This window comes from Phyllostomus discolor, chromosome 7, assembly GCF_004126475.2.
Source record: "Phyllostomus discolor isolate MPI-MPIP mPhyDis1 chromosome 7, mPhyDis1.pri.v3, whole genome shotgun sequence".
NCBI classification, from domain to species: Eukaryota; Metazoa; Chordata; class Mammalia; order Chiroptera; family Phyllostomidae; genus Phyllostomus; species Phyllostomus discolor.
The window spans coordinates 51851744-51991232 of NC_040909.2; the positions used below are offsets into that span (position 1 = coordinate 51851744).

The window sequence follows — 139489 nt, forward strand, 5'->3', positions numbered from 1 at the left end:
GGCCCTGGTGGCAGCAAGGTGGCGGTGGGGTTGGTGAGTCTCTGGGGGCACTGAAACATCAAATCATTTAGGCCACTGCTCAGCCATAGGTCCAGTCCTGCAAGGGGACAGAAATGCCACCATGATGGTGGGTTCTAACCCAGTGGCTGGATTCAGAGACTGGTAGCTTGGGGGTGGGGTGACAGCAGAGCTGCGACCATGGCAGTGTGCAGACTGTCCTCACCCCAGGACTCACATAGGTCTGTGTTGGCCTGAGTCTATTTTTTATAGGTGGAGGTCAAGTTCCACAAGTTCAGATGGACGAATGACAAATGGAAGGTGAAATAGGTTCCCTAATCTCATGGCAAAAGGTCAGGAAGGCATGGGGCCCTCCTATGAGCCTTTTATAAGAGCAAGTCCCGGCAGACTCTGCAGACAGATGGCTCTGTGAATGCCAGCTCTCCCCAGGTGTTGTTTTGTGACTTATCAAGTCCCTTAATTTAAATTTACCTGAGCTTGTTTTCTTCATCTGCAAAGTGGGGAAGATGATATTGACTTGTCATGGGTGGTGACATCGCTGACCTTCCATAAATGCAGTGATCTTTCCTGATACCCACTGACAACATTTTTGAACACCTGCTGTATGCAGGGTCCTGGGCTGGGACTGGTAAGGGTGAGCAGAGTCAGACAGGGACCCTGCCCTCATGGCCCAGGAACTGTACAGTTAGCAAGTGCGGCAAGGCTGCCCTACAATAGGTCCTGGGACCTGAGGGCTCCCCGGGAGCTCACACTACAGAGCAGGGGGGAGGTGCCTTCCCCTCCTAAGGTCTCCCTCTTTCTCCTAGGCTTTGCATTCAGTGCTGGGGTGCCACTGAGGAGGGTGCTCTCCAAACCCACACCAGGACTTGTGGTGTCGTGGGTGTGAGAGACTGTGGCCTCCATGAGAACAAGGCTTGCTACTTGTAGTCTCCATTTCCGCAGATTTGACGTCGGAGCTGCAGTAGCTCCTTCCTTCTCCAAGGTCTCTGGGACCGGGTGATGGCCACCAGCTCCAGTGTGGGTCCTGCAGGCACAAATCCCATTGGGGCCCAGGTGTACTGACAGAAGCCCAAGCAGCCAAAGGAAAGCTTCTGGACCAAACTGACATCTCTGGGCCAGGGTCAAAACTGTGGAGGGTGGAGTTAGGTGGCTGATGGGGACGGGAGGGGCTGGACCTGGGAGGAAGCTGGAGAAGGGGAAGAAAGGGTTTCTTGTTCACTCAACAAACATTTATTGAGCACCTACTCTGCCCTATGCCCTGTTGGGCTACTGCCTTTCTCAAGGCTAGGAGTGGGATGGCCAGATGATTCTGGTCCCAGAAGCCCACTTTGCCAGATTTGTGTAAGCCAAGCCAACTGCAGGGAGGGAAGGAGGAAGGAGGAAAACCACTGGGAATCAGGAGTGAACAAGACAGATAAAAGTCTCTGCCCTCATGGCGCTGACATTATTGTTAGCAGAGGCACATGATCGGCAAGTAAAATATATGTTAGGTGGTGATAACTGGTAAGGAGGGAGAATAAGGCAGGGAAGGAGGGCCCAGAAGTATGCAGATGTTGAGATTTTAGGTGAGGTGACAAGGGGGGCCTCGTTTACCCAGAGCAAGAAAAAGACCTGGAGAAAGCAAGGCAACAGGCTGTGTGGTGTCTGAGGAAAGAACACTCCTGGCTGTGGAGTAGCAGGTGCAAAGGCAATGAGGTGGAGCATGCTTGGTGGGTGTGAGGAGCTTGGCTGGCTGAGGCTGTGTGAGCTGGGGTGAGGGGGAGGCCAGTGGGAAGTAGGTCAGAGGTGAAGAGGGAGCTAGACTATAGGACCTTTTAGGTTGCAGGGAGGATTCTACTGGGAGCCTGTGGAGGGCTCTATGCAGAGGAATGGTGAGATCTGTCTTAGATTTAACAGGATCATTTGACTGCTCTGTTGAGAACAGGGTGTATGGGGCGGTGGCAGAAGCAAGGGGATCAGTTCAGAGGAGGCCACTCCAATATTCCAGATGTATTGTTTTCCACTGTGCCCCCAGGACACAGCATGCTTCCTAGTACAGAGCAGGCACTCAATCAATATTTATTGAATGATGTGGGGATTAGTGATGTCCAAATACTAGTTTTCAGATGGGTACTGTGTAGACTATATGGAGAAAGTATGGAAATACTGCAGATCCCAGGTACTGCTGCTGGGGATCTTGATCCAATAGTTTTCTGATGGGAGAGAGGAATCTGGGTTTTCAGTACAGTCTGCAGATAATTCTGGGCAGGGCTGGCTTTCTGTGTCAGAAATGTTTTTGTCTGCAAGTAAGAGAGACTGACCAACAATGGCTTAAACAAAGAAAGCTTTATTTTTATTTACAATAATCCTGGATGAGGATGGCTGCTGGTTTGACCTTATCATCATTTGGCTCGGTCAAATGATGATAGGGTCAAGGTCTTTGACATCCTCTTGGGCTTTTCCTCATTGTATCAAGGGGGCTGCTGTGGCCCCAGGCATCACATCCTCAATCAAGGCAGGAAGAAGGGAGGGGCAGGGGAGTGTTACCTATTTTCTGTCTCTTTCATCAGAAGAGCATAAGCATTCACAGAAGTCTCTGTAGACTTCCTGTTAAATTTCACTGCCCATACCTGGTCACATGCTTACTCCAAGCTTCAAAGGAGGCTGGAACAGTGAGAATCTGGATTTACAACCTCTACAGTGGGAGGTTGCTGGAGAGGAGTTGGGTCTGACCACTGGGGAGTAAATGGGAGTGTCTGCCATGGTTCCATGGGACAGATGGTACTTGAGGTCCCTTCTATTCTAGGGCTTTGTCTCCTCAACTTGCCACCTCCATGAAGCACCCCTGATGGCCCCTGAGTAAAATGCTAAGGGGCCTACTCCAGGTTAAAGACTCTATCATCCTTCTCTTCATGTGTCTGAACAACACATCAACCTCTGAGGTGGCTTCTCTGGGGCAGTGGTGGTCTTTATGAAGGATAATACATCCTGAGCATCAACTCATTTCGCAGACTTTTAAAACAGTGGTACCACACTCTAATCTCTGAGAGCCTTTTGGAGCTCAACTTACACACACACACACACACACACACACACACACACACACACAGGCAGCATGTCTCTATTCACATCCCCATGTGGGCACCGCACATGGGAAAAGGACATCCTGATCACGTAGTCAGGAGGGAGACCAGGATGGCCCCTTTCCTGGGGTGGTCCTGCTGCTGGTAAGAATCAGACAGCATCCCAGTGGCAGCTCTTCCTGGCAGTTCTGGGTGTGAAAAGAAATGCTTTTCTAGCCCTGCTTGCTCGCCTTCCACGGTGGGTTTACAAAACCAGAGGCAGGGTTTATTCTTCAGGAGAGAAAGAAACAGACCTGATTTATTCTTTAAACCTTTAAAAATGGGAGCAAAAGGTGAAAACATTTGGTGTCCCATGGGAGGGATCTTTGGAAGTCACTGGAGCTGGCCCAGGTGATGAAAACCAAGTGGTGGTGGTCTTGGGTTCAGAGACTGCACATGGGGACTCCACGGGGCCAGGCTGTGAGGGTGGCAGTGGGCTCGTCAACCCGCTGGTTCTATCTCTAGAAACCTGTAGGACCCCTGTATATCTGCTCTCCATAGGTTTTAGGAAAAGGTAACGAAATTTTTTTTGGCTATAATTGTACCTTAACAGTATGGTAGGAAATGCAGATTGGCAATTTTATACATCTCTGGTGAAAACCACAATCACATACCTGACACAATTCGCTAGGCTTTAAAAGTCTTCTCAGGCCTGGGGTCCCTGGGGTGGGCTGGATAGTAAAGAGCCTCGAGGGCTGCAGAGGTGGGTGGGAACCCCCAGGGCACAGGTCCATGGGAGCTGGGGGGTAGAGATGGCTTCAGGGGTGATCTTTCCAATATTTAGCACCCCTGGGTGCTCCAGCTTTGCTGCTTAGTGTGGTCCTAGAAGCCTGTTAGAAATGCAGAATCTCAGCCTCCACCCCAGATCTACTGAATCAGAAGCCGCATTTTAACAAGATCCCCAGTGATTTGTAGGCACAATGAAGTTTGGAAAGCGCTTTTCTAGAAGTCTGGGAACAGGAAGGCTGCAGCCCTGGCTAGGTGTGGTTACAAGGCCCGGACAGGGTGGGCTGTGGAGAGGAGAGGGTGTGGGGGAAAGGCTGGCAAATTCTAAGAAGCTGTCTTTGTTAGTACCTTTCCCACTTGCCAGGATGTGAGCCAGAGGCCACCTGCGGGCTGCACTGCTCTGCCCTTCCTCACCAAGAACTGAGAACTGTTTTCCCCTTGGTTGGCTTTCAAGGCAGGTGTCCCAAATGCTCCATTACTTGCTTCACACCTGGCTGCAGGTAAAACCATGAGCAGGGAAGCTCTCTGAAACCTGTGAGTCAGGCTGCCCAGAGAAGCAGGGCCCCACGGGGGCCTGCACAGCATGGAGGGCTTGTCAGGCCAGGGGGCCCCTGTCCTCCCTTCCCCACTCCGCCAGGAGAATCTCAGCAGGACTCAGAAGCCTCTTCAGGAAGAGGTGCTTTGTCAAAGTTTTCCCAGCAGTGGCTTTCTCTTGGAGCAGGAGGGGTGGGCGCTCAGAAGGAAAATCCTGGAGGCTTTTGGGGGTTCGGGGAAGGGGATAGGCATGCCCTCTGGGACAATGCATTTTTACAGGAGCAAGCGTGAACATCAAAGATGTCCCAAGGCCTGGGGTTCCAGGGCTGCCAGATGCAGAGGGGCTGGGGGAGGGCGGGGGCCAGGGGTGGGCTGTGGGGTTCTGAGGTGCCACCAGCCAGCTCTACAGCACTCTCTCTTCACTCGTCAGCGTGGCAATTCTCCGCAGGTTTTCCCTGACTTTAATGAATTCGGGGGCATGGTCCTCTTCCTTTTCTGGTGGTTTTTCCAGCTGAAGGAGAGAGGAAAGGTGCCAAGTGGGTGGGACTAGGGGAATTCTGAGTTTCAAAAGCCACTGGGTTTGGACCAAGGGTCCTCTCTGGAGAAACAGAATCAGGGATCAGTTCTGCCACCAGCCTGGTAGCTTGGGCGACAGAGCTGAGACTAAGTTCTGCCTGTGAGGCCTAGTTCAGATTGCTTCCTTCTTCTGGGCCTCAGCTTCCTCATCTCTAAAATGGGAATGCCACCTCTTTCACAGGGCAGCTGTAGGAATGAAATTAGAAACCACATATAATAGACTGGGCCGATGAGGAAACTGCGCTTTGGAGAAGGGAAGCCACCGGCCCAAAGTCACACAGCTAAGTGAGTGGCAGAACGAGGACTCAGGCCAGTGGTAGACTCATGGTCCAGTCCTCATTTTGCTCATCTAGCCACTGTGGCCACATGCAGAGCTCTTCCTTGGGCCAGCTGACATTCTTGGAGGCACACACGGGCTAGGTGCCCCTCACTCACCTGGTTCAGCCTCTGCTGCCGTCTCAGCAGCTCCTGCTCAAAAGGGCACTGCAGCCGCTTGGCCTCCAGCTCCTCCTTCTTCTTCTTGATGAGCTGGTTCCGCCTGCGGTGTTCTAGGACGCGCTGCAGCTCCGGCTTGCTGTCCACGCCCAGGCCCCTGGGGTGGGGGGGACTCGTCAGGAGACCCCAGCTCCCCCATCCCAGTCTCAGGGCTGCACCCTATGGTGACACCAACCTACACCATTATCTCTTATTTCGTGTAATCCTCCTGGCTGCCCTGGTGGCGGGACCCTTACTGCCCCATACACAGAGAAGGCAAGGGGGGCTCCTAGGGCTTCAGACACTGGTCCGAGGCACAGCTCCAAAGGGGCTGCATGAGGATTTGCCTCCAGGCCTGTCTGACCGCAGAGACCAGCTTTATGTTATTTCAGGTTATTTTCTCAGGGTGTTTCTAGAGGTGGAACTGTCGGGTCAGACTCTCTAAAAGATTTTGGGCACCTTTCCACCTGCCCCTTAGAAAAGGTTCCCAGTTTATACTTCTGTGAACAGTGTACAAGGGTATCTATTTCTCCCCACTGTCACCATCCAGTCTTTTGAATTTGAGAATCTGGTAGGTAAGAAACAATATCAGGTTTTCATTTGTTTCTTTGATTATTAGTCACATCAAATAGTCTTTGAGATGTTTACCAGCTATTTGCATTTCCTCTTTTGTGAACTATACCCATCTTCTGTTCATTTTTCCTTAGGGATTTATAAGCTAGGTACATATTAATTTTTGTCTGTTATTATATTGCAAATTATTTCCCCTGATGTGTCTTTAGGCTTTAAAAAAATTGTGGTGATGACTCTAAAAGGCAGCCACAGAAATACTCATGACGTACTAAGAGGAAAACAAACATCAAGGATACAAAATGTTATCTGCTGGAAGGTCCTTGGCACACAGCTGAAAACAAGAATGGCAATCACAGCCGGCCCGCGCCAATACTGGAAGCGGCCAGGAGAGGGAGCTGTGTGGGCGCCACCACCTCCCTTCAGGAATTGTGAGCTGGGACTATTTTCCAGGCCTTGGAGTGGGAGCTGGCAGAGGCTCAGCTTCCCTCTCCACTAGTCCACATTCTCTTAATTGCTGAGCTCTAGCTCTGCCATCTTGGGCCTCTCTCTTTCACTGCCCTGCGCCCCCCGTCCCCGCCCTGGGGTCTCTCTGCTCCACTCATGCTCCCTCCAGGATTGTGACACTTCTGCTTGAGACCCTTCCCAGGACCACACGGTTCCTCTGTCCTACCTCACAATCTATTTTCCAGCCACATTGAGAAACTGGTGTTTCCTGTCCATTTGCACATGCTCATCTGTCTGCTGGGAATATACCCCATCAAAGCACCCACCAAACCACCTGGTTATGCATCTGCCCCCCTCTGTTAGGGCAGGAACATTCCTTCTGCATCCCCAGGGTCTAGCACAGTGCTAGGTGCTCAGTAAATGTATGTGGCGGCCAGGGCCACAGTGGGTAGCTTTTGAACCTTCACATTTTCTGTTGGTGAACATGTGGGGTACCCCCAGCCCTCCTCAAGCTCCCAGGAGCCCCAGGATTGCAACCAGGCCTGCCTTCTGTGAGGGGCACCTCCTCAAACTGCAGCAGGCCCAAGGAGGGGTTTGCCAGGAGGTGGCAGCCTAGCTCCACTCCCACCTTCTGTGGTTCATGAGCAGCTCTCGGTGCAGCTCCTGGTGGCTCCGGGAGGCCTTCACGGGGTTCAGCAGCTTCTTGGGCTTGATGAGCTCCGGGTTCCACTCTCTGTACTCAGGCCGGGCCATCAGGCCGCCAATGTCTGCCCGCTCCCTCTGGATCTCTGAGTACATGGAGGCTGTAGAGATAAGCAGAGGGGTTGGCCAGAGCTGGCCACAGTCTCACCAGTCCCTGCGGGCATAGCAGAAGGGCAAGGGTCTTGGCGTTAGATGAAACTTGGCCACCTGCCACCCACTGCTGTGTGGCCCTGGGCAGGCTAGCCGACTCTCTGAGCCTTAATTTCCTCAACTGTGGAATGAGGATGACTGAACCTGTGCACAGGGTCATGTGAGGGCTGGAGATGAGTTTGTAAAGTGGGGATTAGAGCTGAAGCACTGCTGGGTCACAAACAACTGGTGACTCGTGCAAATGCTTTTGGCCTGACTTTGAAAAAAACAGCTGCCCTGCCTTGAAAGGGATTGCACTTGAGCTTCTGTTTTCCAATGAGCTCAGAAAAGGAATAAATATTTAAAAGGAGCAATAAGTACTCATTAAAGATAATTTGGATAAATGCTTTAATTAAAAGAAAATATCACTCCTTATTGCTCAACTTTCCTATCCAGAATCCCATATTCCTCCATGGAAATGTCCAGCTTTTCTCTTTCTCCAGATCAAAGAGGAGTGCACGAAGTCCCGAAACCGCCGTGCCTCTGCTGACAGAGGGACGGCTGCCATCTCTGGTGCAGATGTCTGGCTTCTCCATGGCCTCGTTTCTACTGCAGCAGCTTGACATTTGTCAACTAATTGAAATTCAGGCAGAAGGGTTCCCTCCTCCACAAGCTGGCTACATATCCTTTAAGTACTCAAAACTTTAAGTGCATAGAAAGAAAGAGAGAGAGATTTCTTCTAAAAAAGTGTCAGGGAGGTGACGCAGCCTGGCCATTAGCTGCTTACAGTAAATAGAGTGAAAATTTAGGGATTGGCTCTGCCCCCTTCACAAGTCCTGCTTTTCTGAGGTTGAGCCTCTGCTGTATGCTAGGTGGCAGAGTCTGGTCTGCTCTGTGGTAGACACTCAGTTCATATTTGTCGGTAATTGATAGTAGAAGCTTTGACGTTGTACAGATGAAGAAACCAAGGCTCACAGAGGGTGGTCTTAGGGAGGTATTTGGTTTCCATGAGGCAACCGAGGGGGTGTGTCCCCACTTCACCCACCAGGGTCAGTGCCCCCTTTTGAGGACCACTATGTTGGTTTTGAACAGACTCTCACTTCTCTGCACACCTTGAACTGGGAGGAGAATGAAAACCATTCCCTGCCTGGCTGGGGTTTTATGGGTAAGCCAGAGTCTTCCACGTAAACCAGGCAGGGATGGTGGTCTGTGCAAAAATTTGGAAGTGGGCAACAGCGCAGTGGGGTTGGAGGGTTGTGGAGGGTTGGATGGCTTGTAAATTGCAAGGTGACATTCCGGGGCATGTAGGATCAAAGGGAAGACTGTGCTTGGAAAATGGTGGCACTCCAGACACACACTGGGCATTTCTACTATTACCCATGGCAGGCGCTTTTAGGAGGGTTACAGAGAGACCACGGGTGTAAAAGTGCTGTGTAAATTGGAAGAAGTGTTAATTATTATAAAATATTTTGAATGTAGATTAAGTGTCAGAGCAAAGAGACATAACTTAATTTTTTTTTGAATTCTCATTCTCAGAACTGTTTCTAAAATGTGAATTCTAATGAATTTCCTTTCTTCTCTTTTTCATACAGCTGTTTGTTTTCAGGTTATATCTTTCCTAATTTTTTGGTCCTTAAAAATGATCATGGTAGTATTTAGTAGTTAAAAGTGGGCATTTGACAAAATAAACAGTTGGTGATAGCAATATCCTCCCTGTTTAGAAATGTGAATATTTTCTTAGTCTTTGGGGTTAAGTTGTCTGGGAGTCAATGCATCAGAACACCCCACTTCAGATTTTAGTTTGGGGAATTACCCACTCCCCCATGATGCCTATTCCCATTGCCACGTCCCAGCCATATTCCATCCGGGCTGTTACCATACCACACTTCATGGCTGCAGCTTCTTGGCTGTCTGTCCCTTAGTCCCTTTGTGCCTCAAACCTTCCAGTGCTTCATAATTTTCATCAGTCACACCATCTTTAAAATCACTAACTGTATGTAGCTAAAGTGACAAGGCAGGAAAGAGAAATAAGTTGTATAACTTTAGGAAAGGAGAGGGCAGAATTAATACTTAAGTGAGATATTACTATCTACCCAGAATTCCCAAATGTATTAACAGAAAAGCATGTGGGACTAATGAGTTTGATAATATGGCCAGATACAAAGCAAGCACACAAAACTAAGAGCTCCCACATAGCAGTAATGACCACTGAGAAAGTATAGGATAATAAACCCTCATTCTACAATATGTTTGGTTTCCTGTAACGTCCCAGGATTTGCGGTAGACAGCGGACACACAGAGGTGAAGGAAGCAAGAAAGGTTCCTGCTCTCACAGGGCTGACAGTCTCCTAGGGAGGCAGACAGTACCATGTACACAGAACAACAAAAATAAACGATTACAACTTGCATCGGAGCCCACTGATGCAGGCAGGAGGGCTGGGATAGTGACCCATTGGCAGGACACACCTTCAGTCAGGTGCAGGGGGAGGGCCTCTCTGAGGAGGCGACATTGAAGGTCTGACGGTTGGAAGGCGGTGGGAGGCTGTGTGGGGCAGAGGAAACAGCATGTGTGACTCATGTACCTTGAACAAGCTTGGTTTGTTCAGGGAACAAAAAGCCACAGTGTGCCTGGAGTGGCGTGAGCGAGAGACCAGGAGAGTGGCCTGAGGGTGGACGGGTGGGTTCAAGTCCGGGAAAGATCGCATTTCATTCGGTTTTAAAAAGGCCATTCTCGCTGTTGTGTGGGAAAACAAAAAAACTGTCAGCAGGTCTGGAGAATTTTTAAAAATCCGACTTTGGTTTTTTTCAGGGCTCTTGGGCAGCCTCTGTCTGTCCCATTAAATGCCAGAGGAAAAACATCTAATTGGCCAGGCCGGGAATCTTCACCCCCATAGGTCACCAGCTATCCAATGGGTTTGCTGCCCCGGGGCCAGGCCCTCACCCCCCACAGGTGAGGCCATCAGCCAGCCTCTACCAAGAAGAGGGTCTCTCGTTTTCATTTTGCACTGGGCCCTGCAATTATGTAGCCAGTCCTGCAACTCAGGTCCAATCAGTGGGCAGCTGTGGCTCAAAGATCTGCTCCAGGCCTTTTTGAATAAAATGATATCAGTAGTGAGCTGTAGGGGATGGTGTTTTTCGGAGGCCAGGGTTGTGTGGTAGCTGGAACAGGGATGCTGAAGAACGTGTCTGGTTCTTCAGCCCAGAGCTGCAGGCTGGGAAAACCCTGCCTTGAGGGTTCTGAACTCCAGCAGACAGCACGTGTGAGATCCGTGGACCTAGGGGCAGGGCAGGGCCAGGGCTTAGAAAACTACTGGCCCAGGCTTCCTGTCTTTTGTTAATCAAAAGAGACCTCTGTGGAGAAGAGCGTCAGCAGGGTGCTGGAACAAAAGAGATTGCTCTGTGAAGTGCATGTGGAAGCCAAGAAAACCTGGCCTCTCCGGGGTCAGCTGGGCCTTCCATGCAGAGAGGGTGAGGGGCATCCCAGGGCTGTTCTGGCCAGGTCTCTTAGGCTGCTGGGGTGTCCTGAGAGATCGAGACTCTGAGGGAATGACCATGATGGCCAAAGAGGTGAGGTGAGGTGAGGCGAGCATTAGGTCATCTCCAAAAAGAAAAAAGATGGATGTCCAAAGAAGAGCTGGCAGGGGAGAAGAGGAGGCAGCTGAGGAGAAAGTGACTAGTGAATATCCTTCCCTGGTTGTCAAAGAAATGCAAAATGAAGCTCAGTTGTATGGAAGTTGGAGCCATTAGAACCTGGACTAAATCTGGCTCTGCCCCTCCCTAGCTTTGTGCAAGTTCACCTACCCTCTGCAGCAGGAAGCTCCAAACTGCGGCCTTTGGACCAAATCCCTCCTTTGGAACACACAGCCATGCCCCCTCACTACTTATTGCCTATGGCTGCTTTCCACTAGAACAGCAGAGCTGAGCAGGTATGCAAGCTGCTTGTGATCAGCACCCTTCATGAGGTTGCTGCAGAATGAATGAGGTGATACTTGCAAGGTGCTTGGCAAGTGCCTAGCACAAAGTCAAGGACTCTAAGTGCTGGCTACCAGGGCAGCTGCGTACAGCCAGGCAGGTCGTGCACTGCACATCCCAGGGCTTCACTCCTGTAGCTGAAACTGTGGTGGTGGGGTGGGGGGGGGGGGGGCGCTTGGATTGCACAGTGTGGCAACTCCATGAGCTGTTAACAATGAACATTATTAATCAATCCCATTTGTAGTCTTGGATTGCATTTTTCTCATCTTTCTTAAAAACAGTACTAGTTAGCCCTGGCCTGTGTGGCTCAGTTGGTTGGAACATCGTCCTGCAAACTGAAAGGTTTGATTCCCCGTCAGGGCACACACCTAGGTTGCAGATTCGGTCCTGGTTGGGGTGCATTCAAGAGCAATTGATAAATGTTTCTCTCCTCTCTCTCCTTCCATTCCTCTCTCTCTCTAAAATCAGTAAGAATGCCTTCAGGTGAGTATTTGGAAAGAATCTGCACTGGTTGTACCAGGGATTTGAACTCTGGTTGAAGACTGGCATCACCAGAGGAAGTTTGAAAAATACCGGTGCCTGAGCCCCACCCTGGGGATTCTGATTAAAGTGGCTTGGGATGCCCTGCCTGGCCTTTGGGATTTTAAAACACTCCCCAAGTGATTCCAGTAGCCAAATTTGTAAAGCATGGAGTTTAAAAAGAAAACAAAAACAAGCTTCTTTGCTTTGGCCTGAGTGATTTCAGCTGACTTGTTGGCCTGGTTATCAGGGGTGAGTCTGATTAAAGTCAGAGCTCTTAGCAGCTCATTGACCTTGGATGGGATACACCTCCTCTGTAAAATCAGGATGCTGTGAAGACGGGATGAGCTAAGGTTCAGGGCAGGGGTAGAGGCAGCCAATAGGTGATAGCTAAAGTGAGTGTTTTGCACTACAAAATGGGCAAAGTGTTCACCCTTAACATGTAGACTGTGGGACTGGCCTCATATTTTGTGTGTGTTGGGGGGTGGGGTGGGGAGATTGGGATCTTCTCACTTGGTTATTCCTTGGTTCTGCTGATGACACAAAAGGTCCCACAGCTCCTCCTCAAAAGCTGTGCAGGATGCCAGCCACACTCCGGACAAGGCTCTGCTGGGATAGCTAACTGCTCCCAGGGTGAGCTCACCAGGTGCCAGGGCAGGCGAGGCTGATGCCAGGGCGGTGGCAGTTTCCCTGCCCCCCCCCACCCCCCCACCAGGAGAGCAATGAGAAGGGATGGAAGGAAAGTAGCACTGATGGAGACCCAGGTCACAGTTCATCCTGAAAACAGCTGCGGGACCCTAAAGCTGTCTAAGGCTTTAAGGTTCCTTCATCTGCCCTCCCTCTTCGGGTGATTCTGGCTCTTTGATGACATTGATGATAACAAATGGCCCATGAACCAGTAAGGCAACATGGTTAAGGCAGATGTTTTGGAGGAGACAGACTGGGTTTGAATCACAGCTACACCCCTTCCTAACTGTGTTACTTTAGGCAAATAGCTTCCCCTCCCTGAGTCCCTGTGCAGTGGGAATGACAGTGACACCTACTCACAGGGCTGTTTGGAGAGCAAAACAGTACAGTGTGCACGATGTGGTCACCTTGGCCTGGCCGAGTGGAGCGGCGCTCACTGAAGGCGCACTCCCGTCCTGAGGGGCCTGTGGCGAGCACTCGCATTTGACGGTGCACTCACTCCCATCTGGGCCTCACGCTTACCCTGGGAGGCAGCCAGCAGTAACATTTTATCATTCCCATTCTGTAGATGAGAAAATTGAGGCTCAGGAAGCTCAAGCTACTTGTCCCAGGATATACAGAACAGTGGCAAAAGCTGGGACCTTCAGGCTCTAAACTCAGTGCTCTTTCTATCACTCCAGTTCCCTCCTGGTGCAAAGTGATTTTCAGTCAACAGAGCAGGTTTATGACTCTTTTCTCTCTCTGGATACTCAAGAAACCCTAATGAAGAGGGGGTGTGAGCCCATTTTATAGATAGGGAAATGGAGGCCCAGTCACTGGAGGACACCCAGCTCACATGAAATACCAGCTCTCACTGGGGAGCCCAGAACCAGAAGCTTGGGCCTGAGCCAGATTCCACAGTCCTGTCTGCCCACGACTGGTCTTTGCTTAGGAGGGGAGCAGCTGGTGGCCTTCCCTCCCTGGGGTGTTGGCCAGTGTTCGCTCCTCTGCCCTCCCTCCCCCTGCCCTTGTTCCTTCTTGCTGTTCAAGCTGCTGGGCCGAGAACACACCCGGACTTTCTTCACCATTTCATGAGGTGGAGGGGCAGAGGAGAGGAGAGGCTGTTAAAATAACTGATGGCAAAGAAGAAAGAGGCATTCAGTAAAAGTGACGAGTGGGGCCACCGGATTTCCCAACGCTTCTCGCTTTTTCCCTCCCCGTGGGGAAAGTGCCCGTTTGTGTTTCACTGGCCAGCAACCAAAGAACTGTGTATCTGGGAGCCACCTCCACATCTTCCAGTGGCCCGTGGCCTGGACGCAGCCTCCCCACTCCATGAGAAAATGACTCAAGACAAACTTCCTGAACATTTTGCTTGGGGCCACTGGGCTCTCCCACTCCCAGGGCTGGACATGGAAGGTCCTTAGCAAGGTTGGTGGACAGGGTTGTGCAGCTGATTAAGGAACAAGGGTCCACCCACCAGATGTTCCTGCTAGCCCACCGGTGGCACGATGCCCGCCACTCCACTTGGCAGATACGTCAGGGGAAAGATCCTGGCTGGTACTTACCATCAACAGAGCTATAAGCCACTTAGGATCCAAGTCACTCAGAGACACAGGTGATGGGCTGTCTCACAGCCGAGAAACTACCTGGGTTTGGTAGCATTTCCCAAAAGTGACACGCCCCATCCTAAAATCCCTGATTTCTGGACCAGTTCCAGACTTCTGGCCTTGTACCACAAAATGCAAAAGCCAAATTCACCAAAAGGCAGACGGTAGGCATACTGATGTTGCAATGGGCCACGTACTGTGCTAGGCGCCCCACAGCCACATTTCATGAAATTCTTACCACAGATCAAGGAGACGGGTACTATCATTATCCCTTTTTACAGATGAAGAAACCTAGGCTCTGAGGGGCCATGTAATTTCCCCAGATCACACAGCCCTCAAAAGAAGGTGCTAGAACCTGAGCTGGGCTCTATCGGGTGCCGGAACCTGTGTTCTCTCAGGCTTTTGTCCATCAGGGATGAAGAGAATCAAACTGCCATACTGTGTGTAATGAATGTGGGGGAGCCAGGTCACGCATCAGCTCAGATCATCTGAGCATTTAGAAGACAGAGATAAAAGAGAATGGAGGGCTGTATCAGAATGCTCCCTCTTATACAGTGCTACAGTGATGAGTGCTCCCTCCCTCCACTTTGTCCCCTATCATTTCTCCAGCCCAGAGAGCCAGGAGCTACCTCCCCACTCATTTCACAGATGGGAGACATAGCCTGGGTAACTAAGCTCAAATAGCTCCGCTCCCCTCACAGCCCACCCCAGTGCTCCAGCACTGCCCCCCGAACCTCGCACCTCCCCCTGGAGGAGCACCCAGCTTCACAGCAGGTGAAACAGAAGAGAAACAGTCTTACTTCTTGGTGTCAGCGGGAAGGGAACTCGGGATGGTGTTGCTGGGTTCCTCACTCCTCGGAGAAGTCCCAGGCTAGCACTGAGAGCCGCCTCCAGAAGGCGGTTCTTAAACCCCTGGGGAACGCAGGAGGCTGAAATGTGCCAGCCAGTGAGGCCTCTTTGCGTTCCTGTTTATTCTGGTATCAATAAAAAGGAACTGTTACTATAGTAACAAGTATTTCACTTGGTGCTCAGCCACTTCCACAATGCAGAACACGGTGTCCAAGCCACACGTTGGAGAGACACAAATAAACACCTATTCTGTTAGATTGTTGCAGAATGAGAAACATGCCAAGCTTTGTTCTGAGCAGGCAGCTCTCTAGAGGCATTTCCCTTGTTTCTAATGCGAGGGTTGGCAAGAGTGCAGCCCCGTACATCCCTGATACGAAGGAAGCCAGACTTCCTGCTGTGGGCCAGGAGCTTCTGGGGTGTAAAAGGGAGGGGGGAGCAACACTGGTCAGCTCTTGACCATGCACTGATGGGTCCAAAGCTGCATATACATTATTTATTGGATACCCTGAACTTCATCTGAACTTCAGAGGCACCAACATGCCCAGGGGAGCATGTGGGGAAAGGGAAGTTCCAGGCACCTGGGTCAGTCCTGGCTTGGGTACCAGTCCCTTTAGCAGCCAGTCAATGCCCCTGAGCCTTGGTTTCTGTGTTTGTCAAATGGGGAAAATAACAGGCTGGTTGGGAGAAAACATAGATGAGATGACATTAGTGAAAGCGATTAGTCAATGTTCAGCAAGTAGAGCTTTTCCTGCAGAGAGAACTGGACTGGATGTGACCCGAGGGCAAGACCCCAGCGTGTAGCAGTGGGGTATGCATGTCATAAGTCCTGGCTCAGTGAGGAAATGCATGGAAGCAAAAAGAAAGAATGTGTGTAGATGCCAGAGGCCAACCTCGGTGCTTATAGATAATGGAGGTGTTCTCCTAACTTCAGAATCAGTGTTCACTGGAAAATGTGGAAGTGTTTTCTAGCTTTTTATCATTACCCTTAGTCCCCCAGTGAGGAGGCTGGCATCTATCAGTTAAATTTGGCCTTCTTCCCCCATTTACTTTCTCATGAAGAATCTTTTTGTCCAGAAGGTGATGAAGCTCAGGACATATACCAACCATAAACAGGGGCATTAAAAATGCAGTTTTTGCCTCTGTTATTCATTTAATCAACATTTATTGAGCACCTACTATTTCTGGCACTGTTCCAAATGCTGGAGCTACAGTATGAATGGGACAGATGGTATCTCTGTGCTCAGATAACCTACACATGCAGGGGCCAGACAGATAATAAGTAGACAAGAAAATGCTGAGCTTTGATGAGTGCTAAGATGAAAGTAAGACTGGGTGAGGTGAAGGGAGGGTCTGGAGCCTGGAAAGGGTGGACACTGAGGAGGTGACATTTTGTGGAGGCCTGAATGGTGGGCAGTCACAGGTGAAGACTGTTCACATAGGAGAGCATTGTAGGAAGTAAGACGAGCTCGTGGAAAGCTCCCAGTGTGGGAAGGAGCTTGGTATAGTGGAGGAGGGCCAGCGGGGCTGGAGGGTGGGGCCTGAGGAGGAGGTGGGAGACAGGGCTGACGAGGGGCTGGGGACAGGCCCGGCAGGTCCTGGGAGTCTTGGCCAAGCTGGCCCTTCTGGTGACACTTAGAGATCACCAGTGCTCAGGTAGCAAGTAATTTTTTGCAAGCCATGAGTGTTCCTTTTTGTTTCTTATTCCTAAATTCTGCTTCTCTTCAGGTACTTTGAATGGTACCCTCCCCCAGCTTTCCATCCTCCTGTGGCTTAATTTCACTAAATTCCGACATGGAGGACAACAACTAAATTCTTGTCAAAGCACTTTTCTCGCCTCTGGTCCCACCCCCATGCTGCCCTGCTCTGCAAATGACTCTGCAGACATTTCTCGGGGCCCACAGTGGCTCTTCTGAATCATTCCCAGTGCCTGCTGGCCGCTGGAGGGGTACCAGGAATCCCGGGCGGGGGAACCGAGGACAGCTCTGCTCACCACCTAGAGAAGACAGAACCCCACAGTCCAGCCCCTGCAGAGGAGCAGACCCCGTCAGTCCCCATGTCCACACAGGGTCAGCACGACCTCCAAGCCTACTCTGTGTTTCCTTTATTGGAAGACTCTGATGGTCGTCCTGGAGCCTCGGAGGGCCAAGGAGAGTCGCGCAGGAACCCCTGAGGTTGGGAGCCATTTTCCCCAGGCGGTTGGGACTCGCTGTACTTCTTCTGCTAAAGCTCTTCTCACTGTTCAACTCGTGTACAAACCCATCTGGCTCACCTGCCAGGCTGCCAGCCTGAGGGCCGGCCCCCCCTTCTCCTTCCTCGTATTCCTGTCGCAGGACCAAGGTGCTTAGTGCCAATTGTTGACTTGCAGACACCAAAAGCATTGACATCCTTGAACTTGTTAAAGTGCCATCTTGCGTGTGTGTTCATGTGTGTGTGCACACATGTGTGTGACTGCATGTGAGGTCAATGGTCAACAGCCACACACCATCAGTGGGAGGTTTTGCTACACCCCATAATATGGTGCAGTCAGCCGCATGTCTATTGACCCAAAGAGATGTCCACTTCATGTTTAGTGAGAAATCAAACTGCAAGACCACAGGCGTAGTAACTTGCCGTTTTTTCCAAGATAAAATGGTACAGTTGATCCTTGAACAGTGAGGGGATCAGGGGCACCGATCCCCCGTGCACTGGAAAGTCCACTTCTAACTTTTGACTCCCCCAAAACTAAGAGCCTACTGTTGACCGGAGACCTTCCCGGTAACATAAACAGTCCATTAAAACATATTTTGTGTGTGATGTGTATTATATGTTGTATTCTTAAAAGAAAGCAAGCTAGAGAGAAGAGAGCGTTATTAATAAAATCACAAACAAGAGAAAAATACATTTACAGTATCTATCGAAGCAAATTCACCTATAGTGGACCTGTGCCGATCAAGCCCATGTTGTGCAAGGGTGAACTGTGTGCGCACGGCGAGCCTGCCTGCGGGCACACGCACTCGACTGCTACCTGAGGTCAGTTCCAGATCACTGTGCTGCAGCCGTCCTCACTGGGCCTGTGAGAATGAGCGTCCGGGTGGGGCTGCTGGGCCGTGCTGCTGGACTGCTGCGTCAGAACCTGTGAGGGAGGGGCCTGGGAATCTGGACATATGCCCCTGGGCATGTGTTTATATTCGGGACTTTGAGAACCACTATTCTATGGCACAAAGTTACAGGCCTTTCTCCTTTGCCACTATATTTTTTGTAATGGTTGTGGCTTAAAAAAGACATGTAAGCATAGATTTCTTTTGCTATCAGAAAAAAAAGCCATAAAGATTAAATGTATGAAAAAGAGCAGCCTTTTCCAACTAACTATGGTGATGAGGCACATCTGATGCAGTCATGCTCATTGGGAACGCTGGAAAGTAGGGGCCTCCCGGGAAAGTGAGCCTTCTAGCAGCTGACTTCGTGCAGTGCCGGAGTCAACCACAGCTGCTGCCTCCTGTCTCGGTCTGTGTGGCTTTCCCTGGAGGCCTCTCCTTCCTCCTGAAGGGACGGACTCTGGAGCACTAAGGGCCTGGGCATCAGAGTCAATCCTCGGGGGACTGAAGGGCATCCGGGTGCTGCGCACATCCCTCTCACACTCCCTTCCTGCCCCATGAGGTCTGTGTGCTGGAGAACAAGAGGAGCAAAAGGAAGAAGGAAGAAGCAGCGAGGACCTCGACAAGCCATCGTGAGAGGGAGCTGGGCAATCTTCCTGCATCTACATTGGGCTGTGGCTGCAGCTTGCATTAAAAAACTCCAAAAATGTCTTTCCTTTCATTTTTGCCCTTTTTCTCCAAGCCGACAGGCGCCTGGAGCAGCTTATCGGGGGCCCACAAACATCAGACAAGAAGTTTCCATGGCAACTCAAAACTTCCTTCCCAGCCCTGTATTCATTGTAATTCTCCAAGGCCACTTTCCAAAGCCTCAGTGAGGGTTTGGAGAGCCACCCACACAACAACCCTAGGATCCAACCGCCCCCCCATGTTGGGCTGAAAGGACATGGGGAGGGGGGACGGGGGGAGAAGCTGCGCTGGCAGAAAAACTTGTCATGGGATCCACAGAGAGATTGTAAAAGTAATGAGAGTTGCCTTTACAACAAGTTTGAACCAGGAAGAATTTCCCCGGTGGAGGGATTTCAAGTGTGAAAACAGGAAAGTGCAAGGGAGTGAGGAAGAACTGAGTCTTCTTTCAGAAAGCTGGCTGTCAACCCAGCCGTAATTAGGCACAGTTAATCTGGCCTCTGAGCTGCAGGGTGCCCCGCCCCAGCACAGTTTAACCCGCTTGTTGTCAGACAAGAGATGGACAGTGGGTCTAGGGGTGGAGAGAGGGATGTGTGTGAGGCTGAGGGTATGTGTGTATACAGGAGAACCTGGGCAGACCATAGCTTGTCAAGCCAAGCAAAGTTCCATGATTCCTGGCAATAAAAATGCAGCATGCCCAGCCCTGGCTGGTTGGCTCAGTTGGTCGGAGCTTCATCCAGCACATCAAAAGGTTGCAGGTTCAGGGTCAGGGCACACACCTAGGTTGCAGGTTAGATCCCTGTTTGTCTCACACACTGACGTTTCTCTCTCTCTCTCAAGTCAATGAAAATATCCTCAGGTAAGGATTAAAAACAAAAAATGCAACATGCCTAGTTAGATGAGAACTTCAGATAAGCAATGCATAGTTTCTTAGACTCTAAATTATTATTCATTGTGTATCTGAAATTAAACTCTAAGTGGGTACTCCGTATCTGGCAACCTTACTTGGCAGGCCGGGATGGAGGCTTTGGCTGCCCCTCTGGCTGCAGAGGGGAAGTACAGTCGATGATGCCCACAGGCACCTGGGGAGGGGTCTCTCTGTGCAGCAGAGACATGCTTCCCTCCCTGCCAGGAGCCTGGCCTGAGCTCCAGATAGGATGCTGGTAACGAACCGCAGGGGAACCTTCAGTAGAGCACTGCAGAGCTCACCAAGCACAGCCAAGCATGAGTGATTCCCCAAGGTGACCCTTCCAGCTCAGTGGCTCACAGTCTGGCCTCTGGTGTCAATGCAGACACTACTCCTGGCTCCATGGCCAGACAGCTAGGTGAACTTCAACTCCCCATGTCCTCACCTCTAAAGCGGGGCAGACACTCTTCTGAGGAATAAGGGAGATACAGCATGGCAAGCACTTTACACAGGGCCTGTCCCAGAGTCTGGGCTCCAAAGAGGTAGCTGTTATCTCAATAACCCATTTAAAATTTAAGCATTAAAGATTTTCACCAAGTGAAAAAGGGGGACCAAAGACGAGAGTCAGTAGAATCTCGACAACGTGAAACAAACACGCTACCACCGCATAAACTACACACACAGAGACGGGAAAGAGGTGTCCCTATTGTTACCAGTGGCTGCTTATGGTTAGTAGGATTCTGGGTAAGGCTTCCCTTTCTTTATTCTCCATTCCCCAGATTATTCATGGTAAGCCTTTAAGGTAGTCATGGTAATACTTTAATATTAAGAAATTATTTTAAAATAATTTGGGACGACTTTTTCTCAAAAGTGTTATATGAGTTTGGGACCGTGGCTTGAGGTTGCTGCATGGAAATGGCTGCCGTCCTGGGTTTGACTCTACAGCCCTGCCTTTGGGGGCTTCTGCCCGTGGTGGGGGCGGCTTTGGCCTCCTCACTACGTGGCCTGGTTGGCTTCTCACTCCCCCTTCTCCTTGCTCTTCCTTGTGTGAGACAGCCAGGGCACACAGCCTATCCCTGATTGGCTGCATGACCTTAGGCAAGTCGTGTTACCTCCTGAGCCTCCATTTCCTCATGTTCAATGAGGTAAGGGTTAATACTACTTACCACCCTGAGAAGAGGGCATATCTGTTTTATTTACTGGTACATGCCTGTGCCTTGCATGGGTCCTAGTGCATGATAGTGGTCAGTGAATATTGGTTGGAAGATTAAATGAATGAAGCCCGTGAGATGTCCAGCATTTGCAGAGAGAACAGCAATAACAAGTGATCAATAACCATTTGCTGTTGTTATTACTATTCTCAGAAGGTGTTCAGACTTTGGCACAGATGGACCCAAGTTTGAATGTGTTTTCTTCCCTGTCGTTGGAGGGAAAGTGTTTCCTAGCAGGACCATGGGTAAGCTACTTAAGCTCTCTGAGCCTCAGTCTGCTTATCCATTAAATGGGGATGGCAATGAGAAGTGAACTTGTAGAGCTGTGAAGACAGAATGAGCCAAAGGCACAGTGCCTAGCACCGAGTAAGTGGCCCCCGCCACAGGCCTCTGCTCTCCTCCTGGCTGTGTCGCCGTGTCCCTGTGTCGCTGAGTGCAGTACAATTTCTAGGCAAAACTTGTGGCCCCTGGACGGCTCTAACGAGGCTGCTGGTTGGATCCGGTTGCCCGCGAAAAATGCTGCCTTTGGATTGAGGCTCACAGCTGCAGCTCCAAGTCAGAGGAAACAGCGTTTCTGATTAGAGACTCTTTTCTCGTCTAAGAGACAAAGTAGCGATTGGGCGGGGACGCCCGGAAGAGTGCTGGGTGGGGAAGCCGCTGGAGCCAGGATTTGAAATCGGAGTCCCACAGCTCCTCTCTGTCAGACAGCCGGCTCGGCCACATTTAGGACCCTCCCCCGGGGGGCGCCGCCAGCCCCGCAGTCTTGGCCGGCTCTTGCTTTCGGACTTAGAGACCCGTAGTTCCGTTGTCCCGAGCAGTAGCTCCGCGGTGGGGTCTCCCCCGGGCAAAGCCGGTCTAAGTGCGAAAGGCAACCGGTCCCGCAGCGGACGCCTCGCCGGGACACGCGCGACCGCTGCAGACGCGCCTCTCGCTTTCGGCTCCAGGGGTCTGTGGGCAGGACTACTGGGTGGGGGCGCCCTGGCCCACGGCAGAGGGCCGCCGCCCCGTGAGCCCTTGTCTCTCGACGCTTTCTAATCACGCACCCCTCAGTGGCAGGCACCCGCAGGAGACTGCTCGTCACCTTCCCTAAAAGTTCGGAAGAAAACTCCCCAAACGCTTACTGCGGGCATTGTTTTTCTTCTTCCTACACTCCTGTGTTTTCCAAGTTATTTGTACACTGACCATATGTTACGTTTTGTTTCATTTTCCTAAATAAAAAAAGCTCTTATTGTCCTGAGTAGAAAAGTCATGTTTACTTCAAAGAAACAAAAAGTAGGAGAAAACACACTTGACATCCAACTCCCACCCTAAAAAACGACCGCCTTTGTGTTTCCTTGCAAATCTGTTCCTCCTTAAATGACACAAACGGAAACAAGGTCGCTCGTTTTCCAGTAACTTGCTCTCTCCCCTTCCTCCGCTAACGTGATATGGGCCCGTCCTGGGCTCCTCTGCGCCCGCCGAATGAGCCCGGGGTCTCACCCCTTCTCCGCGCTCCCAAGTCTGCACACTCGTGTGGGTCTCCGCTTAAGAGACCCGCCAGGGGACGGAACCTCGCAGGACTCTTGTCGTCGAGAGAGAGAGAGAGAGAAGATCCCCTAAAGTAAGAAAAAAAGGAATGAAAGACAAAAAAGAAGGAAAAAAAAGGTGGTTAAGAAGAATGAAAGAAAGGAAGGAAAAGGAAAGGAAAGGAGGGAAGCAGAGTGATGAAAGACCAAAGCGCGGGGCGGCTGGCTGGCCAGCGGCCGAGCTCGGACCGCCCACCAAGCCCTCTTCGAGCTCCTCCGAGTCGGAGGCCTGGTGGCCTCGCCGCTACTTACCCGACCTGAGCAGCACTGCCCGGTAGAGTCCCGTGGCCTCGGCGGGCCCCCGTGCCCGCTCGCCCAGCCTCTGCGCCATGCTTCCGCGCCCCTGACTGCGGAGCGGGTGCTGCGCGTGCGGAGCGGGTGCTGCGCGTCCGGAGCGCACGGTGGAGCGCAGTCCGAGGCCGGAGAGTCTCCGCGGCCGTGACGCGGCTCCAAGGCCGAAACCCCATGGCGGATCAGGTTACCTCAGGGATCCTGACGCCGGGCGCGGAGGCGCCGCTGGGGGAGGGACAGGGGGTAAGGGCAGGGGTAGGTGTCGGTGCCCAGGCAGCAGGCAGGGCACAGGTAAGTGTCTGGTGTGGGGACTTCTGGCCCCGCGGTTCCAGGTCCAAGGCTGGAACCCGGTCCCTTGTGTTCCAGCTTTGGTCTCCTACCTACTCCTCTTTTCCCTGGCCGCTGGCCTCGGTGAATGCCACAAGCAGGTGTGGGGGCCTGAAGTGCCATCCTTGGACCTGGAATCCCAGCGCCACCAATTAACAGCTGTGTGACCCTACGATCTAATTACCTGACCTCGCAGCCTCAGTTTTCTCATCTGTAAAATAGGTTCTTATCTCACGGGGCTGTAAGAGTAACTGATAAATCTTAGAACAGTGGCTAGCACAGAAGGAACACTGTATATTGGTGGTTTTCAAAAAGTGTTCCAAGGCATCCGGGGGGTGGGTGGCGGTGAGAAGGAGGGGGCCTCACTGAAGGAAGAGGGTTGGGTGGGAAGCCTGTGGACCCCACAAGATTGGTTTCTCTGGCTTTGTGGAATCTCCCTTAACAGCAGAGATGGCCGGACGAAAGCGTCTAAAGGTGGTGGGGCAAAGTCAACCAGGCGGACTTGGAAGACATAAGAAACTGACAATTCTGGTTATCTACTGTATGTCTAGTCTGGGTTAAGTCTCGTCTAAAACAAACAAGCAAAACACCCTAATGTTTACTGCGTGCTTTATGTCCTGTTTCATCTCATCTTCACAGCCCTGTGAATTAGTGTCTATTAGTCTTCCAGTTTTACAGATAAGCAAACTGAGGCTCATAGAGGTTAAACGATTTGAGATCACCCAGTGTGGAGCTGGGATACAAATCAGACGGTCTGACTTCAGACATGGGCCTCTCTTATCTCATTGACTCTTTACAGAAGCGCTGAAGGCTGGGTGCCATCTCCAGTGTAGAGACGAAATAATCCAGACTCGGAGGTGAAGTGACTTGGCTCATGCCCACACAGCTAGCTGGAGGAGCCAAGACCCAATCCAGTCTTCACTCACAAAAGTAGTACCCTTGGAATGTACAGACTCACCGCCCCCGCCCTCACCCCATGCGCGCCCCCGCCCCCCGGAGCTGTCCAGGGTCCTCACTGGCATCTGTTAAGGCAGTATCTGTGTGGGCCAGGGAATCTTGAGTTGGCTGTTGGGACCTCAGCCACAGAGTATCACCTCCATCTGCCTCTGTGCCCTCTCCAGCATGGTGTGTCCTAAGGCCAGCCAAACCTCTCCTGCTGGCCCTTGGCCACTGCTCAGTCCCAGCTTCTGCTTTGATTCAGAGGTCCTTGTATTTCTCTGATCCTCCGTCACCACCCAAGGTCTTAAGGACCCAAGTGACACACTTTGATCTTCAGAGACCTCACTCATTGGCCAGACTGATCATATCTCTCATCAACAACCAGCCACAGTGAGTGCCAGGAACAATGCCGGACATTGGGCATTCACTATGTCCTATCTATTCTTCAGAGGATTCATCTCATTTAACCCACTGTTTGATCAGGTATGGTTATAAGCCCCTTTTAGAAATGAGGAAAATAAGGCTCAAGTTAGTTGTGGAGCTGGAATTTGAACCCAGATGCACTGAAGCTTTCGCTGCAGGCGGAAAACCAAGCCGGCTATTGAACTAGGTGGGAGCTCAGGAAAACTGTGACCAGGAATGTGCATTTACAGAGCGTTCCAGAAGGACTGACTCAGGCCACACCTCCTGAGGACTTCTGGGTGGTTCCGACTTACCTGCACCATTTAGTCTCTGCTTCTCATTTTCATTATGAAATATGGCCTGAGGTGAGTATTCTTTCTGTGAACAGAAAGACAGTGGGTGGAAGTCAGGCCCTTCTGATCCTTGGTAGGGGAGGAGTGAGGAGATATTCATAGTGTCTCGGAGTCTTTTGACTATGGAAGGGACTAGTCAGGTCAAAATGCTCTCCAGAGAAACAAATTGCTGTCATTGGAGGATGTGTACGTGTGGGGTGCCACTTATGAGATTCATGCATTTTTTTAAAAAAAAAAACCCTTATTTTTAGAACAGTTTTATATTTGCAGAAAAATTGAGAACATAGTACAGAGAGTTTCTTAAACCTTGCACCCAGTTTCTCTATTATTAATATTTTACATGTATGCAGGATGGCTCACTTGTTATAATTCATGAACTAATTTTGATATATTATTGTCAACTGAAGTCTCCCTGGGCTTCTCTTGGCTCTGACAGTTTCTCATACTCTTTAGTTTGGGCGACCTTGACAATTTGGAAGAGTACTGAGATCCATGTCTTCTTTTTTATGTTGGGGTCTTATCCACACAGTTTCTTTTCCTTGGTCTGCCTTTTCCCCACCTCCCAGGCAAACTCCTCATCCCTCAAGGGACAATTCAGAAGGCTTCAGGGTTTGGGTCTCAAGGTCAGTTCTTAGACATCTTTGTTTCTTCCTCTACATGACTTTAAAAATAATTCTAAGCCAGCAGTGCTCAAATGTGTATTTCCAATCCAGACTTTCACGTGGAGCTTAAATGTTGTCCAGTAGGCTACTTGACATCTCCACTTGAAAGTCTAATAGGCCAAATTCACAGTGGCCCAAACAGAACCCTTGACCACTCCTGCCCCTAACCTGTTCCTCCCCCTACCTCCACCTGGCAGCTGGCCCCTGGCTCTGTCACTCGGACTGGGGGTCTGCTGTGCCCTGTCTTTCTGAAACTGCGTAGTCCTCAGGTCACTGAGGCGTGGCAGGATTGCCTCTCGGTATCTCTTCAATCCATCTTCCTCTCTGATGCCTCCACCTGACCCCAGCTCCCACTCCCACTCTCCTGGAGGCCTGCTGTAGCTTGTTCTCCTTCCAGCCATGGTCCACACAGACTCCAGAGCAAGCTTTTGAAATGTAACTCAGACTCTGATCCTGCTCTACTAAAAGCCTGTGGGTGCCTTCCCTCTGCACTTGCAATCAAACTCACATGCTTCGCTTTGGCCTTCAAGACCTCTGCAACCTGCACCCTCCCTGCCAACCTCTCAAGTCTCATCTGTTTGTTCCTTCAAATGTTCAAGGGCTTGGGATACCTCTGTGAAGAAGACAAAGGTCCTTGACCTTGTGGAGCTAACATTCTAGTAGGGTAGATGGACAATAACAAATAAGTGAAGTAGATAGTAGGTTAGAAGGTGATAGAAACTGGAGCAAAGGAAAATTAGGGCAGGGTTAGTAGTGGGTATGGGTAGTATGTGGCAATAAATGGCTGCTCAGAGGGTCCCACTGGGAAGAGGAGATGTGAGCACACACCTTGAAGGAAGTAGGGCGTTAGCCAAACAGATTAACTTGGGGAAAAGTGTCATAGACAGAGGGCGCAGCCAGAGCGAGGGTCCTGAGGCTGGAGTGTGCGAGAAGTTCAGGGAAGAGCAAGGGGGCCCAGGGGACTGGTGTGGAGGGGACGCAGGGGCAGTCATATGAGGGAAAGTCAGGGAGGAAATGGGGGCTCCTTTCCCTCATCTCCCATACTCTAGTCACGGGAAATACTGGGTTCCCTGGAAGCCATGCTGCCCCTCACTTCTGGCTTATGCACAAGCTGTTTCCTCTGTCCAGGAAGCACTCTCCAGCTCTGCTGGCTACTCCTTCCTGTCCTGTAGTCTAGGCTGAAATACCCCTTCCTCAAGGAGGTCCCCGGGATGACGTGCTCCCGCAGCACCACAGACTTCCCTTACATTAATATTCACCACGAGTTATGATGGTTTGAGCCCCTTCGCCTCCACTAGACTGTACTTGCCTGTCCGCAGCTGTCTCCCCAGGGCCTAGTCCAGAGCTGGGCTTGGATTGGATGCACAGTAACAATTTACTGGAAGAATGAATGGAGTGAGTGAGCTAATGAATGAATGCACCCACACTGGAGCTCTGGGCTATGTAGGGAAACTGGCTAATTCCACAGAGAGTCAGAATGGAGGGAGGCCTCCTGCTGCTTCCCGAGGGATTATTCAGGGTGGACAGAAGGGCCTGGGGTCCTGGCATTTCCCTGGGGTGTTCCCACTTGAGCCCTGCCACCAAAGAGACCACAGGAGAAGAAAAGGGAGGGTGTTTGTTTGGGATTTGGCCAAGTCGCTTTTACGGTTTTTAACAAAGGGATTGAGAGGACCAGTAACCTCATCTGAGAAAGAAACCTCCAGGACAAAGAAAAAGGACCTGTCTCAGAGGGCACTAAGGGGCTCCAGGCTTCTTCTCGAATCTCCCCATGCAGACCAGGGAAGTGGGGCTGGGTCCCAAGGGCAGCATTAGCATTACAAAGCCAGAGTTGCATAAGGAGCAGCTTCCAGAGCTAGAGTTTAAAGAATTGTCCCTTGCATTGCCGGACCGCCTTGCATGAAAGAATTGTTGGGAAATCAGGCCAACCTATGTCCAGTAAAACCTCAGTGACCAAGGCATAGGCCCCTCGCCCTTTAGTGACTGGAGTTCGGAGAGGCAGGAAGATGCTCACTGGCATGCAACCCCTTGGGAAGGCGAAGCTTGTTTGAAAAGCCACGTGGATCTTCGCTGACGTATTACAGGTAATTGATAGTCTTTTCTAAAGACTGTGCTGTGAAATACAGCCAGCCCTCATTTGTTCACAGCATTTAGGGACCGGAAGGTGCTGGCTTAGTTATAATTTTGGTTAGTGAGAGCTGGCACACCAATATCATGCCAGAGGCAGTACCATTGTATGTTGCATAATATACCTAACTATGGCGAACACAACTCAGTGTTGGCTGAAGCCAAAGACATTTGCATTTCTCCTGTCCTTTCTGTGGGCACCACCTGCTTTTTTTTTTAATGTCCCGATTGCTGAGAAAATTTTCCTGGATTGGCCCTTGATGACCTTTCATGGGTCTAACCCCAAAGTCTCCTCTTCTTCACTTTGCTCTGCTGCTTCTCCTGGAGGCTGATGCCTCCATTTGAGAAGTGTCAAGGAGACCACGGACCCACCACACACCCTCCTTGGTCTCCCCCACAAGATGCACACACAGAGTAACACTTACGGGACCTTGCTTCGTTTATTTGTAAAGATTCTACACCTGGAGGAAGAGCACACATCCATGAAGTGCGCTCATCTTGGCACACAGCTCTCTGAAGTTTACGTACGTGTTCACCCGCATGACTGTTACAGACAGACCCCCACACACAGGGCCAAGGGGGGTACGATATACAATTACCGAAAGGACCCCCCTGCCAGGTTTGTTATGTGCACAGCCTTATAGGAAAGACATTTCTCAATGCCAGAGATTTGTGAAAAGGAAGGGAAATGTTTATTTAATGCTATACAGACTTAAAACAGTGACCTAATGTCTTCATTAAAATATCACAGTCCTTTTTGGATACCTTCAGATGCCCACAGTGCTTCCCTTCTCCCCCTGCCCTAATTCAGGGTACTATAACTCCAGAAAAGAAGCAAATGTCTGTGTTTCGGCAGCTGGCACCGTCAGCTGTGTTGCCGTCCAGGCAGGATCTCCAATTAGTCCAAAGCCATGTGGCACCTTCTCATGGCCTGCTGGCAAGAGTTCTTTCACCCTTCTTCCAGGCAAAGTCTCTCCTGCTTCCCAGGCCACGAGGCCAAAGGGAGCATCCCAAAGCCGAGTGGCCCTCTTCTACCAAAGCTGCGGGGGTCTGCACTCTGGCAAAACCACGTGGATCTTTCCACAAAGCTGTGAGCGGCTTTCTGCCAAAGCTGAGTGGTGGTTCTCTGCTAAAGCCGCATGGTGATTCTCTCTCACATGGCTGCAGGGTTCCCCACTCTGACAGAAGCACGTGGCTCTCCCCTCTATTGCCACAGCTGCATGGTTCTTTCTCTGCAAACCTGTAGGGGTCTGCCATAGTGAGTCTGGGCAGGTGTGGCTGCATGTCATGGAGCCAATCTTCTCTAAGCTCCCACGCAGGTGCTGTAACTTGGGGGACCTGCCCCTCAGTTACATCTTGGGGGGGGGGGAGTTCCTTCCATCCCCCTGGCTCAGAGCATGGTCACAGCTATTTAACATATCCAAGCAACCAGCCAAAGGCTATAGATATGTTAAATGACCATGCCAGGGATTAGCTGCAAAGCTGTGGCTGTACAAAACAGCTCTGCATGTTCCTGCTCCATGTGTCCCTTCCCCCAACTCACACCTGTGGGGGAAGGGGTCAGGACATCTTATATGTCTTTCTAATATTTCCTAGACACCTTGAGTTCTGGACCCCATTCCAAATCCCTTTTTGGGGCCCCCCTCTTGGCTGCACCCTGCATCACAGCCACCTCTGAGATCAATGCGTGAAGCCTTCCGTCCCCAGAAGGCTCCCTCGAGCTTGGTGTCAGCCAATGCCCGTTTTCTCCCCAGAGAAAGCAATATTCCGACTCTTACCGTCGTAGATTTGTCTCTTGTTCTAGGATTTTATATAAACGGAATCATAAATTTTACTCTTTGGGGTCTGGCCTCTCACTCAACAGTACGTTTGAGATTCATCAGTGTTGTTGCCCGTTTCACAGATCATTTTCTTTATTGCTGAGCAGTATCCCATCTCACGGCTGTCTCACGGTGTGGCTGTGTGTCCTCCTGTGGATGGATGTTTGGGTAGCTTCCAGCTTAGGCTGTGACTACTAGAGCTGCTGTGAACCTTCCTATGAAGTTTTGGGTAAACACTGTGTGGTTTCTGTTGGGCAAGGACTCAGCCGTGGGTCAGCTGTAGTAGATACTTTCAACTGTGGTTGTATCAGTTTATGTGCTGTGTTTTGACATCTTCACAACATAGATTTTTTTGGACACATTAAAGTCACTTCTGTGCACAATGCTTTAGACTGGTGGTGGAGATGCAGGAGGTATTAGCAAAATTACAGCTTAGATGAACATAGATGGGCCTCAATTCTGACTTTGGAAGAGTTGAGGTAGGATCTTAGAGTATTTGTCCTTGTGACTTGGAGTGAATCAAAGGGAAGTGTGTCTCTGGGTGTCTCTTTTTTACCCCCCGCCCCACTGCACTGTAAACACTGCAAACAGGTACTGTGACATATTCAGAGATTTCTTTATGTATAGCACAGTTCTCAGCACATAGGTGCTCAGTAAAGGGAAACCAACTTACTTGTAGCAAACATTTATTGAGCATGTCCTATAGCTGGGCATTGTGATGAAACTGTATCCATTTGGTCTCACTTAAGCTTCATAATAGTCCTTTGAGTCAGGGAAAAAGGGGGTTCCTGTTTTACAGGCGAGAAAGGAAGCTGAGGCTTCGGACGGGTCAAGATACACAGCTCACCAGCAGGAGCATTGCAATCAGACTGGAGATAGTTCGACTCCGTGCCTGTGGTCTTAGCCACCTTCACAAGTGGGGTGTGGGTATGTGCAGTGCATGTGTGTGTGTGTGAGTGCAGGTGTGGGTGTGGAATAGCAAGAGACTGCACCCCTTTCACAGAAAAGGAAACTGAGGCTCAGAGAGATTAAGGAACTCTTCTGTATGGAGTCAGCTGGGCCAGCCTCCCCACTGAGCTAGTTCTTAAAGGCAGAATGTTCTTCGTGTGGACCCTTGGCTGCTGCCTACCTCCTCCTGTTCCCCATTCCTAAGCCCATCAGTGTCACAGGACTCTCCTTGGGGTCTGCTTTAGCTCCTTATTCTCGTAAAGCCACCGTGTTGTGTGAGGTGACACCTGCTGCCACCCTCTCTTTCATCCCCAGGGGCAGAGAGGCTCAAACCTTGAAATCCTTCCTTTAAAGCATGGGCCACTCTGGAGAGGCACCAAACCTTGGGACTTGTTCCTTTCCATGGGTCCACATACCTCATGGTTCCTTACCATGGGTCCTGGGCGAGGTGCGGGGAATGAGGGCACTGTCTTTCTGATCCCGGCCTCAGGGCCCTCTCACTGCCCATTCATTCCAGTGCTCTCAGGCCTCGGAGGCCCAGAACACCGCCTCCTGGGACCCACGCCGAGGCACTGGGCAAGGAGCCACCCCAGCCCCGGAAACAGAGGGGCGCCTTCCCCTCCTCGCCTGGACTTGGTGGGTGGGCTGTTTACTTCTCCTTAAAAACTTACAAAACAGTTCACACAAGTAATATACAGCATCTGGCAGAAGTAACGCCTGCTTCAGTGTGGTGGCAGGGTCATAATATGGGTGCAATAATTTATAGTTTTAATTTGAATGTTTCACCTAAAATGTTATATGGTGTGCTTGAGTGTGATATTGTTATGTTACAAAATTACATGCTTATGATTTTGTAATAAAAAAGGGGTGTTATTTGTGCAGGACCCTGTAGAATCCACTGCTACTTTAAACAGTTGGAGCAACCCAACTGCACTTAAATTTAAACGTGACATTTCTCCTCACTGTGTCCCCTCAGCTCCCATCCCCCCCGTTCCTCAGAGCCACCACTGTCTTTGGTGCTGTGTGTGTGTGTGGTCACTTTCCCGCAGCGTGCTTTTTAGACTCGGCCACGCGTCCTGCGGATATTTCTACGTCAATCCACGGAGATCCACTTCACATGTTTGGTCCGCAGCATATAATACAGCATGTGGCCTGCAGTTGTTAAAAGACCAATCCCCTTTAGCTATGCTTTCAGGTTGAATCCGATTTGTCACAGTCACAAGTCATCCTGCTCCGAACACCCTGTGCTCGCGTCTCTGTGTGGACGTGAGCGTTGCTCCGGGGCCGGCGCTGCGCGGTGGGAGTGCTGGGCCATGGGGATGCACGTGGCCACGGGAGGGGGCAAAGTAGGTTTATAGTTATTATACAAATAATACAATAATGAATAAATAATAATACGAGAGTGAACTCTGTTAGGTATACTCACAACTGTAAACCTACTTTTGCCCACCCCTGTTTATTTTAAATTTTAGTAGTTGCGACCAAATCACCCTCCAGAATGGCTGTGTCACCTCACACACCCATCATCAGCATCTGAGACTACTAGACTGTGTGCATCCCCTTACCTCTGCATGTTCTTAATCCTTTTTTAATTGAATTTATTGGGGTGGCCTTGGTTAATAGCACCGCACAGGCCTCAGCTCTGCAGCGCATCATCTGCACGCTGCGTTCGCGCGCTCACCGCCCAGAGTCGAGCCTCTTTCTGTCTCTGTTTACCACCCCCCCGCCCTTTGCCCTCGTCCACTTCCCCACACCCCGCTTTTCCTCTGGCAATCACCACACTGCTGTCTGTGTCTACTAGTTGCTTTCTTTAAAATTTAATCCCTTCACCTTTTCCACCCAGACCTCCCAACACCTCCCCTCTGGCAGCTGCCAGCCCTTTCTATGTACCTATGATTCTGTTCCTGGGCATTATGAATCTCTAAGTTTGTCTACTAAAAGCTAGTCTGTGGCCTTAGAAACCAGGACAGTGGATGGGAAGGGGATGGGGGCTTTGGAGCAGGGTCCTTGTTCTGAGTCTGTATCTGAGTAGTGGCTACACAGATATTTTCAGTTTCTCAAAATTCATTGAGTGGTACGCTTATGATAGGGGCACTTTTTTACATGCATGTTATTCTTCAATAAAAACTTCAAACTGTCTCTTCCCTCCCCCAGTCTGATGGGTAACAAAACAGTATCCCATGCTCATTTTATTTTGGAGGGTGAGTCTTCATTTGTTGGCACACTGGTCTTCTGGATTCTTCAGGAATATTTTACTTCTGGGTCTCACGTGGGCACTTTACTTAGCAGAGGAAACCCCCTTTCAGGAAGGGGAAAAGGGACTCAACCCTCCCTGGGCACTGAGTGTATGCTCTTATGTTCCAAGCAGCCTTTCAGGGTAGGTGCCATTTACCCCATTTTATAGACAAGGAGGCAGGGCTCGGAGTAGTGAGGGGACCTGCCCAAGGTTATGAATTTGTCTGACTGTGGAGTCCTACCCTCCTCGCTACCCTTTAAGTGGCTCATGTGACAGGCATTGGGCTAATTATGCAAAAGGTGTGATCTTAAATTAATCCTTGCAATGGTCCAGTGAGGTAGCCATACTGCCATCCCATTTTACAGCTGAGAACACTGAGGCCCAGCAAGGTTACACAACTTGCTCAGCTCAGCCCATGAGTGGAAGAGCCAGGTTGGGGCCGTCTGCCTGGCTCTGAAGCTGCAATAAGGCAGTGCTATCCAACAGAATGTCCTGAGTAATGGAATCTTCCATGTCTGTGATGACAATATGGTAGCCATTAGCCACATGAGAATATTTTTCACTTGAAGTGTGACTAGTGCTACCATGGAACCAAAATTTTAGTCTTAGTTAATTTTAATTAATTCAAGTAGCTTGTATGGACAGGACAACTCTAAGGAGTCGAGTCAGGAGGAGAAAGGCTGCGGGGCACAGATGGCAGAGCAGCTGCCCTGTGGAAACCAGCCAGCCCACCGGGGGGCACACTGGCAGGGGTTCGGAGACAGCCCACTCCAGCCAGGTCTCATCTTGGGCACCAGAACCACGCCTTGTGGAAGGAGCCAGGGCTTTTTAATCAAATGTGGCTATAACAAGTCTCTGAATCGAAGACTCAGTTTCTTTGTGTAGAAAATGGGTATCAATGCACGAAATGGTTTTAGGAAGAAATAAGAGAATACTCAGGGCCTGGCACAAAATTGGCATTCAATGAGCTATTTAGCAGTCATACTACTATCGCAATTATAGTTATGGATTATGGGCTCAGTTTAAAACTTTTAAGTTTTTTCATTATATAATGGTAAAGCATATTTATGGCAATAATTTAAACAATGCAGAAATGTATAAAGTGTAACCTAAAAATCTCTAAATACTTTACCCCCAACGGCCCTCCAGAGGAAGTGTTGTGAGTAGTTTCCTATGCCCACACCCAGGGCATGTCTCTGCTTCCATAAAGACCTAGAACAATTCCAGTCTATGCCTTTGAAAAGCACAAAAGGGACCCTACTTAGTGCATTACTCTGTGACTTGCTTCTGCCACTTTAAGATGTCTCCAGGGCATCCTTCCGCCTGTGCACATTCAGATCAACCACATTGTTTTCCTGTTTGCACAATGTTTCCTGGTAAAGGCCACACAGGACTAATTTTGCAGTTCCTTACTGATGAACACGTAGGTTGATAACCATTTATTTGGCCGTTGTGAGTGATGTCTTAATGAGCACTTTAAACACGTTGTTCTATACGTGGATGAGAGCACCTGGCCAGAGGGGGAAATTCTTACCAGTAGAGCCCCTGGGTCAATTGTTGGGGCATTTGCAACTGTGATAAATCTTTGTATATGTACAGTATTATAAATCTCTCAGGAGCACTGGACTTTAAAGGAATGTTCTAGTATGTTCTTCTGAAAAGACTCCTTAAGTCATGCTAATAATCACTCCTGGAATGTAGTTGCAGGGTGGGTTTGGAATTTTGGAGAAAACAACTTATTTCTATAAGCAGATCTGGTTTCTATAGCCTCTGTGCTGTAGGGAGGTAGACAGGGCCAGGAGAGGGGACTTGGCCAGGGGGCACCTGGAGGCCAAGGAACTGGATCCCTACTAATCTCAGCTCTGGCTGCCTGCTGGGGTCTGAAGGCCAAAAGTCTCCTTCCTGGGAGGCCAACCCTGTAGGAAGCAGGGCTTTGCTGCTTACAAAACAACACCCCAGGGGAGCCACCGGGGAGGGAGGAGGCGCCCCAAGGGCCTCGCCAAGGACTGACAATGGCAGTTCCCGCAGGTGAAATTCAAACACCCACAAACGTAAGAAAAGATGCTTGGCCTCCCCAGAAACCAAAGAAATGCACACTCAAGCAACAATGCCGTATTGTTTTTCACCTATCAGATTGGCAAAAATTAAAACAAAATGATACCTAGTGTTGGAGAGCACCGGATACCTAGTGTGGGGAAGCGGACACACAGGTGCGCTCGTGGAGGGAGCATCGGCAGTACTGTCAGCCTGAGGGAAACCTGGGCGTTCTCCTCTCTGGGCTGTTCCACCCTGGAAATGTGTGTAAAGGAAATAACCGAACACACGCATAGAGATATGCGGTCAAAGATGTGCATTATCCAGCATTGTTCATAATAATAAAAACATTGGCAATAAGGTAAATGTCCATAGATAGGGAACTGGTTAAATAAACTGTGTTATTGCCATAAAATATAGCAATCTATGGCTAAACTGATGCTGTAGATCTGTTTGCTAACATGGGAGATGCTAACCAGCTGTATAAGAAAGTCAAGTAGGATAAAACAGGTTATAGAATAGTACCTGTGATTCTATTTTTTGGAAAACAAAATTGGTTATATATATTATTACATATGTAGCATTTTTTAAAAAATTACATGTTCATTGATTTTTAGAGAGGGGTAGGGACAGAGAGAAAGAGAAACATCAATTGGTTGCCTCCTCTATGGGCCTTGACCGGGGATCGAACCCACAACCTTTTGGTGTATGGGATGACACTCCACCAAATGAACCACACCAGCCATATGCAGTGTTTTGCTCTAGATGTAGTGTTACATATCTATACATATGAATATACATATATATAGTGTTACATATATAAATAGTATGTTTGTATGTAGAGATCTGTATATATGTGTGTCTCTATTATGTGAATATATCGTGTATGTATATTATGTGAATTTATATGGAGAATGTTTGGAAGGATAGGAATGAAAATGTCCACAGTGATTATATTCAAGGGCTGAGGAGTTTCATTCATTCATTCAGTTGTTAATTCCTTTTTGTGATTCTTTAAATTTCCTGAGCATTTTCTTTTTGGCAATGAACCTGTATTGTTTTTATAATAGGAAAAATAGTGTGTTAATTTGGAAAGCTGAGAACTCCATTTAAACTATAGTATCCCTCCTCACCAACTGCCCCAGCTCTTGCCCACGTTAGAAGCCCCTCTGATCCCAGGACCGTCTTTGATGACAATAATAAAGGTGGAGAGGAGGAGGATAATGACGTCTGTGCGTTTAGCACACACTGTGTGCCAGGCCCTGGCTGGCACTTCATGTGCTTTCTTTCTTTGGGTCCTCCCAGGGGCCTGAGACGAGGGCATGCTCATGTCTTTGGATTTTCTAGGAGAGCCCACAGTGGGGCCTTTGTGTCGGTGACGGGTGGAGGGAGAGCCGTCACGGGAAATCTGTAGAGGAGTCAGGGAGGGAAGCAGAGTGCAGCAGGAGAAGAAGTCAAGCAAAGACGTGGTTCGGCTGAAGTCCAGTCTCAGCTGGATGCCATGGGGAGTGTTGGGCTGTACGAGACACCACAGTGCTGTCCAACTTTGGGGGGGGGGAGCCTGAGCTTTTCTTCCTCCATACCAGTTGGTTATTAGCTGTAGGACAGTGGGAAGGGGTCACCAGGAAGATGGGGTCAACCTCTCAGGTATTTCTGGGTGAGGCAGCCCCCCCACCAGATCAGGACAATTGTTAAGAGAAGAGTGCAGCTATTAGCAGCCAATGCTTACAGCTACTGGGGGGATGGGTGTGCTGGACCAGTAAAGGGGACCAGGGGTGGGGGGAGCACCAACCTCCTACATATTATTATCCCCATTTTACAGACGGGGAAACTGGCTTGGAGAGGTTCAATAAGTTGCCCAAAGTACCCAGCTATTAAGAGATAGAGCTGGATTTTGAACCCAGGTCTTAGCCCTTGCTCTGAGTCCTGAAACTAGACTGCTGGGAATTTTACAGAGGGAAAGGAGAGTGAAGCTGTGGGTGGAGATCCTCCCAATATCTCCTGCCCCAATGATAGGGGACTCAAGGCTTGGAAAATTTTAGCTTAAGGAAAAAGTTATAAGTCTAGCAAGTAATGTGTATGTTAAAGCTTTTGTTTCAGAAACTATAGATAAGGCCCACCCTGGCTCCTGGGAAAACAGCTGGCCCCCTGGGGCAGTGATAGAAGATTATTGTCTGGGGACATCCAGACCTTTTGTGTTCCAGGGAGAGCAGACGACCACCCTCCCCTGGAAACAGCTAACTGCCCAGAACAGGAATGCTGGAGCTTCGTTCTTCTAAACCTACCTGAATTTCAAAGCCCTCACTGCTCCTTATTTATCCATTCACCCCCACGTTATAAAAATTCTGGCCAGGAAAGAGAAAGGAAGATGGTTTGTTAGGGTATGAACCCACCATCTTCTCAGATCACCAGCCATCTGAATAAAGCACCCATAAAAATTCAATCGCTATTGGGTTTGGTAGTGACAGGCAGCCCGAACGCTGGTGTCTTTTCTGGTTACATTAGCCCTTGCTCTGAGCCCTGAAACTAGACTGCTGGGAATTTTACAGAGGGAAAGGAGAGTGAGGCTGGGGTGAATATCCTCCCAATATCCCCTGCCCCATCAAGTGCCCCTCCATCTACTTTCTGTGTTTGACAGTAGCATCGTGGCTGGTAAGCAGTTCCATCTTGGGGTTTTGAAGAAGGGAGCCACAAAAGGCCTTTGTGTTTCTGCAGAGATCCCTGAAGGGTGTCTGTTGGTGGAGCTGGGTTGCTAGGAGACATTTCTCAAGAAAGGTTACTTTGGAAAATGAGCTCAGGCTCTGCCCATAGCCCCATGTTTTGTACCTGGGAGAGAGACACCCACAACACATGTTTCCCCCAAGGTATTAGAAATAGATCCAATTCCTTTTCCAACTGGTTCTTCCAGGCTCGAGCTTGGAGCATATCCTGGCCAAAAACCATTCCTGTGCTAGACAAACTCAGAATCCTGGGGATAAAGTGCCATTTGAGATGACCTGCCCACCCTCCCCATTATATAAATGGAAAAACTGGAGCACAAGGCCTTGGAAGACTCACATAGTGAGTGAGTGGAGGGTGCCTCTCTCATGATTTGTCTCTCTCATTACTGCACAAGGCAGCCCCTGCCCCCCACCAGCCTCCACCCCACCTCCAAGTCCTGTATGGTGAGACCACAGGAATTCAGTGTATGAGGATGGGTGTATTTCCCTTTATTGGTCTGTGGGTTTCAAAGTCTTTTGGGAAACAAATGATTAATTTGCTCAAATGGAAGTCAGCAGCTGGCATTTACTGGGCATCTACTATGTGCCAAACCATGGATTAGGTGCTTCAGCACATTCATCTGCTAAGTCTGACTTCTGGACTATCTTGGGGTCAGTTTCTACTGCCTTTTTTTTAATCTTGACTAAAGACCACAGTTTCTTGGTTCTTTGCAGGTCTACAAAATTTTGATCGTATACTGGATGTGGTGTGTGTGCTTGAGAGACTCTGGATTCTGTTTTCTTCTTGTGAAGAGTGTTAAATTTTTCTTTTAGCAAGCAATACAATTACTAGCGATCCCTGTGAAATCCCATGGGCTTAGTTTTATACGTTGTTAGGGAGGATTCGTGCAAAGTTCAAGCTATTTCCCAAGCCTTCCCAACTTGGCAGGACTCCAAACCTTGTCCTCTAAGGATCTTGAAGGACTTGGCTTTGGGCTTCTTTAGAGCAGATCTAGAGCAGCCCTCGCACTAGAGCATGGTCCTCACTCCTAAGGCATGGCCTTTCTGGTGTTTCAGCTCGATGCCTGGGAGGAAGGTCTCTCCAATGGCCCCCAGCGCTGCTGGACGTGTAGTGAGTTCTCTCTCAAGCCCCTAATAAATGCTCTTGGGTAAACCTTGGATGGCCTCACCCTAGGCACACATAGCCCAAGCTTTGGGCAAGGACTTCTGGGTCCTGGGGAAACCCCACACAGACTTCTGGGGTCCCATTGTCTATCTAGCTCCCCTTCTTCCTGCAGATTCTTTCTGCTTTTGCTGCCCCAGTAGCCCAAACTCTGATTTCTGCCTTCTGAGCTCAGACAGACTGTCATGATATGTTTGGGCTCGGCTGCCCTGTGCCATGCTTGTGATGTTATCCCAGGAAGAGAGCCCAGGTGAGGAGGGGCTTACCTATGAGTTTCCCTTCCCTCAGGATCGTAGCACCTATTACACACTGCCTGCTCGCCACTGCCTACACACTGCCTGCTCGCTGCTGCCCGACAGCAGCTGCCTCTTGTTTTGTCAAGTGTTATGTTGATCTTTTGGACTTTTGGTGGGAGGGCTGGTCTAGCACCATCATCAATGGAGATATCTATATCTATATATATATCTATATATATATCAGTCTTGGAATGCTTGCAAGGACACTGCAAAAAAAACCTTAATATCCTCATTGAACAAGTGAGGAAACCGAGGTTTAGAGGGAGCAGGAGCTTGCCCAATGACAAAGCGATAGAGTTAAAAGCTGATTTGCTGGACTTTGGAGCCCCTGTTTGCTCCTGTACTGTCCTTACCTGCAGTGGAAAAGTTAAAATCCACACTGAATTTCACTGTCACCATCATGAAAATAGCTGTGTTTTGAGAGCCAATTTGCACATTTTCCCATATTCCATCTCTCACTGTGCACCTTATTCCGGTCTGGGTGGCCATCTCCCTGCATGCAATTATAGTCATCCCCTATGAGGCTTTCACTATATGCTTTCTAGAAGACTTCTGCTGTCTCGCTGTCTCGGTCCATTGCCTTCAGAGGCTCCCTGTGAGCCACAGTGGCATTCCCCAATGTGCAGAATTGAGAACTTCACCTTAGGGAACACTGTAGCCCTCAGCTTTCCTTCTGGAGGTTCACAGCTGTGTGAACATACAGAGACTCTGTGTGAACATACAGAGACTCTGCAGGAAGGAAACCTGGTTAGCTGGGCTTAACCCTGTCTGTTGGCCTTGAAATCCTTGGCTCACCTAACACCTATTACAATCTTGTGGAACATGCTGGAAAACATTGGACAACACAATGACGGTTAGTCTTTTCTGTCTGCACTGCAGTCCTTCTACATTTCAACCTACTCTCAATTCATTTCCCACAGCTTCTTGTCCTGAGCCACCTTTCCTTCACACCAGTTTCTCTCTCCAACCTTCACACCTTCTAGCTGTAGGAATGGTAAAAGCCTATAACTGATGGGAGTTTTCATGAGGGGACTGGACCAGGAATGGGCTTAACCAGAGGAAAGTGGAGCCTGAGGAAGAGAGGGACTAGGTCTTGAAGAATTCATTTAAGACCCTGGATCTAGCCTTGCCTGACGCTATCATTCCTAGACTTCAAGCTATAAGAGCTGATATATTATCTTTTCTTCCACCTTAATTCAGGGCTCTGATACCAAAAGACCACTTGGCTGGTACATCTTCCCAACCTTCTGGTAAGTTTTTGGAGATTGAGATCTCTGTCCTGCCCATTTCTGCTCCCCCTGGCCCAGAATATGACCAGATGTTTGCAAGGTAAAGTAAATTTGCATTTGCCAGCTCTGTGTTTTCTCCTGTGGGGTGGGGTTGAGGAAGCTGGTGGAAAATGAGAAGCTGGCTTTGGTGAGAGGGGCATGCAATACCCTGAAATACCCCTACGTCCCCTGGGTGGGACCCCTGCCTCAGAGTGTTGGTGGGATGACTTGATTCTAACAACATACTATGGCAAAGGTGATGGCTTGTCACTCCAATAATTCTGGTAGTATATGTTTCTGTGTGTGTGTGTGTGTGTGTGTGTGTGTGAGAGAGAGAGAGAGAGAGAGAGAGAGAGAGAGACATTCTTCTTGTTGACTGATTGATGTGGGCACCCATGCTGAGAAGTCCAATAGCCGGAACTACTGGCAGCCTCTAGAACTGCAGGTGGCCTCTAGGACCTAGGACCCAACACCTAGCAAATATCTGGGACCGTCTGTCCTGCAACCACAGGAAACGAATTCTGCAGACAACCTGAGGGAGCTCTGAAGCAGGTTCTTCCCCAGCTGAGGCTCCAGATGAAAACACAGCCTGACCAGCCCCTTGTGAGATGGAGCAGAGGCCACAGCTAGGCCAGCCCATGGGAATTGTGATCAAAGTGTGTTGTCTGAAGCTGTTGATACTGTGGCAATTTTTTAAAAAGATTTTATTTATTTGTAGAGAGAGGGAAAGGAAAGGAGAAAAAGAGGGAGAGAAATATTTATCGGTTGCCTCTCACGTGTATCCCAACTGGGACCAGTCTGCAACCCAGGCATGTGCCCTGGCCAGGTCCAGCTGGTGACCTCTCGCTTTGCAGGACAATGCCCAAGCCACTGAGCCATGCCCATCAGGGTGATACTGGGATAATTGTTATACTACAATAGGAAAACAGGGCAATGAGCTGGGGAGAGGGAGGGACCTGGGTCTGATTTCTGACTTGCTTACCAGCTGTGTGACCTTATGTGAGTCACAGCACCTCTCTGAGCCCTGTTTTCTCATCCACAGTCAGGCTCAGACTTGAGAGAATCAGAGCCAGAGAATGGGGAGCACCTAGCATGTGGCCTGCACCAGAGCAGGTGCTCACTAAATAGTAGCAGTTCAGAGTTACCATGATTTTAAATTTCTTCATGTTTCTAAGTGTTAAAACCAATCATGGACTACTTTGGTATATAGAAAAAATAATTTTGTGTAACATTAGTAAGGGGAGATTTGGCTTATCTCAAGCCCAGAGCTAGTCAGCAGTAGAACCAGAGGGCAGCCTGAGAATCCTGTGTGGGGCTCTTCCCAGAATAGCCCCTCCCTCATACCTGAAATAGCAGCAGCAGCAGCAGCAACCCTAAGATCCAGGCCACTTACCTGTTCCAAACTTGCAAGGCGGTATAATTATCCCCATTTTACAGATGAAGACACTGAGGCTCGGAGAGTGAGTCACTTGCCCCAAGTCCCATATTGGACATGTGACAGAGCTGGGATTTGCCTCCTGTACCTGGAAGGAGCCAACTAGTCCATGGCATTCAAACCTGGCCCAGATTCCCCCTCCCCAGATCCCCAAGGAGGTGGCACAGGGGACACCTGGGTTTTCTGGAACAGGACAAAAGCAAGGAAATCAGCAGCGAGGCTTGGCCCTAGATCCCATTACGCCAGGGGAGATCGCATTTCCCTGGTTCTGGCGCAGTGAGCGGGGCAGAGAAGCGGGCAGGCAGCCACTTCCCTAGTTATTCAAGTAGAAAATTACAGGTGCCCAAAATAGCCTGGGCATTCTTTTATTTATGAATAAGCAGCAAGTCCGTGGAGCTGGAGTTGGGGGGGTCACATGTATTTCTTTCCACTGGCCAGTTTCCTGGATCTGTAGGGATCACTCTCCCAGGGGAGGGGGTCAGGAGATGGGGGAGCTGGCAGGGGTGGGGTGGGGGTGTTCTCAGGGCGTGGTGGTGGGAAAAGAGACAAAGGCCCAAAATAAGGCCCCACCACACAGGAACTGCATTTGGTCCCAATCCTAAGGCCTAAGTTCGCAGGGGGATGGGGGATGAGATGGAAGACTTGAATCTGTCCCAGCCACCCCCTTCTTGTCACGTGACCTTGGGCAAATGGCTTCACCCCTGTGGGACTTCACTGTAAAATGAGGTGGGTCTCAAACTCACAGGAGAGTTTATTTTCTTTGGGGCATAATATTATCATAGTTGGCTGGCAGAGCCCGACACCTGAGTCACTGTGCTCTAAAAACAGAACCCTCACTCCGAGTTGGTCAACAAACCTTCACTGAGCACTGCCCGGGGCCCCAGGCCTTGGGCCCCAACACCCCCACATCCTCCTCCTGTTTCTCCAGCCTTCTGGTGACAAGTCCCAACCCTGAGTTCCCACTCGGAGCCACCGGAGGGGTCGTGAGGAGGGAAGGTCATCTTCCAGGCCGTGGATCCACGTGCACACAGCGTTTTGTCCCCACCTCCATAGAAACCCTTCTGAGAGCCTGAACACGGACTTTATCCCAAAGAAAGGACGTCACCAAAATATATCTACTGGGATGTGAGAGAACAAGAAAACAACCTAAATGCCCCCACATCCGGGACTGGCGGAGCAAATTGTGGCCTGTCCGGGTTAGGGGAACACTACGCATCCTCATCCTGGAGAAGGCGCCGAGGCGAGAGGATGCGCGGGCTCTGCCGTGGAGTGTGCGGAGGAAGTCCTTACACGTCTCCGGTACAGTGGGGATGTGGGCGGCGGAGGTCCGGCGGGGTCGCACCACGCGTTAGGTGCGGATATACTGGGCGGAAGGCCGGTGGGTGATTTTATTTCTCTTCTGATCAGTATTTTCTGATTTTTCTACAAAAATGTATTATTTGAGTAATAAAGAATAAATTTTTAAAAAATGACAGGAGCAAAGTTTCATTTTTTAAATGATAAAAATGGAGTATTGTGGCAAGTTTGGAAAATAAAGAGGAAAACCCCAAAACATCTGTAATTCCTTCCCCTCACGCCTGTCATCACCCACCCTAATGCATTGTTCCGAGTCAGGTTTGTTTTGGTTGCATAGCAGCTGTGCGGACTCTGCTCTCTCAGAGGCAGCGAATCTGAGTGACCCTCCGCTCTGGCGAATCTGAGTGATCCTTGGCTCTGGCTCTTGGGTAGTGGATGGAGTTCAGGGCCTGTTTCTATTGCTCTCCCCCATTTCCTCATCACCCCTCCATTCCTGGGCTTCACGTATGGTCCCACTGGAAGGACACATAGTCTCTTCTGGTTGGCAGCTCTGGATCACCAGCCATGACTATCCCTGAACTCGAGCCCAAGGAAGCAACTAATTCTTTGGCCGGATAAAATAACAACAGAAATAGTAGCTGTTTGTTGAGCTCTTACTATGTGCCAAGTATTGTGTTTAATAGGTTCTGTTTTTAACCCATTTCACAGGTGAGGAAGCTGAGGCCAACAGAGGTCAAGGAGGTGGCCAACATCACAAACTAGCAAGTAGGGAAGCCAGGAGTCAAACCACAGTTCTCCTGACTTCACAGCCCAGGCTTCTAATGCTGTGCTAGAACTGACTCCAGCTGCCGGCCTTGGGCCTCCCGTGCCAAGCTCCCTAGCCTGGATCTGCAGGCTCCACCAACCTCTGGCCTCTGCTCTCCTCAATCCTACAGTACTCACTCCTGCCCTGGCCCTGTCTGGCCTCTGCCTCCTGCTCTGAGTTGCCTGCAGTCCCCCGAGTGGTGGCAAGGCCTCTCTTCCCACCGCCTGGAGGGCTGTTGCCCTCTTCTTGGCCTGGCCCCCTTCTCCAGGGCTCTGCTTAGAGAGCACCTTCTCTGGGAAGCCTTTCCTGATGCCCCCTCCCTAGGGTTGGCTATCCTAGGGCTATTACCACCCCGTGTAGGTTGAACTTGGAGGTGGCCCTGCTCTCTGTCCCTCTCCAGCCGTCCTAAGATGCTCAGCCTTTCACGGCTACCTTGCCCTGGGATGGTGGAGCCTTTGCTGGGCCGAGGGCAGAAGGCAGGAAGCTTCAGTTCTTATGGCCAGTCTGAGGTCTTCATGTCACATGTGCCCAGACAGCCTTTTGGCTCAGCTCCTACCAACACCATAACTCTCTCAGCCCATGGCTCTCGGAGAGGCAGGCCGGGGCTCTGCAGCCTGGAGGCTCCTGGCCGTGCACAGAGCAGGCAGGGCCAGAGGAGTGCCTGCAGACAGGGCCAGCGTCACCCGGGGTCCCTCCCTTTCTCCAGTGTTCACCTGGCTGAACCTGGCTGAGACATCCCTGGAAAAACTGCCACTCGAACTTTCCATGGACTCTGGCCTGACTCTGGAATGGCAGGATTCCGAGGAGAGGGAGCCTGTGGCCGTGTCAGCCCTGAGGCCCCGAGTTGCTTGGCCCAGACTAGACTCACAGAGAGGAGGTGTCGGGAGCATATGGGTGAAAAGTGGTCCCAGGGCCACCAGGTCCTGGGTGGGTCCTGGGGCTGCCCGGGACTTTTTTGTGTGAGTGTTTTGCGAGGGTTGGCCGGTAATTTACTTTCCCTTCACTGTCCTTGTCTAATTTTGATGTGAAAGTTATTTTATTATAAAATGAGGTGGGAAGTGTGCTCTCATTTTTATTATCTAGGAGACTTTTTATAAAACCAAGTTGATGAATTCCTTTAAAGTTTAATAGAATTCACCTGTAAAACTGATGGTCTAATGGTTTCTTTGTGGAACGATGAACTCATGATTGAATTTCTTTAAATGTTATTAACTATTCAGGTTTTCTATTTCTCCTTAAGCCAATTTTGTTCAACAGTATTTTCTAGATGTTTCCAGAAAGTTTAAATTTTTACAGGCATAAAGTCAGACACATGATTCTCTACTATCTTTGTAAAAGAGCCAACTTTTGGCCGTATTGATTTTCATTATTATACATTTGTTTTCTGCTTCTTTAGTTTCTGCTCTTATTATTTTTTCCTTATTTTGTGTTCTTTGGATTGATTCTGTTGTTCTTTTACCAACTTCTTAACTTTGCCATTTAGCTCATTAAATCTCTGACATATTTTCTATTTGCATTTAAGGCTATAAACTTTTCCTTAAATATCATTTTAGGAAATATTGTTTCCTTAAACATGCATCCCACACAGTTTGATATATAATATTTTTCTTGATATCTTCTTTGGTCAATTTACAAGTGGATTGTGTCTTCCAAACACATTCTGTTTTTTTTATTTGTCTGGGATTTTCCTTTAATCACGTTGGAGATACACTGTGAAGTGTCTGATACAGATTCTTTGCCGCCTGGATGTATTTTGTAACCTAGAATGTGAAGCATTTGTAAACGCTCCATGAGTGCTTGAGAAAAATTTATAGGCTTCCAAGTATATCTTTTAAATCAAGTCTGCTGTTTTTTTTAAAAAAAGCAAAACCATAAAGAGATGTCAGTTTGCATCTATGAGCTTCACAAAGGTGAAGATGCTTGACAAACGGAAATGTTGGTAAGAAGGTGGGCCAGTTGCATGCCCCGCCGCTGGGAGGTGACTTGTTACCACCAGTCCAGCTTTATCTAGCAGAGAGGCGCAGGATGGTAGAAAATGCCACCCTGAAGTATGCTACTTTGGCTGAAAGATTAGTTTGAGCTAGACACTTCGAAAACAGTAGGTATAAGAAGGGTACTCTGAGCTTCCCTTTTGAGAAGGGCCCTGAACTCCCCTGTAAAAGATACCTGCCTTGAGCCAGGAGCAGAGAAACATTCTTATCACCAGATATAGGGACTTGAGGCCGAGAGAAAGCTGTGTCAACAGACCTTGTTAAAACAATTCTTATCTTCCTTTAGTTTCTCCATATATTTCAGTTACTTCTCCTCAGTGGCTATTCTTTGTTCAAGCCAGTATGTAAGCTACTGGGGCCTATCCACTTGTGGGGTGTTCGTCCTCCCATGGGGCCCCCCACGCACAGGCAGAAATCTGTGAGCTTTTCTCCGGTGCATATGTCTGGGGTCAACATAACCCCCAGGCCCAGTGGAGCCCCTGAGGGTAGAGTAAAGCTGTGCGTCCCCGACAGGTGAGAAAGTATGTGCGCGCAGACTCAGCAGTCCTGCTTCTGGATCCATGTGTGAGACACACATGGACACGCCGAGACACGCACAAGAAAGGCCACAGCAACACTCCCAGCAGGGTGAGGTTCCGGGACTGTGAAGGTCTGTGAGGAAGGGCACCTTTTTCCCAGTTCCCATGAGTCAGTCACTCACTGTGGCCTGTGCTGTCTGTCCTGGGCAGAGTAACTGACAAGCGTTCCTGGCGCTGGGCTGTCCTCTGTGCCACAGGCCTGGGGCAGCCTTTGGCTGAGAAGTGGGTGTTCAGGAAGTATTTGTGGAATGAAGCAGTGAGGCCCCTGAATGGTAGCTGTGGGCTCACTCATGCCTGCCACATATCAGACCTGTGCTAGGGTCCGAGCCTCCAGAGTGAGTGATAGGCAAGGTCCCTGTCCTCACAGAGCTGGATGCTAGTTGGGAAAGCTGGGTATGAAACAGTTAAGGAAATAACCAAAGAAGGCAAGTACAGATGGTGTTTAAGTTCTGAGAAGCAGCTCCCGGATCTGGGCCTGAGTTAGGGTTACTTTAGCTGAAGGGGTCATGAAGGCCTCTCTCTGAGCTGAGACCTGAAGGAGCCAGTCCTGGGAAGCGACAAGGGAGAGTCCACCAGGTGGACTTTTGCTACATCGAAATTTGCCACAAACATCTGCCGCATTGTGTACCCCAAATGACCCCAAAGTGTGTCCAAGAGCGCAGGTGCATCAGGAAAAAACCCTGGGTGGTCCCTCAAAATGGCATCACCGCCCAGTTTCTGGCTGAGTTCTGCAGGTTCTGGGTGTGATGTCCCTTGTGGGACATCCCAGGCCTCATCCTGTGTTTCCTTGGGACTAAGATGTCACCAAGACCAAGCCAGGCTCTCTCTGCTTCCCTGGAGAGGCCTCGCTGATTGTTTTTGGCCTCCTCTTAGATTTTTAGATCACAAAAGAAAAGTCCCAGCTCCTCGCCCTCTCTCTCTGCCCCAGGCCCTGAGATCTGATCTCTCACTTAAACAAAGCCTCTCGTTCATGTCAGCTTAGGAGACACAATGTTCTGAAAGCAGATCCCTGGGGCCCAGTGAGGGAGCATTTTTTTGGGGTTTCTGCCTTCTCAAAAGCTGGCTTTTGATTTGGCCTCTCCTGCCCCACCTCCAAGCCCTTTCACGATGGAAATTAAATTCTTCTGAACTTTAGGGCCCTTCTTCAGCGCTGCTCCTGCTGCTCCCGGTGGGACTGAAGCCGCCCAGGCTAGTAACTCTACCCACCCAGGTGGAGATTTATTCTGGCTTGAGATGCACAGTTTCATCCTGACATTTGAAAAACAAGGCAATGACAACGTGGGCTGTGGAGCCAGATGTACGCGGGTTCAAGTCCCAGTTTGGTACTTGCTGACTGTGCTCTTGAACAGTGAACTGAACCTGAGTCTGGTTTTTTACATTGGTGAATGGAGAAGTCGTACATTTGTGGCTGGGTTTGTGAGGAGGTTTCTGTGGGAGTTCAGTTATTGGAAGCACCCATTTTCCAGATGAGAAGGTTAGAGGCCTGAGAGGTGTTGTGACTGCTTGGGCGTCTGAACCGTTTGGGCGGTTTCAGTCCCTGTTGTGTGTATAGGCCAAGGCTGGGCCGCGCCGTGCGGGGTCTCTGCGAGGCCTGGCTGGGGAATCTGAACTCAGTGATCTCATCCGACCCCGTGATGGCCGTGAAATGAGGAGAGCCACCCATGCCAGGCCACTGAGAGGGGCTAATGACACTGCATGCTTGGGGTCCTGGCCCTACATCCTTTGGGGGTGATGTTCCCTTTTCCCCAACTCATTTACCCCTAAACTAGTGGGTAGCGCAGCTACCACACCTGACGGGGGTGGAGACCTGGAGCCTTGAGAGCGAGATGGTCTTGCCCAGAGTCACTCAGGACCTCTGAGGCAAAGACTTTTTCATGTTAGTGAGTGGAGAAGACTGGACTAAGAGGAGGTGCGTGAGGCAAGGTGAAAGAATGAAAAAAATGTCCTTCTCTCTGCCATCCAGGAAAGGGGAGATTTGCCCCTGGGGCCTGAGGAGGGGGTACAGGCAGCCATCTTGGCTCCTTCTCCCCTTTTCCTGTTTGGAGGCCTTGAAACACCTGGGAGTGGAAAAGCAGCCAAGTGGGCACCCGAAGGCCAGGTGGGGGAGCACAGGCTTGGGGTTTCCCCATTCTGCTCTCAGGAGACCTTCTCTATGTGCCTTTCTCCATGCCACTCTCTCTTTTTCTCTCACCCCTATTTTGAATAATTGAGCAAAAGAAAGTAGAGAAGAAAAAGTTCTTCTTGATCAAAGAGTCTGAGGCAGAAGCATAGCTGGGTTTTTGGGAGGAAGGAGCTGTGGCAGGGAGAGGGGCAGGGTCGATGAGGGAGTGGGGAGTGGAGGCCGCACTTGAACCCACCCCATGGCAGACCCACCCCAAACCAGGAATCAGGGGGTACCATGAGGCTCGGGAAGGGGGGTGGGCAAACCTCGAGGCTCTCTCAGTTCTTGGGAGGTGCCCCTCAGACCTCTGAGATGCTGTCCTGCCCCCAAGCTGCTCCCTGCCCCCTGACCTGTTCAGCCTTCTTCATTCTTCAGATCACAGCGTGCATATCCAGGAGCTTCCCTGACCGTTCCTCTCCCTGTGAGGTCCCATCCTGCTCTGGGGCCTCTGTGTTTCCCTCATCAGAGCACCTGGCACCTGCCCTGTCATCGCCCATGACTGCTTTCTGTACTGCTGGCCGTGCACCCCGAGGACAGGACCTGGGTGCTGTTACTGGTTGGTCCCAGTGATGGGACCCTGGGGCCCAGAAGGTGCGCAGTCTGCACTTGTGGAATGAATGATGAACAATCAGTGAGGATTTTGCATTTGGCCAGGAGGTCGTGCAGGTGAGATTTGTGTGCGTGTGTGTGTGTGTGTGTGTGGTGGGCCGGTGGAAGCAGAGTGGGAAGTGTGGGAATTTTTGTCAAAACCTTAAGGCTAATGGAAGGCAAGGAGGGGATATGTGGGAGAAAGGACATCCTTTGCCCCAGCCTGAGGTTCTGTGGATCCTTTCATGAGCTCGGTCTTCAATCCCACCCTTGAGTTACTTCCAGGGGCTGCAGCCTCCCTCTCTCTTTTTCTTCCTGAATTTATTGAGCACCTATTAAATGATAAGTACCAGGGACACACTGGTGAGCTAAAAATCAAATGTGGTGTCTTTCCTCATGGATAAATCACAAAATTAAATATGAAATTACAACTGTGGTCAGAGTGGTGGAGACATTTGAAATTATAGTGGGATTTGCCCTCACCTGGGGAATTTGGAGGAGCGCTGGGATCCCTAAGGGAACCTTCTAATCTCTAATCTCTAGCTTCTAACTTCCATGACCCCTTCCTTCCCTGCTACCCCTGATAAGCCTCCAGGTTTAGTAAAAGCTGAGGCCTGGTTATGCAAATGCAGCTCTGAGACTGGCTTGGCCCTCTCCTCTTACCTAAGCCCCTCAGCCTGCACAGATATTTGAGATCCACTCAGAGAAGGCTTCCTAGAAGAGTCTGCTGAGCTGGCCTCTGTCTCTCTTTTCTTCCTTTGATTTATTTCCCTCCCAAGCAAGGCTTCCGGCCATAAGGATGGAGAGGAAAAGTGCAAACCTCAGAAGAGAGGATTGCAATGATGTCATTGTATCCTTACAAAGTGCCATCCCTTCCTCTTGGCAGAGCCAACCAGCACTGGGCACAAGGCTCCACTGGGGGAGGGTGCCCTGGATTTCCTCCCCTGTTCACCCATCCGCTCATCGCCTTGTGCAGTGCCCAGCTGGTCCATCTGTTCAAGGCAGCCCTGGGCATTCAACTCCTGAACTGAGCTTGGGGAAGCCAAGGGCAGAAGAGAAGGGAAGCTCTACTGGGTGGCCTTGGGGGGGGCAGGAAAACTGCCTTTTTCCTGCTTCCAAAAGCCACTCTGCCTGCCTTCAAATGCCCCTTTCATCTGCAGCCAGTAGACCCCCTGCAACTCTCCAACCCCACCCTCTGTCCCTGGGGTTTGCCAGGGAAGAAATGTCAACTCCAACTTTTCCGGGTTTCTGGCCAGGCCCTTCTGAGGGTGGGGTGAGTGAGGTGGGGAGGACGGTTCACAGTGGAGGGAAAGACAGTTTGCTTACCAATTTGCTCAGGCTGCGGAGGATTTTGCATTTGGCCAGGAGGTCGTGTAGGTGAGGTGAGGTGAGGTGTGTGTGTGTGTGTGTGTGTTTGTGTGTGTGGTTGGCTGGTGGAAGCAGCGTGGGAAGTGTGGGAATTTGGGTCAAAACCTTAAGGCTATTGGCAGGCAAGGAGGGGACATGTGGGAGAAAGGACATCCTTTGCCCCCAGCCTGTTCACGGGCTTCCCAGTCCACAGGTGAACTGATGGAATAAAAGGACAGCCTGGGACCAAGTGACAGCTCCGGGGCTGGACAGCCATGCTCACGGTGCCAGCAGCGTGCTTGTGCCCAGTCCCTGAAGCCCAGGAACTCGGCCCTCCACACACGACGTTCCCTGGCCGCACTGACGACCTGGGCTGGCTTTCCGGGCAGGTGACCTGTGTGGTCTCGACTGCACTCAGAAAGATCCTGTGCTCGGACTGATCCTCTGTTTTCACTGCCTTGCGAGTCACAGTAATTTTTGAATAGGGGCTCACATTTTCGCTTCATACTGGGTCCTGCCAAGAACAAAGTGATGAGGTCAGCGCCTCGAACTCCATCTCTGGGCTCCAGCTGAAAGGTCTGGAAAGGTGCCCACGCCTCCCAAAAATCAACTGGAGTTTGTCAAATTTGCTGTGGTCAGGAGGGGCAGTGGGAATCATTTAATTCAACCCTGTAGTCCACATGTGGGGAAACGGAGACCCAGAGAGAAAGGAATGTGTTCAAGGTGCTCCAGGCACTTCCTCACTTAAGCTCACACTGTGATGCCAGCGTCGGGGTTCTTTCCACCTCTGCGCGGCAGACGAGAAAGTGAGGCTTGGACATTGCCCAGTCAGTGGACGCCAGAGCCTCACCTGGATGCCAGGTCTCGCCTTCCCCCACCTACATGCTTTCCAAGCGACTGTGAGCCTGACGCACTGGTCTCGGTTTCCTCCTCTGTGTCATGGTGGAGGGAGGGCTTGAGGTAAGGAGGCAGTGTGCCTGGCCAGAGTAAGGGCCACCTGGCTGGGCAGATGTCAGGCGTCCTCGGCCCTGCCACATCCTTGCAGGTGAGCACTGAGCCTCGGCGTCCTGGTCCATGAAATGGGGATAGGAACAGTAGCCTCCTCATGGGGCATTTGTGAGGATGATATGAGAGAAGCAGGTGGAGTGTCCCACCCAGTGTCAGGCAGGGCACAGGCCTCAGGACCTGCGCGGAGGCCCAGAGTGGGAACGAGGGCAGAGGAGCGGCCCATGAGTGCTGTCCACCCGCCCAGGGATACGGGCGTGTCAGCCACTGCCCTGCTGGAGCTGGCTGGAGGGACAGCATGTGAAGGCCCTGAGCACCTCGGTGGCCAAGCGAGGGAGGGGGGACTCAGTAGCTGATATCCCTCCTCCTTCTCTTCTTCCCTCACACCTTGTGATGGAGTAGCTGTCAGGTGTGCGGTCAGAACTCAGTACACAGCTGGTTCAAGAACACTTACAAGAGAAGGTGGGTGGTGCTGGGCCTGAAACTCAGAGGCTGGCTGGATTGGGGTAGGAGTTTGGAGGGCAGCCGGAGGGCACCTGGTGTGAGTGCAGGCTGGGAGGCTGGAGTGACTCAGGGGGACAGGGTTCAGCGAGGAGCCTCAGCTCTGCTTTTGCTGGGGGCGAAGAGAGGGCGTCCTCTCCCTCGCTCCCCACGGGCCCCTGACAGCATCCTCCTCTTGTCCCCAAGCCTCCCAGTCCGGGACCTCTGGGAATCCAGCTGTGGACTCCCCATGGTGCTGAGGAGGGGGTGCTTGGTTCCAGCTCCCCTCAGAGAAGCAGTTTGAGGCAGTGGGCAGAGTGGAGGCCATGGTGTGGCAAGGACAGGGAGAGCCTCCTAACGAGGTCCTCATGCCCCCCTGAACTGGGTGCCGGCCCCAGGAGCCATCCCTCCTCTGCCGGGATCCTAACTGGGGCGCTGGCGGGGGCCCAGCCTCACGAGTGCCTTCTGGGCCCTGTAGGAACAAACACACCCTTCCAGGCCATTTCCCCAATTTGGCCACATCGCCCATGTCTTTTCCCATTTGTTTCATCCAAAGAGACTTTCTTTAACGAAGCTGAATGCACAGTGATGAACATCTTCACAAACATCAACCGTCAGGACACAGGATTTGTTTAGGGAAGTAAAAAACCTGGATAGTGTTGAATCTGGTGAAATGTTTTAGAGAATGCTAAGTGCCCAAGCCTTCAGGGGTTACTCTGTGGATTTGGGAGCACAGCCGGCCCCTCTCTGCTGGAGTGCTGCCTGCAGCTTCTAGAGCTACAATAATAACTTCACTCACCATTTCCCGAGCAGCTGCTGTTTGCCGGGCACCTCACCTCATCCCAGTGTGGAAGGTGAACTCATTATCCCATTTGACAGATGAGAAGACTAAGGCTCAGAGAGGTTAAGCAAGTTGCCCCAGTAGGGGACCCAGATGGGATTTGAATACCGGTCTGCCTGTTCAAGGGCCCACTTTTGTGAGACTCACACTGAAGTCTGTTGGCTAGGAGGTCAGGCTCCTTAAACTGCCTGCTTTAAAACTTGACTCCACCACTTTCTAGCTGGCTGTCTCTGAGACTCTTGATTAATCTTTGCATGCCTCAGATTGTTCAGGCAATAAAAGTACCCACTTCTAAGAGCTGTTGGAAGATTCAATCAGAGAATTAGTGCAAAAGCTGCAATGCACATGAGCTATTACCAGTAATACGTATCTTTTAGTAGCAGGGTATCCTTTAGTATCTGTTTTTAGCATCAGCCTTTGTAAGGATGGAATGGAGACCAGGGCCTGGGGTGCTGACCTTGTGTAGGAAGAGCCTTCAGAAGCTCCTGGGCCCGTCCCCTTCTTGGGGAAGAGACATTGGCTGCTGAGTGGGGGCTGGGGACAGAGTGCCCAGACCTGTGGTCTCTGTGAGCATGCAGCTGGTGACTGCGCCCACAGGAGCTGCTTTTTCTAGACACACTGCTGCCCAAGGAGCTGTGGCCTCGCCGTGTGAGGCAAGGGCTGAAAACAGGACATGCTGCCTGCACTGTACTCGCCACTCCAGTATCAACATATGGCCACTGGCCAATGTTTGCAGCTTCTAGAATATTCCAAACACAGACATCGTCTCCATGTACTGAGAACACCTTCATTTGATTCTTACAAAACTTCTGATAGTGGCCAAGGTAACAAGTTTGCAGATTAAAAAATGCCGAGTCCAAGGGAAGTTCATGAGGATGAGTACAATGTCTTTGTTCCGTGTTCTGACTTCTGCACTCCTTGTGCCCCACCCATGAGCTTTCAAGTTCTTTCCATTCTCTCTGTTCACACTGCAGTCACAGACGCTGTCCTCCCTTCCTCGGGGGCAGCGGGGTGCGGGCATTATGATTAAATGCCCAGCATCCACCCTACCCCTCCCATTGTGCACTAGCCCTGCCACAGGGAAACTGATCTCCAGCTTCACGGGGGCTCTGGTCACACAGTCCCACCCCCATCCCTTGCCAGCGACAGGTTTGGGATTCCAGTCAAAACCAGTGTCTTAGGGGACAAGTCAGGAGTGATAGCATGACCTAATTTGAGCCAATGAAATTCAAGAGAACCTTAGCTGGGGGCTTCTGGGAAAAGTCCTGGAGACATTATTGAGCCACTGGACTTCCATTTAGGGAACCCAATACATTTCCTTATTGTTTAAACTAGCTGGACCTGGGGTTTCCATTCTTTGTAGCAGACAACATCCTGAATGAGACATCGAAGTTATGGGATTTCCACAGTTATCTACTTCCTGGAGTCCTCACACCCAGTCCCTACGATGCAGCTAGAGATGCCCCTAATATCTGAGCAGTGACACCCATCTCCACTGTCACTATTATTATTTGTTTGCATTCAGTTGCTCCAACCGACAGGGAAGGCGGTGAGGGCAGGGACCATGCCCTTCCACCCTCAGCCCAGCTCCCAGCACCAGGCAGCAAGTACCCAGTGAGCCTTTTCTGTGGGAGGCTGGTGCGGGAGCAGGTGAGGATTCTGTGGACAGTAATGTACCAGGAGAGTGCCTTAGTGGGCAGGAGTCATCTCCAAGAAGCAGCCCGGTCCTGCCCTTCAAGGTGCTAGGGAAGGGGAATCACAGCCTTCCTGTGGGTTCTGTACTTTGGCCTGGAGATGCCAGGCATTGTGGAGATGCCTTGGCCCTGGCTGCACGGCCCTGGGCAGGTCCTCCCCTTCTCCGGGCCTCAGTCTTCCCAGCCGTATAGTGGGGAGAGGATTGGACCCTGTCACCAAGGATTTTCCAAAGCTTTTATTTTATGGCTATGACTAAGCTGCAACTGTGGGAATGGGTCTGAGGTTGTACAGTGACCCTCATGGGACAAGCTAGTGGGAGATTAAATGATCAGATGCCGGGCATTCTATTCCACGAGGCCAGGCCCGTCACAGACGTCACTCAGAGGCCAGTGGGCTGTTGCCTTCAGAAATCGAGAGAGAGAAAGATGGGACTGTGGGCGGTGGGGCGGGCTTACAGGCCGGGGATGGTGAGGGGCCCCAGCCTGGACGTGCTCAGGGCCCTGCCCCAGGCTGGCTCCACCACTGACCGGCCGGAGGAAGCCACGTTTGCTGGGCTTCAGCTTTTTCACCTGACATTGGGGGCGATATCAACGCCCTCGTGACTCAAAGGAGCAGTTGTGAGAGGATCAAATTCAGGGAAAGACGACATTGGCTGAGCGCCCGTTTTGTCCCAGGCATGATGTCATTTAGGTCTTACACCTCTCTGGGAAGGATCTTGAGCTTACTGAGGCAGAATCTGAGGTTCAGCCACTTGCCCAGAGTTGAGGAGGATGTGGAGGACCTGACTCGGGGCCAGTCTGCCTCCAAGCCCATGTCCTCAGTCTCGGTGCCCTGCTGCCTTCTTCCTGGAGGGCTTTTCCCTGAAGGCGGGGGAGGGGACTGGGCCCAGGACAGGCATGGCTTTCAAATGGGGGGCTGGTTCTGACAGACTGGTGGGGGGAGACTTGAGATACTGTGTTGAGAAGGATTCTGAGGCTGTCTAGATTTGTGGGGAAGGGTGCAGGGATTGATTTGTGATGTCTGCCATGGGCGAGGGAAGTGGGAGAGGCAGGGCAGGAGACACATTTTGCTATTCCTGGGTTAGACCTTGTTAGGGTCTCTTCTAGGCCTAGGAAGCTGGTCTCCGAGGTGACTCCCCGCATTCATGTTCAGCAGAGACAGGATCTAGAGACTGAGCTCATTCTCCCCTGGGAAAGGGAGGAGCAGGAAGGGTGGACTGGCTGGGGCCAAGGCAGCTCTGGGATTTCCTTGGGGCTGGGTCAGATACTCTACCTGCCCTGACTGCAGGGGACCCACCCTGGCCCTTTAGGCAGGAGTGAGCTTTGTGAGGGGCAGCAATAGCTCCTGGATGAAAAGCATTTAGGAAAATGAAGTTGGGGGCCACTGAGGGGGCAGGAGCTGACACCAGCACTAGGAGGCTCTCCGGGGTTATCTGGCCGACCACCCTCATTTTGCTAATGAGGAGACTGAGCTCCAGGGAACTTCCTTCATGGGGTTCATGATGTGTTTTACTTTAAGTTTAAAAAATGTGGGATGTGCTGGGTTGGCAGAAAGTTTGGATTCAAGAAGAATGGGGCCAAAAGCCCACCCTTCTCCCCCTTCCCATGAGCCATTCCCTAGCTTTAATGCACTAGATCATCATGGGTTGTTTGGAGGTTAGAGCCCCTGTTTATTGGAGTCTCTGGGTACCACCCGACTTTACAGACCGAGAGCTGAGATCCAGAGGGATCCTGGGCAGCCTGCCCACACTGCGGGGGTCACATCCCTGGCCCCATGTGGACTGTGAGCATGTACTAGAATCCATGGAGAGCTGGGGAATAACTTCAGATTCCCAGGGGATCTGATCCAGGAGGTCTGGGTGGGCCTTGAAAATGTGATCTTTTTTTTTTAAATTCTCACCAGAAGACATATATATTAATCTGAGAGAGAGAGGAGGGGGGGATGGGGGGGAGGTAGAGAGAGAGACATGGATGTGAGAGAGAAACATCGATCGGTTGCGTCTCTTACGTGCCCTGACTGGGGATCAAACCCGCAACGTTTTTGGTGCACGAGACGACGCCCCACCCGATGGAGCCACTGGGCCAGGGAGAGAAGGTGACCTTTCACTCAGCCCCTCCCACGCACCGTCTCTAGTGCTGGTGCAGAGTGCCCGCAGACCACTTTCTCAGGAACCAGCACTGGCTGTGCCTTCTACAAACCCCCAGCTGACAGCCCAGGTTTAGAAAGTTCTGGATAATAATGTTAAAGGCATTCTGATAATAACAGAGTATAGTTTACACTTAGCCCACTATGTGTCAGCCACTGCTTTAAATACCTACCATATTTTAATTCATTCAATTTTCACTACAAGCCTCTGAGATAGTAAGTACTATCGTCCCCGTTTTACAGATGAGGAAATGAGTTACGGAAAGCTTCAACAACTTGCCCACAAGCCCGATAACTGGTAACAACCGGTTAGCCAACTTAATTACAATGACCCTTATTTCTCATGTTGCTCCTGTGTCCACCTGCGCCGACACCCCCTGCACACCGGGAGGCGGCCAGGGAGCCTGCGTGCAGGGAAGCAGAGAGCCGCGGGTGTAAGGTTGGGCTGCTGAGAGGTCAGGCAGCCCCCAGGTCTGTTCCAGAGACGGAAAGATCAGCCACTGGCTTTGCCCAGAGCCCCAGCCAGGTTTCTAGATGCAAATCTTGGCGGTGAGCTCAGGGAGGGAGACCGGAGGGCAGTGCCTGGCTGAGTTGCCCAGGCGCTGGCGGGTGTGGGTGTGAGGGCTCCCACCCGGCGGAGCCAGTCTCCCTTTCCATGTCCAGGGCCCCACCAGGGCCCTCTGGGGCTCCTACCTTCTTCCCCTGGGTGGCTCCCATGGCACGGAGTGGGCACCAGGCCTGGGTGGGCCTCGGGGACCAGGCTGGGGGTCCTCCCTGCTGGTGTTGGCCTCAGGAGCTGGGGCCAGAGGGGTTCCCTGGGCCAAGGCCCCCAGTCCTCTTGCAGCTCATTCTCCTCAGGCACAAAGGCGGCTTTCACAGCTGCTCCCAAGCCTGGAGCTCCTCAGACAGGCTTAGGGTGATTGGTCTTGACAGCAGGGCTTGATGTCCCTAGATGGCCCACACACCCTCCAGGAGTTTCTGTGGCAGTCACCTTCTAGACCTCTGCCTCACTCTCCAGAAGGGAAACCGAGGCAGCTGGGGTTGGGAAGAAGCAAAGCAGTCCTTTCACTGTGCAGTCAGCAGGCAGCACAGGCACAGCAGTGACATTTGGCCGGCCCAGTGGGGAAGGACTTGGCCTTCTTGCCGGGCTGGGCACCGCTCAGCAGATGGGGCCCAGAGAGCGGAGGCTGCGTGGGGCGGCCGGGACACGGGGCTGGGGGGTGCGTGGGGGTGCAAACCTCAGGTTGGAGAAGCCATTAATACGAGGTCTCTGAAGACATTCGTGGCCTGTGGCCCAGGCTGTCCCAGAGCAGGGACTCTGGCAGCAGAAAACTCCATTCAAGGGGCAGTGGGCTGGGCAGGAGGGCTGGGGTCGGGTGGCTCTGAACTCAGGCCAGGAAAATATCTGGAGGCCAGATTCCAGGCCAGGGGCCAAGTTCTCAAAGTACCCCCTGGTAGTCCCCTCCTCCTCACTGGAGCCAGCCCTTTCCTTCTCTTTGTTGCCAACATGGGGCAAGATTAAGGCTGGAATCTCATTGGCTGCTGCTCTGTTTCTCACAGTTGTGAGAAAAAGTTGTGGATATGGACAACGTTGATTCCAAGGTCCTGAGCAATTTTCAAATGTCTGCAGAAGCCTTCAGGAGGTAGAGGGGGAAGTGGAGGGGAAGGAGGCAGAGGAGGAAGTGGGGGAGAGGGAGGAGGAGACTAGTTCTAGGGCAAGTGTTTCTGAAAAGCCTGTAGTGATGGAGATCCACTGGGATTCCAGTCCTTACTTTGAGGCTATGTGACTTAGCTATGTGACTTTGGACACATCACTTGATCTCTCTGAGCTTCATTTTCCTCACGTGTGAAAGGGAGTAACAGTGGCCACCTACCCCACAGGCTGTCAGGATAAAGTGAGGTGCTGCATGGAAGACTCTGCAGAGCATCTTTGGACGACAGCAGTTCTTCATAGAAGTTAGGTGCTGCTGTTACAATGCTGTTAATAACAGGGATGGTAAATCTGCTGCCCATTGTCAAGTCCACTCCCAAGAACTGGGTGGGACCCAGAAGCCTGGCCACTCTTGCCTTTCTGTCTTGGGCTGCCACCTATTGGCAAGGACTGGACTTACAGCTGCTGCAAAGAGTTTGCCGTGACTGAGGGAACAGATGGATACACTCCCCTCTTCGCCAGCCCGGTCCTCCCTCCTGGGGAGAGAGGAAAGAAAGAGTGTTGACCAGAAGAGGGTAGGGAAATATGGCCCCCAATTCTGAGGCCATGAGTAGCTTGCAGAGATTCCTGAAGCCTTGTCCACCCAATGATGAGAAAGTCAGTCCCCAAGTCTTGTTCATTTTACTTCCTGAATGTCACTAGGACTGGCCCCCCTTTCCCATCCCTGTGCCATCTCCTGGTCCCTGCCACCACCCTCTCTCCCTGGATGAGGCCAGCCTCCTCACTCATCTCCCCGCCTCTGTTGATTTCTTCACCCAGCAGCCAAGAGGAATTTTGTTAAAACTGCAAATCTGATCATGGGGCTGCCCAGCTTAAATCTCTCAGTGTGTCCTCGTGACCCTGGACAAAGTCCAAGCCCCTTTGCCCAGCCCACAAGGCCTTTCAGGTCTCACTCCTGGGCACTCAGCCCTTCTCACCTGCCCCCTGCCCTTCCAGGCCTTGTTCATGCTGTTCCCTTGCCCGACACACTCCTCCTTCCCCTCCTCGCCTGGTGAATTCCTATGCATCCCCAAGGCTTCCTCCAGGACACCTTTCTTGATTCTGCAGTCCTTCCCCCAACAAATGCTTACCAAGCTATGTTGTCTCTTGACTTGTGCCCCACCCTGCCCCCCCAGACTGTGGGCCGGGGCTGTGCCTGGTTTTCTTCACCGAAGTGCCTCCAGTGCCTCCCTAGGGGCTGACATGTCACAGGCGAGTAACAACTGTCGAGTGAGGAAACTGGCTCTTGGTGGTAATAGACTCAGTGATATAGACCACTCTCTACCGTCTGTCTGCAGCCGTTTCTTGGACTCTGACCTGCTCCATCCTGAGCTGAGCTGGGGGCCCCCATAGTGCCCTGGAAATGATGTCGAGTCTGACAGATGCTGGCCACTCTGCAACACCCATCCCAGGGGGCCCAGGGTGGCTGCCTCTAAAATGTTGTCTCCTGGGTGGCTTTTGGTGGTACAGCTGATGGTCTGTTGTGTTTTTCCATAACCGTATTTGGAGGCTGATCCGCTGAGCCCCGCCCCAGTGTGGGGTAGGATGGGCGTGCACAGCCCGCAGTCTCAGCCCGCAGTTCCCCAGTGAGCGGCAGCAGTGGCCTCTCCCACAGGCTCCACAGCAAGTGCAGCGTCCTCGCTCTGCACTTTTCCTCATCGAGAACTGACCTTTTAATGACAACAATTCCTGCAGACCAGTGGTCTTGTCTCCTAGTCCAGACCCCTGTTCAGTCCCATCCAGGGGCCGTGCCCTCTGCCTCATCCCATTGACATTTTCTCAGTTGTCTGTAAAGCATTGTGCAGTGCAGCTCCTGGAAAAGTACTGTGTGTCTTCTCTTCCAACCAGGTGGCCACCCATGTGCTTATAAAATAATGGCCACTGAAACCAAGGGTCCCTGTGACTTCAATTAAATTTAGCTTTAAATCCCAGCTCTACAAATCATCTGTCTATCTATCATCCATCTATCTATCTATCTATCTATCTATCTATCTATCTATCTATCTATCCATTCATCCATCCACCCATTTAATCTTTCAGAGACCTGGCCTTTTCCCTCCATAATCAGCAACCCCTAAGGCAGCAGAAGACAGGAGCCCAGCCTCGACTAAAGGTCACAGGGTCTGGACCCCTGGCAGGCTAAAGATAACATCTTCACCTAAGTTGTGTTTCAGCTTCTGAGCTCTAAGGTAGAATGACCCCCTGGCTACTTTTCCATGGGATCAGACAGACTAAGAACTGTCCTCAAAACCTGAAGAAAAGATGCATCACCCTCACCTCACCTCTAATCAATCAGCAACCAGCATGGCCCCAAAAGCCCCTAGCCCATGGTGCCTTGTGATCTTGCCCTACATAATCTGTAACCTACATGCCCTCTGGGAGCCCTGTCTTCAGAGCATGAGCTCCTTGTCTCCGTATTGGCCAACTCAATATTAAACTGTTTTTTCTTTCTATACTGCAATTTCCTGCCATGTGCATTTCTTCGGGCTGGTGCGCATAGGCAGGTGGACTCAGAAAAAATATTGGGGTCCCAGTGAGACCCCTGCCAAGAGCTTTGCTTAGCTTCTGGCCATGAACTCTTGTTGGCAATCCTTATAGTTCGCTTCTAATTTCATGAGGCATCCTTGCTTGTTAAGGAAAGAATTCAAATAGTTCCTGGTTGTAAGGGAAACTTCCTGCTACCTTCATTCCAGAGTGGGTATCTGGTCAGATGTTTTCTATTTATTTATTTCTCTTTTTGACAACTCTTGGTATAGTTGTCAACTATTTTATCATATTTAATGCCTGGGAGCCCCTGAGGAACTGACATGGTCTCCCATTTACCAGGGGGACAGTGCCTCAGAGGGGTGGCATGACGTGCTCAGCCGGAGGGCAAGCGGCAGAGCCAGTGCCCGGCTGGCCTTTCTGATGGCTCACTGCCCGATGTGGGTAACTACTGGTCAGACCAGGAGTGAGTCAGCTGAGAGAAAAGGATGGCTTGGTCAGGGTCCTCGGCCTGCAGAAGCCCCCCATGCTGCTTTACTCAATTAGTTCTGGGGTTGGGAAGGAAGGCACTGGGGTTCAGTGGGGGCCCTTTGCTCACACCCACGTCTGGTGCTGGCTAAGAGCCTGGTCACTTGGAACACAATGGAGGGAGTGGAGCAAATTTGTTTGCTTATGCAAACCTGCCAGGCATTATATTGAGGTGTGTTTCTATGTACGTGGTTAGTTGGGGCTGCGAGCAACCCCCATTTTTAACCCTTGAGTGTGATTTACAAGTGGTTGGAGGAGGAGGGGGATGTGGGACTGGCCAGGTGGCTGGCTGGGCTCCTTCGTCAGCCAGGCCTGCTCCATGTGTCTCATCAGGCTTTCCCTGCTGATCTCGACCCTACCGCCACGGCAGCCCATGTCCCAGCCTGCCGTGTTCCCTGCCAGAGCTCCCACACTCTGTCTGTCTCTACCCCAGATCCCCTCAGCACATTTGAAGCCCTGCCTGTCCCCAGGGCTGGGAACTGGGAGCCCTCACCAATGGAGTGCACAGGACTTCAGCTTCTGCTCTTCCACAGCTTGGGGCATTTGCACTGGGGTGTGGGCATCTTCTCAGTGAGCCCTGGAGCCCGGTACACACTCCAGGAGTGCTAGTGCTCTCTGCGCCCAGGATTTGGTCTAGAGACCCCTGGTGCTTCTCAGACACCCCAGGTGGGGTCTTAGCACCATATCCCTTGGGCCTCATCAGTTCCATGGGCTCTGGTGGGTGGTAGCAACACCTCTCGGCTAAGGACTCTCTGTGAAGCTAAGATGACTACTCTTCTCTACGTAGGGCAGATGAGAAGGGCGTGGGAATTCACACGGGCCCCCACACTAGCAGCCCTCCAACAATGATTGATGGGAGGTGGTGCATGAGGTCGCTCCTGACCCTCGGAGATCTCAGGGTGTGTGCTCTACACCGATTCCTATGGGTGCCTGCGGGTTAGTGCTGCTCACTCACAGCACATCCTTTATTAGCTCCTTCTCTACCCTGTCTTACTTCCCCATGCTCCTATTGGTGTTTTCTAGAATCACTTCTCAAATAAACCTCAGGGGCTGCTCCTGGGGAACTTTGCAAAGACAGCTAGGATGTTCTCCCTAAGCCTGCCTTTCAGCGCACCTACTCTCTCCCACCTCTGCCAGAACCCCCCACTTCCCCATCCCCTCCGGCTGTCACTCTAGCAGCAGGTGCAGTGTTCTCCACGTCCAGCATCCAGCCCTCGGCTCTGTTCCTCTGGGTCTCACACCCTACGCTGGGAACCGTGGAGTTTTCCACACCTGAACAGAGATCCTTGTGAAGTCAACCTCCTTTCCAGCTGCAAACCTGCTGCCAGAAGCTGTCACCAACCTGTTCAAACTTGCAGCCCAAGTAATCCCAATCTAGACCTTTCCTATTGCAGGGAGGAATGCTGCACACCGAGTTTTCAGAAAGTTCATTCAATGTCAGCAATAATAAAGTTTAATTCTGCCTTGGTGTGGAGAGCCCATCCTTTCTCAGGGGCAACAGTCAGAGACCCTGAGGGAAAGTCCACCTGTTCTCTCCACAGGCAGCGGGCCTAGGAGGACCCTCTGAGGCTGGCTGCCTCCAGGTGGGGCAGTGCCTCAGCCAAGGCGAGGCTTTGTTCCTGAAAAGGGGAAGTGCGCAGAGAGTGCATGGACCCTCAGTGCTCCACACGGCTGCAACAGTCTCTCGGTCCCTCGTCCCCGCTGTCCTTCAGCTCCAGCCAGTCCAGCTCTCGCAACCCAGGAGGAGCTGCAGCAGCCCTAGAATGTCTTCCTGGGCACGCAGCCCTCCAGCTCTAGCAGCTCTGGCCAGCCCTCGTATTTGTTGGTGTCGGGGTCGTTCTTCAAGAACTAGAGAGTGAGAGAAGAGGGAGAAACAGACAATGGGGGAGGCTGTTCAGGACTCACACCTGCATTTACACTGTGCTTTAAAACCCAAATGCTTTCACTTACTTTATCCTCACCATTGCCCCATGCAGGGCAGTATTGGATGTTACCAGTCCATCTTATGGATGGGCACATTGAGGCTCAGAGGGGCTGGAACTTGCCCAAGGTTTCAGAGATGGGATCAGAGCCTAGTCACTGTCTGTCATGGGGGGGGGGCACTGAGGATAGGGGTGGGGTTGCAGAGTTTAGTCCCTCTGCCAAATTCCACATCAGTCCCTCTAGAATATCCAAAATAATAATAGCAACAATTGAAAAGGCATAGTAGCAATTATTGAATGCTTGCGCTATGCCAGGCACAAGGTGCCTTATGTATTTAATCCTCACAGTAGCCCTAAGAAAAGCATACTATCATCATCCCATTACACAGATGGAGAAACTGAGGCAAAGGGGGCCTGCTTATGGCCACCCATCTGGTACATACACAGTGGAACCACTGTCTAATATTGTTTAATATTAATAATACATATAAATAATATATAAAGGAAATAAAATCAGGTAAGATTGACTTTAACATGCCTAGGCTTAGCTTATGAAAGAAAAGTGTAAATGGCAAAATCCACAGTTGGAGTCACTGGGCTAACCCTTGGGGAGAAAGAGTAGATTCCAGATGCTGCTTCTCCAGAACCCAGTTTCCCTCGTGTGGGAGCAAGGACACGACGGCTTTATGGCATCACTGTCTTTGGTTCATTTCTGGGTGGTGGGTCCCAGAAAACTGATCCTAAATTTCAGGCAAAGGATGATGCTGACCTTCTTCTACTGATGTGCTTCCCCTTTGCTGTCTTGGTCCAGTCTTGTTGGGTCTGGAAGCTGTGCTTTAAGGAGGAGCAGTGCCTGCCCTACATCTTCCCGGAAAAGCCTGCCCCCACCCCTCCCCTGAGGACTTCCCACAGGACCTTCTGGAGACCCTGGCCCCACCTCCTGTGTTCTTCACCCAGAGGGTCCTTTCCTTTTCACTTCCAGCACAACATACTTTGTGTTATTTCTTGCTTTTTAAAAAATAATTTCTATACCCTGGCTGGTGTAGCTCAGTAGATTGAGTGCTGGCCTGCAAACCAAAGGGTCACAAGTTCAATTCCCACTCAGGGCACGTGCCTGGGTTGTGGGCCAGGTCCCCAGTGCGGGGTGCGCTAGAGGCAACCACACATGTTTCTCTCCCTCTTTCTCCCTCTCTTCCCACTGTCTAAAAATAAATAAATAAACACAATCTTAAAAAAAGTAATTTCTAGTTACCTCTCTTTGAAACATGTGCATACGAACCAGGCCCACGTTTTCCAGACAAGGAAAACCCCACTGCAGCCCCACTGTGGTCGCCCTCCCTGGCTTCAGCATGAGGCCTCTTGACTCTGCCCCTGCTCTGCCCCTGCAGCCCCTGCCCTGCCAGCTGCTGGTCAGGTATCTGATCATTGCAGCCCTCCTCCCTGCCTTCGCAAGGTTCACCTTCCGCAGTGCTCCCCAAGCTCAGCCAGGGCGGCCGCTCTGAAAGTGGTCAGGACAGGAAACACTTGTTTGTGGAGGCAGCAGACCCGGATGAGAAATCCATCCACATCACTGAGACCCAAGCGAGCTGGTTAAAACTGCTCCAGGGCTTGGGATCCTCGTCTGTGAGACGGGATCGTAATTGTACCTACTTCATGGTGGGTGTTAATGTAAGACCCCTCGCGGAACTTGGTCTGGTGCCTGCACAGAGCAAGCGCTTGCTGAGTGCTAGGCTTTCTTATTATCAATATGCTCTTGTCACTCTCTCTCTCTCTCAAGCTTCCCATGGCTCCCCACGGCCTTCAGGACAGAGTCCAGGCCCCTCAGTGGTCCTGCGTGTCTGAATCATTGACCTTTAGCTCCCCGTCTTGGATCTGGGCAGAGCTGAACCTTCTCCTCACCATGCCAGGGAAGGCCTGGCCAAGTCTCTTGGGTTTCAGAATTGCTCTGAGCTGGGAATATGAAGATGGGGTCTGCCTTGGCCAAGGGGAGAAGATGAAGTGTTTCCCTGGGGCCCCCAACCCTCCGTCCACTCCCTCTTCCTCCAGTGAGCACTCCTTAAACTCCACTTCTGGGTGCCTCCCTGACCCCCTCCCCTCGGCCTCCTGGATAGTGGCTGTGAGCCGGATATTGTGGAGCCCTCCTGACTCCTCCCACATACTCAGGTGGGCTCTCCTCTGTTCCCTTCTTGGGGCAAGTTCACCCTCTCCACAGGGAACCTAGAAGGGGCCTCAGGCTCCCCTCACCCAACCCCTCCCCGCTTTACAGCTGGGGAGACCTGGGCCCCGGGGAGGGGGAGGCTTGGCTAAGTGGGGCCAGAAGCCAGGCTTTCTGACCCCTGCTCTGGGCTCCCCTTCCCACCACACAGCCTTCCTCTCCACGTTCCTTTCTCTTTCTTCCAAGCCTCACTGTCCTTGTCCCCTTCTCCTCTCCTTTTCCTCCTTTTTGGCACTTACGAATCTATGCATTTATATATATTTTTGTAAAATGGTCAAGGCCACTTCCTGCTGGGGGATTAGCCACGTGGGCCACCCTGACCTCTGGGCTGGATGACAGCCAAGTGGCCCTCCCCACACCACCGTGTGTGTCCTTCCCAAGCCACCCCAGTCCTTTCCGTCTGTCCCTGACACTGCTGCCCTCACTGGGATGGGGAGGCTGCCAGGAACCCACCTGCTCAAAGGGGCTGTTACTCTTGATGTCTTTTGCCCCTAAGAAGACCCAGCTGTCCCGGAAGCCCAGTTGCTTGGCGTAAGAGCTGCCCAAGTTGGAGAAGAGCTCCCGGAGCTCATCGTTCATTCTGCAGAGGACAGGAGAGGATGGTCAGGCCGAGGGATGGGAGAAGGGCGAACTGCTCAAGCACTGGGCGCTCCTTGGCCACATGCGACGGAGCCTGCGGAGTCACCTCGGGAGGAACAGGGCGGGGGGCCAGGACTCCCCCCTGAAGGCCATGCAGAGGGAGCTGGAGAGGCGTTAGGACAGTTTTGCTTCTGTTTACAGATGTAATACATGCTCATTTGGAAAATATTGAACATCACAAAGTAACTAAAAATTACAGTCTAATTCCCTTGACATAATCATTGTAAAATTTTAATATATTTCTTTCATGTCTTTTTCCCCAGTGTTGTGGGATCATACCAACTCTTTCATAACCTGCATTTAAAAAAATCCTCACCTGGAGATATATTCACTGACTTTAGAGAGAGATGAATGGAGGGAGGGAAGGAGGGAGAGAGGGAGGAAGAGACAGAAAGAGAGAGAAATATTGATGTGCGAGAGAAACATTGATTAATTGTTTCCTTTACGTGCCCTGGCCTGGGATTGAATCTGAAACCTAGGTATGTGTCTTGACCGGGGATCAAACCTGTAACCTTTTGGTGAACAGGATGACACTCTGACTGACTTAGCCCCTCAGCTATGGCTACCTGCTTTTGTTTTTTTTTTTTTTTTCACTTAATACTATAGGATGAACACCTGAAGCTAATATTAAAAAGGTGTTGAATGCAAACTGTAATAAAAAAATAAAAAATACTGAAGGATAACTATTCTTCCATGTCTTTAAGTATTTTCTACCCCTCCACTTTTGATGTAGTCTGTATTCTTGGGTATGTAAGAAAATCTGTCCCATAATCTGCCCGTCATGACTTCTGTAACTGGTCAGTCATCCTGGACGGGAGAGTGTGTCCGGTTTTCACTGTTGTAACCAAGGCTGTAATGAACCTCCTAGAACATCTCTTTATGCACTTGTCTGATTGTTTCCTTAGCAGAAGTTTCCAGAAGATGGGAATAGTGGGGAGCTAGAAAGGGATGGAGGACTTGGAAGATTTGGTCCCTTCTCCCTCTGGCCTGGCAGGGGGGTTTCTCACTTACTTGGTCCCTGGGTCATCGTAGGAGGCCACTAGCACCAGCATGTCCTCTGTGACTTCTTTAAGGAATTTCACCAGGAGCATAGGATCTGGGGGAGGAAGGAAAGCAAGGTGTTGGTCACTGAGGGGGGAGACTGCTGGCCATTCTCATTCTTTCCTACTGCCCTCCCAATCCAGGAGTGGCCCAGGAGGCTGACACCGAGCTCCATCTGCCACTCAGGGCCCAGTGGGAGGTCGCATGGTGGGGTGGAGCTCCCAACCCAGGTGTGCGGGTGTCCTCACTCAGGTGGTCTGGGGGTGGTGCTGGGGTTTGAACGTCCCTCAGGTGACTCTGATATGCAGCTGGGGGTGAGAACTACTGGTCTGAGGGCCATTAGGGACTTTCTCTCAGGGGACGGGGCTCAGTCCTCTCTCAGGAGCTCCGGGCTCTTTGCACACTCCAGCTGCCTCCTTCTCTACTGGTTAGGAGCCTAGTTTGTCTGTATTGACTTATTTATTTTTTTAATTAAAGTATAGTTACCATATAATGTTATATTAGTTTCATGTGAACAACATAGTGATAAAGGTCAAATTTATATATCTTACAGAGTGATCACCACGAGAAGTCGTGACCATCTGTCACCATGGAAAGTTGTTATCGTGTTATTGATTATACTCCCTGTGCCGCACATTACATTCCCGTGACTTCTGTGTATTATAACTGGGAGTGTGTCCTTTTATTCCCCTGTACCTTCCTCACTCATCCCCGCCCCCCCCCCGCCGGCAGCCATCGGTGTGTTCTCTGTGTCTGGGAGTCTGCTTCTGTTCTGTTTTGTTAGTTTGGTTAGGTGTTTTTTACATTACAGATATAAGTGAAATCATATTGTACTTGTTCTTCTCTGTCAAACTTATTTCACTTAGTGTAATATCCTGTAGGTCCATCAATGTTGTCACAAATAGTAAGATTTTATTCTTTTTGGGCACTTCCTGCCAACATGGGGGCATAGGTACATACGCTTCACTTCCTCGCACAAAGAAAAGAAGCATAACAACAAATTTAAAAACAAAAAACAACCAGAATTGCCAGTAAATCAAACTGTATGAGAGTCCGACAACCAAGAAGTTAAACAAGCATTCATCTAGACTGGTAGGGGGGGTGGGGATAGGAAGCCGGGGTGGAAAGGACATGTGACAAGGTGGTAGCTGGTGGACTGGGATATCCCACACTTGCATGAGGATAAACTGGGAGGAACTGGGGAGTGAGACAGACTGTGCAACTCAGGGTTCCAGCACAGGAAACTAAAGCCTTAAAACCTCCGGCTGTAAAAACCTGTGGGTGTTGAGGTGGGAGGAGAAACTCCCAGTATCATAGGAGAGTCTCTTGGAGAGACCCATGGGGTTCTAGAATGCACACAAACCTACCCACCCAGGATTCAGCACCAGAAAGGGCACAATTGGCTAGTGGGAAGTGAGGGAAGTGACTGAAAGAAGGCCAAGAGCTGAGCAAGTGGGACTGTTCCCTCCCTGACTCCTTCCCCACATAAAGCCCCACAGTGCAGCAAAGTGGGCTGCCCTGCCTGGTGAATACCTAAGTCTCTGTCCCTTACAATGTAACAGGTGTGCCAAAACAAAGAAGTATAGCCCAAATGAAAGAACAGGTCAAAACTCAAGAAAAAGAACTAAGTGACGAGGAGATAGCCAACCTATCAGATGCAGAGTTCAAAACACTGGTAATCAGGATGATCACAGAAATGATTGACTTTGGTCACAAAATAAAGGAAGAAGTGAAGGCTATGCAAAGTGAAATAAGGAAAAAAAATACAAGGAGCTAACAGTGAAGGGAAGGAAACTGGGACTCATCAATGATTTGGACAGAAGGAAGAAATAAACATTCAAGTGGAACAGAATGAAGAAACAAGAATTCAAAAAGTGAGGAGAGGCTAAGGAACCTATGGGATAACTTTAATGTCCCAACATCTGAATCATAGGGCTGCAAGAAGGAGAAGAGGAAGACCAAGAAATTGAAAAGTTATTTGCAAATATAATAAAGAAAAGCATCCTCAGTCTGGTGAAGGAAACAGACATCCAAGTCCTGGAAGCTCAGAGTCCCAAAGAAGTTGGACCCAAGGAGGAACACACCAAGACACATCATGATTAAATTACCCAAGATGAAAGATAAGGAGAGAATCTTCAAAGCAGCAAGAGAAAAGGAGAGAGTTACCTACAAAGGAGTTCCCATAAGACTATCAGCTGCTTTCTCAAAAGAAGCCTTGCTGGCAAGAAGGGGCTGGGAAAAAGTACTCTAAGTCATGCAAAGCAAGGACCTACAACCTAGATTACTCTATCTAGCAAAGCTATCATTTAGAATAGAAGGGCAGATAGTGTTTCCCAGATAAGGTCAATTTAAAGGAGTTCATCATCACCAAGCCCTTATTTATGGAATGTTAAAGGGACTTATATAAGAAAAAGAAGATCAAAACTATGAACAGTAAAATGACAACAAACTCACAAATATCAACAACTGAACCTAAAAAAAGCCTCACCAAAACCAAAAACAAACTAAGAAAACAACTAGAACAGGAATGGAATCACAGAAATGGAGATCACATGGAGGATTATTGGGGGAGGGGGAGGAAGGAGAATGGAGGAATAGTTACAGGGAATAAGAAGCATAATTGGTAGGCACAAAACAGAGAGGAGGAGGTTAAGAATAGTATGGGAAATGGAGAAGCCAAAGAACTTACACGTATGACCCATGGACATGAACAAAAGGGGGAAATGCTGGTAGGAGGGGGGTGCAGGGTGGAGGGGGCTAAAAGGAAGAAAAAAGACAACTATAATAGCATAATCAATAAAATATACTTAAATAAAAGGAAAAAAATATTCTTTTTATGGCTGTGTAATATTCCACTGCACACACACACATATATATACACACATACATGCCCCATATCTTCTTTAGCCTTTTGCCTAGTGATGGGCACCTAGGTTGCTTCTATATCTTGGCTACCGTAAATAATGCTGCAATGGACATAGGAGTGCATATGTCTTTTTGGATTCCTTTGGAGGGTACGCCCACTGGGCTGTGGGCAACTGGAGTCACTGAGAGAGAATATTAGGCTCCTACAACTCTCCAACTTACATCATGGAACAAAGCTCTATTGCATCTTTAACACCATCCTGCACCATGAAAAGTCTGCATCTGGCAGAGAGCAGGCCTAGTTGTGAGGGGGAGGGCCATCAGCTCCCTGCTCCTTTCTAGGACACTGATTTGTTTCTGTTGTGCTTATTGTTATGACCCAAAAAGCACTAATGGTTAAGTATAGGGTGATGATGTAATTTCCTTTTAAGATATACTTACTTAGGTTAAAAAGTGAGCTGATTTAAAGGAAAATACTAATAACACAGATGGTTCTCTGGACATGGTATAACTTGTGCAAGGAGCTCTTGAACGGTTGATGTGTGGGCAACACTGGCCTAGTGAGTAAAGCAGGGGCTACATCTGCAAAACGAGGATTAATAGTTTTGCTCATAGCATTTTTGTAAAGATCAAATGTGACAATGACTCTGGGCATGTAGTCAGTACACTATAGTGGAATTATGTACCATTATTAGCAGGATGAGCTACATAATTTTAGGGATCCAGTGCAAAGTAAGAACATGGGGCCTTTTGTTAAAAAAAATTATTAAGAATTTCTGGACTGTGATGGCAGAACATCTAACCCAGTATATGCTTCCTTTAAGTTCAGGGCCTGTGTGACTGCCTGCCCACAGGCCACTCACCCATGAAGCCCCCTGATTCTTAGTATTCCCTGGGGATGTCAAGGACCCAGGGGAAGAGTTAAGGCCCCCGAGCAGGGCTGGCCACCAACCAGTTCAGTCACACAGAGTCTCCAGTCAACCACCACAGTGGCCCTGTTAGTGAAATGGCCCTTGAACCCCTGAGTTAAGAGAATGCGCTCTGAAAATACCATGCATTCATTAGCTGGTATCAAGATCTGGCTCTTGTCTGGGGTGGACAGTGGATGTTTGGAGAAAAGGAAGTGTGCCTTCTGTTCTGACCTCCATCTCCTGTGGGAAGGCCTGACTTATTCTCACTATGATTTGGTTCCTTATTCCCAATCAGCCACGGTTACATCCAAGTTCATAATAAGACACTATAAAACTTAGTTTCATCTCTTAAATTGTTTTTTTTCCCTTTTCATTCTGACAGATGACCTCCTTGTTTCTGAATCAGGTGGACAGAGTAAGGGAGGAGGGAACGCAAGGGAGAAGACTGAATGAGCTTCCCCAGGCCCCTCCACCAGCCAGGCTGGTCCTGTCCACCGATTATTGCAAGTGATTTAGTCCTCATATCAACCTTATGAAGTGGACATCATAGTTACTTCTATTTTATAGGTAATGAAACTGAGATTCAAGAGGTGTCACCTGCCTCAGGTCATGCAGCCTGGTCTCTGACTCCAGAGACTGGGTCTTTTCCATAAAAATGGCCCCAGGCCACCTGGAACATCTTCGGGTGCTCCACAGAGAATGAATGAAGACCTCTGGCCCTTAGCCCATCGCCCACCCCTATCTCTTCTCATGCCTATGTCCAGCTCCACCCTGCACCAGAAGGGGCCCTGTGTGCCTGTGTATGGACATCCTGCCTTCCCATGTAAGCTCCATCCACACCACCCCGCCCTTTGCAGCAACAGCCACCCCTTAGGTCCTGGGGGCATGCCTGCAGTTTGGGGGACAGGTCTGAAGACATCTGCATGGGTTCTAGGGCAGGCTGCAGATGGGATGCAGCTGGAGGATGGCCATCTCGGGGCTCTATGAAGCTCTGGGCCCAGGCAGGGTCCCTGCTGCCCGCCTGGAAGGGTGCTGCTGTAGAGCACCTTCCACACAGGCCCCAGTTCCCCGGGCAGCAGGCTCCCATTCCCACTTTCAGCCCCTCCCCTGTTCGAAAATCCCAGAGGCTTCCTGCTCTTTGCTGCCTGGTGGCTTTCTCCTTTCTTGAGCTCATGTGTTTAGGTGGGTGCAGTAAGGTAGGTTTTCCCTGGAGGTGGAGGGAAAGATGGGGATTCAGGGAAGAAGGAAGCCAGCTGATTGGTGAGAGCAGAGCCCCTTACACTGTGCGAGGAGCTGGGGTGAATGGTCACATGCCCTGCGCCCTGGGATGCAGATGCCGGAGCCCAGAGCTGGCCCTGTGACCGCAGGCACACTGGAGGGAAACTGAGTTGGGCTGGGCTCCAAGAAGTGGGCTGAGCTGAATTCATTTGTCCCCATGGAAACCAGTCCTTGCAAAGCCCAGACCTTAGCCCAGCTGCAAAGGGCCGCTTTTCATTCCTCGCTGAGGCCCAGGACTAATTCCACCAGTTTGGGAGATGTCAGAGTTTTGGGACAGAGTCCTGCCCCACCCTCAGCTGCTGGCAGGAACTTACATGTTTGGACTTCCAGCCCAGATAAGTCAGTGCCCTGTTGTCTGGCTTTGCTCAGGGCAGGGAGGATCGTGACTTCCTGAGGGGTAATCTATACACAGGGAAGCTCAGAATGCAGGTCTGTGCAGAGAGAAGAAAAGACAGCTGCAGAAAGAGAGAGCTTGGAGCCTCACAGCTGTCCTTTCTGGGCCTCCGGAGGCCCTGTTCTCTCCTCTGGCCCACTGTCCTGTGGCCTGAAACACCCTTTGCCTAGCAGAGCTAACCCAGCCGTTTACCTCATCCTTAGACTCCAGGAGCATGCATGTCTGGCCTCCAATGCCAGCACCAGCACTTCTTTGCCTGGAGATCTTTGGCCTCCACATCCACTTTGCACCCTGAGACAGGCCAAGTGTGGGAAGTGTCACATAAGTAGGGGTGGGAGTCCCCAGAGCCCTGGTCCCTGCAGGATACCTCTGAGACATGTATTCTACGTCGGCTCCTGAGTCCCCATTGCCTGCAGTGTTCGACTGCTTGATAACACACCACACAGGCTGCGTTCCTCTCCCTGTCTCACTTCTCCACTATACTTCCTGAGATCACCTCCTCCCAAATAAAACATGGCACTTGAATCCTTGTCTCAGGATCTGTGTCCGGGAGAGTCCAATAGCCAGTAGAAAGGAGTTTCAAAGGCAGCAGGGCCGTGTGAACTCTCACCATGCCTCTTTCTGGTAGTCTTCTGTGGAAGCAAGAGCCAAGCCCTCTGGCACCCTGACAGCCCCCATGCTACAGGAAGCACAGCCCACAAACGGCCTCATGGCCAGCAGAGGTGCCTACCTCCAGAGTACATGTCAAAAAAGCTCTGTCTCAGCACTGTTCCCGTGGATCCTAAGGGATGAAAAAACACAATTATTTGCTTTAATGGGTCATTCCACCTGTCATTTTGTGGAAAATGACTACTCTGTAGTTTAAGGTCTAGAAATAGAATAATAATGGAATAAAATCAGGTCCCATAGAAAGCGTGCGGGATTAAGCAGGTGCCCAATAACTACTGGGCTGGCTGATCTGAGAGGCACAAGGACATGGTGGAGGAGGGCCCCTGGAACTGAATTGAATTCAAACAGTCTGGGTCTATGTGCTGCCTTACCACTTCCTAATGAACAACTCAGCAGTTTTACCTCAATTTTTGCATCTGAACAATGGGCTATGGGAACTGAATAAGATATATTTAAAATAGCACACAAGACACAATTTAGCGGCAAAATAGTAATGAAAATAACTACAATTGTCATCATTATTTCCACCAAAATAGGAAATCTACAATTTGAGTCCTCTAACTCTTGGAGGGAAAGAGATTTTCAGTGGGTTGAACTGTACTCAGTGCCCTGAGTTCAGTAATCTCAATTGTGCTCTGTGGGTTTTGCAAACGGTCCAAAAGCTACAGGGAACCCGGTGTTCTGGAGGAAAATTGCAGTTCTCACTTTCTGCCACTAGATGGAGATGTTGCAGAGGAGATGGCGGTTCTACATCTCACCACCGGTTCCTCCCGCTCAGGTGGTTTGTGGAATCCGGAAGAGTGTGAAGGTGTGGGGATGAGGATGGGGGTGGGGATGGGGGTGGAAGCTCACCTTGCAGGACCCCTCCTGGATCCTTCCAGTCACTAATTTCCAAACCCCTGGGACATTTCATCTGGGGATTTTGGAAGGGGGGATATGAACCTGTTAAACTGAGATGTGTATTTGTGGATTTTTCTGGAATTAAGGGAAGGAGATGTAGTTTGAATAGTTTCTCAAAGTAACCTCTGCCCCCTAAAAGGTTAAGAGCCATGAATCTTTAACAATCCTTTCGTTGGAGTGATTTCTCAGACTTCCCCACAGCTGGCATACAGTAGGCGCACACATCCTTGGAGGCATTTCTAGTCTACCTCACTCCACTGAGGTAGTTCAGTGGAGTGATTAAGACCTGGAGCCAGCCAGATCCAGGTTAACACCTGTGTGATTCTGTTGGCTGTGTAACCATGGGCAAGTTGCCTAACCTCTCTGAGCTTCATTGCTGACCTGGAACTCAGTGCGGTTTCTGAGCATGGTCCATTCTAGTGTGATGATGAGATTAAATGAAATAGCTAGCTCATAGTAAAAGTTCAAAAAATGTTAGCTTTTAGTATTGTTGGTGGTTGTTTTGTCTTTGGGCTTTGTGAGGGCTGAGGAAGGAGGCCCCAGTCTGGGCGCATCTTGTCAGATACTATCCCAGAGGGCTTCCCCGGCAGGGGCGCACTTGGGGGAAGAGAAAAGCAGCAGGTTGTAGCCAGGCCGGCCACAGGCTATTGTCAAAATTGTGTTGTCCCTGTGGTTTCATGGGTGTTGGTGTAAACCCCCAGAAGAAGCATGTCCTTCTGGGATAGGCACACAGGCAGGGGCCTGGCTGGACTGCGGTGTGACCTGGTCTTTCATCCTTCTGTTCCCACAGGCCAGCCAGGCCCCCCTCCTGACACTGCTGCTGACCCAGCGCACATGGAAGGGGCTGAGCCAGTGTTGGGAGACTAGATGCACACTCCACAGTGGGGGCTGCCTGGGCGGCGGATCAGCAACTCACCATTCACCAGGGCGATGTTCAGGCCCCTGCCCACATTGTTTTTCACAGGGCTCATGATCCTGAAGAAGGAAAGAAAGACAAAATACGACAGTGAGTCCTGAGTGTGGAGTGCACCCTCTGCTTCCCCAGCTCTGGAACTCCGAGAGGGCCCACATGGCACGATGCAGAGGCATCGGGAAGCACCCACAGTGATTTGGGCCATCTGTTTTCTTCTGGAAATGATCGGTGGGCTGGATTCTCCAAGGAGTCATTCATGGCTTGTTTGGACCAGAACAGTCTTCTCCAAGAAGAGGAAAGATCCCTGCCTGGGGCTCTCAGGTTGTGGAGGTGGGGCCAGCCCAACCACCCAGGCCTTGAGGGAGACAGAACCCAGAGTGTCGCTGCTATCCTCAGTGGTGTCTGTGACTCCCCATGTGGAGCCCGACTGTGTGCCTGTCTGCCCAGTATCCTCACTCTGTCTCCTGGTGTCCCTTGGGAAAACTGTTTTCTCCGTCTTAGGCCATGTGGTTCTCAGGACTGACCTCTCCCCCAGGCTTGGACAGCAGAGCATCCTGTGCCTCTGGCCACAGTGTTTGGGCCAGGCACAGCCATTCGACCCAAGCCAGCCAATGAGAACCTGTCTGGGGACTTTTACAGGGACAATTCAGATGGGAAAGCTCTCTTTCCTGTGGGGTGCTAGCTTGCACTAATGTGTCAGCCTGCTGTGGCCTCCCTGCTTTCTACATGACGAAGCCTATTTTCAGACAAGATCAGGAGCGTTCAGGGTGGTATGGCCATAGACATGAAGTCTATTTTCCGTAAAAAAAAAAACAGTGCAATGACAGAGGAAAGCAGAGCTGAGGATGGTGTGAGAGGGAGCCCTAATGACATGGCTTGAACCCCTGGATGCAGCTGGTCCTGAAGCCCACTGCCTCTGGCCTTTTAGGTATGTGAACCACTAAGTTCCTTGCTTTGTGTAAGTGAGTTGGAGTTAGGTTCAGAATCCTGACTGAAATCTTCATCTCTGGCTGCTTCTGTAGGATGAACTTGCTATCCCATGGCCTTTACCCCCTTTCTCTTGCATTTGCAAGTCCTGGCACCCCTTGGGTTCAGACTTTGATGCCTAGCTCTTGATCTTGAACCCTCCCCATAAGCATCTGCCTTCAAAAGAAGCCCAGCAGCTTGGCTGCCATACAGGCCTGAATTCAACTCCTGGCTCTATCACCAGTTAGCTGGGTGACACTGACTGAACCTCAATTTCCTCATCTTTACAAAGGGAATAATTATAGCCACACTCTGGGAGTGTTGGGGGATTGAATAAGATGATGCTGTAGGCAGTCAGGTGCTGTCAGACATGGAAGCTGTTAGGGTTATTGTTATTTGTGACTCAACCACCCAGAGTTAAAGGAAGCATGTGGAACGTCTGGGCTGGTCTCAGCGCCTGCTCCTGAAGCCTCTGAGTTAGTTAATGAATGAATGAATGACGGAAACCGAAGAAGAGAAACACAGGAGTCCCTCCGGTACTTACATGTGGCCTTCGAAACACACGGAGGGGCCCACGACGTTGGCGGCCCCGCTGAGGATTTTAAACGCAAAGAAATTGTTTGGGCAGGGCTTGCTGAGGTCACACTTGTTCCTCACGACCCCTGGGGAGGGAACAGACCCACCTTGGTGGCAGCAGTGGTATGTCGGACCACCCCAGAATACATTTTGGGGCTTCCCGTCTCAGCCCCAGCCCCAGCCCCAGCTCAGTGCCCGATTCAGGCCCCTGGTCAGTGCATGCGGAGTCATGAGTGGTGGTGATAACAGGGTCACCATGATTAAGAGATTCTCTTGAGAACATGTCTCTGGGGCCACAGCAGCCTTTTGAGCTCCCCTCCTCCACAGAGGTCCCTGTCGACAACCTCCTGGGGGCCCTGGCATGGTGGGTAGGAGGGTCTCTGACCAATGGGTTCCCTTGGGCAAGCCTTCAACCTCCTTGCCTGTGAAGTGGGATAACTGTGGTGGCTGCCCCACTGGGTGCTTGTGAGGAACAAGCGAGCAGAGGTTACTATTGACTATTTCTCTTCTTGTCCTCATCTAGGCATCACTCATGCCTTGAGCACCTACCATGGGCTGGGCCCTGGGAGATGACAGGGAACAGGCAGGCATGCAGGCTCTCCCTCTCAGTGCTTAGCACTGTCCTCGGAACCCACGGAGGTCTCACTATGTGGCACCTCTGTTGAGACCTGCGTCGTCACCATGTGGCCCTCACAGGGCCAACCCAGGAGGCTGGTGAAAGGCGGGCAGCGGAGGTGGGGTCCCCAAACACAGCTGCTGAGCCACTCAGCCCTCAGCAGACTGTTCGAGAGCTGGGATGTCAGCTTGTGCGCCCTCAGCCTGGCAGGTTCTAATTTATACTAATGGGTGTTTTTAACACAACTTGACAGTTGTGAAGGTAACACTAGGGAGGACTGGTAAACATGGAATTAGAGAAAATTCACCTGCAAAGGGAGAGCAGTGGCTGGGCAGCCTCTCTCCCTGCCGGCCCTTGCACCGGGCATCTGGCTGAGCTGTGCCAGTGTGAGCTGGGAGCAGACCCACAGGCTTCCCTGGAGAAGCGGGCCCACGCCCAGGGCTTGCTGTGTGCTGGCACGGGGGCAAGTGCTTTCTATTTATCATCTTGTGAAATTGTTTCAATAGCTCCTGTGCCTGGCACAGAGTGGGCACTCAGTAAGTGTTCACTGAATGACCACACAGCAGCTTGGGCGGGGCTGGGCTGAGGCCAGGAGGGATGCTGTGGTCGGGATGAGGATCGTCTCCAGCGCCTTTGCCAGTTTATGGAAAGTCTCTATGTGAGTCAGGAAGAAGCGCCCCTCTGAGGGGCGCAGCCCACTGGTGCCAGGCTTGGCAAACCCTTGGCGCCTCTGAGTGGGGAAAGGAGCCCCTTCCTAGGAGTGAATGCAGCCCATGCCAGGGCACCCTGCTGCCCTGGGCTGGGTTTTGGTCCCCTTGGCTGAGTTTGTAGACCGGCTGACCTGAGCGGAATGCCTGTCTTAGGCAGTTTGTCCCCTTACCCCGAATTTTAGCACACCCACCTGATGGCCGTACCCAGAGCTCAACCAGGACCTGATCACCAGAGTGAGGGCTGGGAGTGGAGACATGCCTGGGGGGCTGTTCAGGAGAGAGTGCATGCCCAGGCCTCTGGCTCAGAAGAGAGAGAGAGAAGGCTGAAGACGGGGACAGGACTCTCCACAAAGGGGCCCAGCCCCTGTCAGTGGGGTTGGCTGAGGATGAGGCTCAGGAGGGGGTCCTTTTATGAGGCTTGCAGCCCCACCTCTGACTGCCTGCCCCCTCACAGAGAGTGCAGTTTACTCTCGAGACCAGAGGGTCTCACCTATGCTGGCGGGTTGTTCCAGGCCTCAGGAACCACCTGAGAGTTTGCCCGGATCCTGAGCAACTGCAGTTAAGTCTGGTAAACCCGATGTCAACAGGTCGGCTTAAGCAGGCTTTTCCAGAATTGATTTTCTGACCATCCAGCCTTCACAGTGAAGCTGAGGGATGAAGGGGATGATGCTCAGGGGCCCAGTCACTGGGAGGCAGGGAATTTGCTCTTTGGGCTTGGGCTTCGGGGCCACCCCTCCAGCTGCCCCATCTCTGGGGGAGCCCCTGGTGCTGTGGCTTAGGACATGACACTGAGCACTGGAGGGGGTACATCAGGAAGCTTGGGCTGCTCTTCAGAAATCTGCTGTGTGACTGGTCAGAAATCTCTCCCATTGCCTTTGCCAACTGTAAAATGAGGAAGTTTAGACTAGAGTTGTCAAATAGGTTTCCCTCTTAACAGCAAAGGATCTACTATTAGATTTAGTGGGTTTGGAGGGAAAGAGTGCTGGGATTGATTGGTGATGTCTGCTGTGGGAGCGGGCAAGGTGGGAGGAAGCAGGTGTGCTGCATTCGCCATCTTCCCAGCAGATGACATCTGAGTGTTCAACTCCAAAATGCTGTGACTCTGTGTACTTCAGAAGATGACTGAGGAGGCTTCAGGGAGGTGTAGGGTGTATGGCTTGTGTTCAGTCTTACAGTCTTTGCACTCTGTAACCTCCCAGTGCACGGGGCCTCCCAGGCCTCTCAATCAGGTAAAGCCCACTCCTGGAGCTGCATTCCTCCTCAGTCATCACCACATTGGGGTGAGAGAGGGTGGGGGGACCTTGTGGTGTTGCCTCTGTTAAGGAGGTGTTGAGAGAGTGGGCTTCACACTAGGTGGGGAGGTTGACTCCCACTCCACCACTTACAGCTCTGTTGCTTTGGCCAAGTGAGTTCACCTCTCTGAGCCTCAGTTCCCTCATCTATGAAATGGGGATAATTATATCACCTACGTAGGATTGTGGTCAGGATTTCATGAGATGTCTGTAAAATTCCAGATGCATTGTCTGTTACCTGTTGGGCACTCAATCATCGTTACCATTATCACCGTCATAGCTGTCTCTCCCTTCCACCTTCCCCCACCTGGGGAGCTGGGGTCCTTGCTGTTCAGATGTGTGCAGTATCCAGCATTCAAGGTGTCTGCATTTCTTCCCTCCACACTCTTGTTCCTCACGTCCATGACTTTGCAGCCAAGGTCTCCATGCAGCCCCAGCATTCCTGCCTCTGGGCCATTGCATAGGCCGTTCCTGCCTCCACAAGGCACAGCTGAGGAGTCACCTCCTCCCCGATGCCTTTGTGATCCTATCCCATTGGCAGGGGGTCACCCTCCTGGAACCTAGAACACTTTGCCCTATCTCTCCTGGCACAATTGGTACTTCTACCCCCACAGACAATCAGCACCCCCTTTTGCTTGCCTGGGGTCGGGGTGGTTCCTGTAGTGCCTGATATGGTGCTGGTGTGGTACTTTGAGGCAGGCAGGGACCATGAGCCAAGCTTGGGGTCATTGCGATGGTGATAATAAGCACAGCTCCATCTTCAGGGATCCCAGCCAGGTGGGGAGAGTCAGAGAGGATGGGGGGACTGGAGAAGGGGGGACAGCCGAGCTGCTCCTATTAGTCTGAAAGGCTGAGAAGGGGCCTTCCATGCCACAGGGCTCAGGGGCTTCAGAAGGCACATTGGGCTATGGGACAAGAGGGCCAGGCAGATTCTGGAAAAGGAGATTTTTCTGGGACCTGCAGGGCTGGGACTAGAGACCCTAAGTCATCTCACTCTAAGGCACAGGGAATGCTGGGGAGATACTTACGGGTCTTCTTGGAGACTGAACCTGCTAGAGAGAAGACAGAAGAATCTGGTTAGAGAGAAAGTGCTTTGGGCCCTCCCTGCAGGATGGGGCCTGGAGCAGGGGCTGGGAAGAAGGGAATTGTGAGTGGTGTTGGCTGGGCTGAGCAGAGTCCCCCTCCCATGATGGGTGTTGAAATGTGCTAAAAGTCCCATCTCATCTGGGAGTCCTTCCTCACTTGCCACTGACACCCCTTCACACACACACACATGCACACATAGACACAGGCACATGGGATCATGCACGCACACACAAAGATATGTGTGTGCATACGCATGTACAGATGCACACATGTGCACACTCATGCACATTTGAACACACAGATACACACGACAATGTCATGGTTAAAAAGAAGCAGGGCTCTGTTGTGAGACCCCTGGAGGCTGAGCCCTACTCCTGGCTGTGGGACCGGGCGCGAGTTCTGCCTGCACAGTGGAGGCCGTGACGCCCACTGCACAGGCTGTGGAGAAGGCCCAGGGAGGGCCAAGCTGTCAGGGTCCAGCCCAGTACCGGGTGCCCTGGCCCCAGTGCTGATCAGCCAGGTCAGTGTCGCCTTCCTGATGTTCCCCAGCACCGACTGTCTGCACTGGGCCTGAGGGCCCACAGTCACCTCCTGACATCTTATTCACACTGTGTCCCGGTTGTTTCTGTGGTTCTGTGTTAGGTCTCCCACCACACGGCAAGTCCTGGAGGACAGGGCCCCCAGTGGCCACAGAAATTCTGAGGGCGAGAACTCTCCTTTTTGGGGGAACCCCCACACTGAAACATTTTCCATTTGGTCATCAGGGGGCTGTTCATCCTGGAAGGTCCCTATCCCCTGTCTCCAAGACTCCAGGAGTAGGCCGGGACCCAGGCCGGGACCCAGGCCGGGACCCAGGCTGGACCTAATACTACATACGTTGCTGTGGAGACAGCCCTTCCCTGGGGTGAAATATAGCTCTGGGGGTGGGAGAGGTGCCTCTTTCATCCCCACTGGAAGATGAGCATCTGGAGGGGCGGTCGCCACACACCTGCTTAGAGAGAAAGATGCCCATGGAATGAGGTTAGGCAGGAAGCAGAGCCCAGGGACACAGAGACTCTGGAGGCTTTGTGGGGGCCGCTAGGTCCAGCCACACCCAGAGCCCCATATCCATGGACTTCCCAGTTACAGGACACAAGGCACCCCATTGAGTTTAAACCAGTTAGAGTTCGGTTTGTCACCCCCACCTGAAAGAACCCTGCTGAATTGGACAGGTAAATCAGGAGTTCTCAATCTTTGATTCCAGTGGCATGGACCCCTGTGGCGGTTTGGGAAATCCTGTGAATACATTTATTCCTGATCTCTTGAGACACTTAGTACTTCCTGCAGTAACAGATTGCAACTTATTATATCATAAAATAAAACAGATTGGTTTAGAAAGGAAACCAACTATGTATCAATATGTAGTAAAAATATTAAAAATAAATTTGTGCCACAGTAATGTATGTGCTTCTATATTAAAGTATTAACTACCAGGCGGGCATCTGCAGCCAGGCCAGGAACTTCTGAAGTGCGTGTCACCTCTTCCTGTGCCTGGACACCAGTAGGGTTTGACGGCCACGTTTCCCTCTGGGAGCATTCCCTGCCACCCTTAGCATTTCTCAAGAGTCTGGACCATGCTAACGCATACTCGTGCTTGTATATTGTGTAATTAAGTCTGTTTGTCTCCCCAGCAGCTGGGGCCACGTGTTCCTTATTTCAGGGTCTGGGACCTAACCCAGAGTAGGCACTCGGTGATTTTGGTTGGAGGTGTTGATTTGCCAAACCCCATGTAGTTGAGTTCTGAGAGGGAAACAACTTGTGGGGTCTCCTTTCAAACACTGTCCCCTCTCCTACCTCTATCTGGGGCCCTCTCCTCTGGAGGGCACCCCGATCTCCACTCGTGCCCTGAGCCTCCATCACTGACCTGGGCCCATCTCCTTCAAGGCCATCAGCACAGCCCAGTCAATCTCTAGTCTACAAAGCTGTGCTCTGGGCCCAGGGACATGGTGGCCATCATGCATCTACACAAATCACCCTGCCCTGGGTATGAGCCCTGGTTGACAAGTGGGTGAGGTAAGGGGTGTGTGAGACTCTGTTGTGGGGAGTTTGTATTAGAAACAGGGTGACTGGCTTTTCACTGCTGTGAGGCTCTGAGCTCACCTGGCCACTACAGGTTGTTACATTTGCCTGTGTCATTGGAGGTGGTTCTTGGTCTTCAAGGAGGACAGATTCAGAGATAGAAATCCCTTCCCTTTCTCTCCTTTCTTTGATAAGATTTGGACCTGGGAATCTTGGGTTCCCATTCCTATTCTGACATCTACAAGGGGAATTTGGGTAAGTTTCTTAATCTCCCTGAGCTTTTTTTTCTCAGAGAACACATACAGCCATGACATGAGGTCACGCATGAGTCTGTTACACACCACACCATGGACCACCCCATGGGGCATTGGTACAGATTACATGGGACTATGCATGTAAAGCAGCTGGCATCTGCCACCCACCCATCACCTATCCATCTGTTCACCCATTCATTCATCATTCAGTCATTCCTCCATCATCCATCTATCATCCATTTTTCTTTCACTTGCCAAATGTTTACTAAGGATCCGCTCTGCATGGAGTGCTAGAGAGATGGATATACCCAAGATAAACTCCTTGCCTTCAGGAAATTGACATTCCAGAGGGTGGAGATAGACAACAACCCAGTAAACAAACAAATAATGTTGATGATGATGCTCTAAAGGAAATGGGCTGACATGAGGGAGGCTAAAATAGGAGGAGGAGGGGATGCAGCCTTAGCTGGGATGGCCAGGGAAGACATCTCTGAGGCAGCGACACTTGAGCAGACACCTGAAGGCTGACAGGAGCTGGCCACAGGGAGGTCCCCAGCAGAGGGAACAGAAGTGCAGGTGGAAGCCACTCATTGCACGGACAGTTTTCTCCCTTCCCTCCTCCCCCGCTTCTTTCATCCTCCTGTCCTTCCTTCTTGGGGCACATTTCCAGAGTAGCCCTTGAGGTAGGCATATGCTTTGGCCAGGGCCTTGAGACACTTCTCTGTTCCCCATGGGCTCTGGGGTTTTGACAGCCTGGTGTCCTCTCTCACCTCCCACCCCCCATGGCTGGGGTCCCAAAAGCAAGCCCATACACTGCCAATGTCTCTGGGGTCACCAGAGATGGAGGGAAGAATGAGCCCTTGGCCCTTGGTCCTGGCCCACAGGCCCTGCCCCCAGCAGTGAGCAGCACTCACCCAGCCAGCGGGGCAGACGGACGGTTTTCCAGCTGAAGCTGATATAGCTGCGGACAATGACCCATGAGGTGATCAGCACGAAAATGAGGGCCAGGAGGCGAAGCAGTACTGTAGAGCAAGGAGATGCTGCCATGAGACCACAGCACCAGGCCGCATCACAAGGCCATGTAGCGTGACTACATGCGAGTCCTTGCCAGATCCCCACAGTGAGACCATGTGGCGAGCCCCCACGTTGGAGGTCCATACCATACCCACACTACACACCATGGACCAGTCCACAGGCCATTAGGTGAGGCCAGTGTGACCCATGAGATGACAGAATTGTGAGATCATGCTGTAAAATGATGGGGCCCCATTCTCCCAAGTGGCACCAGCAGGAGAAAAAGTTAGAAATGCACTGTCCTGGAGCCCCCTGAGAGAGAATCTCTAGGGGTGAGGCCTGGGAACCTGAGGCAGGGGTGGGAGGCAGACCATGCTGCAGACAGCCCTGCAGGTGAGCCACAGAAGTCAGGAAGGCTGTGTCCAGTGCTCGCGGCAGCCATCCACTGCTGTGTGATCTCTGACAGGAGCTTGGCCTCTCCAAGTCGGACTCCCTCAGTCCAGGCAGAATGGATGGACATTGTAACACCCTTGCCACTGAGCCCATGGCTTACGGGGAGTGGGTTAGTCCCCACATTGTCCACTGACACCCTCTGAGAGCCACCACAGACAACCACACAAGGTCCTCGACAGGAACATGTGCTGGCCTTGCTGTGGTGGCCTCCCCTGCCTCACAGACAGATTGCTGCCTGACCCCCGCCCCCCAACTGCCATTAGGGAGCAACGCCACATGGGATGGACCACCCTGAGCTCCTGGTGCCTTTCCTCACTCTTCCACGAGGGTGAGGAGGGGCTCCAATACACTGCCCCACCTGCCTAAGGATTCCAGTGGCTCCAGCTACCTCCTGAATTCAATCTAACCATCAGGCAAGTTCCTGCCCTTTGCCTGACCTCCCTCCAGCAGCACCCTTCTCAGCCCTGAATTCAGCTCTGTGGCCGCAAGCTACTTGGGATGGGTGAGAAAGCTCCCTGGATCCTGTGGGTTGGAGCTCAGGTGTGTGTGGGTCCCTCATCTTCTAGGACAGTGTGTGGCGTAGGCACCCAGAATTTCTCTTGGGGATCACATCACACAGAACTCATTTTGTACCAGGCACTGTGCCAACAGCTCTTACATACACTATCTCATTTCATCCTCACAGCAGCCCTCTGTGCTGGATCTTACTGATCAGTTCCACCTTACAGATGAGGGAACTAAAGCTCAGAGAGATGGTTACTTGGCTAGTGATAGAGGTGGGATTTGAACCTAGGATAGTAAGCTGCTCTGAAACTTGTTCTCTTAACACCCTCACAGCTGTTTGGGAATCTCAGTCAATGAACTCTGTTCATTTCCTATTTGGTGCCTCAGCCTCTCTATCAGTACAAAGGAGGTAAGGCATGAAGGCGTCGACTAGAAGGCAAAGGCTTTTCCTCATGCCCAGCCCTATAGTATGAGGATTCTACAACTGCCTTCCTTGAAGCAAATATTTTGCCCCTGATTTCTAGTCAGGGTCAGGTGTTTCCAAGATAAGGAATCCCCGAGATCCCAGGCAAGTGAGCTCACTGTGCCAAAGGTTTCCATCCCTTCTGCCCAGGGGAAGAAAGTCGCCTCATTCACTTTTCCAGGCTTGCCCTAGATTAGTTTCCTCCTGGAATTCTGGCCTGACCATTTGAGGAAGACACAGCCAAATGAGCTCCGAGTTCAGGACAGGCAGACTCTGCTGACAGAAAAATGATTGCAAAACCAATTTCAGACCTCAACCATGGCCTTCTAATCCTGAGCCCTGGCCCTACCTGACATTCTCATCCTGTCCAGATGAGGAGCAGCTCGGGGTCAGTGTTAGCCTGTGGAGAGAAGGACATTGAGTTGGAAACCAGTATCTGGGTCTGAAAGTGAACAGACTGAAGATTAGGGACAGGTGCCTCTACCCGAGGTCACCACCCCTTCAGTTTGGTTCCTCACCATCTGCCACGTGAGGAGGGGAGCAGTTTTCTTCTTCCCTCTCTGCCTTCACCTCTCCTTCGCTTTTTCCCCTGGGGTTTTACATTCAACATGTGTTTTTCATGTGTAGACATTAAGACATAGAGGCAGGTGCAGTTTGCAGTTCTTGGAGAATTGATTTATTCATCCAACCATCCATCTACCCATCCACCCATCCATCCATTTGTTCATCCACCCATTCAGCCATCCAGTCAGCTGAGAGACCTGAGATAGCTAGCCCCATGGAAACCATCAGGGAGCAGAACTCAAGAGATCTTTGCCGATGTAGCAAAATGAAGAGCAATCAGGATCTGCATATTACAGGTGAGTTTGTGCTGGGTGCTGCATATGCATTATCTGCTTCAACCCTCACAGCCCTGCATTCTAGCAGCAAGTAAGCTAAGACTCACTATGGTTAAGCTCAGCATTATTCAGCTTGCAAGGGTCAGAGTCAGAATTTGGAGGCAGGTCTCTGGCTGCCCAGTCCCCACAGGCTCCCTCTGCCAGTGCTTTTTGTCTCAGAGGAGAGTTGAAATCAGAGTTTCCTCCCTGGTTGAGTCCTGGCCAGGGGTAGGGTCATCCTTGGGCCCACCTCTCCCTTGTGCCAACCCCCAGAGGCTGGGCAGTTACCAGTGATCTGGCAGCTTTGAAACCCCCCAGTGGCACTCTGGAGATGCAGGGGAGCAGAGTGAGGGCTGGAGGTAACTGTCCCGGGTCTTGGACCCTCCACGGCCAGCTGGAGTGTCTCTGACGGGCCTCTGATGGGTCTTTGACGGCAGTGACTTGCTCCCACCACTTTTCCTGCCCCCTCCCCACCCCAGAATCTTCTTTATCGTAAGAATCTATTTCAACAGACGTGGTGTCCGAATCCCAACCGCCAAGGATCCAGACATGAGCTAGGGGACCTGGTAGTGAGGCAGTTCGGCTGGGTCTGTGATTGAAACGACAGCAACAGCAAATGCAAATCCATGTCTCCGCCTGAGGATTGTGGAAACCCTCCCACTGCCCTGGCCCTCCTCCTCCAGCGCCTTGGAGGTGAGAAAGCTGAGCCGCTACCTCCTGGCCCACTCACAGAGATTTTGTACAACTTCCTGAAGTTCAAACGACCAACTTTTTTAGGGGCAGACAGGGTGGAAGGACAAGGTTGGATAGAAGGGAGGAGGGGTTAGACAGATGAATGAACGAACATGGATATTCATAGAGACAGAGACTGGGGAGGCAAAGACAGGGACATGAGGGAACAGGAGATGGCAGAGACACAGAGACAGAAGGAAAGAAAACAAGATGGCGAGAGAGGGACAGGGACAAGGAGGACAACAGAGGTAAAGAAAAATATGAATTGTGTACACCCAGATTTAGAGAGAGAATGGGGGGCGCTGATGTTGGAGAGAGGGGAGATAGAAGGTGGGACACATACCTGGGCAGGAGGGTAGCCTCTTGCTGTCATGCCCACGCCAAGCAGGGACTCTGGTTTCAGAGCAGGGGCAGGGGAGGGACAGGGGTAGCGAGGGCTCTCCCAGCCTGATGTTCCTCCTGGCTGAGTTCCCGACAACCCACTTAGCACCTACAGGGCTCTCTGCTCCCCTGTGTCCCCAGACGGCTCATCCTGCCAGCCCGTGCTGCTCTGGAGCTGGAGCCCAGGACTGGCCTCCTGGGGGTGGGGAGGGAGGGCCAAAGGCACCTGGAACAAGTATGAAGATAGGGTGGGGCAAGAATTCACTCTGCAGCCATCCAAACACAAAAGTTTCTTTCCTCCTTGATTTTGCTGAGATTGTCACAACCTGTTATTCAGGTTAGGAAGTTCTGGGGCAAGGGCACAGGGAGGGATGTCCTGATGCCCTCCCTGCATGGCTTGATGGGCTCAGGTACAGATATGGTGGCTCCAGGGTGGTGGGCGATCACAGGTAGACGGGGTGGGAGGGCAGAACGTAGGGGATGGGGTTGGGGGTGGGGAGCGGGGGAGCCTCCCTGACTGGGGAGCCCATTGCCTGCCTACACTGTTCTTGAGCCTCTCCCCTTTTCCTGCCCCTCCCCGGACCCCTTCTCCTTTCTGGCCAAGTGCTTAAGCCCTTTTTAGTTCCTTGCAGGAAGGCCTTGTCTCCTGCAGGCCTGGTGCTAATTGAGCACTGAGGAGTACTTGAGTATTTGAGACTGAATTAATTAGATTCTTGCATAGCCCTGGAAGGTTAAGATGATTAAGCCATCAGCTAGAGGAGAAAGCAGAAGTTCAGACTGGGCAGGTGACTTGTCTAGGCCACACAGCCCATTATGGATTGTGTTCCTGAAGCATTTTCTGAGCATGCATGGGAAGGCAGGCTGTGCACTAAGCTTGGGAGATACTGCTGTGAGTGAGACATTCTTTGAGCATCCTGGGCCTCTGCAGTGCTGGGCCCTCTGTCTGAACAGTGTTCTTCTGCCAGTTTGTCTGGGACATTCCTACTCATCCTTCAGGTCTCAGTGTAGAAGATGCTTCCTCTGGGAAGGCTTCCCTGATCCTTTAAATTGAGGTTAAACACTTAGCTGTGGCTCTGGATTGGGGGACACTCATCATAGTACCGCCACCCTGTCCAAAGGGGCTGGCCAATCAAAGCATTGTGATTTCCTTGTGATTGGTTCAGGAAGGAGCATATGACCCAAGCAAGGCCAATCACAGTTTTCCCTTAGATGGATTTATAGAAACTGGGGAGACAGGCTCTTTTCTCCTGATGATGCTAAGCCAGACACCTGTGAGCCTGGGGCTGCTGGAGCCCCGTTCTCAGCCATCACAACACGTCACCTGCGACTGCAGGCCAGTCCCACCAGAAGATGTGGGAGCAAAGGCCAAGCAGTGGCGGCAGCTCGTGCGGTTTTGGTCCCGAGGGAATCAGGCAGTAAGAGGCCTGTGATGCTGAGAAAGGGGGTGGATGTTGCCATCAGACCGACCTGAGTGTGCCACTTACTAGCCATGTGTTTTGGGGCACCCCTCTCTGGGCTTTGGCTTCTTCTGTAAAATGAGGGTGATACTGTTTACCTGTCCTGAATGGCATGTGGGGCAGGGAGGCCACTTGTCTAGGAGGGGTTTGCAAGCCCTCTGGCACCTATCCCATGCCCCTCCCCCCCGCCCCTGCTCTGTTGGCAGCCAGCATCACCTGCTGCTTCCTGCTAGTGCACCTCCATGGCAGGGTTCCCATGTGGATGTTTGTTCTTTCTGCAGAACCCAAATGCTGTCACGGTATCTCTCTGCCTGGCTGCTTGTGACATTTCTTAATGGCTCTTTAGGAGCCAGGACATCAGCTTTTACTGTTCTCTGGGGCCTTTTGTTCATAGGGGATTTCAGCCTGTCCCAGAATCAACATGGATGAGGAAAGGGTTACTCTTTCCCCAGGCTAGGAGGTCTGGAGAACACCTTGATGGAGAAATAAGTGTGTTTTTCCCTGCTTAAATCTGGTCTATGGTTCCTGTTGCTCTAAGGATAAGGTCAAAGTATTTCACGGGCTTAAAAGGCCTTGAGAGATTTGACTCTGACATGAGGATGACCTTGCCAACCTCATCCTGTGCTGCCCCTACTTCACACTTGCTCTAGCTACCCAGCACTGCCAGAGGGAGGCTCTCCCCCTCCCAGGCTTGGGGCATGCTCTTCTCTCCACTTGGACTGCCCTTCCCTGCCTCTTTCCCTTGGGTCACCCTTCCTTGTCCTAGGTCCTTACCCAGAATGTCTTTGCCATGGGAAAGACAAAACTCTGAAGCTGTTTCCTAGCTCATTGTGAGGATCTAGGTTCAGCCAACAGTCACTTCAGAACTGGCCCTGAGTCACAGGTACAATGAAAACTGAGCTCTGTGAGCAGGCTCTGCATCCTTCCTGACCACAAGTTCAACCTGCTTTCTGCTTACCAGGTCATTTCTAAGTAGGCGTGGACTTGAGACCACATATAAGCTTGGAGGAAGAGGAAGTTTGGACGCAGAGACATACATGGAGGACACCTTGGGAAGAGCTGAGTTACCGCCACTGGCCATGGAACCCAGAGCCTCCTTCCCCAGCACCTTCACAGAGAGCAGGGCTCTGGGACACCTTCTCTCAGGCTTCTGGCCTCCAGAGCCGTGAGACTATGTTTCTGTGCTTCGGGCCGTCCGGTCTGCGGCACTTGGTTAGGAAGCCCTAGCAGACAGCACAGTGGGGCCAATCCGAGGGCGGTTTGCTCTCTCACTGGGAGTCCTGCAGCGGAACCAGCCTCCATTGCCCACAGTCACCTGGTGGCTCTCACCCTGTTTACAGTGTCCTGCCCTTCCCTGTCATACTTCCCTCGTCCCCTGCCAGTGCCATCTGGGTCACTTCCCAAGTAAACTACTCTCCTTGTATCTTTTCCTTAGGGCTTACCTCTGAGGAGACCAACTTAAAACAGCATAAAATGGATCCCTCTGCTTCTCTTGGGCTTCTAAGTCCATGACCCCATCTTCCCAAAGATACCCCTTTCTCCCCACTTCAGACCAAAGGGGCTCCTGGAGAACTAGCCTGGCCTGGCGAGGTCCCTTCCTACCCTCCGAGGCCCAGCCACGAAGCCTCCTCACTATCCTGTTACTTCTGCCCGGGGGCCATAGCCTGTCACTCCAACCCTCCATGTCTTCCCAGGGGCCTGTTTTTCTGACTTTTCTTCTAGCCTGAATCCCAGGCCTTGGGAACCTCCCTGCACCTCTGTCAGGACATAGGGACCATACTTTTCTGATGAGCTCTTGAGCAAGACTTGCTTGACTGATAATAAAGATAATAAACTATAATAAAGTAACAAAAATAGCTACAATTTATGGAGGGCTTACTGTGTACCTGGAATCAGGCTGAGAATCTGACATATGTATCTCACCAAATCCCCATGAATTGGGTACACTATTGCCCTCACTTCCTAGAGGAGGAGGCTGAGGCCTGACCCGAGGAAGTCACATGGCTGGGTCTCCCAGCTGTGCTAGCAGAGCTGGGGCTCATACCATCCTTTGCAGATGGCAGGGTGTGGAAACACCAGCCAGGGCAGCCAGCAGGCCTCAGGCTCACTCTCACTTACCACGTCCTGCTGAGGAAGGGAGTGGGCATGAGGAAGGTCTGTGTGCCCAGGAGGAAGGTGTGATTGACTCTTGAAAAAGTAGGTCTTTTAACTGGAGCTCAAAGGATGATCCTACATCAAGAAACTATCCCGACCTCGAGGGCGATGATCAAATACTGTGGAGGACTAGAGCTTTCCTTCACTTAGCAACTGAACATTTGGGGCAGGGATGGCAGATATGAGCATATGAGTGACCCCACCCATGCCAGACCCACTGAAGCAGGCAGAGGTTTGTCATCCTGGGAGGGGGCCTTCTCCGTGTGGGCACAGTACCGGTGGAGTTGGGACTGGTCTCCACAGCATCCGCCTTCCTGAACCAGATGCTGAACTGGATTCCTGAAACACAGCGGATGGGGCCGACGCCTCCCTCTTCTCACAGACCAGCCTGAGACCTTGCAGAGTCACTACTGAGCAGGTCTGAGCCCTTTGAGTCTGTTTGGTCAGGAGTTATTTGGGGATCTCTGTGATATCTTTTTAAAAAATTCAACTTAGCCTTGGCTGGTGTAGCTCTGGACTGAGCTCCAGCCTGTGAACCAAAGGGTTGCCTGTTCAATTCCCAGGCATGTGTCAGGGCACATGCCTGGGTTGTGGGCAGGGCAGGTTCCCAGTAAGTGTGCAGGAGGCAAGCACCCATCCATGTTTCTCTCCTTCTCTTTCTCCCTCCCTTCCCCTCTCTAAAAATAAATAAATTAAATAAATAAATAAATAAATAAATAAAATCTTAAAAAAAATCCAACTTAATTATTCATCCTACAGTATTTCCTGAGAATCTCCTCTAAGTAATCACTATGCTGGGGGGGGGGGGTGGGGACAGAGCGGAGAAACCAACCAGGTTCTTTCCTACTAGAAACACACAGTGAAGGGGGGAAAAGACAAGGCTGTGGTGCCGTGAGATAAGTGCTCTGGTAGGGGTTTCCTCAGGGGACGTCCTAGCCTGGGGGACTGTCTGAAAAGGCTTCCTGGAGGAAGCGACATCTAGGCTGATGGAGAGTTCTCCTGGAAGATGTTTCAGGAAGAGGAAACGGCATGTGCGGGGGCTCAGAGGAGAGGTAGAGCATGCTGCTCTGATGGTGGAGACCAGAGTGAACTACTAGGGTCTTAAGGACAGGGGTGGGGGGGATGGCCCTGGGTTTTGTTCTGAGGGCAGTGAAGGGCACAGGAAGAAGTAAAGAGGGCCAGCAGTGGAAGCTCAGCTCAGCTTGGAGGGGGCAGCACTTCCTCCAAGAAGCTTTCCCTGAGCCCTGGCTCCCGGCCTTTCCCTGGCGCTCTGAGAATCCTTCTGTGAGGGGGCCTAGTCCTGCTTCCTGGGCAGCCCTCATTTTTGGGGCTGGCTTCCCCTGCAGGCAGCAGCTCTCAGAAGGCAGTGCCTTCTTCACTCATGTCCCTGGTGCTAGCACCAAGGCATATAGTAGGTGTGCAGTGAGTTTTGTTAGAGGGATGCGAGGGGCTTTCTGCTTGGAAAAGAAAATAAGAGAAGGAAACAGGCAAAGTGAGAGCTGCTCCCTCCATCTAAATGGCTATTTCCTTTTTACCTCATGGCCCACATTTTTTCCAAAGCCGAACTCTGTCCAGAGGACCTGCTCAGACTTTAGAATCCAACTAGTCTTCCCTAGAAATTCAACCTTGGGTCATTCTCATCATCATCCCTGGGAATTCTCCAGTTTAAGTGTTGTCACCAAAGGTGTGGCGAGGGGTGCCATCTGGTTTTCCATTGTCCTCCTTTTGTTCCACCATGTGTGGGCGGGGAGTCGCTGCAAGGGAGGAATCCTGCCTGTGTGGGTGTGGGGGATGGAAACTACAGAGGGAGCTCCAGGGACCAACTCAGTAAGAAAGAACTAAGACTGAGGGAGAGAGCCAGGAACAGAATTAAAAAGAACAAGAGACCATAAGAGACTGAAAATGACAGACATGTGCACACACAGCTGCGAGTCAGTGGCTGCTGAGTCCGGCTGGGAACCGGGGATGTGCACAGCCCTGCCCAGGCCCTATTTTCTCTCTCCATGAGTTTCCAACCATTGCGCCCCAGGCCTGTGTGCAGATATCAAAGTATCAGAGGGTGCCTTCATTCTCTAAGGTCCTTGTAGAGTCCCGGTATTTATAGGCAATTATTGACCATGTCACCAATACAGAGGGAGATAAACAATGAATAAATCTATAAACAATAAGGCTGGTGGCTCCAACAATTTGTCCTAGTGACATTTATTTCAGAAGGAAATAAGCCCCTTATTTCCATTATGCCCTGTTTTAATTTTATTTGTTGTTTTTAATGGTTTTCTCCAGCTCCAGCCAGTGGTGGAATTATTGGCCGTGCAGGCTGCACAGCAGGAGACGCAGAAAGACAGGAAGAGGAGCAGGGTCCTCAGAGCTCTTACCCCATGTTCCTGAAGTGCTTCCCAGAATAAGGCCACAGGCAGGCACGGCTGTGAGATCCCGCCTCATGAACTAAATCCTACAACAAACAGCTCAGTGAGGATTTGGGGAAACACAGGAAGGTCAGGTCTCATAGGTAGTAGGAGTCAGAGGAAGAAAGGACCTCAGAGACAAACCTAGGCTACTGACTTTAGAGAGAGAGGAAGGGAAAGAGAAAGAAATATTGATTGGTTGCCTTCCATATGCGCCCTGACTGGGGAATTGAACCTGCAACCTGGTTATGTGCCCCGACTGGGAATTGAACCCACAAACTTTTGGTGTACAGGATGACACTCCAAGCAACCGAGCCACCTGGCCAGGGCAGGAGCCCACATTCTTAACCACTCTGTCTATGTCTGTAGACCAGGGCTCAGTGGTTTTTTATAAAGGACCAGGAGGAGATATTCTGGCCTTTTGGGCAGTATGTTCTCAGTCACGACCACTCGACTCTGCCATTGTAGCAGGAAGGCAGCTGTGGACAGTACACAAATGAACGGATGTGGCTGTGTTCTAACAACACTTTGTCAAAACAGGTGGTGGCCTGGTTTGGCTGTGGCCCACAGTTTGTGGACCCCAGCTCTGGGTTCATATCCACCCTTGTTAGCCCAGGGTGGATATGAACCCAGCTGTTCCCTTTGCTGGGCTTCAGCCTGCTTGGGTGTGGGAGCCCTGGTGGTGGCAAGGGAAGGCCACGTGGGGTTAGGGAGAGTCCCTAACAGTCTGTCCCTCCTCCCTCCCTGATAGCAGTGTTCTCCTCACAGGGAGGGTCCACCAGCCAGGGGCTTGCTGTGCCGGACTCAGCTGCCAGCCCTCTGTCCTCATGTGGGTTTTCGGGAGGACTTCCTCCCAGTTAACCTGACTAGATTATTACCGGAAGGTGCTTTGCTCAGTGCCTGGCACCCAGGAGGCCCCTGGTAAAGGGCAGCACTGGCTGTATTGGCACCTTCGGGCCTGCAGAGCCCTCACCTGGCTTGGGAATTGCAAGTCTCTGTGACATGGCAGTTAAGAATGGGGGCTTTGGAGCCCTGTCTGGGCTCTGTCATGGATCTGTGGACATAATTTTCTCTCAGCCTCAGTTTCCCTGTCTGTGCACAGCCATCAGAATCTTTCATTTGGCGAAGATTTAATGAGAGAATGCACCCAAGGAAGATGGGACACAGGAAGTACTCCTGACAGTTCTTAAGCAAACAGGCCCCTGTTCTCTCCTTTGGAGATGTTCTCTCCACCGTCCCTCCCAAGGAGGCAGCAATCCCTCCAGGATGAGAGAAAAGTGTACTCAGAGGGAGAGTGAGCTCCTCCAGGCTGTGGGAGAGCAGCAGGAGAAAGGGGGAGGCCATGAGGCCAAACATGCAGCCCCTCCAGCGTCAAGGGAGATGGGATAATCTGAGGCTGTTGGGCATCTTTGGGTACATGAGCCCAAAAGGCCAGTTTGTACCTCTTTGCCGAGAGCCTGGATATGGGTCACCAGAGGGGACTAATTGGATTGGGGAGGGGCTGCCTGGAGCATCTGGGTTCACCCCTGACTGTGGCAGGCCTGCTGTTGGCCAGTCTGAATCACTTTAGCAGGTCAAGCATGAGGGAGTTCACCTCCAACCCAGTGGGTAATTCTATTCCTTTCTGACAGAGGCAGCTGGGGCTTAGCCTCTTTGATTAACCAAGGTGCAGCCTTCACAATGAAGTCAGCCGGGTTTGGGAAGGCATTGGGAGAGAAGTCTTCTCTGGAGAGGTGTGGGAGCCAGAGATCTCTGAAGGAGAATCTTACTAATAATCATAATAATGATTCTAATTAATGTTATTATTGTTAGCCTTCCTGCTTTGGACCCTGTGTCCTTTCATTTAATCTTCCTAACAATCTTGTGAGGTATATTTTTTTATTAACTGCATTTTAGCCATGAGGAAATTGGGGCTTGGAGAGATCGAGTAACTTGCCTAGGTAGAAAGTGACTCACACAAGTAGAATGACTTTAGCGGTGTTTCCATCCATTGCTTTAGTGACAAGTTAAGTGAGGTAGGATGGTTGCAGCCAGGGTGTGGTGGACATCTATAGCTTTAGTCATCTGTCCAGCATCCATTCTCCCTTCTAATGATTGCCCTCATACCATCATGCACTTGGGTAGAGCTGGCCCCATTTCTGGCTCCAGGTATGGCCTTGTGGCCTAGGCCTATTGACAGGGGGGCTGCCCGGTGGGACTCCAGGCTAGGCCAGGCTGCCACCCCTCACACAGGCTGGCCACTGCCCAATGGGAGCTGTACTAGGCTTGTCAACATTAGTCAGGGGTTGGTCTCATCTGAGAAGGAGATGCCCAGCCCAACATGTTGGCAAACCATGGCTTCAAGTATCCCCTGCCCCAGGAAGGGCCCCTTAGCTTGGTACACTGCCAAATTCCTATTGGATCAGAGTTCCTGGGCCTGTGTATAAATGTGGAAGTGGGCTCAGAAAAAGGTGTATAGAGGGTGACCACAAGGCAAAAACCCAGCTGCTCCTCCTTGAATGAGACCAGCCCATCTCTTATTGGCTGGCCTGGCCTGGCTTGAGGTGGGCAGTGAACAGCCTGACTGGGGGGATGGCAGATGTACTAGAGCAGACAGACAGATGGACAGACTGGAGCAAAGACTGGGCAAAGCCCAACTCCTCCCCACAGCTGTGCTTGGCCTGGGAGTGACCACCTTGCTCTCTCACTTCCCACTACCGGCTCCTGCCCTCTTTGTGCAGAACTGTCCCTCCTGCCCTCCTGCCTCTCCCCCTTCTCTTAGATTCTGCAGTGCACCAAATGCTTACCCACCCTGCCCTCCTGTCTCTGCTAGCATTACTCTGCAAGTTTAATCTGAGAGAAGTCTGCCCTGATTCCTGGGCTCTCTCCTTTATGGCATGTGTCAAAACTGTTTTGAAATGACTATCTGTGCAAGTTGTTCTCTTACTTTCTGGCTAGGACCATATCTGCTTCACTATCCTGTCTTGTTAGTCATTGAAACTCCTTTTTATCGGACATGCAGGTTCAAATGCTCCTTGAAGGAATCACCTGGAAAGGTACTGCTGCACCAGCTCTCTTCTAGCCATGGACTTAGAATCAGCAGCATCACAGAGACAGTGCTGCATGGTGGTGGGCAGTACAAATACTCGGCCACACTGCCCGGGCAAGTGGTTTAATCTCTCTATGCCTTGGTTTCCCACCTGCCCCATGGGAGTGGTAATGGTGCCTTCCTCATAGAGGTGATAGGAAGATTAAATGTGTACTTATACAGAGAGTACTTAGCACGGAGCCTGGCACTTAGTAGGTGCTATTGTATGTACTTTAGTGATATTATTCTAGATAACTAGGTAGTGAGAACTACAGGGATCAATAGGGGATATCCAGATGATCACTCCCATTTTACAGATGAGAAAATTGAGTGTTAATTAAAGGAAGGGATTAGTCTGACATTGCATAGCTAGAAAATCTTTCAAGACAATGAATCTTTGTTGTAACTTTTTAGAACATTATTTTCTAAGAAAAATGAGAGTTGGAGCCAAAGAATAACATTCCTTCCTTCTTCACTCATTCTTCAAATATTTGTGTGGCTCATGCTTGATGGTCCAATATGTTTTTTGAATGAATAGATGAACAAATGAATGAAGAGGGCTCTGTGGTTAGGAAAAAAGGCTGCCATGTGGGCTGTCAGATCCCTGGCTTGCATGTGCCACCTTGTTCTTGTGCTCATGGCAGACATAACTACTCAGTCATGGCTACTTTTTCACTGAGCCTGAACCCCACCTCAGAATCCTCATCAGAGTCCACCATTAACTGATCAGACTTGGCTCTTCAGATAAAATCTGCCTTTCATAGTCCCATCTCAGAAATCTCTTTCATTATGTGGTTTCTTTCTTTCTCTTCTTTTATCTTTCTCTCTCAGGCTCTTTCACTTCTTATTTTCCATTCACCCCATTCTCATTTTCCTTTCTTTCAAAAATGTGGACCCAGAGGTATTGCCCTTTGAATTCTGGTGGAAACATACCTGAGGGATCAAGCCTCCTACTTTCCTGCTTCTGTCACTGGAGAAGACGAGAGGGTCCCGAGCCAGCCGACCACAGCCCTGTTAGGAGAGTCTGGCCTCCTGGTCTCAGAGGGACTGAGACCTCCCCAGCAGTCCTATAGGTGCAGCAGGCCTAGAGGGAGGGATTCACCTCGGAAGGCCAGGCCCTCCTGGCCCTGCCCCAGACTCTGCCCTCCTACAGACAGACCTGGCATAAACTCTCCCTGCCATGTTAAACAATCTCACCAGGAAGGAGGAAGTTACTCTTAGGTCTCATTGGCAGGAAATGAGTCTAAAGTCTTGTGTGGCTAAGGAGCCCCTGGAACCCTGGCTTGGGGCCCAGGCTGCGAATGTGTCTTCCTCAGAGTTCTCCTGGCCTTGGCAGAGGAAGTACAGATAGGAATTTGAGCAAGTCATTCGGGAATGACAGACCACAGTCACTGCCTGAGAACACAAATCAGAACACAGCAAAATACTGCTCCCCAAACAAGTGAATCCCATGCTGAAAACTCCCCAGGCCCTGGGGGACAAAGTGGAGAGTAGATCCAGCTAGTGATGGTGCCTTCACCTGCTCTGAGGCCCTGGGGCAGGGTGTTGGCTGTTGGAGGAAATAGGGAGGAGGTGACCCTGTGGGCGGAGACCCAGACTGGGGGTTGGGATGGGGCAGCAAAGGAGGAAGGGTGAAAGGAGACTGCAGATAGTGAGCCTGGATGAAGGAAGGGGGCACCCTTGATCAGGAGTGAGGAAAATAGGGAGAGAGTGGTCTGGGGAAAAGATTCTGCATTTGGTTTGGGGCACATGGAGCTAGAATTTACAGCTGGAGAGAGAGAGGGAGGAAGAACAGAGAAGGGCCGACTGGTGGTCGGACGTCAGTGCAACAGTGAACACAGTTTTGTTCCTTTCTTTCCCCAGGACTCCAGGTGCATTTAGAGGGGTTCAGTGTCCCCCACTGATGATCCATCCCCCAACCTCCCAGGCTTGTCACTCACAGCTCATGGTTCCTGTCCTGGAGGTCTTTCTCCCCTTAGGATGAGTTCTTTCCCAGGAGGCACCAAGTGGGCTCATGGGCTCCTGTGGGCCTTTCTCACTTGTTTGCAGGCAGGGGATGCTTCTATATTTGGTGATTTCTACCCGGACTGCTTCCAGAAATGTTGTGCGGCCTGCTTGAAATGAATATCCAGGAACATGAGGGCAAATAGCTGCTCAGAAATAAAGATGAGCCCTAGCTGGTGGCTCAGTTGGTTGCAGCGTCATCCTGTAAACTGAAAGGTAGTGGGTTCGATCCCCACTCAGGGCACAAACCTAGCTTGTGGGTTCCATCCCCAGTCCAGGCATGTATGGGAGGCAACTGATTAATGTCTGTCTGTCTGTCTGTCTGTCTCTCCCCCCCCCTCCCTCTCCTTCTCCCTCTAAAGCAATGAAAATATCCTTGGTTAAGGATTAAAAAAAAAGAAAAGAAGTAAAAGTGGGAGTACCCAGGAGCTAGTGGGAGGATGAGCCTACTGCGTACTGATGTGGTCCCCAAGCCTGTGTTCTGGCTGCCCAGCTGATCCCTGGGGAGGGGAAGTGGGCCCCTTGGGGCATGTCCTCTGGGGACAGGCCATGCTTTCCTTCATCCTGACTGGTTTGGCCTTGGTTTTGTGTCTGCTCCCACTTTCCTCCCCCACCCCCTCCCCTTCCTTCCTTTCCCTCCTCCTGCCAGCCTGGACAGTTCTGCTCAGGGCTGGTGCTTCTTATCATTCAGATCTGACACACTGTAACTGTTTACAGTCAATAACAGTAAACCATTGAATTCAAATCCTGATAAGTTCTGTGAAGAAACCTGTGACGGCAGATAGCAGAACTTCCTTCATACAGGGGTGTCCAACCTGCAGCCCGTAGGCCACAGGAGGCTCAGGATAGCTATGAATGAGGCCCAACACAAAACTGTAAATTTACTTAAAACATGACATTTTTTGTGATTATGTGTCACAATGTATTTAACGTGTGGCCCAAGACAACTCTTCTTCCAGTGTGGCCCAGAGATGCCAAAAGGTTGGACATCTTTGATTCAGCAGGTAGTCAGGGAAGCCTCTCTGAGGAGGGAGCTTCAGGGCTCTGCTCATTTCCTATTTGTGCTGAAACAAATAATGGCTGTAAAACAATGCAAGTGCGTCATCCTACAGTTCCATAGGGCAGAGGTCTGACACAGGTCTCATGGGACTACAACCTACGTGTTGGCTGGACTGCGTTCCTTCTGGAGGCTTCAGGGAGAATGTTTTCTTGCTTTTTTCAGCTTCCCGAGGCCTTCCACATTCCTTGGCTCATGGCCCCTCCTCCATCTTCAAAGCCAGCAGACTTGCATCTTTCTGACCTTCTGTCCTGACATCTTCCAACTCTTCCCAGGTCTTGAAGACCCTGTGTATACATTGGGCCCCCTGGATGCTCCAAGACACTCTTCTGGGTTCAAAGTGAGCAGATTAGCAACCTTAATTCCACCTGCAACTTTAATTCCTTTTGGCAGTGTAATTAATGTTACATAGTCACAGGCTATGTGTTTTAAGACTTGGGCATCTTTGAGAGCCATTATTCTGCTAATTACAAATGCAACCTGTTTTATTTTCTTTACAGCACTTTCAACAGCCTGAAATGACATTTCCAGAATATTGGCTCATTTGTCACCTGTCTTGCGCTATGGAAAAGTGGGTCTTCTGAGGGCAGAGACCTTGTTGGTGCTGCTCACTAGAACAGTGGCTGGTACCCACTCAGCAGGTGCTCAGTTATGGATTGCTGAATGAGTGAATGAATGAATGAATGAATTAGTGAGTGCCGGCTGACTTCTGCATTGGTCAATACAAATAGCACTGGTCTGAGAGCCAGGAGCTATGACCCCCATTTTACCCTGAGCAGTTGTATGACCCTCTGGGTCTCAGGATCCTTACAACAGCCTTGGGAGGACGGAAGGCCCATGGCAGTCTCCCTGAGCTTCAGTCTCAGAGAAGCTAATTACCACTGTGAAATCACCCCTTAGTTTTCCTTCCCACGGCAAAGCACATGACCCGAGAGGGCACTTGAGGGGACATTCTCCCCAGTATTCACTCAGATGGGAACCAGCTGGGTCTTAGCACGGGTTCCGGATTCTGTGTGTACCAGTAGATTCCCTGCCACCAACCCACTCTGTAGGTGGAGAATATGGGCACCATAGTGGATGCTCAATAAACTCTGACTGTGATTTTGACTCTGATTTTGAAAGGAGCCAGTGTTCTTTCTCTTCTCTTTCAGACAACAACACTGACAGAGTGGGGGTCAGTGTCAAGTCTAGTTTGGTGGGAGGTTTTGAAAGTGCAATTATTGGTTGGATAGTTGATTAATTTCCTAGGGGATTGTTGGGGCCAAAGGCTGGCCCAGCGGCTGGGAGGTGGTGGGAATGGTCGCCTCCTTTCCATTGCTGACAGATTCAGGGCTTGGCTCTGCTGCCAGGAGCTACAAACACTTAAGGGAGTAACTGTGATTCAGTACCCTATTTCTCTTATTTAATTATAAAAACAATACAGTCCCATTATGAAAATTTTGGAAAACACTGGACAGTATAAAGGAAAAAAAAATCAGACAAACATGACCTCTGGAAATGAGGTTAGTATTTTGGGCTATTTTTCCCCCAGGTTGCATAGCAGAAGTCTTCCTGAGCAGCCAGCTTGCACCCTTCTCTGTCCACGTGTCATCATAGCCAAGGCCTCCTCTGCATCCTGGAAAACTGGGGGATGTGATTTTTTAATGACAGCCCATGATCGCATTACAAAGCACCATCTTCATGTACCCTCCTAAGCTACTGGGTGTGTCCATGTGTGTACACGTGTGTGTAGTATAATGCAGTGAATTTTTGCAGGCACATCTTGTGATCTTTGTGCACCTTTATTTTCTCCCTTTAAAAAAATAGAACCAGTAATGCCAGCCTTCCTACACCACAAAGTTTTATGAGGCTGAAGTGATAAAATGGATATTAAGTGCTTTCAAAACCATGGGGAAAAGAGCTGTCCAGATGGAAGGCCAGATTTCAAGCATTGCCTCTTCAAGCACCACCTCTTTGGGGGGTGGGGGCGGTGTGTGTCTCTTTCTTTTCTTTTCTTTTTTTTTTTGGCTTAAACAACAGATTTTTATTTTCTCACATTTTTCAAGGCTGGATGTCCAATATCAAAGTAATCAGCAGGCTGGTTCTTTGAAGCTTGTAAGTGAAAATCTGTTCCATGCTTTTCCTAGATTCTGATGTTTACTGACAATTGTTGGTGTCCCTTGGGTTTTAGATACATCACTCTGATCTCTCCTCCTGTTCCCATGATGAACTGTATCTGTATTTTTTCTTTATATAAGGGCACCACTCATACCGGAGTGGGGACCTACCCTATCCAATATGACCTCATCGTAACTAATTACTTTTGTAACAACCCTATTCCCAAGTAAAGTCACATTCTGAGGTACCAAGGATTAGGTCTTCAACATGAATTTTGGGGGGGTCATGATTCAATCAGTAATGGAGATCAAATACCATATTTTACCATGTATAATGCACAACCACGTTTTTGGCCCAAACTTTCAGGAAAAAAATCTTTGTTTTAATTTTTTAGTTTAATGTTTATTTATATTTAGAAAAAAATGATTGTTGTATTCTAGGGTATTATTTTGCATATGGATATCATTATTGCTTTCTAAAGTTATACTTTTAATGCATAAGCATAAATAAAATAATTAAAAACATTTATATAGCTACAGAATTAGTACTACCCATGTATAATGCACACACTATTTTTCCTCAAAAATTTGGGCAAAAAAATGCACATAGGTAAATTTTATATATTCTACATCTGCCCTTGTTTCCAATATAAAATCTTCTCTTAGATTTTTTAAAACTATCTTACCTATCACTCATTTTCAATATCCTTTCTTAGTCCTTGAGCTGCTTTATATGTACCTGTATTTTGCTGTGTGTGTTTCTAAACAGTTGAGAGATTAGGTGGATGCGAGACCTGGAATAATAGAGGCAACATTTATGGAGCATTTAATATTTGCCTGGTGCTCTGGTGAACAAGGCACATGCATAATTTGATTTCATCATGACAACAACCCTCCAAGGGAAGTACAATTATTACCTACCAATGAGGAAGCTGAGGCACAGAGAAGCTGAGTGACTTTCCTATGATGACAAGCAGGGAGCTGAGGAGGGACACACACGTGCACACACAGCTTTGAGAGCTGCCGTGGACAAGGAGAGCTCTGGAACCCCCACAGCAGTACTTCTCTGGGGCTTCAGGGTGCCTAGGGTCCTCTGCATTTCTTAAAATAAGGTGCTTTTAAAAAATTGAGCATGTTCCTGGCTGGTAGACAAACTAATCTAAAGATTATTTCCCCAGAGCTGGGTAGTTTCTGAATTAAAATTCTTCACTCAGAGGGAAAAACCCAGAGGAACAGACCCCACCTCCTGCCCCGGCATGTCTGAGACAAGATGGCAGAGCAGCGTTGGGGTGTGTGCGTGTGTATGTGTCTAAGTGTGGACCCTGTGGTGTGTGAGTGTGTGTACACAGGGGTTCACAGGTGTGTGTGTTTGTATAGGCTGTATCTGACCTTCTGGCTGCCCAAGGACAAAAGAGTTGGCTTACTAATGAAATAAATATCTGTCCCATCAATTTTTCTAGTTTTAATCTTTGAGAAGAAACTGGGCCAGAACCTATGCAGGGATTTCTTTGTACAACCTTTAGCATCAAATCAGCAGCATTTTTTACGGCAACCATGGGCCCTTGATCACAAAAGAAGTGTGGCTCCTGCTGAAGCCAGGGGAGAAAGGCACAAAGCATCACTACGCAGAGTGGCACCATCAATAAACTACCCACAGTTTACAGTCCTTCTCACCCTTGTTAATCGACCAAATCCAATGTGGCCACATGTGCTTTGTGTCTTGATCTGCTGTGTAATAAAATCAGTGCCTTGGCATGAGAGACACAGCCAACGACAGAATACAAACAGAGTTAGAAATTTCTTTTGCAAGCATTAATAATTCATTCCTCTAGTCATTTCTCTCAGTGTTCCTGCTGTTCCTTTGAACAACAGCAACAATAAACAGTGGGAATGGAAGTCTTCCATCGATGCCAGGACTGGAGTGGGCAGCCAGGCTCTTGGGCTCGGAGGCCTGGGTCACCGGCAGCCCGGCCAAACTGTCCACAGTGTGTGTCTGTTGCTCTGGGAGAGGACAGGGACAGGGTGGTTGCATCAGGTCAGAGGTCTGACGTGGGTCTTACTGAACTAAAATCAAGGTGTTAGGGGCTGCATCCCCTTCTAGAGGCTCCAGGGGAACATTTGTTTTCTTTCCTTTTCCAGTTGCAGTAAGCCACTCCCATTTCTTGGCTGTGGCCTCTTTCTCCATCATCAAAGCCAGCGATGTTCCACAAGGCATCTTCCATTGCACGTCTTTCTCTGATCCTCTTCTGCTTCCCCCTTCCACTTGTGAGGGTGCTTGTGACGACGTCGGGCCCACCTGAATACTCCAAGATCATCTCCCTGTTTGAGGGTTAGCTGATTTGCAAACTTAATTCCATCTGCAGCCTTAATTCCCCTTTGCCATGGAATCTAACATTTATAATATTTGAAGTGGGAAAATCACAAGTAATGCTTATTCATGTAAAATATTCATAAGTGCAGAGCTATATGAAATAACAATTCAAATGTCCAGTTTTATCTACTCACCAAGATGGAACCACTGTTCACTTCTAGAATTTTCTATGTACATACAAGCATATACATGTGTATCTCTTGTTCTTTGTTTCTGTCTCTTTCCTTTTCTGTGCCTTTCTCTGACTCTCTCTTGCCTGCTATCCAAGCAGCCATCCGTCAATCCACCCATCCATTCAGGTGGAATGAATTTTACTCCATACCATGGGTATAAGAAATGCCATATTTCTTTATTTTTCTAAATCAAGGTAAATCTCACTCCAAACCTCCACTTGTCAGGGTGGTGAGAACTCTAGTATCAACCATAATTCAACTTCAGTACCAACCATAATTCTGGAGCTCTCTTCATCCTTCGTGGTTGCCAAAAACTGGGGGTTGGAGGGGATTTGTGATGTTGTAAAAACAGGATCTGGCATCTCCCTCTCTTTCCACATAGCACAGATTTCTAAACAGTCTCCTGTGAAGGATTCCAGTTAACACAACGTAAGAAACAGCATGCGTGGAGACGGAAGGCTGCAAGAAACATAGTCAGTACCAACAGTGCTGTCTCTTGGAAGAGGGATTATAGTGATTTTAATTTTCTTCTTGATGCCATTCTTTTCCCCCTCTACAATTTTTACAGTTAACAGCTATCTCTTTTCTAGACATTATAATAAAGTTCGTTGTCAGTATTGTACATGTCCACCAGCCTTTCCTTTCAGCTGAGTGTCCCACTCCTCAGGACACAGAGTCCTTCAGGGCTGCGGGCATGGGTCTAACAGCACTGATGAACCCTTGGAATGGGAACTGGAGGCCTCCCTGCTTCTCTAGGCCATGGGGAGGGCTCAGGTGGAGCAAAAAGTTCCATGGTCTGGAGAGGAAGAATCTGGTTTTCATGGTCACCTCATAGCTTTTTAATTGGGGATCACAGTTATTGTCCTTCCATCCCAGAGGGGAGGGCTCACCCTGTCTAGCTTCCAGGCAGCCTACTGGCTGGAATGTGCCCTACTGCAGTGGGGTCTGGCTTCTCCAGTGACCGAGGGGGCAAGCAGAGGTCTAGGGGGCCATGTCCTAAGATGGGTGACCCAGAGCTTCCCTTCCAGGCCTGTGCTCTGAGTGGGTGGGTTAGTCAGGATGTGGGCTGGTGGGTCTTCTCCCACAGTCACCCAGGGCAGGCAGACACTGAGTACATTTGGGAGCTTCTTCACCTTTGGAGAGGGGAACATAAGGCTGTATTCAGGTATGATCGACCCTTATGCAATTCAGCTGTTCATCAACAAATATTTAATGAATGCCTTCTCTGGGCTAGGCACCAGACTGGGACTCTTCAGTACAATAAAAAGCAAAAATAGATGTGCACTCTGGCTGTGTGGCTCAGGTGGTTGGACAGTCATCCCAGGCACCAAAATGTTGTGGTTCAGTCTCTGGTCAGGGCACATATCTAGGTTGCAGGTTTGATCTTTGATCGAGTTGTGTATGGAAGGTAACTGATTGATGTTTTTCTCTCTCTTTCTTCTTTCTCTCAAATCAATAAACATATCCTTGGGTGAGAATTAAAAAAAAATAGACGTGCCCTTTGTCGTAGTCTGGTGTGTATGTCATCAGGGGGTCTCTATTATTTGTTTCTTCCAGCCTATCTTGTTCTTTGCTGTAATTAGCATCAGTAGAATATACTGAAGAGAATGAAGAACTTATTTCCTGTTAGCTGGAGCAAACAATGTAAGAGCAAAGAAACTTGAAAATCAAATGAAAAGGAAGAATTTTGTTCTTGCTTCTTCTAGGTACTTCATCATCATCATCATTGCTGTCATCATTGTCATTGTAATGGCTATGGATGACGCCTTCTGTTACCGTGCCTTCCTGTCTTGTACACATTTTGTCTTCACCAAGATGGCTGGGAAAGTTGTGGCCTCACTCATCACTTTAGCATGCACTGGTCTATTTACCTGGGATCAAATCCTGACTTGAGAATGGACCAGAAGTATGAGCTGGCTCAGGCTAATCACTTCCTCACCCTGAGCTTCCTCCTTTGTAAACTGACGTTGATAAGAGAGATGCCCTCACTGTGTTATCTGAGGATTAAATGAGACGTGTAGGTAAAACTCACAGCGTGGAGCCTGGCTCAGGGCAGAATGTTTCCTTCCTGACAAGTGATGTGTTTTTTTGTGAACTCCTTGACTCCGCTGCCCTTCTCCTTTGCAGGAGGTCTTGCTGCCTCAGGCAGTGTGGTCCGTCTGCTGGGTTTTGGGAAGCACTGGAACAAGGACTTAGAAAGGGAGACATGTTCCAAATGCCTTTTTCCTGATTGAGCTGGAAAGAGGCCCAGGGTTGTGCAGCCTGTGCCAGGTTGGGGGAAAGGTAATGTGGGAAGTTGGTACTTATCTCAGCCTGTACAAACACACATTCCCCAACCTAGCTGAGGGCAGTGACCTGGGTCAGAAATCACCCCATCAAACCCTTTTAGTTAGAGAGAGAAATAACTCCCCGCTACTGCCTCATGACTTTATACACGCTTGGATGATTGCTCTAAACTCACTGATAGTCTTCTATGTCCATCTCCATCAGTGGTGTGCTGATAAATGTTTGCAACCAACTCTCCCGGAAAAAAATGTGTGCACATTTGTACATACATAAGTGTATTACATTTTGCTGTATAAGGGATGTGTATTAGTTATTTAATAATAATAAAATACACAATTGCTCTCACTGGTGTAGCACAGTGGGTTGAGCACTGGCCTACAAACCACAGGGTTGCTGGTTTGATTCCCAGTCAGGGCACATACTTGGGTTTCAGGCCAGTTCCTTGGTTGGGGGCACAAGAGAGAGGCAACTACACATTGATGTTTGTCTCCTTCTCTGTCTCCCTCCTTTCCCCTCTCTCTAAAAATAATAAATAAAATCTTTAAAAAATAAAATAAAATACACAATATCTCTGTTGTAAATTCTATATAGTCACTGACTCTCACAGAATGCTTTCACTCATTTTGGCTGACATTTTGTATTAGCTAATTTATGGTTGTAATTCAACCATTATTTGACAAAATTAAACTATGGACACATACTTAATTACTTAATTACTTTCTGATTCAGCAAAGATGTGTTTCTTGTCATTGAATGAGCCAGTGTAGTTCTGTCATAAATGGTGGTTGGTACTTTTATTTATGTTAATAAGTAAAATGAAAGGGAAACATTGAAGATGTATGTTGAAACTTGATCATCAATAACATGAGTGACTTCTTTGCTGAATCAGACAGGAGTTTTTGAGTACTGAAAAAATATTTTCTTAATTTTTTGTTTAAGTGTAACGACTACAGACATGACACACTTTTATGTTTATTGCATTATTAACACTTCTCTACCACATTTCTTAAGTCTATACAATCAACAAAACATTAAGTCAAGCTCACATTTGTAGTGTTTGCCAAGTTCTGTGGTGTAAATAAATACACTATGGTTGCTTTCAAGCTACCATTGTGAAATCACTAGTGGTATAAATTTTCACCATATATATGCAACATATGTATATAACTTCAACAGCATACATAATAGTAAAATATAGAAAAATAATTAGAACCTGATGGGTTTTGAGTATGTATTACCTTTATTTTTAATATAATTTAATTTTTAAGCTTAAATGATTTGATTTTTAATAATGGATGTTTAATGATTAGATCCTAATTACTGAAAATTTAATAGTTGGCTTTTGTGAGCCAGTGTGATCTGGCTCCAACTCTCCCTAATCTGACTGACACCTCAAGGTGAGCATGTCTTTATCCTTTTCTGGCTACAGTGCTTATCACAGTGCCTGCCACACTGTCAGCCCTCTGTAAATACGTGCCCATGAAGGGGTGACTTGCATTATTTGTCCTGCTAGTTTGTAAACTCTTTGAAAGAAAAACAATGTCAAAGTTATATCTGAGTCCTTAGTCTCCAACACAAGGCCTGGCATATAGTAGGTGCTCCTCAAACTGATGAATGGGCATGTTAACCCCCTAAGGAGTACCTGAAATTCTTTGTATGGAAAAAGAAATGACCCACAGCTGCCACAAGTAGGGCACTACAGAGAGTGGGTGTTGGTGATTTTTCTGGTTATTATTTCCTCAGATTAGCCCAGGTCACTGCCTGTGTTGTTGGTCTAGTGCTGTACAACAAATCACCACACCCTTAATGGATAACACATAGTTATTATCTCCAAGTTTCTGGGTGCTAGGAGTCTGGGTGTATTTTAACTGGGTCTTCTGCTGTGTTTCACAAGGCTGCAATCAAGGTGTTACTTGGGTTGCATTCTTATTTGGAGGCTCAACTGGGGAAGAATCCACTTCTCCCCTCATGCTCATTTGTGTTGTGTGACCGAGGTTGTCACACATTTCCTTGTGGTTGTATGATTGAGGGTTCCAAATGTTTTCTGGCTGTGGAATAGAAACTTCCCTTATGTCTGAGAAACTGCTCTCTGTCCCTGCTGAATGGGCTTCCTTATCATAGCTATGAGCTATGTACTTCATCAAATGGTCAAGGAGAATTCCTCTCTCCTGAAGGAGGGCACAATCCCTGTTTTTAGGGCATCACCTGATTAAGTAAGACCCATTGAAGATAATCTCTTTGTAGATTAACTCAAACTGATTTGGGACCTTATATACGTAAAGTCCCTTCATCTTCGCCTTATTCTTTTGAGTAGAAGTAAATCACAGTTTCTCCACATTCAGGGGAAGAGATAATATAGGCTGCAACCCCCAGGAAGTGGAGGTCATTAGGGTCTGTCATTAGGGTATCCCTGCCCTAAGTACCATCATGAAGTATGGCTTTTGCCAGTGATCTATGCATTCTCTCACCTTTTTGCTTTCCATTGAGGTAGTAGATCTACATACATTTGGTATTTATCTAATGCTGTGTTGAACACGTAGGAGGAGCCAACATGTCTGGTAGCTCCAAATCTTTCCATACTTCTGAGGCAGGTCCTGAGTGTGCTATGACATTAGGAAGTTTCACAGAGAAGAAAAGAGCATCAACAATAAACACATCAGGCTTAGGTGTGAAGGTCACCTGTGACAGGCAAATTCTTCCCCTTGATTTTATCTGGAGTTGGACTGGTGATGAGAGGAAGTTGCAAAATAATGCAGTGGAAGAAGTGAACTCAGTAACTTGGATAGATCTCTTTTGAAATGCACTAAACATCAGCCAAGCAAGAAACATTCATCCCTTTAATTCTGTGGGGCTGATGGTGAGGCCTCATGGCATTAGTGAAATCATCCATCTTGAGAGTTTCATTGGTTTGAATTTTTTAATAACAACACCCTCCAAACTAAGGACATCCAGACCTTGAAAAAGGGATCCTGGTGCCACTCACAATTACAAAGTTGGGGACTTCCCACTTCATCAGATGTTTCTACAGTAAATATGTACTGACCCCTGATGGTGTGCCAGGTTCTGTGGGAGGCATGGGGAAGAGTAGAAAATAAACTTGCCCTTATGGAGTTTGCAAGCCAGTGGGAAGCTCACAAAAAGATTAGGTAGCAAAATAAAGTGTAAGAAGTTCTTTGAAAGAGATAAAAGAAAAAAGGAAAAAAATGTAGGGGGTACTGTGTTAGATGGTGTGGTCTTGGAAGGTTTTCAAAAGAAATGACATTTAAGTTGAAACCTGAAAATGAAAGGAACCCAACCACTCTTAATGGGGCAGGAACATTCTAGGAAGATGGACCAAGATACACAAAGTCACAGACTGGAAGAGTTCTTGGTGTGGTTAGAGTGTAGTGAGTGAGAAGGAAAAGGGTGCTAGGTAAGGGGAATGGGCACCAGATAATGAATATATATTTGGAAGACGGAATTGGGAAGATTTTATCAACTGGAACCAGAGGATGAGGGAAAAGCAGGTGTCACAAATAACTTGGATATTCACAGGAGATCTGGTGGAACCAGATATTGAGTTGGCATCCACCCCCACATTCCTGTAACCTTCTTTTGGTGTGAACCAGTGGTCTGCTGTTAAACTGGCTTCCCTCTCCTGCCACAAAAATCCCCAATCTATAGCATTTGTTGATTTCTGTGCTATAAATCCTCTCACCATGGCCAGCTTCGAGCTATCAGCCAACTCACACGAATCCTGCAGAGTTAATCATAAGATACTGGAGCCGGTGGGAGCCATCCCAGCAAACCATCCCCAGGTCTCAGCACACTCCTCTCTTAGGAGCGATTCACTAGATGGTGGCTTTGAGGCCCATGAGTGCTCCCTCCCTTCCCATCACCTCTGTACCTCTATTTCTTTGTATTTTCCCACAGGCTCTTGAGGTGGCAGCCACAAAGAAAAACACGCTATCTCATTGCTAACTGCTCTCAGGTAGCTGTTCCGTGGCTTTAATGACAACTGTCTAATTGTGTTTTAGAAGCTCATTCCAGAAAAAGCTAATAGGTAAAGTAGTGCAATTAATTGGTCTTTAAAAGTGTTTAGGAAAACTCAGGCTGCATCATAAGAGACCTTAATCTAGAGAGTATGTCTAACTGCACCTGTTGTGAATGGGAGAATCAGGAAGGAATTGCAGCCATGGAATAAGTAGAGAATAGCTCCCGAATTAAGTCCTATTTCATGAATCCTCTTGCTTGATACTCCTTTAGAACCTCAGCCTTGACATGTGCCAAGTAGAACCCATCAGTGTCCCCCATAAATCAGTTTCTATTTGGATTTTCCCATCCATGTTGAGTACACCACCATTATCCCAGTGTCTCAAGCTTGACCTTGGAGGCAACTTTGACCTAGCAATCTCACTTGTTATCCTCATGGACTCCTTGTCGTGGTATCCTCACATCTGTCTCCAGCCTCTGTCATCCAGTTTGTCTCTGGCTTTAATCCATTCTGAGACACAGCACCCAGACTTCCTATATGGCCTACAGGGTCCTGGGAGCCACCCCCACCTCTCTGGCTTTATCTCATGCCTCCAGCCCCTGGTGCTCTTGCTCCAGGCACAGGAAGTATTCAGTTCCTCCAAGTTCCTTTTTTTTTTTCCTTTTGCACATTCTATTTTCCCTCCATGGAACACTTTTACTTATTGGATTAGTCAGGATTGGTTATTTGGTGATAATTCATGAACCCCCTGATTTGAGTCATTTAGCACATTAAAGTTTATGTCTCCTGCAATGTGCAGTGTGGGTTGGGTGGTCCTTCTCCACCTGGAGAAGTGGCCTCCAAAGTCACTGGTACAAAGGAAAAGAAATTAAAAGAGGCACCTGGTTCTTAATTCAGTCAAGGTCACTTTCTCTACTGGACAAAATTGGTCACATGGCCCAACCCAACTACAAGGGAGGCTGGGTAATGTAGGGGAGCACATGGGATGCTTGGTGAGCATCATTGCTTGATGCTATACCCTTCTCCTCTTCTGACCCATTCTTAGAATCATCAGGAAAAGTTACTTCCTCTGGGAAGCCCTCCCCAAACCTGTAGCACTGGGTCAAATTTTCCTCTTATGTGTGAGCTGTGCACACCTTCATCCTGGCATGCATCCCCCTGAATGGTTCAGCTGGCTGCTGATCCCTTGCTTGGCTGTGAGCTCCATGAAGGCTTGGACCCACTCTGTCTCTTACTCAGTGCTCAGCACAGTGTCTGCCATACAGCAGGGCTCAGTAGATGATCCTGGAGTGGACGGCCAGTCCTTTCCCTGGCATTCAGGTCTCTAGGATATGACCTAGTCCACGGCACTTCTCCCTGTTCCTTTATCCCGCTGTTCTGGGTTTTATGTCTTTTGTTTTTAGCTTGGTACATAAGCTCTTGGACGTTTTTTTGTCAGCTCCAAATCAGACTGCCAACGTCAGTATTTTCCAGTTATAAGACTGTAGAAAAATTGCTTCACTGCTCTGTGCATGTCTTGGCTTCCTCATCTGTCAAATGGGCTCCATTATAACTATTTAATAATGGAGAGTCAATGAAAAGGTGCTTTAAAAATGCATCACCATTATTACAGAGTATGACAAATACCACACTTCACTGATTCTCAGATACACATTTATTTTCAACATTTAACGATTCTGAAATGGATGAATCTTACAGTTGTTATTAAGAAAACACTGTGTCATGCCCTTGCTGAATGGTTCACTTGATTGGCACATTGTCCCATGAACCCAAAGGTTGCAGGTTTGATTCTGGTCAGGGCACACACCTATATTGTGGGTTTGATCTCTGGATGGGCACATATAGGAGGCAACTAATTGATGTTTCTCTCTCCACCTTCCTCTATCTCTAAAAGCAATAAACAAAACAAAACATATTCTCAGGTGAGGATAAAAAAAGAAAAGAAAACACTGTGTTGTAGTTCAGTTTGTGGCTCTGCTCTTCACTGGTGGGACATGAATATTTGTGTCTTAGATTTCACAACCTATGAGAGTTAATAATTGGTCATCACTATCGATCATTTTGGCTTCTTGAAATTAACCCCCTGGTTAATTTTTATCTGTGAGCATGTCTCTCTTCCTTCTAAGTGTTTGATTAAAATGAGTTTGAAAATTCAAGACAAAGATATCTGTCCTATCAGCACCTTACAGGGAAACAGGTGTTTGAAGTTTGCCTGCATTTCCTCATTCAAAAGGCCTCCCTGCTCCTCTCGTGCATACTTTCTTTCTCTCTTTAAACAACTCCTCCCGGTGCAGCACTGACCAAGGGTCCACCTTGGACCATATTAAAAAGTAGTTTACTAAAATCAATCACATTTAATTTTTAAGCACTGACAATGTGTTGTGCTGTGCCCCTTAAAATGTACTATATATCACTGAATCCCCACAACCTATGAGAGGCAATACTTCTAAGATGAGGAAACTGGAGTGCAGAGAGGTTTGGTAACATATAAAAAGACACACAGCCAGAGTCTAGGGGAGCTGGGATTTAAACGAGCTCTGTCTGATGGGAGACTGCACTAAATGGCCTCTCATAGATGCTTGATTTGTCTTTGGGTTGTCCACGATCCAGAGCACATATCACAGGGACCACCACACAGCAGGTGTTCAAATCATCTCATTTGCTTGTTCATAGAAGAGGCTGTCTTGGATTGGCACTTTAGTGTGGTTAGCAATGTAAGTACTCAGTTCTCATCCTCATATCAAAAACCATATTCAATTTTTCGGATCTTCGACCCAATGAGACAGGTTTATTTTTATTTTTATTTATAGCCTTTGCCTTTTCCAAAGACATTCTGATCAAATGTTGCCACTGTTACCCTTTGAATAAATCCCCACCCACATTTCACATGCACTCACATTATTTCTCTGATGATCCCAAGAGGTGCAGCCCATCCAGCCGTTTTGGAAGCATCTCCATGACAGCAGCTGGTACTATTGGATGGCTGCCCAATGGCACAAGGAGGAAGCGCATGCTCAGAGTTACTGAAAATGCTTTAATGTACCACCATTCACTCCTGCCACAACATCTACCAGATGCTGCCTCTGAAAGTCAGTGCAGCCATAGGGGGCTGCTGAGAAGGTGGACTTTAGTCTTATGTGACCTCTTGACATGCACATATGGAAAATCAACCTTTGTTTGTGAGCAGCAAAGAGTGTGCTTACAGAGCTGGGAGATGAGGCCAGATGCTTGCCTTGTGGGGTGAGGAGATGATGTGGATGTGTGGGTGCACTTATTTAAAAATGACTTCCAGTAGCAAGTCTAATGGGGACTTCTGCCCACGTCAAATGAAGCCCCCTCCTTGGCAGATGGCTTTGGTAAGCACAGACAAGTTCTCAGGGAAGAAGAGAAATAGAGAGACTGAGCATTCCCAAACAGCTTTGCCTTTAAAGTTGGGAGCAAGGTGGCGAGGAACTAAAGGCCACAGTCTCAGGACTGCAGGTCATTCTGGGTCCAGAGTTCTGGAGGACCTGTGGCCAGACAGGCTGTAGAATTGGCTAAGGCTCTGAGCCCAGGCAGCGGCAGCACTGTACCTACCCTCCCCAGCTATTCCTTCCTTTATCTCCTTTGCTTCTTGGTCTTCCCTAGCCATTTCTTCAGGAATTTTCTGAGGAGAGAGGTAGCTGTGGCAGGTCCTGTTCATTTGGAGCAGCCTCTGGGCTTAGCTTTGCCTGAGGCTTCCCACTCCAGACTGAGCCTCCTGAACCTTCATAATTTAGGGCTCAGGAAGAACTGTGCCTCAATTCCTGATTCCCAGGGGTGTTCCCATGGAAGCTGGGTAAACTCTGGATAATACAAAGAGAATTTCTGATGCTGGTAGGAGAGTGAGAGAGAATAAGGTGGGCCCTGGGTCCTTGCAGGCCTTGACATTCTGTGTGTCCACCTGTTTATTAACCCACCGAGGATGGTCCTTCATCCAGCTGTGGTGGAGAGCAGTGTTTCCTGGCTTGCCTTCTTGCTGAATATTGCCTTTGATTATCCTGATTTGCCTCCTTTTTACTTGACACCTCCTTCTTCCTGCCCAAGATGGGTTTGTGGTTGCCATCCTGGCTGTCAGAACTTTTGTCATATATGATATCACAAAGAGGTAGAGAGAAAGAGAGAGCCAGAAGAGAAAGGGAGAAGGACTCAGCAGGAGATGAGCTGAAATATGGTATAAAGCGCTGGGGGTGAGGGTGAAGGAGGGAAACTGTCTGTGAGGCCAGGGCTGGAGGGAGGTGGGGAGACGTTGTTGGGAGGGGCTGCCGCTGGAAGTGGGAGAACTGGGCGAAGAGGCAGGAGTACGTGGTGGTTGTTCACTGGCTCTCCATTCAGGTTTCTTGAGAAACACAAGTGAACAGGAATTCTTTCACATTTTCTCTTAGGGGCTAGACCTTGCTTATCTGAACATGATTATAGAGACTGGGGCAGGAAGGCCCCTGAATATAGTAGGGCTACAAAAACATTTCGTTTCATTACCTCTTCTGTGCCAGACTCTGAGCTAGGCACTGAGGGAGCAAATATGAATACAAAATGATCCATGCCCTAGAGGAATTCATGGAATTCAATGATTCCAAAGAGGCTATTATTCTAATATTTCAGAATTTAACTTTACTGAAATTCTTGCTCCTGCCAAGTGGGCTGGGCAGTGCATTTCCAACACTTGAGTCAGGAGTCAGCATTTCTGGGAGAAGTCGGTCGTTGTCTCCTCTTCCCTCTTAGGAAGAAGAGAGTCTGGGTTCTGTGCAGGTTCTGAAACCAAAGTCCCACTGCCTTTGTGAGGATCCCTGCCACCAACTCAGAGGATAAATTTTCCTAGAACAGGAAACTCATGTGGAAAACCCACTACTCTGGCTCCATTTTGGTCTTTGTCCCAGCCCAGTCTTCATTCTTGGCTGCCTCTCTGCATGCGCTTGGCCACTGGAACAATGCTTGAAATTCATTGCAGAGGCCAACCTTGACTTAAATACAGAAAGAGAGCTAAGTAAATTCATTGACATGGGTCCCATTAAACACTTTGTTGAAGGATAATAGCTTGTTAGTTTAACTAAGCCTCTGGTTCAGAGAAAAGCAACTGAGATCTCAGCTGACCGGTAGGCAGGACCTAATTGAATGGATGTGCCAGTTGTCTCTTTTTGCTTAACATTAGTCCCTTTTATTTCTCTGGATTTCACCCATCTGTTAATGTTTTGGATTACTTTTTCCTTACTTATGTGCATATTACAAACATCCATGTCCAGCACTAGTCTACTTTGTACTGTCATTTGCTAGAAGTTATGACCCTAGATTCTATAATACTCTTAGCTTTTAATAATTAAAAGCAACAGCCGGCCATGGCATCTGATTATCACTTTATGCTTGTGAGGCAGGTGGTAGTGTAGTTCAGTGGTTAACAGCATATGTTTTGGGGGTCAGACAGACCTGAGGCTAAATCCCAGCTTGACTACTGGCTAGCAAGTTGTTTAATTTTCTCATCAGATATTAGTATTTTGGGAAATAGATAAACTATAGCCCACTGCCTGGTGCATCATAGCTATTTAATACACAGGGACTTACCAGGATTATTGTTCTCATTTTGCTGGTAAAAATATAGAAAAGCTAAAGAACTTACCCACAGTCATACAGTCCCAGTCCTGGTTTCTTCCCTCCCCATGAGACTTCCTGGCATTCCTCCATGATGCCAGGCACAGTGTATCGTAATGTTTGAAATCCTTCTTAATACTCACCAGTGCACTGGGGGACTATTATTTCATGGTCCCCAGTGGGATGAAATACGATGACTGGTGATATACAGACTTTACCTCTCACATCACTCTAGTTCATGGTTGAGTTTATCCCCACCTCCGCCCAGGTGACTAAGACCAGCCAGTGCTTGGTGGGGATCCCATCCCTTATGTCATGAATGGAAGTGAGTTCTTCTGCTTCCTGTTCTGTCTCTGCCCACACCCACAAAGAGTAAACATTAAAAACAAATGTTTGGAATAAAAAGGTTAATTTGTACATGAGAAAATAAACAACAGATGTTTGCCTTCAATAAACATTATTGGGAAAACTGAAAAGCCACATGCAAAAGAATAAAATTAGATCATTATTTTATACCATACACAAAAATTAACTCAAAATGGATTAGCGACTTGAATAGAAAACTTGAAACCACAAAATACATAGAAGAAAACATAGGTACTAAGCTTCTAGATATCAGTCTTAGCAGGGTTTTTGTGGACTCAATTTCAGCAGCAAGGGAAACAAAGCAAAAATAAAACAAATGGATTGTACCAAACTAAAAGCTTCTGCACAGCAAAGGAAACCATCAACAAAACAAAAGGCAACCTGCCAAATGGGAAAAGGTATTTGTAAATCATATGTGTGGCATGGTTAATATCCCAAAATACATAGAGAACTCATGCATCTCAACAAGAAGAAAACCAAATAAAAAAGCGGTCAGAGAATCCAAATAGACATCTTCCCAAAGAAGACATGCAGATGGCCCACAGGCGCAAGAAAAGATGTCTGACATCAGCAATCATTAAGGAATGCAAATCAAACCACAATGAAGTATCACCTCACACCGGTTAGAATGACTATCATCAAAAAGACAAGAAAAAATTGCTGGAGAGGATGTGGAGAAAAGGGAACCCTCATGCACTGTTGGTAGGAATGCAAATTAGTGCAGCCACTGTGGGAAGCAGCATGGAGTTTCCTCAGAACAATAAGATTAGGAATACCACATGATTTGGAAAAGACATACACACCCCTATGTTCACTGCAGTGCTATTTACAACAGCCAAGATAAGAAAAAAATCTAAATGTCCTTCAATAGACAAATGGATAAAGATGATTTTATATATATATATTATATCCAGAAAGTATCCAGCCAGGTACTATGAAAAGTAAACAGGTTTATTGAAGATATAAGATACAAAAAACATTGTGCACAGGACAATAATGCCTCAACCCATTCAAAGTAGGCACCTTGGGACCTCACACAGTTTACCAGCATCTCTTCCATTGTTCAAAACACTCTGTAAAATCATTTGTTGGAATCACCATCATCTGCTCTGTTGTATTTTCCTGAATCTCATTGACAGTCTGAAATCTCTTCCCTTTCAAAGGTGATTTTAGTTTTGGGAAAAGCCAGTGGTTGCAGGGTGCCAAATATGGGCTGTAGGGGTGCTGAATCACCCAGGTTGCAGATCTCTGTTGATTGCAGCCTGTACACATTCAACATTCTCAGGTGCTCTGCTTGTTGCAGGCCTTCCAGAACATGGATCACTTTCAACAGATTCTTGTCCATCTTTGGAGTGTTTGTGCCACACTTTTCTTTGTGTTGCACTCATTTCACTGTCCTGAAAGTCTTCTGAATCATCTGAATACTTTCTTCAGAGGAATGTTCAAGCTTAACACAAAATTTGAGGCAGTTTCATTGCTCTACTCACTCATTTTGAATGCAGCAGTCACACAGTACACATGCTCACTCAACAGCGTCTACTGCCCCCATTGACTAGTACAGTGAACTCGTCATTATTCACAAATGTGCATTCCACCCCCTCTCCTTGGCTGCCAGGTTACATCAATGTCACACAAACTATTTTTGTTAAATTAACAATGGCTAGATTTTTTCTGGACAGACCTCGGTATATCACTCACACACACACACACACACACACACACACACTGGAATACTACTCAATCATGAAAAAGTGAAATTATGCATTTGTGACAATATGGATGGACTTAAGGGTATTATGCTAAGTGAAATAAATCAGACAGAAAAAGGCAAATGCTGTATGATTTCTCTTATAGTGAAATACTTATAAGTGTAATATAAAATTAGAGCAAAGCAATGAACAAAGAAAAACAACGACAAAACAAACTCATAGAGGCAGGCAACAGAACAGTGGGGACTAGAGGGGCAAGGGAGTGGAGGGAGGGTGAAACATGTAAAGGGGGTCAAGTGCATGGTGCTGGATGGAAACTAGACTTGGTGGTGAACTGATGTAGCATGTACAGATATGAAATTATGTTGCACACCTGAAATTTATACAATGTTATGAAGCAGCGTTACCTCAATTTACAAACACAGACAAAATAATTTAGAAGACACACGTTCATAGAGCTGGATGGCTTTAGGTTATGGGAATAATTGGAACAGTGGAAAAGTATAATGGTGGGAAGTTGTAACCCACCCCATCATTCTTTTGACATTGTTTCTGTAAGTTCTCACTCTGACTAATATGTAGCTTATAGATGAATAGCATGGTTGTATAAGAATCCTAGGAATGAACTCCAAAAGATACAGATTCCAACCTTCAGGCATCCCAGCTCCGGGAGATTTGCTGATCTTCGACCAATGAACCAGGATGATGTGAGGTCAGGATGACATGAAGCCAGGATGACCAAACCAGGATGATGCACACCGGACCATCACTTGCCTTATTGGAATGGACTGTGCTTGCCTGCATATAGAGAGCTTTTCAGTCCCCTCCTTTGATCTCTTTGCTCTGTTCCCCTGTCCCTCCTTATTAAAATATCTGCCTTCACTGAGATGGGCAGATGGGCTTTGAGACATGAGTCTCCCATCTTCCAGTTAGCCAGCACCTGAAAATAAACCATTTTCATTTACATCAGCACCTATCTCTTGAGTATTGGCTTTCGTAGTGACAGGCAGCTGGACCTGCTTTTGGTTACATAATTCCTTGTAACACAATACATTCATTTCTGTCCTTATTGCCTTATAACAAACACATGTTTTATTGCTGGGTGTATTTTCTTTACACACAACCAACCTTTACCAGAACTAGGGGTTATCTAGTTTTTTACAAGGGCTTAGCTTTCCATCTGGTTGCCAACTTGCAAATTTTTTCACGGAACTGAAGCAGAAGTAGGTAGGAGTGAACCAGTGTTTGGAGAAAGGGAGGATTTCATATGGCTATTTTTCATAGGCTGGACTCTTCCTGAATAATCAGAGGCCTCAAAGGCCACGTGTTCTGGCTGAAAGCAGTAGGGGAACTTTGAGGCATTTTTGCCACCTGAAGAGGACAGTGCCAATGGGTTTGCTGCTCCTGTTGCTCCCCTCCTTCTCTCCCTCTGCACCTCACCATTTCAGGGACCCCACGCTGGGTCCAAAGTGCTTGGCTGCAAACTCATTTTATTTTGCATTTTGGGATCTGAGCACCACGGGAGCATAAAATATAGATACCCACGTAGCTCTGTATTACTCAAACTTCAGATTCAGTATTGGCATTTTAGAAATCTGCTCAGCCACTTCCTGTAGTAAGGAGGATGGCAGATGGTGAGGGGTAGAAGGTATGTGGTGCTCCTGTGCTCACTCGTGTCCCACCTTTGACAACTTTATCAAAGGGCCCTTTGGTAACTCAGCTGTGGTGTATTAGTTATTCATTGCTACATGACAAATGACCCCAAAACTTAGTGGCTTAAAAAGACCATTGTGGATTACACATTTTAGCAACAGTTCTCTTTTCTGCATTTTCACCATTTCCCTGAGAGGTTCTGCTCTGGGAAGTTAGTGTTGACATTCATACTTGATTTTACCTTCACAGAGACCTTTCTGTCTGAACCTCCACCTGGTTAGGACCTGTGGGCACAAGGGACTCTTTTGTCACCTTTCTGTTTATCTGTGTTTCTCAGGACACAGTGTTGGGAGTTAACGGAGATGAACACAAAACATTTACAAGAAATTGCAGATGAAAAGGAAACAACCAAATTTTATTGAGCACTTGTTATGTTCTAGGCATTGTGTTAAGCAGCTTACATGCTCATGTAAATGTGTATATATGAGGCTATGTCATTATTAAACTCCTTTTTCACAAAGAAAAAACTGAGGCACAGAGAGGTGAGGTGCCACAGCCCAAAGTCCCACAGCTAGAAAGAGGAGGGTGAGGGCTGGGGCACAGGCAGTCTGTCTGAGGGCCCACACTCTGGCCCCGCCTACTCGTTTTCCTTCACAGTAAGAGGCCAGAGTCAGGGTTGAGAGGGCACTAGCGGTTAAGTGTGAATCAGGCTTTCTCGTTACCAAAATGCAGCCCTACTCAGGCGGCTTGTTACAGGCCCAATAGGCCTTACACTTTACAAATGAACTTTGGTAAACATTGCCTTTTAAACAGAAATCTTTTTTAGAAAAATAATATTTATCTGTTTTTCCTTCCATAAAACAAGATATACTACTCATTGCAGAAAACTGGAATGTAAACATAGAAGAATTAAAAACCATGTAGTCTTGCCCTCCAGAAAAAAATTTTGCTTTTTTTACCCATGATTTTTATTATCTTTTAGTTCCCTTATATCCGCCTCCCAGCCTTTCAGCAATTTCCACACTATTGATTATGTCCATGAGTCCTTTTTTCTTTTTGCTCAGTTCCTCCACTCTCTAACGCTACCCCCCAAACTAGCTGTCATCTGCTCTCCATCTATGAGTCTGTCTCTGTTTTGCTTGTTCAGTTTGTTCATTAGATTCCAAATATAAGTGAAATCATATGGCATTTGTTTTTCTCTGACTGGCTTATTTCACTTAGCATAATGTTCTCCAGGTCCATCTATATTATCGCAAAGGGCAAAATTTTCTTCTTTTTTTACAGCTAAGTAGAATTAATTCCAATGTGTAAATGTCCCAGAGTTGTTTTATCCACTCAGCTATTGATGGATACTTGAGCTGCTTCCATATTTTGGCAATTGTACATAATGCTGCAATGAACATAGGGGTGCTTATGTTCTTTCTAATTAGTGTTTTGGGTTCCTTCAGATATATTCCCAGAAATGGGGTCACTAGATCAAAAGGCAAATCCATTTTTAATTTTTTGAGTCTCCACACTGCCTTCCACAGTGGCTGTACCAGTCTGCATTCCCATCAACAGTACAAAAGGGTTCCCCTTTCTCCATATCCTCACCAGCACTTGCTGTTTATTGATTTATTAATGATGGCCATTTTGACAGATATGAGATAGTATCTCGTTGTGGTTTTTATTTGCCTTTCTCTGATGATTAGCGACATTGAGCATCTTTTCATATGTCTATTGACCATTTGTATGTTCTCTTTGGAAAAGTGTCTATTCAGGACCTTTTCCCATATTTTAATTGGGTTGTTTGTTTTTTTGGTGTTGAGTTTTGTAAGTACTTTATAAATTTTGGATATTAACCTCTTATCATATGTATTGGTAAATAACGTTCTTCCATTCTGTGGGTTGTCTTTTTATTTTGTTGATGATTTCCTTTGCTATACAAAAACTTTTTAGTTTGATGTAGTCCCATTTGTTTATTTTTTCTTTTGTTTCCATTGCCTGAGAAGGTATATCTGATAAAAATTTTCTATGAACGATGTCTGAGATTTTGCTGTCTACATCAGAAAAAAAACATTTTTAACATGTTGGGGTCCAAACTGTGTCCCTTTACCTGAGTGGTTATTACATATACATGCTTCAGGTAAAAGTGGGCAAATGTAAGAATTTTAACAAGCACACCGTGCGGCCACATTCTGACTTGTAAATGTGCTGATGGGTTGATGCATAATTAAATGTGATCTTTCGCTTTTGGGGATAGGCATCATTTTTTCAAAGCACCACTGGCATGTGCTTACTTAAATAAGTTGAGTCTACTACTTGACCTGACCACTTTGGCAAGGACAAAGCCACACCCAATGGGAAAGAGGAAGAGGGAAGGGCCCATGGAAGCGGGTTTTGGAGAGGCATTTTACGGCTCACTGAAGGAGCCCCTGCCCCTCTTCTGCTATAGAAAGAAGAACCAGTTATTATGCTTGCTTTATGGTGCCGAACTGAGCCCTGGGGAGGCTTGAGCATTGAAGCCCACCTGCCTGGAGGCTCCAGGGGGTGAAAGAGTTACATTTGTTCTAAGGGTGACCAGGGGCAGTATATTCAATTAATAACCAGTGAAGAGGGCTGGATAATGCCGTTGGGTATGAATATTAGAATAAGTGCCCTCTCATTTGGTATAACTCAGGCCTGTAGTTGGAGGCTGATCAAAACATGAGTTCAAGTAGGGGACTGGCTGGAAGGAGCAGATCACACCCTTAGAGCTGGTGAGAATGTTTGGAATGGGATGGGCAGTCAGCCATCCTTGTGTGCCTGAGGGTGTGAGTTAATTGGGTGGGTGGGGTGCATGTGAGTCAGTGACCAGAGTTTTCACTGTATTATTATCCTCATTAGATAGATGAGGACACTGATGCTCAGAAAATGTAGGATGGACACTTAACCTAAAATATCCCTTTCCATTTTAACTGACCTCTTATTCTTAGAAAGATCTCTTTCTTTTTATGGTTTAATTTTTTTCTGGAAATAGGGGAAGTGCCTGACACTTTGTACATTATGCTTCTATTCTCAGATTAGAGCTAAATTTGGAACATCATTATCTCCATTTGGAGGGTGAAGAAACTGAGATGGAGAGACATTCTGTGATGTGGCAAGGTCCCACATTTAGCAAGTGTGTTAGTCTTCTGATTGCCATTATAAAAACATACCATAAACCAGGTAGCTTCAAACAGCATGACTTTATCATTTTATAGTTCTGTAGGTCAGAGGCACAACACAGGTTTAAAGTCAAGGTGATGGCAGGACTGTATTCCTTTCTGGAGCCTCCAGGGGAGAATGTCTCCTCCCCTTTTCCAGCTCCTAGAGGCTGCCTGCATTCCTCAGTTTGTGGTCCCCTCCCTACATCTTCAAATCCAGAAACGTGGTATTTCCCTGGCCATTTTTCTGTTCCTCATCTCTCTCCTTCTTTGATCACAGGTGAGAAAGTTTCTCTGATTTTAAGGATTTATGTGATTAGATTTGGGCCCACCCCGATAATCCAGGGTAATCTCTTATCTCAAAGTCCTTTACCTTAATCCTGAGGTTTTCAAGATTTTCAACTGGCTGCCAAAGCAGGCACACCGGTGTGCTGCAAGAATTTTTAAAACATGAAATACCTAACTATTTAGTTAGGGGCACTGACATCTTAGACTGTCAAGTTAAAAAAATAACAACAGCCGACATAAGAATAGCCGTTTGGTGTGAATGGATCAAAATTATACCTTTTTTTTGGTCAGATCAGCAAGAAATATATTTTTTTTGGTGTGCCGCAGAATTTTAGTAATTAGTTTATGTGTGCCCTGAGATGAAAAAGGTTGAAATTTGCTGCCTTAATCACATCTTCAAAGTCCCATTTGCCATACAAGTGATACATTCACAGCTTATGGGGATCAGGATGTGGACAATTGCTGGAGGGTATTGCTCTGCCTGCCATCACCCTAACTGAGGGAGCTGGAGTTCACACTGGACTCTGTCAGTGTAAAGATTTACTAACAAATACAGTCACCACGGTAGTGTGATAGTGTAGGAGGGACAGACACTAGATCAGCTGAACATAACAGATCCCAGGAGTGGGCCCACAGAAGTATGGACAACTAGGTTTTTTGCGAAGGTAGATGTGACAAAAATGGTGTGTGCATAATTGGACATCCTTAGGAGAAAAACCAAAACCAAAGCCAAAAATTGCAAATGAATCTGGACCTAAACTTTACACCTTGTACAAAAGTTATCTCAAAATGGATCATAGATTCACATGTAAAATGTAAAACTATAAAACTTTTAGAAGAAAATAGAGAGGAAAATCCTCATGACCTAGGCTAACACAAAATGGTCTTAGGCATGACACTAAAAGCATAATCCATAAAGAAAATAACTTGAAAAATTGGACTTCATCAAAATTAAATGCTTTGCTGTGTGAAAATCCATGGTAAGGGATCAAAAGACAAGTTAAAGAATGAGAAAAATATTTGCAAGTAACATATCTGACAAAGGACTTGTATCTACAATATACAGATAACTCTCCAAACTCAATAGTAAAGAAATAGTAAGGAAATGACACTACTAAAAATGGGCAAAAGACAAATAAACATTTCATTGAATGGGGATACAGATGGCAAATTGGCACATGACTATTCAATGTATTAGTCAAATGCAAATTAAAATCATGTTGAGATAGTAGGATATACCTATTACAATAGCTAAGATAAAAGTGCTGACAATACTAAGTGCTGATAAGAATGCAGAGAAAATGGATCACACATACATTCCAGGTAGAAATGAAAAATGGTACATCTACTCTGTAAAATAATTTGGCAGTTTCTTATAAAGTTAAGTATATATTTAACATGCAACCTAGCAATTGCACTCCTGGGTATTTATCTCAGGGAAATAAAAACATTATGGTCACACAAAAACCTACATACAAATATTTATAGCAGCTTTATTTGTAATAGCCAAAAATTGGAAGTCATCCAAATATTATTCCAAGATGGATGATTAAACAAATGGTATTAAATCTATACACCAAAATACCACTCACCAATAAAAAGAAACGAACTGTGGATACACCCAACAGCTTGGATTGATTTCAAGGATACTACGCTAACTGAAAAAAATCCAACACCAATGGTTACATATTTGTGAGAAACTCAAAATGGCGAGATTACAGTGAGGGTTGCCAGGCGCTGGAAGTGGTGGAGGAGGTGACTATAAAGAGAGAGCGTGAGGGAGTTTCTTTGTGGTGTGGACAGCTGTGCATCTTGATTGTGGTAGTTACATGAATTTATCCATGTGATAAAATGTCATTAGTCTACACACTACAAAAAGTACATGTAAAAACCAGTGGACTTGAACAACAGTTTAGTTAACAGTGTTGTACTGATGTCAGTTTTTGGATAATGTGCTCATGTTAGATGTTACCATTAAGCTGTGTGATGTGTACATGGGAATGCTGTACTGTTTTTACAATTTCTTGTGATTATCAAATTTTTTTTTTGAAAAAAAAGGTAATTGAATAAACAAAACTCCAAAATAAAAAACACTCTGGGTCTTAGTCACCCCAAATCTTAATGTTTCTGTGTGTTTTTTATGGATTATAATATGTCTCTAGTGCATTAGTTATCTGTCATTGCATAACACAGTACCCTCAAACTTAGTTCTGACTTAAGTGGTTCTGGGTCATGGTGCTGCATGGTGCTGTCATCATCTGAAGGTTGTTGGGGGCTGGCCTGTTCACACTGCCTGTTAGCAAGAAACCTCAGTTACTTATCAGGAGGATCTTTCATAAGGATGCTTGAGTGTTCTCACAGCATGGATGCTGCCCTCTTCCAGAACAACTGATTGGAGAGAGTGAGGTGGAAGTTGCAATGTCTTTTATGACATAGTCTTGGAGGCCACATGCCATCATTTCAGCAATATCCTATTGGTTACACACATCGGTCCTGTTCAGTGTGTGAGGTGACTACTAATGGCATGAATTTCAGCATGAAAGAATCATTAGGGACCATCTTAAAAGTTGGCTACAAAACTTGTAAAAGAAAGAAATATTGAATGAACATTCTTCAATAGATGGTAAAAGTTGTTAAATAGCTAATTGCATTTTCTAGAGGCTGTATCATTCTGGGGTCACAATCTGGCCAATCCTGCAACAGATATTTATTGCTCATCTACTATGTGCCATCGGTTTGCTCAGGACCTTTGCAGAGGGAGCCCTGCTAGAGAAGCAAATCCCAGGAGCACAGTAGGGAACCAGAGAGACAAGCTCAGGAAAAAGTGCTGCCTTGGTTCATGGCCAGCCCTGCACACCTGCCAGTCATTCTAATCATTCCATTAAGTAAGGGCCTGGAGGAACTGCATCAGCCTGAACAGTACTTCTGCCCTCGGTCTGTTTGTTGGATAATGACTTCATCTCACGTGCTCTGCTTAAACGGATCACAATTCCACTCCCTCCTTGTTTTCTGGTCATAATTTTTTTCTGTTTCCATTTTAGTTGGAGACAGGTGCCCTCCAAACCACACCCACATTTAATAAAGCTAAAAATATTTTTTTTGCTGCCTTTCCCCTTATTTATAAAAGCAAGCTTCTCTTACCTTACACATGGAGCCTCACCTGAACAGGAAACTTGATAAATGCACAATTTATCTTTCCTTCAGGTTATTTATGTCTCAGTCAAAATTCTTGGTTGCCAGTGAGAAACAAACTCTGGCCAGCTTCATCATAAAGAAATTTCTTAGAAGGACATCAGCGCTCTCTGAATTGATAGGTGTCTTGAAAATCAAGATTAGGAAATGGATACAAACCCTGTGCTTTCTGTAGGGCCAGGCAGCAGGGGTAATGTGGTCAGTGTGCCACTATGGCCAATGTGATAATGCTCAACTGCTCCTGTCCTTGCTTCATAGCCTTAGGATTCAAAATCCTGGGAAACTAACATCTTTGGTTTGGGCCAAGGTCAATATTGGCCCCAAGCTACAGAGTTGGGAAGAAGTGAGACTTGACCCATTTTGTCAAAGTAAATAAATAAAGGGGCATATAGATAGATAAATAAATAAGCAAATATTCGACATATTTTTTCCCTCCATTCTCCACCCCCATTTCCCCACTGATAACCCTCTGAGTCATCTCCATTTCTGTGATTCTGTTCCTGTTCTAGCTGTGTGTTTAGTTTGTGTTTGTTTTTTTAGCTTTGGTTGTTGATAGTTGTGAGTTTTTTTTTGTCATTTTACTATTCATAGTTTCTGATCTTCTTTTTCTTAGGTAAGTCCCTTTAACATTTCGTATAATAACGGCTTGGTGATGATGAATTCCTTTAACTTGACCTTATCTGGGAAGTACTTTATCTGCCCTTCCATTCTAAATGAAAGCTTTGCTGGATAGAGTAATCTAGGTTGTAGGTCCTTCTTGCCTTTCATGACTTGGAATACTTCTTGCCAACGCCTTCTTGCCTGCAAGTTTTCTTTTGAGAAATCAGCTAACAGTCTTATGGGAACTCCTTTGTAGGTAACTGTCTCCTTTTCTCTTGTTGCTTCTAAGCTTCTCTCCTTATCTTTAATCTTGAGTAATGTAATTATGATGTGTCTTGGTGTGTTCCTCCTTGGACCCAACTTCTTTGGGACTCTCTGAGCTTCCTGGACTTCCTGGAAGTCTATTTCCTTTGCCCGATTAGGGAAATTCTCTTTTCTTATTTTTTCAAATAAGTTTTCAATTTGTTGCTCTTCCTCTTCTCCTTCTGGCACCCCTATGATTTGGAAGTTAGAATGTTTAAAGTTGTCCTGGAGGTTCCTAAGCCTCTCCTCATTTAAAAAAAATTCTTAATTCTTCATTCTATTCTGGTTGAACATTTATTTCTTCCTTCTTGTCCAAACCATTGATTTGAGTCCTTGTTTCCTTCCTGTCACTGTTGTTTCCCTGTGTGTTTCCCTTTATTTCACTTTGCATTGCCTACACTTTCCCCCTCTATTTTGTGACTATGCTCAACCAATTCTGAGCATCCTGATTACCAGTGTTTTGAATGGTGCATCTGATAGGTTGGCACTCTCTTCATTTCTTAGTTGTATGTTTCTACATATTTACTAATTCTCTAAATGGCTCTTATTGATTTATCACCATTCTATTCACACCAAAGCTTTCTAGTGCTCATTGAGTAGACAATTATATAACTGTCTTTAGGATCCACCCAAGCCTGTGTTTTCCATAAATGAGCCCTCAGAATTGGCACACACTCTCAAGAAGTGCTTTAATTGGATATTCTGTTAATTTACCAATAATCATCTCCTAATGTCATTTATTATAGAAAATTAGATGAATGTAGAATGAGAAGAAAAATATTGATTGCTGCTCTGAATTTTTAATATGAGTATTTGACTTATGAATTAATTCTTCATTTCATTAATTAGAGTAGCAAGGCAGTCTCCTGAACCAAGGAATGGTGCTAAGGATTGTTGTGACTTTCTCATCAGCAATTTTAATGAGACATTAAATGAATTTCTTTCCTGATCCAAGTTTTTTATCATGCTCTAGCAGGAGCCTTACGCTTGCTGGGTTTGTGGTTATCTTTTATGTTCTTTCACTCAGCCTTTTTTTTTTTTTAATCTAGTTACCCATTTTGGATAACTTGTTTTCTGTGAAAGACATAGGATATTGGCCATGTTGACCTCTACCTTGGCCCAGGATTCTGAAAGTTTATTCAGAAGAGTATTTGGTTCTAGTTGGCTCAAAGGGCCTCTAAATGTTTAAACGTCTGCCCCCAAACTTAGCCCCAGCTTGGTAGGTAGCAGGGGCACAGTAATTACTTGTAGAATGGTTGAAAGAACAAGTGAACAGATGCTTCCTGTTTGTCAGGGATCTCCCACAGTGAGTATCCTGTCCCATCTTTTAAAACACCTCTAGAAGTGGAAAAAAATATCCTGGTTGATAAGAAGCTCAGATTCTGGAGTCAGACAGAGTCCTATCTTTTCTATATTCTCACTATGTGATGTGAGGAAGGTAAATTTATCTCTCTGATCCTCTATTTCTTCACTAATGAAGTGAGAAGAATTAGATTATCTGTCTCATGGGATTTACTTTGTGGTTGCCCTGTGCAGAGGGCAAGACCAACCTTCCACAACCCCAAAGTGGTTCAGATGTTGAGACTAATGATGTCACGGATGCACCAAAAGGGCATAAAAATATTGCAGCATGAGACTTTCTAGGGAAGAGAGGGAAAGCATCCAACTTGGTTTGAATGTGGCTTTTATAATGGTTAGGGATGGGGCTGGGGTGACAGTTTCTACACATGGCAGGGTTTGCATGTTTGGAAATGTTTTGGCTCTTATCAGCTTGGCCAGGTGTAGGGCAAAGAGAAATGGGAATAATGGGGGCTTGAGTGCTGTCAGCAGGCAAACACCAAAGACAGAGTCTGACTATTACACTGTCATGAGAAGTGAGCTGCTTAAAGGACATCATAGCACAGTGTAGGGCTAAGTGTTTAATACATGGATTATCAAGACAATGATTGGTTTAATCCTTTTAAGAAGCTTTTGCATATATTATCTCATTTTCTCTGTATATCAGTGTGGGAAATTTAGAGACTTGGTCAGAAGTCGATCTGGTACAAAGGAAATAGTGAACAAATGGTAGCTGCTCACCTCACTCTCACCATTCCCATCATCATCACCAGCTTTATCATCACCGTCACCATCATCACCATCACTATGGTTCCTGCCACACTCAGCAGCAACAGCATCAACAATGCCATCCTCATCATCCCTAGAAGGGCCCCATCGTTCTCACAAGAAGCAGTGGCAGAATGACCATTGCCATCATCATGATCTCCACCACCATCATTATCACTATCGTCATAAGATTTCTTTTTTAAATTGTATTTTATAGATTATGCTATTACAGTTGTCTCAATTCCACCCCCCCCCCTTTGCCTGCCTCCACCCAGCACTCCCCCAATCTCTCAAGCAATCCCCACACCATTGTTCAAGTCTGTGGGTCATGCATGTAAGTTCTTTGGCTATTCCATTTTCTATATTGTACTTTACATTCCCATGGCTATTCTGTAACTACCTATTTGTAATTTTTTTTAGATTTTATTTATTTATTTTTAGAGAGGGAAGGGGGAGAGAGAGAGAGAGGGAGAGAGAGAGAGAAATGTGAGGTTGCTGGGGGCCATGGCCTGCAACCTAGGCATGTGTCCTGACTGGGAATCTAACCTGTGATGCCGGGTTTCAGCCCATGTTCAATCCACTGAGCTACACCAGCCAGGGCCTATTTGTACTTTTTAATCCCCTCACCTCTTGACTCATTCCTGCACACCCCCTCCCATCTGACAACTATCAAAACACTATATGCATGATTCTGTCTCTGTTCTTGTTTACTTAGGTAGTTCTTTATATTCAATTATTGATACATATGTATCTATTGCCATTTTATTCTTCATAGTTTTGATCTTCTTTTTCTTAAGTAAGTTCCTTTGACATTTCATATAATAATGGTTTGGTGATGATGAAGTCCTTTAGTTTTTTTCTTGTCTAAGAAACTCTTTATCTGCCCTTTGATTTTAAATGACATCTTTGCTGGGTAGAGCAATCTTCACTGTCGGTCCCTGCTTTTCATGACTTTGAATATTTCTTGTCAGTCCCTTCTTGCCTGCAAAGTTTCTTTTGAGAAGTCAGCTGACAGTCTTATGGGAATTCCCCTGTAGGTAACTAACTGCATTTCGCTTGCTGCTTTTAAGACTTTGTTTTTCTATGGTACATTTACACAATGGAATTCTATGCAGCAGAAAGAAAGAAGGAGCTCCTACCTTTTGCAACAGCATGGATGGAGCTGGAAAGCATTATGCTAAGCGAAACAAGCCAGGCAGTGAAAGACAAATACCACATGATATCACCTTTAACAGGAATCTAAACAACAAAACAAAAAAAAACTAGCAAAATATAACCAAAGACACTGAAATAGGGGATAGTCTGACAGTGACCAGAGGGGAGAGAAGAGGGAATTTCAGGGGGGAATGGGTAGGGTTTACAGGAACAAATTTGGAGGACACATGGACAAAAACTAGGGGTGGGGGTAATGGGGGGGAAGGGGGGAGGGTTGGGTGGGTGGGCTGGAATGGAGTAGGGGGAGAAAACTGTACTTGAACAATGATTAAAATAAAAAAAAGACTTTGTTTTTATCTTTAACCTTTGGCATTTTAATTATCATGTGCCCTAGAGTGGGCCTCTTTGCATCTTTTGTTTGGGAGTCTCTGTGCTTCCTGGACTTGTATCTCTATTTCCTTACCAAATTAAGGAAGTTTTCTTTCATTATTTTTTCATATAGATTTCCAATTTCTTACTCTTTCTCTTTTTCTGGCACCCTTATAATGCAAATATTGGAATGCTTGAAGTTTTCCCAAAGGCTGTTTATACTATCCCCATTTGTTTCTTTGGATTCTCTTTTCTTCTTCTTTTTCTGTGTGGTTGTTTTTTGTTTCTTTATGTTCCAAGATATTGATTTGATTCTTAGCTTCAACCACTCTATTGTTGTTTCCCTGTAAGTTGTTCTTTATTTCAATTAGTGTATCCTTCATTTCTGACTGGATCTTTTTTATGCTGTCAAGGGTTTTGCTAAGTTCCTTGAGCATCCTTATTACCAGTTTTTTGAACTCTGCATCTGATAGATTGCTTATCTCCATTTTATTTAGTTCTTTTTCTGTAGTTTTATTCTATTCCTTTATTTTGGCCAATTTTTTTTGTCTGTTTGTTATGGCATCCTTCCTGTGTTTGTTTCTATGTATTAGGTAGAGCTCCTATGACTCCCTGTCTTGGTAGCATGGCCATTATAATGTAGTAGGTGTCTTATAGGGTCCAGTGGCACAGCCTTCCCTATCACCCAAGTTGGGTTCTTCAGATGTGCCGTTTGTGTGGGCTGAGTACACCCTCCTCTTGTAGTTGAGACTTGATTGCTGTTGGAAGATCAATGGGAGGGATTTACCCAGGCCAGTCAGCTTCAAGGACTGGCTGTGACCACTGACCATCAACCTCCAGCCTTCATGGAGTAGCTCCTGTGCAGGGGTAGGGTAAGGGTTCTATGATGTGGTCTGTAGCTGTCCACTGAGTGTGCAGGCCCTGGTCTTTCCCTGGTGGTGCAGGCCAAGTTCAGCCCATGCTTCTGTTTTGCGTGGGCCCACCCTGCCTAAGCTATAGAGTAATCTGAGATGGCTGATACTTGTGCTAGGCTTGGAGATTCCCAAGCAAAGCCAAGTTGTGGATTTAGGCTGGTGGCTGCTAATGCCATGTCTGGGCCACTTAGTAAGAGATATGGATGCTGGGGGCTCACTGAGGCCAGCTGTTGCTTGTTTGAAAGGATTCAGGAATTTGTGAAGCATGAGCCAAGCAATACCAGCCATTTATATGGAAAAGTCACTGTTAACAGCTTGGGTAGGCTGGTAAATTGGGTGGAATAGAGTCTCAGGGGATCTCCAGGGCAGGGCAAATAGTGTTAGCAAGGTTGATGGAATCTCAGGCATGATACCTGCCTGCCGGCTCTGTGGCTTTGTGGGGAGAGGGTTGAGAAAAGGGACACTGACCTCTTCCCACCTTTCTATCTAGGAGAAAGCTGTCCTAAGTTCCTCCTGCATGCCACTGGTGCCTTTCAGTTGCTATCCAAGAGCTGGAGCTCAGAAAGAGTGAGTCTGAGTAAGTCTTTGTATGGGTTCTTTAAGAGGAACTGCTTGGGACTCCAAAAGTTTCTTCCACCAACTCAATCCCCACTGGTTTTTGCAGCCAAAAGTTATGGGGACTTGTTTTTTGGCACTAAATTTCCTGGGCTGGGGGCTCTGGTATGGGGTTGGGACTCATTGTTCCTGAGATATCCCTCCTGAATTTTTATCCACAACATGTGGATGTGGGACCAGCTGGTACTGTGTCTCTATCCCTCCTGCTAGTCTGGATGGATGTGATTCCTTTAATTCCATTGTTGTCAGACTTCCAATTAACTCAATTTCTGACAGTTTTGAGTTTTGGTTGTTTTATAGTTTAGTTGTAAGTTTTGATATGGTTGTGCAATGAGGTGAGTCATGATTATCCATGCCACCATCTTGACCAGAAGTTTAAGATTTCTTTCATATTATCTACTTTCTCAGGTTGAAGAACTGTATTTTCTTCATTGTTGCAGGCAAAATGACATTACCTATTAGTAACAAAAATATAGTCTCACCTAGCTTAACAAGAAGGAATTTAGTCTCTAAGTATCAAGAAGTCCAAGAAGGGTGGTTCTCAGGAGCTCAAAGACATCTTTAAAGACTGGGGTTCTTTTTTCTGCTCTGCCTTCCTCTTTGCATTACCTAGTCCTCAGCTGGTTCAACTTCCACACACAGAAATGTGTGTGTTTTGGTAGAAAAGGAAACTGCTGCTTTTTTCCCCATGAGTTTCTTTTTATCATCAAGTAAAATCTTTTACAGAACTGTCTTTCAACCACTCACCTCCTCTTAGCAGTTTCTCCCAATGTCCCATCGGCTAGAATGATGTTACATGGTCATGCATAAACCCATCACTGGTAAGGGGCATGGTTTACCCAATCCTGGTGTATCCCTGGAGCTGTCGATTGGGTTCAATTTCATTGACATTTACAGGGTGTGCATGTCAATCCAGTAAGGGAGAAAGGAGAAGTCCACGAGTGGGCAGTCAATGGAAACTGCTACAGGGTCTGTTGCAGTTTCTGTGCTAGAAAGACAGACCATGATGGGAACTTTAGCTGAAGTAGATGGTGATCTGTCTTTACCAAGCATCATCAGGCTGCTAGAGAAACTCACTCTGGTGAACCAAAGAGGGAAAGGAAACTTCTGGGACAATATTGGGCTATATCAGAGTCATAGAGAATGCAGGAACCAACACAAGTCTGGGAACCTCATTCTAATGTTCTGGTATCAATGTGTCTCAACTACCAGACATCTGGGCACTGAGTAGTTGCATTCTCCCAACTTCTCTCTGTGTACCTGTCTCACTCTCTTCTCTCTGCCAACTTATGTTGTTTGCTGTGGTCTTCCTGCACCATGACAGCCTTCACTTATAATGCCTTCTGTTTGTAATTGCAATGCAGCTGACTGCAGGTTCTGAGGAGAGAGAATTTTATTGGTTCATCTTGAACCAATGAGGTCCACCAATGTTCACCCATCTTCCAATGGATAGAGACTGGAGGTTGGGTCATGTGTTGCCTGGTCACCTTGCCCATCCAGCAGGGGCCACATGAAAATGTCCTCTAAGAAGGGGTCAAGGAGTTTCTCTGGAGGTGTTCAGGCAGGGAAAAAATGACTGTTGAAGGAAATGTGGGCACTTCTTTTTTGTGAATGACTAAATAAATACCTTGGAGTCTGCTTACCTGAGCAATAGCCATGCCTCACGTGAGGGGCCTCTTGTCACAACTGTGGCTCCCTCATATGTGTAAGATAGCTGTGACCCATGTTCCAAAAAGGCATTGCAAGGCAAACACAGCACTTTTGTAAATAAGTTCTTTTATGTGTATTATTTTGATCACTTTCATAATGACAAAGAGTCCTCACTGATATTCTTGAAATCTTATTTTATAAACATTTGCCATCCATTTCCTTTGATGCTACAGATGTTTCCTACACCCAAAACCTTCCACAAACTTAAAACCAAAAGTCTTCTTCAGATTTTGCCCTTGCCTGCCCTGAGTTAACCTGCTTCACCCTCATTTCCTCTTGATTTTCTCATCTCCAAACCCAAACAACCTGTCTGGCTGGGCCAGGCCCTCCTTGGAGGGTGCAATCAAGATGTGGGCCACAAATGTAAATTTCATGTGTCAACTTGGCTGGGCCATGGTAAGCAGATACACATTTGCTGAACACATTATTCTGAATGTTTCCATGAAAGGGTTTTTTGAATGAGATTAACATTTAAATTTGTGGACTTTGAGTAAAATGCAGATTGACCTCCATACTGTGGGTGGGCCTCACCTAGTCAGCCGAAGATGCTAATAGAACAAAGGAAAAGGAATTCTGACAGCACTGTTTTTGGACTTGAACTGAAACTTTTCTTTCAGTTTCTGGCTTAACAGTTTACCTTGGATATTTTGGACTTATCAGGCCTCCATAATTGCATAATCCAATTCCTTATAATAAACTTCTCCCTCTCTATATATGTACACACACCCTGTTAGTTTTATTTCTCCTTTAGTTAAGGAGAACCTTGACTAAAATGTTGGGCCAAGAATGAACTCTCCTTTGCGGGCAGGGGCTGAGGAAAATCTGGGAATACTCTCATTTAGAGTTAATGTGGATGCTATCATAGGTGGAAAGATTCTGGAAAATGCATCTTGTTTTCTGCAGCTGCAGGTCAGATTTCCTGCCCTGAGCAGATTCCTTCCTGGGACAACACTGAATGCCCAGCCAGCTGCACAGAGCACCAGAGACACTGCAGCCTTTCTGCTCCTTGTGTACTGATCCCCTTGGTAACTTCCAAGGGCCTAATCTTGGTCTTAGATCAGTGGTTGTCTTCAGGGACATTTGGCAAAGTCTGGAGACATTTTGATTATCACAACTGGGAAGCAGGTAGTGTGACTGGTACCTAGGGGTACAAGTCAGGGATGTGGCTTAACATCCTACGATGCACAGCACAGCCCCAGAGCCACCCTCTAACAAATAATTATCTGGCCCCAAATGTCAACAGTGCTAAGATCAAGAAACTCACATCTATTAATAGACAATTAGCTAACATATAAAAACAGGCCTTCCTTTCAACTCTAGCTTCCAAGAGATATTTAATCTTTCTCTCTCTGTGTCTCTCTTTCACACACACACACACACACACACACACTCTTTTTCTAGTGTCACTTTATAAATTGAAAGAATTATGACAGAGACTGAGAAGACAGCATTTTATTTCACCATATCTCTGTCCTGTAATATCTCAGTGCTCACAGCCCAGGCCTCTGGTGCCCCAGCATAAAATCAGTGAGATTTAAACGTATACTTGGGATGCTGTATAAAACATACAGAACATTATGTGACGAGGCCCTTTCTTGATGCTCTACTATGCACAAAATCACCAGGCAGTAATTCAATTTCAAGGCTTTATCCTATAAAAATAGGTGTGTGATTCCACCCAGGCCTCAGACTAAAGCACAGTCTTGTAGTTAGCACTGGGCATTTCCTTCTGTAGGTAAGGAATTTTATTTTGACAAAAATGAGCATTAAAGAGCTTCTGAGGAGGCACCATTGTTTTTAATAATGGCTTTCTTCACCTCAAAGAATGTGAGACATTGCCACATAATGAAAATAATCATTATCTTTGAGTTTATTCTGGGTTTAATGGATTATTATAATACTGTGGAAAATTATTTCCCAATAAATGTTAAATTTTATTTTTTTTCCAGAGCCTTCTCTCTCTTTTCCACATACTTATTGTTTTCTTCTTTTGCATTAAAGATGCATGACTCTCAGACAAATGGTCTGACAAAGCCTGCTCTATTTTCTTTACCATTTCTGACTTAAAAAATATATATGTGTATATATCCCATGTTAATTGTTAGTTTGCATTGGGGAAAAGAAATGGTATTTGGTATTTTTTATTAATAGGAGAAGCTTGGTGAGCTTTATAAACTTACCTCTGTGGGGCTCACATGCATTAAAAACTGGCCATTTCCACAAAATTCTCAAGTTCAACCAGGTAGATTCTAACAGTTTCGGTCACCAATGTAAATATTTTTAAATTCATGGGTTGCTTGACACCGTGGCAGGGAACACTGTGTGGAGCTTTGTTCAATGTGGCCCAGATCTTTTTCTCACATTGGCAGCAGTCTCTGGGTGGTGGCTTAAAGTTTTCAAAAACAAGTTTGAGGAAATACACAACTTTCCGCAATGACCTCTCTCCTTTATCTGATTCTTCCTCCTGCTCTCCCGTCTGAGATGTAACCATCCAATGCCTCTGCTGAGTAGTCAGGGGCCTTAAAGTCAATTCCTAGGATAAAACAACCAATACTCAATCCCTGAATGTTTACTGACCACCTCCTGTGGTCAGATCCGTGTGTGACACAGACGTGACAAAGCCACTGACCCAGAAAAGGTCACCATCCATATTTTCAGCCTCTACAGCTCAACCTCTCTTTAGCCCTAGGTGTCCAAATAACACAAAAGAATGGAATGACAAATCAAACTTGCAACATTAGTAATCTTACCCAATACCCAACTTTACTGACATTTTAAGGAACAGTTACTGCCAGGCATGGGTGAAGCAGGGACAGACCAGCGCCCACCAGCATAGTCTCCAGGCCCTTTCTTGCTATATTAGAATGACTCCTACTCCAGATTTAGCACATCAACTGTCTAAGCAATGCCTCTGGGGCAATACTTACACATAAGAGAACAATTATGATCATGAAGCATTTCTGCTAAATACAAAGGTTACATACATGACATATTTCAGGGAGCCATGCCCCATAAATCCATGGATTCCAGATTTGCTTGCTGTAAGTAATTCAGACATCTCAGGTATAGCCTGTGGAAAGCATTGCGCAGGGAAGAACTCTTTCTCAGTAAATATCCTCTCTGCTTTCCAGAAGGTCAGCTGTTAGCATGTTTATGAGGGTATTTGATTAGGTCACTTTCCTTTCTTTCCCAAGGCATTGCTTGAAGAGGACGAGATTGCATGGCAGGCACTGCTCATGTGCCTTTCCCAGGTGCCATGATTGACCAGCAGTATCTGCTGCAGGTGGGTGTGCAGGGATCATGGAGGGGAGGGCGAAGTATGTGACCCTGAGCACCTCTGAGTGAGCCTACCCTACTCCCTCATGTGAAGCCTTCAGAGAGCAATAAGTTGCTGAAAGTCCTAACTCAGTGTGGTAAGGACTCAAATCGGGGTCCCTGGGCTCCAGGGCTTTCCAATGATGCCCTTGTATATCTCTGTTCAGACTCTGTAGTGAAAATATCATGTGTTCTTTACTCTTCACCAGCTCTGATCTTGCTCATGGTCCTGAGCCTTTAGAAATTCAGAAAGGACAAGCACATTGCCAGCCCCTGTGGTACCAGGACTTACCCTGGGCCAGATAGAATACTCCCTAGCACCTTATAAAGTAGGTCCTATTGTTAGTCTCATTTTGCAGACAGGGAAAGTGAGGCCCAGAGGGGTTAAGTGACTCACCCAAGGCCACATATCTAAGTGTACAGAGGTAGTTGTCAAAGCCAGACACCAGGCATTTCATTCATGCACTTGGTTTGATTAGAGGGGCTGCCTTTGCAAAAGTGGCTTCATCAGGGGCACCAGCCATCATCTCCTCTAGCCCTTCTCCCTCCCTGCAGTAAACACTATACATTTCCAAGTGGCTAGTTTTCATTTCCTGTCCTATGGAAAGTGAATGGCTGTTAGAAGCATAAAACAAAGTTTTCCAAACAAGTTGAAGGGAAAAAATTGAAAGTGTAAGCAGAGCTGAGAATGGATTTTACATATCAAGATACCGTGTTGAAGCCACATTTAACCAGTTTGCTGGCCAAAGACCCATGTTTGCAGGATGACCACCTACACACCTGGTGCCACTCTTCAGTGAGAGCAGCAGGATGTGATGAAACAAGCCCTGGCCTTAGGTATGTCAGGACACCTGTGACCCTGGCCCAGTACCTTTACCCATCCCCTCCTCTCTCCCCCCGGCCTCTGCTTCTCTAGCTGTTGGATGAGATGGCTTCTGAGCAGATCTACTTGGCCCTGCCAGCTCTGGCCTGACATGTGGCTAGTCATTTCCTCTGTCAGTCCTCTGATAGTCTGACAGCTTTTGGGGAGCATGGATGTTTCAAAAACTTTGTGGGGAGTGGCTCTTTATCTTCTTAAATTCTTGATCCCACTTCAGAATCTAATGGAAACTACAGATCGTCTTCCCAGTGAAATCTATGTATATCCAACATTTGGTTCACAACTTCAGGAGATTCCTAAAACCTTCCCCCAATGCCCATGGGTCTCAGGTTCAGAATCCCTGGTCTTGGGCAACAATATACTTGCAGTCTGAAGTCGGAAGCACAAGAAGTCGGGTTCAGAAATGCAATGCATGTATAAAATATAAACAGAGTTTCACAAAACTCCCCATTGTGGTAGGCAGTTTCTGGGATGGCTCCCAATGATCCTTGCTTCCTGGAACTCAGGCTCTTGTGTAATCCGTTCTTCTGAAATGTGACCTGGACCCAGTGGCTTTCTTCTGATGGTGCACAGAATGCGACAAGAGTGAAGGGATCACTTTAGAGATCAGGTTATAGAAGGACTCTGGCTACCATCTTGCTCACCCCCTACTGCTCTCTTACCTGCTCTCTTTAGAGGAAGCTGGCTGCAGTGTTGTGAGCTGCCCTATGGAAAGACACGTGTGGCCAGGGAACAGGCAATAGTCAGTGAAGAATGGAGGTGCTCAGTCGAATGGCCCATGAGGAACTGAACCCTGCCAATAATTGTGAGTGATCTTGGAAGCAGTAGGGTCCTCCCTCAGTTCAGCCTTGAGATTAGACTTAAGATGAGACTGTTGTTTCGGCTGACACCTTGATTGCAGGCTTGTGAGAAACCTTGAGAAACAGGCTCTTAGCTAAGCTGTACTGGGATTCTTGACTACAGGAATGTTTATTGTTTTAAGCCATCAAGTTGTGGGGGTAATTGGTTACATAGCAATAGATAACTAATACGATCACATTCAAATTCCAGGTGCAAAGTACCACACAAAAGTCCAGGAAGCCTCTGAAGTGTTCCCATAGTGGACTCAGTGTTCTTAAGAAGCATGAAAGCAGCATGTGTCTTGGGATCCCAGGCTGGGGGTAGCAGATGACCATAACCCCACAGGGGCCCCATGCAACCTAGCTGCTGCCAACAGGCCTTCCGTGGGTGCCTGAGACCTTCTGGATTTTCCTTTTTAGGCTTCGGTTCTGTTCTATTGCCAAACAATAGGAAAAGAAAGTCGATTGACTTTCATCATTACAAATGATGAAGTGGTCATCAATTCATTCCTCCAGTTGCCACAGAGAAAAGGTGACCTTTGCTTGACCCATAGATGTGACATATTATTTCTTTTGGCTTTGCAGTTGGCCTGTGCGAGTCATGTCACAGTCTGAACAAATGGCTCTAGACAAACTGGTGGCTGTGATGGAGGGCAGGTCATGCAGGGGTTGGGCACACCACACTGGATAACCATCAGCGTATAAATCAGGCCAACAGGAACACATATGTCAGCCACCACAAAGTATGGGAACTACCAGTAAGGCTCGCATGGGTGGTGGGACTTACCTGAGGATGATAGCACAGGTGGGGAAAGCCTCCATAAATTTTTAAACCTCCCTGACCCTGGGGGAGGGGCTACCCACTGAAAAGAAGAAAGCCATTTTCCACTGTATCAGCTGGACGTTGTCTGTGAGTGGTAGAAGGCCCAATCCCAGGCAGACGTATGAAGGAGGC

General features: G+C 48.4%; 2 protein-coding genes and 1 long non-coding RNA gene across 10 annotated transcripts; 1 reads left to right on the forward strand and 2 right to left on the reverse strand.

Moving 5' to 3' along the window:
• Window positions 1-2326: 2326 nt before the first annotated feature.
• Window positions 2327-57494, reverse strand: FAM107A (family with sequence similarity 107 member A). 4 transcript variants are annotated; one of them, XM_028518844.2, is made up of 5 exons: window positions 56974-57493; window positions 24605-24668; window positions 7075-7249; window positions 5391-5547; window positions 2327-4890 (listed from the first exon to the last, which is right to left on the reverse strand). In XM_028518844.2, exons 1-5 carry the CDS (start codon window positions 56995-56997, stop codon window positions 4783-4785), a joined length of 528 nt encoding a protein of 175 aa, XP_028374645.1. In that variant the 5' UTR covers window positions 56998-57493; the 3' UTR covers window positions 2327-4782. The 4 variants fall into 4 exon arrangements, with proteins under 4 accessions (XP_028374645.1, XP_028374649.1, XP_028374646.1 ...); XM_028518848.2 differs by lacking the exon at window positions 24605-24668 and having other exon boundaries at window positions 56974-57494; XM_028518845.2 differs by lacking the exons at window positions 24605-24668; window positions 56974-57493 and adding an exon at window positions 22584-22817.
• Window positions 23945-50110, forward strand: LOC118501654. Its single transcript, XR_004904284.1, has 3 exons — window positions 23945-24589; window positions 48555-48845; window positions 49654-50110. It is a non-coding gene; the product is annotated as an uncharacterized LOC118501654 (long non-coding RNA).
• Window positions 57495-62408: 4914 nt separating the features above from the next.
• FAM3D (FAM3 metabolism regulating signaling molecule D) lies at window positions 62409-96908 on the reverse strand. 5 transcript variants are annotated; one of them, XM_036030969.1, is made up of 10 exons: window positions 96729-96906; window positions 85071-85121; window positions 83202-83309; window positions 79918-79938; window positions 76240-76357; window positions 74733-74791; window positions 72978-73028; window positions 66770-66854; window positions 65573-65699; window positions 62409-62830 (listed from the first exon to the last, which is right to left on the reverse strand). In XM_036030969.1, the coding sequence occupies exons 2-10, from the start codon at window positions 85081-85083 to the stop codon at window positions 62741-62743; spliced, it is 672 nt and encodes a 223-aa protein (XP_035886862.1). In that variant the 5' UTR covers window positions 85084-85121; window positions 96729-96906; the 3' UTR covers window positions 62409-62740. The 5 variants fall into 5 exon arrangements, with proteins under 5 accessions (XP_035886862.1, XP_028374185.1, XP_035886861.1 ...); XM_028518384.2 differs by having other exon boundaries at window positions 79918-79941; XM_036030968.1 differs by lacking the exon at window positions 96729-96906 and adding an exon at window positions 86675-86899 and having other exon boundaries at window positions 79918-79941.
• Between the last annotated feature and the right edge of the window lie 42581 nt (window positions 96909-139489).

Coding starts and splice junctions, on each gene's coding strand:
- FAM107A (XM_028518844.2), bottom strand. CDS start 56,997: ATGGGAGCCACCCAGGGGAAGAAG. Junction 24,669..56,973: donor GAGCCACCCAGGGGAAGAAG/GTAGGAGCCCCA, acceptor TTCTGTTCACAG/AAAGAATACTCACCTCAGGC. Junction 5,548..7,074: donor CTGCTCATGAACCACAGAAG/GTGGGAGTGGAG, acceptor CCCCCACCCCAG/GGGCCTGGGCGTGGACAGCA.
- FAM3D (XM_028518384.2), bottom strand. Junction 76,358..79,917: donor TTCAGTCTCCAAGAAGACCC/GTAAGTATCTCC, acceptor TTCCCTCCCCAG/GGGTCGTGAGGAACAAGTGT. Junction 66,855..72,977: donor TTTTGACATGTACTCTGGAG/GTAGGCACCTCT, acceptor TTCCTCCCCCAG/ATCCTATGCTCCTGGTGAAA.